The sequence below is a fragment of the Molothrus aeneus genome, chromosome 19 (genome assembly GCF_037042795.1).
Source record: "Molothrus aeneus isolate 106 chromosome 19, BPBGC_Maene_1.0, whole genome shotgun sequence".
Taxonomy (NCBI): Eukaryota; Metazoa; Chordata; class Aves; order Passeriformes; family Icteridae; genus Molothrus; species Molothrus aeneus.
Window position 1 is genome coordinate 9,382,651 of NC_089664.1, and position 101,304 is coordinate 9,483,954.

The 101,304-nt window shown below is 53.1% G+C and overlaps 3 protein-coding genes and 1 long non-coding RNA gene across 7 annotated transcripts; 2 read left to right on the forward strand and 2 right to left on the reverse strand.

Moving 5' to 3' along the window:
- Nucleotides 1-2,288: 2,288 nt before the first annotated feature.
- LOC136564849 (uncharacterized) lies at nucleotides 2,289-5,931 on the forward strand. The gene is made up of 2 exons (XR_010784764.1): nucleotides 2,289-3,311; nucleotides 3,961-5,931. It is a non-coding gene; the product is annotated as an uncharacterized lncRNA (long non-coding RNA).
- KCNT1 (potassium sodium-activated channel subfamily T member 1) lies at nucleotides 3,914-83,594 on the reverse strand. 4 transcript variants are annotated; one of them, XM_066563145.1, is made up of 32 exons: nucleotides 83,473-83,594; nucleotides 71,090-71,269; nucleotides 30,639-30,718; nucleotides 29,027-29,126; nucleotides 27,252-27,308; nucleotides 26,903-26,951; nucleotides 26,696-26,755; nucleotides 25,913-25,987; nucleotides 25,485-25,568; nucleotides 24,986-25,080; nucleotides 23,909-24,089; nucleotides 23,667-23,831; nucleotides 22,858-22,994; nucleotides 21,902-21,965; nucleotides 21,425-21,533; nucleotides 21,161-21,269; nucleotides 19,558-19,707; nucleotides 19,165-19,403; nucleotides 17,205-17,421; nucleotides 16,054-16,159; nucleotides 15,799-15,971; nucleotides 15,531-15,602; nucleotides 15,128-15,262; nucleotides 14,798-14,909; nucleotides 14,444-14,545; nucleotides 14,290-14,373; nucleotides 13,318-13,446; nucleotides 12,975-12,995; nucleotides 11,864-12,167; nucleotides 10,231-10,293; nucleotides 7,700-7,784; nucleotides 3,914-7,286 (listed from the first exon to the last, which is right to left on the reverse strand). In XM_066563145.1, the coding sequence occupies exons 1-32, from the start codon at nucleotides 83,592-83,594 to the stop codon at nucleotides 7,166-7,168; spliced, it is 3,780 nt and encodes a 1,259-aa protein (XP_066419242.1). In that variant the 3' UTR covers nucleotides 3,914-7,165. The 4 variants fall into 4 exon arrangements, with proteins under 4 accessions (XP_066419242.1, XP_066419243.1, XP_066419245.1 ...); XM_066563146.1 differs by lacking the exons at nucleotides 71,090-71,269; nucleotides 83,473-83,594 and adding exons at nucleotides 37,552-37,593; nucleotides 47,676-48,039; XM_066563148.1 differs by lacking the exons at nucleotides 10,231-10,293; nucleotides 71,090-71,269; nucleotides 83,473-83,594 and adding exons at nucleotides 37,552-37,593; nucleotides 47,676-48,040.
- Nucleotides 83,595-83,763: 169 nt separating this feature from the next.
- On the forward strand, nucleotides 83,764-92,590 carry B3GALT9 (beta-1,3-galactosyltransferase 9). The gene is made up of 2 exons (XM_066563175.1): nucleotides 83,764-84,009; nucleotides 91,490-92,590. Exons 1-2 carry the CDS (start codon nucleotides 83,764-83,766, stop codon nucleotides 92,588-92,590), a joined length of 1,347 nt encoding a protein of 448 aa, XP_066419272.1.
- Nucleotides 92,591-93,488: 898 nt separating this feature from the next.
- On the reverse strand, nucleotides 93,489-100,694 carry PSMD5 (proteasome 26S subunit, non-ATPase 5). The gene is made up of 10 exons (XM_066562994.1): nucleotides 100,519-100,694; nucleotides 100,197-100,341; nucleotides 99,525-99,638; nucleotides 98,606-98,734; nucleotides 97,858-97,967; nucleotides 97,364-97,506; nucleotides 96,738-96,929; nucleotides 96,440-96,549; nucleotides 95,854-95,994; nucleotides 93,489-95,388 (listed from the first exon to the last, which is right to left on the reverse strand). The coding sequence occupies exons 1-10, from the start codon at nucleotides 100,689-100,691 to the stop codon at nucleotides 95,131-95,133; spliced, it is 1,515 nt and encodes a 504-aa protein (XP_066419091.1). The 5' UTR covers nucleotides 100,692-100,694; the 3' UTR covers nucleotides 93,489-95,130.
- Nucleotides 100,695-101,304: the final 610 nt, after the last annotated feature.

A 101,304-nucleotide genomic window follows, 5' to 3' on the forward strand; every position in this document is an offset into this window, starting at 1 on the left:
CTTTGTAAATTATGTTAGATAGTTTGCTGCTTGTAAATAATTAAAGGCTTTATGGTTTCTAAAGTGCTGAGTATTAAACACCGTCATGAGTGGAACTTTTGTTACCATGCTTTTCATGCTTGTGCTTTATTTCTCACTGTTTGATATTATAAACCATATTTATTTTATGAAACACTGAAGTTTAATAAAAATCATTAACTGATTTCCTTTTTATTTCATGTGTACTTTTGTTGGTGTGACACTTCATCCCCTCCAAGAACTAATACACTTTAAAGATGTGCTGTTCTGTTTGGTAAAGCTTCACCTGCAAGGACCTGCAAGAACTTTGTGACAAGAGCTTGCAGTGGGACCAAAAAACTCTCAGAAAAATGGGAAATAGTTTAAGGATCAATTTCATCTGACTCTTGAATCTGTCTGCTGGGGTTCGTTTGATCTGTGCAGTGACTCAGTGGCAGAATTTTGGTAATTTTCTAGTCACTGTTGAGGTTTGGGTTCAATTTATGAAATTCTGAATACAGAGGATTTCTCACTGGTTTTAGTGACCTCATGTTTAACCTTTCCCTGCCAAGCACAGAAAATCCTAATAAGGACATAATAAAATCCTAAAATCCTAATAAGGTGATCTGGACCCTGCTAACTTCTAAAAATCCCTGCTTAGAAAATGGGGTTTTGTCCTTGCAGAGCACAGTGTGAATGCCTGAAATGAGGGAAATGTGTGGGAATCCTGTTCCCTCAGCCCCAGGGCTGGGATCCCTGCAGGTAAATGGAATTAAATTGGCATCCTGCAGCTTAAGCTGCTTGTTTGGGTTGGTTTTCCCCAGGATTAGGGTCAGGGTTGTTCCCTCTCAGCTCTGTCCAAACAAGCAGGACTGGATAAAAACTCCTCCAGCTGCTCCCAGAGGTTCTGCTTGTGCTTCCTGGGCAGCAGGAGGAAGTGGGAGCTCTGTCTGGGACCCCTCTCTGTTTCTTCCTAACAAATCCAAGACTGTACATCTTTAAAGTGCTTTAAGTGCAATTTGTGCCTTTCCAGCTCTGTCCATCAGTCTGTGTGTTCCATGTGCTCTTTGCATCTGTACTTGGTGTGGTTTTGTCCCATTTTTCATCCTGCTCTCAGCTGGGGGAAGAGTTCAAGCCAATATAATCCAAAATAATTTGGAAAATACTGATTTACTTTGGAAGCCTTCACCTACACTGGGAGGGCTGAGGGTGCCAAGAAAATAAAGGTGATTTTTGTCTCCACTGCACTGGCTAGTTGAGTGTAGAAATCTCTGGAGTTTGGGGCTGCAATTTGAAGTAAGAATGACAGAAATGAGATCTCAGGACTTGAATTTTCCATTCCTTTTGCTTTTTTTCCCCCCACAAATCCCAGAACTGATGACTGGAGCAGTGTCAGAGTACCCCAAGCCCCCTCACTTTCTATTTTATTTGATTTATTGTTTAAATATAGCAACAATGAGGTGTCTCCTGTTCACTCTGAGCTGACTTTCCTGGGAATTTGCTGCTGGTCCCACCCCTGGAATGGAGCAGTCCTTGTGGATGTGGACTAAGCTGCCTTGCTTATCCAATTAAGTGGTTTGCAGTTAATTAGGGGGTTAAATGTAATTAACTTTCAGCAGTTGAGGGACAGGCAGGTGGCTGAGGGGGATGGGTTTGGGGGTCAGGACATGCCAAGCGTCCTTGGGATGAAGCTGTGCTGGGATTCTCCAAGGACATCACTCCAAAAAGAAGATTTTGGAGAAATTTAGTACCATTTTAGTGCTGTTCATCTGCAGAACTGAAGAAATCTGGGAATTTTGGGGCTGTATGCCTCAGATAAGTGAAAGTTTATTATATAAACTTCTTCAGACCAGTTGAAAATTGGAATATTCATATAGTCCACTATAATTAAGTGTATTTTCCACAATGCATTAAAAATTTTACAATTAATTCCAGGCTACCACTCAGACATTGGACTTCTCTTACCGTGTAGTAAGTGAAAAATAATTACAGGTTTTTAAATTTTGTTACTCTAAAAATAGATATAATATATATATATATATTATATATATATATTTATATATAAAAATATATATAATATTTATTTATATATTTATATATATAAATATATAATATTTATTTTTATATATTTATATATAAATAATATTATAAATGTTACAATTATATTAGATATATATATATATAGATATATATATATATATATATATATATATATATATAGATAGATATATATATATATATATATATAATATTTCCCTGAGCTTTCTGTTGCAGGTTTGTTAAGGCTTGGTTTGGTTTTAGAGGGTTTGAAGATTTCAAGCTTCCCATGGGCCTATGAAAGGTGCATTTTTTACTCTTCTGCTGCAAGTGGTAAGTTCAGCTCTTCTTTGAAAGAAATTAACCCAAATTTTTAAGGAAAATGCCATTCCAGAACTGGAATTTTCTGCCCCTTCCTTCTCCAGCCTGTGCTGAGCACGGGTACGTTCCTGTTGTAAAAGTTACAGGGTGGATTTAATTTATTTGTCTGTGCTAAATATAAATTCACTTTTATCTTGGTGCTGAAATCCTGTCATAGTTTTCTGATCCATCCCTCTGAACTTGTTAGGAAATAACACATTTATTGTAGTGGAGGGGAAAAAAAAAACCTCTGGGGAAGTGTGTGCAGCAGGGATCATGAAATATTCAATATCCAGCATTTGTTAAAATTCAAATGAGGCACTTGAAAGAATGGTTTGAAGCCCATAAACCTTCCCAAATTATTGTGGCATTACCTGGAAATCTTAGCAAAGGAAAACCTCTTTCTTTTGACTCTGTTTTCCAGGGAATAACCACAAAAACTGAATTTACAGCAAAAATAAAAAATCTTTCCTGGGTTTTGTTTCCTTTTTGTTTCCCAGCCCCACCAACCCCATTATTTTTTAAGTATATTTTAGTGCTCTAGATTTTTTTAATCTGCTACAAGGCATTTGTAGTGTTAGAAGTTGATTTTCCTCAACGGGGGCAAATATTTGAATGAATTTCGGTTCATTTTGCAGAGTTATTTCCTCTTCTTTTCTCTGTCTGCTGCTGTGGAAGGTGGAACAAGAGGAAAAAGTGAAGAATCCACTGCTGGGGAATGCTGAAATCCCCTTGTGCAGAGCATTAAATCCTGTTCTGCAGCCTTGGCTGGGTTTTCAACCACTGAGAGCTGCTCTTGGTGGTGTTAACATCACCTTATTTTGGGTGTAATCATTGCAATTTGGATGTCCTGGAAAATCAAGAGGATTTTGTTCTCCATGTACAGATTTGTCTGGTTTAAAGCCAATAATTAAAAGGTAATTTATCAGGGACTTGGCTTCCTGCTGCACTTTTACTTCCAGTTCCTCACGTGTATGTTCAGCCCAGAATGATCTTTCCTATTTAAGGGATATTGTTTGTGTCCTTCTGTAGGATTTTAAATAAATCGATTTTTACAGTATTTGCCTAAAATGCTGAATAAAAAAAAAATCTTTGCTTACCTGCATTTGATGTCCAAGCTAAAATCTTTGTGTGTGAGTGTAGCATGCTCTAGAAATGTTGGGATCTTCCCTGAAAACCTCAGAAACTTTGAAGCCAGTGACAAATTTTGAAGTGCTGGGAGGTAGAAGAACATGTACTGAATCTCGGCTGAACATCATTTAAAAACAATCCCCTTAAATACATGGAAAATTTAATGCATTTATTAAATCATAAAAATTAGGATTAAATAAATGAATTAAAAAATGTTTAAAAGCTTCTCTACCACACCAGGCCCTTTGTGCCTGAATGCACAAAGAGTTTGGAAATAAAGTTAAAAATTAAAGTTGGGAAGAGCTGCCTTGGGCCTCAGCTTAAACCACATCTTCCTATGGCTTTTAAAACAGATTCCCTGAAGGAACAGAAAAATCAGACAGCAGTGTCTCCTGTTGCTGCATGCAGCTCTTTTATTGTCATTTATCTTTACAGAAATGTGAAGCATCTTCACAAGGATTGTACAAAACCCTCTCCCCTGGCTGGCTGATCCCGGCAGAGCAGCTCCCGGCGCTCGGTCTCCGAGAAGAACGACGGAGTCGCTGTTGCTGATAAAAATCCATGCAGGAGCTGAGCTTGGAATAAAACTGTCCTGTTCTATAGAGGTTAAATAAAAAGGGGGATAACAGGAAATAAATATGCTCATAACATTGGTTGGAGTAGTTGAGTTTAATGCAGGATATGTGGGTTTAGTCCATATCAAACCGTTAGTGGACACGGAACATGCGCCAGAGCCGCTGCTGGAAAACCCCAAAACATCCCCGCTGTCCTCGTTTCTGCATCCCCCAGGGCCTGCCAGGTCTCTGCATTGGAACACAACTATTTCCTGCAGAAAATGGGATTTTTCCATGGCTGGAAGCAGTAGGCATTCTCCTGCTCCCATGGAAGCTCCTTGTGGGCCCTTTCAGCGGCAGGAACGATTCTTTGTCGCTGCATCAACGTTTCCAGGACCATTAGAAAAATAAACTGCTTTTGTTTTTACATTAGTATTGTAACTGAGGCTAAGGAATTAGAAAAATGAACCCTTGGTTCTCAGACTTGCATTGGCCACAGGTGAGTATTTACAGGGTTTTCCCCATCCCATGGGAAGGTCGGCTGGAAATTTACACCAGAGGAGGAACCCGAGGCTTTGTACACGGAGCTTCCGTTTCAAATGCAGGGACTTTGTACACTGAACAAACAGAAGCATTGTCAAAATACAGGAAAATCCAGGGCATTTGATAATATCACAAACCACACAGAGGCCTCAGTCCTTTTGGCACATGGTTTCTTCCTGGGATCATTTTCTCCCCGGATTAAGGGCAGGGAGGAGCTGTGTGTGCCCGCTGAGGAAGGGGGGACCCAGCACCGCGGCCAGTGGAGCCTCTGGAACACAGACCCTGGGTTTGGCCACAAGGCTGACCTGGCTGCTCAGGGCTGGGGGTGAAATTTTAAGTAATTTTTAAAAGAAATGTAATTTTCTTGCCATGGGAGGGTTGAGCTGAGGAGCTGCACTCACTTCCCTGTGCTCTCACACACAGCTCACAGCCAAACAAACAAAAAATAACAAAAATGTTCTCAGTAAATACATTCAAATAATCACGCCTTTTGTTTTATTTGGGCTGGGCTTTTGTTTGTTTGCTAGTTTGGGTTTTTTTTAACCTGTAATACTGCTTTGCTCTACTCTCCCTTGAAAGCAAAGTGGGGTTTGGAAAATGATCCATATTAAATTCAGAAAATTAAATACATTCACACTCCATGATCTAAGCATCCTGAGGCTTCGAGTTAGCACAGAGCCCACGTGTCCTTTTGTACTTCAACCACACCCACTTTTTAGCCTATAATTTCTTTTTGCCACTTTTAAATGACAGATTTGGCATGTGAAGCTGCAAACAGAAATAAATAAAACATTGTGCCTGCCTAAACCAAACAGATCCGAAACTAATCATTAAAAATCCATCAAAACAACCCAAAAAGCTTTAAAGACAGTTCTGTTTGTGCCCACAGCTCAGCAGGGTGGGAGGGGTGCACTCTTTGCTTTTACCTGTGGTACCTCACCGGGCCTGGGATGTGCCACCACTCAGGGGCTCCTGCCTGGCACTTCAGGAAAAAACAACAATAAAAAAAAAATAAAAGCTGGACCCCAAACCTCATCCAGGCACAGCAGGTCTCTCTCAACCCCCTCTCGAGGTGATACCAGCCTTGGCACTGGTCCTACCCTGGGCATCTCTGCCCTCCCTCAGGGCCGTGGGCAGGATGGGCAGCACATCCCCACAGGTTGGGGCAGCTCCCCAGCTGTTTAAAACTCACTGAAATCAGGTTTTGGTTTGTTTTCTTTTTTGTTTTCTTTGTAAACATTGATTGGGGGTGCATTGGGGAGCACACAGTGAATGGTAATGGCAATAAACCATTCAGTGAGTGCAGGAAGCTGATGGGATTTCATGGCCATGTTGTGCTTTACAAGCTCCTTGCTAAAAAAAAAGAAAAAAAATCACATTGGAATTGTAAGATATGAACATGAAAGTATAGAAAGTTAACAACTCAGTTATTCACTTGGCAGTCAAATAAACCCTTTCCACATCAAAGTTGTAGAATGTGCAAAAGCAGAACGGAAACACGTCTGGTGTTTGTGGTGGTGCCAGGTCCCTGCAGGTCGGGGGGGACGTTCATGCACCTCTGCTGCAGGGGAAGCCACAGGGACAGAGGGGACAGAGCCGAGCAGGGGGGGCTGGAGCTGCCAGGGGTGGCTGTGGGGGACAGGCAGAACCCGCTGCCATAACGGTGTCACCGAGCTGTGACCGCGGGGAGGGGAAGGACAGCAGGACATGGCCAGGACACACGGGGGGGGGGTTGGACCCCAGACTGCCCTGGCCAGAAAGGGCGAGTGGAGCCACCAAACCTGCACAGCCCACCCAGCCCAGCCCAGCCCAGCATCCCCAATCCCCCAGGCAGCTCAGCCCCAGCAGGACACAAACCCAGCGGCCCCAAAGCTCTGCCACAGAGCTGGCCCCGCTCTCGGTGCCCTGGGCTTGGTGTGACCAGGGTTTGTGAGGTGCCCCGAGGCTCTGTCACAGAGTTGGCCCCGCTCTTGCTGTGTTGTGGTTTGTGAGGTGTCCCAAGGCGTGGAGGCCCTGCCGGGCCCTGTCCCCTCCATCCCGGCTGTCCCACAGCCACCAGTCCTCGTGGCCACCCAGAACAGAAACCCAGCCGAGGATGAAGAACGTGAGTGACAGAGCAGGAGTTTGGGTACCCTTGGGGACACCTGGTGAAGGAGGAGGAGGAGGAAGAGGAGGAAGAGGAGCAGAGTTTTGGTGCAGTTTTCCTCTCGTCTTTACCAACCTGCACCCTCCAGGCTGACTCCAGCCACAGCCCTGCTCCCATCGCTGTCTGGGCTCAGCCCCGTCCCGCCAGCACCAGCGAACGCTTTCTCACTAGTTGCGGTATCGGTAGAAAAGTTAAAATCCCCGGGGGCACACACGGCCACCGGCTGCGTCCGGCTGTGCCGGGGCTCCGGGCATCCCTCCCGCGGGCACGGCCGGCCTGGGCATCCCCCACCAGGCTGGGCATCGCCTCCTGCGGGGCACCGCGGGCAGCAGCGCCTCCCCCGGGCCGGGCCGGGCCGGGCCGGGCCGTGCTGTCCTTGCCCGCCCTCGGGCGGCGCTCACAGCTGGGTCTCGTCGCGCGTCTCGGGGTTGCCCGAGCCCAGTTTGTTGCTGCAGCTGCTCTTGCGGCTGTGGCCGTCGTTGGCCACGTGGGCCAGAGGGTCGGAGCGGATCAGGTACCTGCGGGACACAGCCTGGTCACGCTGCTGGACAGCGCAGCTCCCCCTGGGATTCAGGCCAGGATGCACAGGGATGCCCCGTGGAGATGCGGTGCTTGCAGAGCACGGTAGTTGTTCGCATGAAAGGTGTTAAATGATAAGAGGTGTAAATGTAAATGACATAAAATAATATAGAATAAATGATCAGGAGTTATTCCTCAGCTGCTTAGTAGCCAAAGGAAAATCCCACAGTGCCCCATGGGAGCTAAGATGGGGCTGGGGTGGTTTGGGCAGTGCTCAGGAGCACAGGGAGTTGGAATGGGCTGGGAAAGAGGCAAAACCCGTGGGTATTCATGAGAAATCCTAGGAAATAACGGGATGGGGGCAGCTCATGGCGCTGGGGGCAGTGTGGGGACAGGGTGAGGTGACACTTACACGATGTCATTGAGCTCCAGCCGCGTGTCCGGGGGGGGATTGATCAGGACGTAGGACAAGGTGTTCTGGTGGTCGTTCATCTCATCTGCAAGAGCAGGGGCAGGGCTGCTGAGGGAGGGACACCCCCAGAGACACCCCAACAGGCAAGGTGACAGATCCCATCCAGGCAAATGGGTCCCTTCACCAGGAGAAGCCGTGGGCAATGTCCCTGCCACCAGGAGGGCACCAAGAATGTCTCTGCCACCTCCCTTGTCACCTCCCCAGGCTCTCCCCACCACAGCATGGCCCAGGGGACTGGGTAACTCTTCAAAGTCCCCTCTCCCCCCAGAAATAAAGTGAATGTCTTACCTTGGTGCAGTGCAAAAGAGGGAACAGGTTAGTCCTGCTGTGTCAGGTACAGCACAAGTCCAACCACGGGCCCAGGGCAGCTGAACCCCCCCAGGGCCACCCCAGTGCTCTGCCCACCTCTCCCCCTCAGTTACTCAATTTAGCTCCATCCAGGCCCAGGATTAGTGCAGGGATTGCTCCTTTCCCCTGCCCAGGGGGAATCACCTCCATGGAGTTTCAGAGCCGTTGATTCCATTTTGGGGGTGGCTCTGAACCAAGTGACCTCCCAGGGGGGCTCAGGGCCACCAAGAGCAGCACCCACGGGGGCAAACAGGGGGTCTCAGTGATGGGGGGGCCCCTGTGCTCCCCGAAATAGCCAAGAACAAGATCATGGTGAAATGGATGGGGGTGCGAGGCTGCGGGTGCCAGGGGGGGTGGAAGCTGCGACAGGTGACACCATCTCCAGACAGGGTGATGGGGTGTGGATGGACAGGGTGGGGAGGGGACGGACAGACGGACGCGGGGGCAGCATGAGGAGCACGGGGGGACACCAGCTCACTGCAAGGCTTCTCACTGGGACACCTCTCCAGGCTTTGGAAAGGCCCCTCTGAGGTGCAGATGGAGCAAATGGAGCAAATGGAGCTGCTCTGGGGGCACCAGGACCCGGCCCTGGGATGGGCATTAACTCCAGGCTGGGGCTGCTCCTCTGGCCTGTCCTGCTGCTCCCACCTCCCCATCCCTGCCTGGCATGGGGGACCCCCCTGCCCCATGGTGGGCACAGCCAGGGTCTCCTGTCCCAGCAATGCCAGCGGGTGCCAGATCAGCCTGGCACTGCTTTTCTCCAGCCCTCAGATGCAGCTCCAGCCACCACAAGCACCCAGCACAGGAATACAAACAGCTTCCTCCCGAGGTGTCCTTGCCAGGGCACACCCAGATGAGCCCCAGGGCATCCCCGGGGCTGTGCCACATCCAGCAGCGCCTGCAGGGGGACACCAGACCGTTGTGGGGCTGCTCACACACACCCCTGTCCCCTCTGAGACCACAGAAGGTGCTGCAGCCAGGGGGACCTGGGACCACCCTCGGGGAGGTGCTGCCTGGGACCCCCAGCCTGTGCCAGGTGTCCTGTCCTGTCCTGGGGCCACCAGGGGAGTTTTGGCCATCCCAGTGCTCAGCCTTACAGGGAGACAGGGGTGGGGGTGGCAATGCCAGGGCAGGGGTGGCACACAGACCCTGGGACCCGACGGGACACACGGGGGGTGACGTGACAGGGAGGTGGGGCCGGGCTCTGGCTCTGGGCAGCTTTCCCTGCCCCATGGGAGCTTCCTGACCCCATGCAGCCAAGCCAGGCCCTGCTGAGCACACCGAGTATATTGCTGCCCCTCCGCTGCCCCAGGCAATATACTCTGCTGGCCTGGGGCTGCCTGGCTGATGGAGGACACACTTTGTAAGGAAAATGCCAACGTTTCACCTTAAGCCTGGGCTAGTGAAGCCAAAAACGAAGCTGGGACGGGTTGTTGCTAATCTTGGGGCTGCTGCAGTAAAAAGGAGCCTTTCCAGGGCGTGTTGCACCCTGGTGTAAAGGTGAAAAAAGATGGGAAAGCCTGGTAGGTCCCACAGAGCCCCACAAGGTGCCCAGGGTGGCTGCAGCACCAGTGGCCCCTGTGGCTGCTGTTGCTCCCTCATGCTGAGCCCAGCGCCCCTGGTCACAAAATGGGGTCTTCTAAGGCTGGAGAGGGGTCCAGGAAGGCAAACCAAGGGGTGCAAAGGGATTTTTAAAGCACTGCCTTGCCCTGGACTGTGGCTGACCCAGCAGGAGCTCCAGCATCTCATCACAGCATGCACAGGCAGCTCTGGGGCACTTGTCCCCCTCCCTGACCCCTCCTCAAGCTGTCACTGGCTGTACAGCCCAAAACCCCCTCACAGAGGGTTTTGTCAATGAAAGCCAAGGGCTGTGATTTCCCTGTAGGAATTCAGCTAAAAAAGGGTCCCTGATGTTTCTGTCTTCCTGATCAGGCAGAGCCCTGCGTTTGCACCACCACCACAGGACACTGATTGGTTTTCCAACGCCACCCAACAAATTAGTGCTGAAAGCTCGGGGATCTAAGGTGAAAACTGGCAAGGGTGAGGTTTGGGCTTAGCTGGCATGATCTTGTTGTACGCTGCACGCCATGAGTCACGCGGGACTCCCAGGGAAAGGGAATTACCTTGCAAATATCCCAGGTTTACCCGATTCATCACATCACTGGCTGTTAAATTTGCTACATCCTCTACAGAACATACAGGGAAAGGCACAGACATAAACAGAGAGAGAGAGAGAGGTCAGCAAGCCATGGTTTGGCAAATATCAGAGACGAGCTCCTGCGCTGCAGCCAAAACGTGAGCAAAAGAAAAAGGAAAGGGGCAGAAGGCAGAGCAACGATTTCCATGGGTGTCCAGACACTGACGGTGACACAAGGTGACAACACACAGTCCCTGCACCTCTGGATGCCCAAGGAGCTGCTGGTCCCCACGCTGTGCCCGCTGTCCCTGTCCTGTACCCCGCACTGTCCCCTCTCCTGCCAGAGCTCCCCCCAGTTTACTTCAACCAAAATTTGCCAGATGGGCCAGGACAAGGATGCCAGCCCTGACCTGACCCCAAGCTGTGCCCCAAGCCTCAGTGAGGCCAGACAGCCCCCCTGGAACTGCAACAGAAACTGCTGGGATTGGGAATGTAGGGGAAAAAGGAGAGAGGGGTACACCACTGCAAGGCCTTGCCTGCAGTCCCTGTCCTTGCCCCATCCCACCACACTCCAGTTCTCCTGCCCCTCTCCCTGGGGATGCTGGCAGTGCCCACACCCACCCCTGGGCGCCCACTCCAAACCACTCCAAACCCCTCCTGCACTGCACTTCTGGACACTTCATCCTCCTCTTTTCTGTGCCTAAAGCCAGGATGGGAAAGGGGGAATCCCACCCCCAAAATCAGCTCCCATCCCACTGGGGCTCACTGCCAGCCTGAGTGTGGGCAGGGGGTGGACAGACACTCCTGGAGGATGGAGCAAACAAGCAGCAGCACAGGATGGCTTCAAAGAAAGAAAGAAAATAAAAGAAAACGAAACCAAACCAACAAAACCAAGGGAGCTGTGGGCTATAGACTTTGTCATAACCAAGGGCTGGGAGCTGTCCAGGGTGACACAGATGCCAGCACCGACGGGCAGGTCAAGCTTGACGAGAGATGTGGCTGCACAGAGGGACCCTGAGCGCCGTGGCTGTCACAGCCACACACCAGTGTCACACGCAATGAAGCAACTCAGCCCTGCAGCTACCGAGAGGTTTCCACAAAGAGTTTATGACAGATTAAAGTCCATTACAATAGGGGGCTGCGCCAGCTGACAGGGTTGGGCCTCTCCCTGCCAAACTACGGGGGCTCTTGGGCACAAGGGTTGTGCTGACCTGGGGCCGGGTTGTCCTGAACCACCATCTCTGCATGGCCAGAAAGTGGGGCACAAACGGGGCTGTGTGGGGACACCGGGCCCTGCTGCAGGCACAAGGGCCACTCTGCCACTGCCAACTCCTGCCTGGAGCCATCCCAGAGCCCAGAGATGGGGGGGCTGCCTGCAGCTGGCCGGGGGTGGCAGGGGAGGGAGGGGGGTCTGCATGGGGGGACCCCAGCCTGGGGCTGCACAAGCACAAGCAAGCTGGGGATGAGGCGCAGCCCGGCTGGGACGGGCTCGGCGCTAAGCCGGGCATGGGGTTAGGCTGGCGTGGGGTTAGGCTGGCTCAGGGGGGTTGGGTTAGGCCGGGCCGGGGTTACCTGAGGAGCCCGCGGGCGGGAGGCAGCGGCGCTCCAGCGGCACTTACCGTACCCGGTGGTGGGCAGGCCCAGGTGCTTCATACGGTTCTTGACGAGCTCGGAGAGCTCCTGGCGCTCGGAGCGCCGGTACAGGCTGAGGCGCTGCTGGCTGATCCACTCGGCCGTCTTGCTGGAGTGCTTGTTGCCCTTCCTGCTGAGCCGCCGCGCCCACTGCATGCTCTTGCGCCGCAGCAGAGGGTGCTCGGACTGGTCGCTGGAGCACGAGTTGCGGTGGTGGCTCGTCTTGATGCCCCAGTGCTCCTTGACGTCCTTGGTGTCCTCGCAGTCCTCAACATTGATTGAGATCTGTGACTAGAAGCCCAGCAGGTCACGCGGGATGGGGGGTGGCCAAGGGGGCTTTGGCCTGTGCCTGGCACGGTGGGATCTCTCCCACGGGGCGGGATTTTTTTGGGGGTTTCTTTGGGTTCCTTCCTCTGACCCCAATGGGCTCTCCCAGCACTTTGTCTCTGCACTGCAGGAACCACTGGGCTGGCAGATTTCACAGAATCCCAGAGTGGTTTGGATTGGAAGGAGCCCACTCCTTGCCATGGTCCACCACACCAGGTTGCTCCAAGTCCTGTCCAACCTGGCCTTGAACTTCCAGGGATGGGCCAGCCACAGCTTCCCTTGGATAAGCTGAGGGGAGTCTTGTGGGACCCTCACACAGGATCACCTCTGGGATATCTGCCCCAGGAACAGCCATGCCCTCATCTCCCTCTCTTCCCTCTTACAGCATCTGTGCTGCCACAATGTCTGACCCAGCAATCCCCACTGGTGAGCAGGAATTTATTAATAAAGCCTTTTAAAGCCTCTCAAGGAGCTGGGTTGCATTTAATTAAATGTCAACTTTCAGCTCCCTGTCACTGCTTCCTTACAAAGTTGAACACTGAAGGTATTTAAAGGGATCCTGGCTGCCTCCCTTGCTCCTGATCCCAGTTAATTACATCAGGGCACTGAGGCTCAGACAATAACTCCCTTCCATGGGGGCAGGCAGGGCTGTGCTGGCACTGGGGCTGGGAGCTGGCACAAAGCAGAGGGTGGCTCTCGTGGCCAGAGCCAGCCCAGGGCTCAGCCAGGGGTGGGGACATGGGGGCACGGCCGGGCATGAGCGGCACTCACCTGCGCTCGGATGTCGTGGGGCTGCAGCAGGGGAGGAGGAAGGGAAAACCACGAGTCAGTGCAGCAAAGGGCAGCCCTGCAGTGCCCACCCTGCTCCCCAAGGTGCCAGGGTGTGACAGAGCCAAGAACACCCAGCACTGCCTGGAGAGACCCTGACCCAGCTGGGGAACCAGGACAGCACCACCCAGCGCAGCCACTCGAACAAAATCAACACAAAAATTCCCCTTCCCCTGCTCTCCCCTCCCCACTCTGCTGCAGCCAGGCCTGAGGTGCTCCAGGGACCAGCACCCTCCTGGATCCCAGCTTGGCTGGCGCCACAGCCCCTTCCCAGCCCGTGCCCTACCTCGGAGGTGGCGAACATGTGCGACTCCGTCCTGTAGATCCCGATGGGGATCTCGGCACTGGAGGAGCAGAGCTTCTGGAAGAGGCGCCCGTACGTCCGGATCCACAGGTCATCCTCAGTGATCTTCATCTGAGCAACACAGGGCCAGCATGGACCAATGCGGGGACAGCATGGACCAACGCAGGGCCAGCATGGACCAACGCAGGGCCAGCATGGACCAATGCAGGGCCAGCATGGACCAACGCAGGGACAGCATGGACCAATGCAGGGCCAGCATGGACCCCCACTACACCTCAGGCCCCTCCTGAGCTCCACCCCAGCCCATCCATGACCATCCCAAAAGTCATTTCCACAAGAAAATCAGGGGCCATTTCTGACCTCAGCCTTCAAAACAAGGAGTTTAGTCCTTGGCAGCTCTTGGGCTTTTGGCAGCACTGAGGTTCCCCAAAATGGAGGGGAACAATGACCTGGCAATGCTGCTCTGTCACTGTGGTATTTTATGAAAAATCCCTTCGCCAGGATTTCTTCTCCTGGCAAGATGAGAAGCCTCAGCTTCTCCATGTTTTGCTGCTTTGGAATGTGATTTGGAGAATTGTTTGCCCAGCACGTGAATTGTTTCAAATTAATGGCCAATCACAGCCCAGCTGTGTCAGACTCTCTGAGGAGTCACAGGTTTTTATTATTCATTCTTTTCTAGCCTTCTGTCTGTATCCTTTCTCTATTCTTTAGTATAGTTTTAGTATATCATTTCTTATAACATCATATCGTATCATATAATAATAAATCAGCCTTCTGAGAACTTGGAGTCAAATTCTCATCTCTCACCTCATCCTGGGGCCCTCCCAACCCCACACTGCTTCCCCCTTGATCTGGAGAGGAGGGGAGCCCCCACCCCCATGCACAGGGTGACAGATGCCACCAGATCCAGGCCCCCTTGGCTGATGGTTTTAGCCCAAGGGACTCAGCACGTACCGCACAGAGGTACCCGGAGCCCGGCGTGGTGTCGAGACCCAGCAGCAGCCGAGTGATGGTGATCATGTAATCCTTCACGAACGACTGGGAAAGCAGGGAAAGGTTGGCTCAGCTGCTCCCTGGGGGATGCCCCAGCTGCAGGGCTGTGTCTCACCTGGTAGAGCAGCGTGTCCAGCATGCTGATGCTGAAGACTCTCCCGGCGGCGAAGGGCAGCCGGAACATGAAGGCCAAGTTGGAGCCGTTCTCTCGCTCTCTCTGCAAGAAAAAAGGGAAGTTTGAGCTCAGACTGCACAGAAAATTAGAGGACTCATGGCAATGGGAGGGCGTGGGTGTAATGTTTCTGGTGGGTGTGGCAGGAGGAAATCAGGGCAGCATCTTTGCGCTGTAGAAGAAGAGGGTGTTTTTCTCCATGGAAATGTGTGAGACATTATTGGGTTTTCTGGACATAGTCAGTCACTGTCAGTGGTGACTTCCCAGGCCCCCATGCAGAGAACAGCCTCCTCTTACCTTTTCTAGCTTGGAAAGGGCCAGAGAGTAACTGTCCTTTGCTCTGAACTGCATGAACCTCATGTTGGAGGGGTGGGTCAGCTCCGTGATAATGCTGAGACTGGGGAAGAGCCTGCAATGGAAAGAGATCTCTTGTCCTGCAGCTGTCTCAGAGGATTTAAAGCCTGAGGAACACCACAGTCATCCCTGTGCTGCCTGAGGTTAGAAACAGCTGGTTACATGCTGCTTCCTGCAGCAAACCCAGTGCCAGCTGTGTCCCACTGTCCATAGCCACCACCCCAGGCACTGGCACCCGTCCTGGTCTTGTCCCCAGCAGTGGTCACCCCTCACCTGAACATGGTCTGGACGTTGACAATGGTCTTGGCATCTGCCATGTAGTCCTCCTCAGCGCTCATGGTGCTCTCCTTGTCCACCACCACCAAGTTGTCGGCGTAGATGATGCCACACTGCAGCAAACTGTCCAGGCTGGGCAGATCCCAAAGAGAAGAGCGCAGGGTCAGCCCTTGGAAACGACACAGGGAAGCAGTACAGGGGTTCCACGGCAAGCCCAGGCTGCTCCCAGCCTGCTCTTCACCTGCTCCCATCTCCCAGGGAGGGGTTGACAACTCGAGAAGCCCAAGGTGGGCTCAGCTCTACGCTACCAGCCCTGGGGCTTCTCACGGGGTGACTGAAAAGTCTGGGCTGGGGTAAATGCAACAATTCAGGCATGACAGCCACCCGTGGGAACACCTACTTGTCAATGGTGCCCTCCATGTAGTAAACCATGGGGAAACAGCAGATGGCCTCCAGAAAGTGGTGCTCAGGCCTGGGGGGAGAGCCACAGAGAGCGAGGTGGTTCAGCACATCCATGCAGCAGAGACAGACACAAAACCCCAGCGCCAGCCAGCCCAGGAACCCAATGGCACCACTGCTCCCTCAAACTCCCACCCCACAGCACGAGCTGCCCGTGGCAATGCAGGGAGGCTCTGTGGGAGGGAGAACACCCCTGGAGAAGTACTTGCTTGTTGTCCAGCAGCAGCACGATGGGGTTGAGCTCCTTGCGGGAGCGGTAGTAGGCGCGCAGCGGGACGATGAAGTTGTAGAGGCCGTTCCCCGCTGTCTCTGCAGAAACGATGATCAGCTTGTTCTTGAACCCGTAGGCCTTGGCGTCCTCAAAGCTGTTGTGTTTGCAGCCCTGTGCGGGGTGGGACAGCCCAGCACTCAGTGGACACGTCCTGGGGGCTTGGCCCCAGGCAGCCCCCGCAGCCCCTGCTCACCTTGTCCAGCCTCAGGCAGCAGAACGGGGCTTTCTCGGGCAGGAGGTGGCACAGGGTCGGGGAGCTCCCGATGTAGGGCGAGTTTGGGGGGTAGCCCTTCACGTACCTGCAGCAGAGAGAAATCTGTGTGAGGACAGGGAGAGCTTGCCATTTATCCAGTGCTCAGATGCTGGGGAAAACATTCAACAGCAACACTGGCAAACGCCCTGCAAAACTCTACTGCAGCAGCTGGGAACTCCCTGAATTTACATATTTAGGAGTATTTTTTGCTATGCAAAGGGCCATGAGGTTGTAAAGATGCAGGGACAGAATGCTCATGGAAAAGCCAGGAGGGGCTGAGCCTGAGCACCCCCGGCACCCCGAGCACGTGTCATGTGCCATGGTCCCAGAGCCTCTGAAACTGGAGCAAACTGGGTGCAGTCATGTCACTGTGATATTTTATGAAAAATCCCTTCACCAGGATTTCTTCTCCTGGCAAGATGAGAAGCCTCAGCTTCTCCATGTTTTGCTCCTCTGAAATGTGATTTGGAGAATTGCTTACCCAGCATGTGAATTGTTTCAACTTAAGGACCAATCCCGGTCCAGCTCTGTCGGAACTGGCCAGTCACAAGCTTTTAGTATTCATTCCTTTCTAGCTTTCTAATGTAACATTTCTCTATTCTTTAGTATAGTTTTACTATATAATTTTAATATAATATAATATGATATAATATTATATGGTATGATATAGTATTATATAATATGGTATAGTATAATATAATATAATATGGTATAATATAATTATAATATAATGTAATGTAATGCAATGTAATATAATATGGTATAATATAATATAATAAATATAGTATATATTTATATATGTAGTTGATATGATATGATATAATATAGTACAGTATGATATGATATGATTAATATAATATAATATAATATAATATAATATAATATAATATAATATAATATAATATAATATAATATAATATAATATATCAGCCTTCTGAGAACTTGGAGTCAATTCTCATCTCTCACATCACCCTGGGGAGCCCAACACCACCACAACAACTGGTGACCACACAGCCATAATGAGCCAGAGGCACCTGAATCGCACTGGGTCCCACTGGAACAAGCCAGACAGAGAAGAGAGAGCGACTCACTCCAGCACTGCCGAGCCCTCCTCGTCCGACTGCGTCATCTCGTCCTCGGACTGGTCGCTGAGGAGGTCGCAGGGCAGCAGGGAGGAGGTGTCAGCCAGCTCCAGCACCGGGGCGATGCTGGGCCGGCGCGTGCCCGAGCCGTTCTCGGCGGGCAGGGCCAGCTTGCTGCTGTTGGCGGGGCGGCACTCGGTGTTCTGCAGGTCCATGGCCACTGTACCTGGACACAGACCGGGGAGGGAGCACGGCAAACACGCTCTAAGGGGGGGGAAATGTCACGACAGCCTCCTGTCCCCATGCCCTGCACGGGGATGACAGCCCAGATGATGCTCAGCTGTTGGTGGGCACGGGGAGCGCAGGTGAAGCCCCCACTGGTGGCCTCCACCTGTGTGCAGCATCTCCCCAGGGCTCAGAAGAGGAACCAGGAAAAGGAACTCGAAGAAAAGGACCAGCTAGCGTGGCAGAACTTGGAAAATGCAAAAGGCTTAAGTCCTTTAACTCAGAGGTTCAAATCCTCTCCCTAGCTTAACCCAAACCATCTCCCATGACTAACTACCCTCTCTTAATCAACCTCATCATAGCCCTCTCCCATGCCCTTCCAATCTTAGTTGCAGTAGCCTTCCTTGCTCTAGTAGAGCGCTGTCCCTGGGGCTGTGTCTCTCTCCATTCCCCTCACAGCTCCATGGCCAGCTGAACCACTCACCCACCTGCTGCTCCCTGAACTGCCAAACCAGGCTCTGCAGGAGTTTTTGCCATGCTGATGTGCCTCTGAGAGGACAGCCCTGCAGCCTAACCCCTGCCTACAGCTCCTCACGGGCTCTGGGAGACACCAGCCAGGTCAGGAACCACATCTGCCCTGGCACTGCCCTCCCTGTGGATGTCCCTTCAGCCCAGGGAGAGGCAGGCAGGCAGCAATGCCCTCACCAACCTCCCACATCCCTCCTGAGCAGCTCCAGGCCTTAGAATCTCAAAATCCTTACGGATAGAAAAGTCCTCTAAGATTGAATCCAACCATTCCCCCAGCACTCTCAACCTGTCACTAAATCATGTTCCCAAATGCCACATCTACAGGTGATTTAAATCCCTCCAGGGATGGTGACTCCACCACTGCCCTGTGCACAGCCTTTTCTGTGAAGGAATTCTTCCTAATATTCAACAAGACAGACTTGCTCATCCTGTCCTCCAGCAGCTTCCAAAAACCAAACACATTGATGGAGTGTCCCAAGAAGCAGAGCCCAGACATTGGCCTTGCCAAACACCACTGCCCTGCTGGCACTCACGTCACGTCTGTCTGTCCCTCTCATCACCTCTGCCAAAGGTCCCTCTGAGTGGAGCTGTGAGAGGAGAGCTGTGACAAACAGCGCTCAGCAAAGCGCTCCGAGGCCTGCTGGGGGATAATCTATGCAAATTGCTGCTCAGGAGTACAAACACATAAATTATTTGCTTGAAATACAATGTGCTCGTGTGGCTCAGCTCCTCCAAAACTTGTTCTCCCCAGATACAAGAGGGAAGTAATGACTCATGGTATTTTTCACTTGCTCAAATGCACTGCTGGCTGCAGGGAGAACGACAGCTTGGGAACCATAAACGTGATTTAGGATGTGCCCCACGGCATTTCTTCCTCCAGCCTTGGAAATAACTGGGGCCTAAATCCAGGCTTGGGGCATTTATGCAAATATCCTTAATGATAATGGGCATCACGAGGTTTAATAATGATATTTGAGCTTGCTGAGAGCACGCAGAGTGCAAGGAAATGTGTGTTTTACTGGTGAGATGGCTGGGAGACAGCCTGGAAAGGGGTTTTTGGGGAGGGGGGGAGCGTGGCAAGGAGAGTGCAAATCACAAAATAAACCCAAATGTGGGGAGGGAACAAACCCAAATGAACCCAAACAAACCCAAAGGTGGGGGAGGTGATGGAGGGGGGTGTGGTGGCCCCTGCTGCCCCCCGAGCCCCCCGACTCACCCATGCTGGCGATGATGCTGTGCACGGGCAGCCGGGAGGGGCCGTCGTAGCTGCCCCTGCCCGCAAAGCCTTTCTTCTTCTGCTTCTCCTCCTGCTTGAAGATGAAGGCAGAGTTCTCCTCCTTGGTGATGTTGATGTAGAAGCAGGTGTCTGATGCTGCCATGATGTGCCTGGGGCCGGGGTTCAGCAGGATGCTCTTGTTCTCCTCCCTGCGGATGCCAATCAGGCAGACACCGTACCTGGGGGGATGGAGCAGGGGCTGGGCATTCCCATCTGGGGAGAATCCATCCCCTCTGGGACTCTGTCCCCCACACAGACCCTCACAGCAGCCCCTGCCCCGAGCCCAGGCGTGCAGACAGACAGATCCCCCCACCCAGAGCCCCCTGCCCTCACTTCTTGTGCGCGTGGAAGGCGGCGTAGGTGAAGCTCTTGCCCTCGTACTCCATGAAGAACTTGCTGTCCCCCATGCGGATGTGATAGACCTCATTGCCCGAGCAGCGCCCGTACATCCGCTGCCACTGCTCCGGAGACTCCTGGCCCTCCCTGCAAGGGCGGCAGCGGCGTCAGCGGGGACCCCCGGGGCTGGGATGGGACCCACAGGGGTGGGATGGGACCCCCGGGGCTGGGATGGGACCCACAGGGGTGGGATGGGACCCCCGGGGCTGGGATGGGACCCACAGGGGTGGGATGGGACCCCCGGGGCTGGGATGGGACCCACAGGGGTGGGATGGGATCTCTGAGCTGGGATGGGATTCCCAGGGGTGGGATGGGACCTCTGGAGCTGTGATAGACCCCTGGAGCTGGGATGGGATTCCCAGGGGTGGGATGGGATCTCTGAGCTGGGATGGGACCCTCGGGGCTGGGATGGGATTCCCAGGGGTGGGATGGGAGCCCTAGTGATGGGCTCCCTGGAACTGGAATGGGATACCCGGGGCTGGGATGGGACCCCCAAGGCTGAAATGGGACCCTCAGGGCCGAGATGGGAGCCCCGGAGCTGTGATGGGGGCCCTGAAGCTGGGATGGGAGCCCTGGAGCTGGGATGGGGCCCCTGGAGCTGGGATGGGGCCCCTGGAGCTGGGATGGGACCCCCAGGGATGGGATAGGACCCTCGGGGCTGGAATAGGACCCTCAGGGGTGAGATGGGACCTCTGGAATTGTGATGGGACCCCCAAGGCTGGGATGGGACCCCTGGTTCTGACACAGGTCCCCAAACCCCAGCCAGATCCCGGGGCAGAGCACCAACAATCTCTGGAGGTGCCCCTGAGCCCGACAGCAGGGAGGTGACAGTGACACATGGCCGCGGGCTGCTGGTGCTCTCCCAGGCTGAGCTGATTCTCACTTTGGGCTTTAAGTGCCTTTTTATTTAACGAGGGCCCCTGCAGAGTGCAGGGGGAGGTGCAGAGCCCGTGTTGGCAAACAGCCCCGAGCACGGGGCGAGAGGCATCTGGCAAGGATGTTTCATAACTGATTTGATGGCACTTTACCCAAAATTCAGACATTTCTGACTGGCCAAGGAGTGCAGGGCACACGCCACTGCTCTCCTGTGCTGGCAGAGCTCCTTGCAGCCATGCCGGATATAAACCCACCAAAAAACCCTGCAGGGGCTGGGGCTGCTGTGAATTCACCTTCCTGCCAGCAGCACCGTGCCAATACAATATTTTTACCTCCAGCCTCTGCAAAGTTGGCATTGCCCAGCCCAGCTGCACTGGTGTGGTCCTCTTACAAAATGGGCTTTTGTTTTTGACCTGGAGGGGGGCCCCAGACCCCACTGTGCTCCCCAGAGCCATCCCAGACCCCACTGTGCTCCCCAGAGCCATCCCAGACCCCACTGTGCTCCCCAGAGCCATCCCAGACCCCACTGGGCTCCCCAGAGCCATCCCAAACCCCTCTCCCCTGAGCTCAGAGGCCTCAGTTCTGCCACCCTCCAGGCCCAGGCAGGGTAGGGGAGGGCAGGGATGGGCAGGGACAGCGGGGGACAGCGAGGGACAGCACTCACTGGCCACGGGAGGTGTGCACCAGCAGCGTGATGAGGGTGGAGGTGGCAGGGCAGACACAGTTGAGTGCCAGCATGGCGTATTTGCACTCCTCCTCACACACAACGTGATCTGAAAGGCAGAGGGGACCATCAGGGAGGCAGGGGGACAGTGCCTGGGCATGGGGTCATTTTGGGGTGGTGCTGGGCACTGGGTGTTTCCTCCTCCTGCCAGTCCAGGAGGGCTCCCAGCTGACCAAGAGCTGCTGTGCAGCTGCTCCAACTCACCCGCAAACTTGACATGGAATTTATTTTCTGGCTTTAAGATCTGAACGTAGAGGGGACAGTTTGGAGCAAAGTCTTTGACAGCCCAGGCCCTCAGGATGGTCTGGTGGTCCTGGACAGGGACAAGAGCAACACGAGCTGCTTGGTTGACAGTTTCTTAGTTGATGGTTTCTTTTCCCCAAGGCTTCTACACCTGGGATGGGCTGCAAAGCACCCAGCCACCCTGGAGATGTACAGCAAGGGCTCCTCCTGCCCCTGGTGCTCCCTGAAACCCAGCACTGATGAGAAACCAGCAGAAGGAAGGTGAGCCCACGGGGCTCAGCCAGCAGTGTGCTGTGCATGCCTCTGTGCATCCCCAAGGTTCCCCTTGGCACTCAGCCCCTTCCCAGCACCCTCCCTTGCCAGGCACAGGTGACACCAACACCACCCCAGTCCCTTCTGCCTGGGAAATGCCCCGTGCCCACCCCTGGCGGGACTCACAGCTGCTGTTCTGTCCACCTCGTTCCGGCTGCTGAGGATGAAGCAAGCTTCTCCATTGTCCATCCTGCCAGGAGAGAGCAGAGACCCCATGAGCTGCAGGGCCCACAAGGCTGGGCACTGCCCACCCCACCAGGCCCCTGCTGCCACAGACATATTTTATGAAAAATCCTCCTGGGAAGCTTCAGCTTCTCCATGTTTTGCTGCTTTGGAATGGGATTTGGAGAATTGTTTACCCAGCATGTGAAATTGTTTTTACTTGATGACCAATGACAGCCACTTGTGTCAAGGGTGTGAGCAGTCACAAAATTTTATTATCATTCCTTTCTTTGCTAGCCTTCTGATGAAATCCTTTCTTCTATTCTTTTAGTATAGTTTCAATATATCATTTTCTTTTAATACAATATATATCATAAAATAATAAATCAGCCTTCTGAAACATGGAGTCAAGATTCTCATCTCTTCCCTCATGCTGGGACCCCTGTGAACAGCAGCACACCCAGCCAGCCCCCAGGCCCAGCACAGGCTGGGGTGACACTGTCACTGGGGTGTGCAGGGTGTCCTGTGGAAGTTTACAGGCAGCCCCGACATGGGAAGAGATGAGCAATCTTGACTCCATGTTTCAGAAGGCTGATTTATTATTTTATGATATATATTATATTAAAACTATACTAAGAGAATAGAAGAAAGGATTTCCTCAGTGGGCTTGAAAGGAAAGGAAGGAATGGAATGACAACAAAAGCTCGTGACTCTCAGAGAATCCAAGCCAGCTGACTGTGATTGGCCATTAATTAGAAACAACCACATGAGACCAATCCCAGATGCACCTGTTGCATTCCACAGCAGCAGATAACCATTGGTTCCATTTTGTTCCTGAGGCCTCTCAGCTTCTCAGGAGAAAAGATCCCGGCAAGGGGATTTTTCAGAAAATATCATGGCTAGAGTGTCCCTCTGCTCACTTGGCTCTCATCAGGTCCTGGTCCTTGAGGGCAGAGCCCTGGAGGTAGATGACCCTCTGGGACCACAGGGGGATCTGCAGCACGCGCCGCACCTGGATGTCCATCTCGGTGGGGCACAGGATCACCACGTAGTAATCCTGCAGGAGAGAGGCCACTGCCATAGGAACCTCCTCCAGCCAGGTCTAATCAGCTCTCGGAGGTCTGCAACACACTCAGGATAGCTCAGCTACCTTTGGAAGCATAAAAATCAGCAGGATGGCTTCTGTTGCAGCGTTAGAAACAAAAAGGTTTGATAAAAGGCAAAATAACAAACCAAGAAAAACCAAGCCAAGTGCTGGGTGCTCTTGCTCCTGGCAAAAGACTTTACAAAAACAGAGGTTTTTAGAAAGGGGGCTCAGGGGACAAGGAATCTGGACATGTCCAGCCTTTCTCCTTCTTCTTCTTGGCCTCCATCTTCTGCTGTGATGGTGGCACTTTGGGATTGGTTTAGAGTAGAAGCTCACTGTCTAACATAGGTGATAGGTATTGGAAAGTAATTGCAAATATTGTACACAGAGTTTTTAGTATAAAAAGATAATACCACCCCAGGGGTGAGCAGAATGCCTGGAACTGTCCTGCTGAGAGGACATTGGCAGGCCAGGAGAAAGAATTTTATAGATAAGATACAACAAACAACCTTGAGACCGAGAACTGAAGAGCTCCGACTCCTTCTGGGAAAAGAGACTTTCTAACGCATCTCAGGTCACTCTGACCAGCAAAGACCCCGAGGGTATCCTACAGGGGCAGTGTGAGCCCATCCTGGGGCTCACCTGCAGCCGAGGGTGGGCGTAGAACTCGTTGAGGAAGTCCATGAGGAGGTCGATCTTGAGGGAGCTGACGCACAGCACCACGTGCTTCTCGGTCTGCGCGCGGTGCCGGCTGTAGTTGCCCCCCGACTTCTGCCGCTCCATCCACAGGTACACCAGCTCCTCGAACTGCAGGGGGCACGGAGCTGATGTCCCCAGGGCAGGGCTGGCAGCCCCTCCCCGCCCTCAGGCTGTGCAGGTCTCACCTGGAGAGGCAGCACCACCAGGGCCACGCAGATCATGATCACCACCAGCAGCTGGGAAGGCCAAATCTTTGGTGTCACGTCTCCGTAGCCCACGGTGGAAAAGGTGACGATGCAGAAATAGAAGGACTTGAAGAGGGAGAGCTTCTCACCTGCTCTTTCTAAGTGCTGGATGCCGCAGGTCCTGGAAGGGAAAAGCCCCGTCACGGCAGGGAGAGCCCCACACACCTGCAGCTCAAAGCCATCCTGCTCACACAAGAGTCACCCAAACCTTGCTGGGCCCAAACTGTACCTTCCCTCCTCCCCCAAACTCATCCAGCAGCAGGGCTGGGAGCACCACTGAGCTCTGAAATAGCATTAGTCACCCACATCAGAGCATCGTCTTTATTGCCAAAAACTCATGAGCCTAAAAGCCTCATTTCCCCTCCATTCAGCAACTAAATGGTTTAATATGCCTCAAACCCAGAGCAAGGGAACCAGAGGAGAATTCAAAGCCTAATTCAGAGCTAAATAGCCAGCGATGAGCTCTGCTCCCCTGCCCACAGGAACACCCTTGATGCTGGCAATGGCAGGGAAAGGGCCCAGTTAATTAGCAGGAGCCCCAGCGGCCAATTACACAAATGACCTGAGGAGCTGTGAGGTGTGGGGGAGGAAGAGCTCGGCTGGAGCCTGGGAGTGAGATGGGCTCTGGTGAATGAACCATCCCTGGTGCATGAGCCATCCCTCACCTGGCCCTGGGGGAAGCTGCTGCTGCCCCTGCCCTTGTGTCCACATCCCCCAGCTGCCTCTGGCTGCACCCTCACTAAAAACTCCCCGATCAAACCCTAGAACAAGGCAGGATCAGGAGTTTGGCTTAGAAACCCCCTCAGAGTGCTGGGGATGGAGCAAAGCAGGGGAAGGTGTGAGCCCTGCAAGAGCCCAGCTCTGCCAGCTGCCCCAGATGGGCACAGCTGGATTCCCAGGGTGGGAACAGCTGGATTCTGGGGGGGGGTGGGCACAGCTGGATTCCGAGGGGGCATGGGCACAGCTGGATTCCCAGGATCAGGAGGGGGGTTTAGAGAACTGGAGAGCAGCACTCACCCCGTGAAAACGAGACACAGGAGGGTGCAGATGAGGATGAGCACCTGGTTGAACATTGCTGACTGCGTCCTTTGGATGGCCCGGTGCAGATCGTTCTGGGGAGACAGGGGAGGGCTCCCACCAACTCACCCAGCCTGGGGGGACCAACTGCTGCCTTGCTGGCTCCAGCAGTGCCCTCCCCAGTGAAGGGCAAGCCTGGATTTAGCCCTTGGGAAGGGGTGTGCATTCCCATTGGCAGGTCTGGGATCTGAGAGCTCCAGTGGGAGCAGGGGAATGGCTGGAACACCTCACCCCAACCACCCCTGTCACTGTGGTTTGGACTCTGAGGGATTCCTGGTCACAGCCTGGCATTCCCAGCCTGGCATTCCCAGCCTGGCATTCCCCATCCTGCACACACCAAGCTCCAAATCCTGCCCCAAAGCTGGGGGCAGCCAAGGGTCCCCTCCCAGTCCTGCTGCCCTCCACAACCCTGAGGAGCTGGACAAAAGGGACCACTCACAATCATGTTCTCCAGGGCGTACTTGGCCAGCCAGCAGTTCAGAAACACAGGAATGAACAAATTCCGCAAAGGAGGCCAGAATATCTACAAAAGCAAGGGTTATTAGCAGAGAAATCCACGTTCTTTTAAAAAATGGAGCCATAAGCAGCCAATCCTCCCTCTGTGGAAGGATTCAACCCCAAGCTGAGCAGAAGCTGCCACCAAACAGGGCCCTGCTTCCCTGGCTGCAGCAGAGCAGCTGGAAAGGGAGGATGGGGTTTGGGATAACACTCCAGAGAAAATCATTAAATTGTCAAATATTGAAGGGAAAATTTCCTGCCAGCCTTAAAATTCCACTTGGCCAGACACCCATTTGTCTTCATTTTATCACCAAAATACAGCAATTACTACACTTAGAGCTGCTTTAAATGTCACCAGGACACACTCACCGTGATGATGAACGGCACCGTGTTGATCATCTCCAGGATGAAGGAAATGCGAAAAATCTGCTCCCAGATGTTCCCCTGAGGAATTCAAACCAAAGAAAAAATGAGATAACCTTAAAAACTTCCCAGAGGACAATTGAAGTGATCCCACCCTGCCACGGAGCCTGCTGGGTGAGGGAAATACAGCGCAGGAGAGGTGCAGTGGTGGTGGCAGGCACGCTGGGAGCAGGAAATATTCCCAAACTCCTCAGTCCTCTCCACAGCCACTACATCTGTCTGTCTGTCTGTCACTGCCGCCACCCAGAGCTGGGGGACAGCAACAATTCCTGCAGGGATGGAGAGTGACAGTGACAGCTGCAGGGGGTGACACAGGGTCTGAGCCTCTGCTGCCAGCCCTCCCCTGGTCCCTGAGAAGATGCCATTTGTCCCGGTCACTTTTTCTGGCCATTTTAGGCGGCTTTGGTCCGAAGGAGTCAGCTTGTGCCTCTCCTTGGAGTGGTGCCACTCCCTCCAGAGGCAGGAGAGGAGCGACCCTGCCGAGCTCGGGAAACCTGGGATGTGCCAGCCTGACACTAGGAACAGCCAGCCTGCACTGAACAGCCCTGAATCTCTGAGGAAGCACGAAAAGAAGAGATTCTGCTCTGCACACCCAGCAGGCCGAGGGGGAATGAGAAAGGAAAACATCCAGAGGCAGCAGACAAACGCATCCTGCCGGGACGAGTGGGCTCCAGCCAGAGAAATCCATTCCTGCAGAGGAGGCTGAGCCCTCCCGGCCCGGGCTCTCACCTTGTAGCTGAGATAGGTGAGCAGCATGGTCTCCAGGAAGCTGATGAGGGCGATGCTGACCTGCAGGGACACACACGGGGGGCTCCAGGGCTCTGTCCAGGTGATGGGAGCCCCCCGAGCCCCCCTGCCCCCGGGGGTGCCACGGGTGGGGCAGAGCCCCCAGCCCAGCCCCTCTGGGCTCCTGCACACCCAGCAAGGGCTGCTCACCTGCACGGCCCACAGAGGGGTTTTCCTGTCCACCCAAAAGATGTGGGACCTGCAAAGAAACCCAGAGGGGATCTGAGCTCAGCTGTCAGGGCTTTCACCACCCCCAATGCAAACCCGAGGCCATCCCTGACTCAGGAGCTGCTGCTCCCTCCTGCGGTTTGCTCAAGCAGCCCCTGCACTGGAATTCAGCCATTCCCAAGGGTGCACCCAGTGGATTTGGTTCTGGGATGCTGCTCCACATCCCTGGACCAAGAAACAGCCTCAGGCAGCTGCCAGCAGAGCCACCACCATCCCTCTGCTCCCCTAGCCCGGCAGAGCTGACCCAGGGCCCTGAGCAGCTCCCACTCACCAGTTGATGTTGGTGGACTGGTTGAAGGCTGTGTAATTCTGCTTCTCACATTCCCAGCTGGGGAGAAAGAGCAGGGAAAAGCAGTCAGGGGGGAACAGGGATGCTGGGATTGACCCCCTGGCAGCATTTCCATGGATCCAGACACCCTGATTCCTACAGCCAGGGCTTTGCACAGGAAAAGTCTCCCCCAGGCAGCCTTGAACATCTCATTACTGGAGGACAAAACCCCTCAGGTGCTTCAGCCCTACCAGAGATGCTGAGGAACCCTGATTCTCCCTGGTGCTGCAGGGAGCTGGGAACTGGGAATTACCACGTTACAATCAGCACAATTTGCTGAGCTGCACCTTCTGGGACGAGGTTGGCTGTGCCCCCAGCACCCTGGCAGGCAGCAGCCCCGAGCTGAGCTCTGCCTGCCCTGCTGGGAGGGATCTGCTCCCTCTGGCCAGCCTTGCTGCTGCCACACTCCCTCAGGAAAATGGGATTCCCTGAGCTGCAGCTGTGCTGAAGCTCTCAAGGATGAGCATCCGTGTCCTGCTTCGCTCCCACAGGTTTGGAAGCACTTCCAGAACGTGCAGATGTGCTTGGTAGTCTGCAGCCTTTTCAAGGAGAAAATCAAATCGCCAATTATCCAAGCTCTTGGGGGGAAAAAAAATCACATTGTACATGAGCTAAACGAAGCAAGGACACATTAAAAATAGGCTTATACTGAAAGCCAGCACAAAGCTGATGTGTGGAATCATTCATCACCTCAAGGATCCACACAGCACACCGTATTTCCCTCTCAAGTGCTTAAATGGGATTTGGTGTTAATGTCCTCAAGGGTGTCAGCCCTCAGAAAATATTTGCATGCTGATGCCCTGGAGTGGCTGAGCTCTCCCTGTGCCTGAAGGCCACGCTGAGCCCCTGACGGAGTCAGACAGAACTTGGAATGAACATGACCTGAATTTTTCCACCATGCTCTGCTCAATAGATGCCCCCACACCCATCCACGGGGTGTGAGCAGGGGCCTCCAGCCTGGGAAGTTTTGTTAAAGCCCCAATTCAAACAGCTGTGTGTGGGAATCTACAAAACTAGAGGGTTTTTGCAGGCCTCAGAGACAGCAGAACTGTGGTTAGAGCTAAGCAGCAGCCATGAGATAGGTCAGTAGAAAAATTATTTTAACTTTGCCTGATCAGCCTCCAACTGTTACACAGATGCTAACAGCTTGCAGTAAGCTCACTTCTCCACAACATTTTACTAACATACAAGTCAATGCCTTAAGAAAAACATTAAAAAATCATCTGACACAACGTACAGATAAATTTGAAAAGCTCCTAGAGAAACAAGAAAAAATTTGAGAAAAATCCGTTAGTACTGTACAGTTAGACTCTGATAAAAAGACTTGTTGCTTTGCTTTACCAATCACACAAAGCAAAAAGCATATTGCTACTATCAACATGCTTTTGCTTTGTGTTATTGGCCAAGAAGCTTACAAAGTGAGTTGTAACATTAAGTTCTGTGTCTGCTGCCTGGGATGTGAGCTGCTGGCATCTTCCCATTGTCATAATCAGAGAGTGATGCTGAAAGATAAAACAGCTCAAGGCACTGTTGCACAGCAGCCCCGTCCCGTTTGTGGTCTGTTAATAGATCTGTAAATAGCCCCCTGCCATCGACAGCTGTGGGGGGTGAAAAACCCATCCTGAGCCGTGGCACAGCCCCAGGGAGCCTGGGGGCGGCTGGGGGCAGTGCCAGGGCTCTCTCTCTCTCTCTCTCTCTCTCTCTCTCTCCGCTCTCACCAGCCGATGCCCTCCTCGGGGTTGTCCAGCAGCACGCGCACGATGTACAGCAGGCACGTCAGCAGCTTCAGGGAGAAGTTGAAGAGCCGGATCCTCAGGCCTGTGGGAGGGCAGCAGGGATGGGGCAGCACTCCTGGGCATCCCCACAGACCCCCAAACAGCCCAGCAGCCCCACAGCCCAGCCCCACAGCACAGGAGCCCCCTGATCCCCCAGGGAGCTGCAGCAGCGCTGCCCAGGCTTTGCCCAGCTCCACGTGCCCTGCCCAGTGCCACGGACACAGGAGGCAACACAGAGATAAATAACCATGAGCCAGCTCCCTGCTGACCCCAAAAATGCGAGAGAGACACGAGGAGCTGCTGGAGTGTATCCCCCTCATTAGCAGGCATCCACCTAAAAGCAGCAGAGCAGCACTGACCACATCACCTTGCAGGAGCAGGGATGGTGAGGAAAAGCTGCTGCTTCATCCACTCTGCCTCCCCAGCCAGTTCATGAGGTTATTACTCAGATTACAAGTGATAAATACATCACATTTTCATTAAAAACTTCCCCGTGGGCACCCTGGTGTGCTGCACTCCGGCTTTTTAGCAAGACAACAGGATGCAGGCGGGAGAAGAAAAGGCAAATTTATAAATGAACAAGCAGGCCCCCTCCAGACAGCTAATGACATCTCGGAGGAAGAAAATAAAAACACCATTAGTCAAGTGGAGACTAATCCCCATGGCTGGAGCAGGAGAAGGTAACTCACAGCCTGCCCTGGCTGTCCCCACAGACTCAGGGAGGCACAGCCAAGCTCCCTGATGGGGACATTGGTCCCTGATGGGGACGCTGGCTCCCTGACACCCCCCTGCTCCCAGCCAGCTGTTTGTCACGCTGTGGCTGTCCCCAGGGAGCAGAGGTGGCGGGATGCCACAGACATGTTTTATGAAAAATCCTTTCTTTAAGATTTTTCCTCCTGAGAAGCTGAGAGCCCTCAAAAACAAAATGTAAACAATGGTTATTTGCTGCTGTGGAATGCAACAAATAAATCTGTGATTGGTCTCATGCAGTTGTTTCTAATTAATGGCCAATCACAGTCAGCTGGCTCAGACTCTCTGTCCAAGACACAAGCCTTTGTAATTCGTTCTTTCTTTTTCTATTCTTAGCTAAGCCTTCTGATGAAATCCTTTCATATAATATAATATAATATAATATAATATAATATAATATAATATAATATAATATAATATAATATAATATAATATAAGTATTATATACTAAATATAATATATATCATAAAATAATAAATAATATGTATCATAAAATAATATAATATATATAATAAAATGATAAATCAAGCCTTCTGAAACATGGAGTCAGATCCTCATCTCTTCCCCCATCCTCGGGCCCCTGGGAACACGCTCACAGCGGGAGGGAACCTCTCCTCCCCACGGAAAGCACCCCCAAACCAAGCTGACAACAGCCAGCAAAGGGGCAGGAGGCAGCCCCGGGCTGGGGACACACGGGGACAGGGCCACCAGCAGATGGCAATGGCTTCTCATCCCGCAGGACGGAGCGCGGCTCTCCCGGCCCGGGCAGGGCTCGGCTCTCGCACCCCGTGCCCGCAGCACTCACTCGATCGCTGGTTTTTGATGAAAAAGAGCTTCAGCCGCTCCTTGAAGGTGTTTTCATTCACGTAGAACTCGACCTGCACCCTGCGGGGAGAGTCCCCAGCGGGGCCGTCAGTGGGGTGGCCGGGGTGGCCGGGCAGGACCCCCAGGAGCCCCCCAGGAGCCCCTGGGAGCCCCCCGGTGCCCCCATCCCCGCCGGGTGACCCCGCTGACATCCCACAGTGACCCCGGCTCGGGTGGGCTCCCGGCTGTCCCCACAGTCCCCAACCAGCAGCATCACCAGCCAGGAGCCCCAGGGACCCCCAGAGCAGCCGATGTGACCCCCCCAGGGCCGGCTCTGCTGGGGACCAGGGCTTGGCTGCGGCTCACACACAGCCAGAGAGCAGAGACACAAACCTCCCCCTTCACACAACTTCAGAGCGGCCAAAACCTCCCGAAGAGCAGCAGCCCTGGAGCTGCCTCTCCCCATTTATCTGCTCCAGCAGAGCAGGAGCTGGCACAGACAATGTCCCCAGTGTCCCCAGTATGTCCTGGCTGTGTCCATGCCCTGCTCTGCCTGGGGAGGAGAAACAATCAGCATGGAAGCTGTAAAAAAACCCAATTCCGCTGTAAATGGAGAAAATTTCCCTTTGTTGCTAAGATACCATTCTTGGTCATTCCAGAAAAACCCAGGAGCTGACAACGAGCTCCAAACACCGCCTGCCACCCAGGGCCACTGGTGGTGGCTCCAGGCAGGGCAGAGCGTCACCTGCCAGGGCACTGACAGCATCCGGCAGGGAGGAGCAGCAGGTGGGGCTGGAAATTCCCATCCCGCCTCCCCTGGCTTCTCCTGCCTCCCCTCGGCCAGCCCCACATCCCAGGGATGGGACAAAACCTCCCCGGGGCTGCATGGGGGCCCCTGCAGGCTCTGGGATGCTGCATGGGGGCCCCTGCAGGCTCTGGGATGCTGCATGGGGGCCCCTGCAGGCTCTGGGATGCTGCATGGGGGCCCCTGCAGGCTCTGGGATGCTGCATGGGGGCCCCTGCAGGCTCTGGGATGCTGCATGGGGGCCCCTGCAGGCTCTGGGATGCTGTATGGGGGCCCCTGCAGGCTCTGGGATGCTGCAGGTAAAGGAGGCTGTGCGGGTAAAGCAGTCCCAGCTCAGCTCACCCGCCCCTCCTGGCTCTCTCTCATGGCCCGCAGCCCTTTGCAAAGCCAAATCCATCTCCCTGGATTGGCGCTGCTCCTGCCGAGAGCCGGGGAAACGCCAGCGGCTCCTCCTGCCCCGGCTTTACACCGAGCACGGCAAACCCTGCTCCTCCCTGGCCGGCCACAGAGGAGTTCAGAGCCGTGGATTCCCCCTCTGGCTGCTTTCAGCAAGGCTAAGGAAGCGCTCCTGTCATTGCTCCTTTTCTAAATGCTTGCAAGAGGTCACCGAGCCCTCATCAGTCAGGTGTGTTCCCCAGCCCAGGCAGAGATCGAGGGCAGCAAAGTCCTGGTGACAATCACTGCCATCCCACCCCACCCCGCAGGTGCCAGATCCGACCAGATCCTGATTTATTGGGGCTGGAGGGATGAATATTTACCAAACATCCATGCCCGGCTGATCAGGCAGCAAATGGGGAAGGGGTTTCACAAGATCTCCATCCCGGGCTCCACCCCAGCTGGGCTAAGGGGAGGGGAGGTGGCCAGAGGGGCTCTGCACCACACCTGGTTGGTGTCACCAGGAGAAGGGACAGCCCCAGGCCCCGCTGCAGGAGAGAGCAGGAGAGTTTACAAGCACGATGCTTGAGGAGCAAACAGCCTCAATGCAGAGCCTCAGAGCCCAGCCTTTACACCTCCTGAAATTAATCCTTTCCAGAGCCAGACGCTGCAAATCATTTTTTTCTGTGCCAGGGCATAAATCAGCTGTCACAACTGCTCACAATGCTGCACACGAGATAATTGCTCCTTCTCCTTATTAAAAATGGCCAGGAAGTGCTGGGAGCTGGCTTTCAGCTCCGGCAGCAGCGCTGAGCACCCCATTCATCAGAGCCCCTGAGGACTGAGAGCCTTGAGGAGCTGCAGACTGCAGGGAGCACGATTCCTCTGCCAGACACTTGTCTGGGATCAAAGCAACAAACAGCTGAATAAATCTCTGCCATCAGACAGATGGTTCACTGATCTGTAGAGCTGTGGCCCACCTCGAGACAATGACTGTAATTGCTGGTGGATAAAAGGACTAAATGATCAGATCTAACTCTCTGTGATAAAGTGGCCCCCGTATTCATCCATCCCATGGCTGCAGGAGGAAGGAACACTTGGAAAACAACAAAGCAACAAAAAGCCATGTCTTGACTGGGGGGAACAGGGTGTTTAACACTGCAGAGAGATGAGGAAATAAAAGAATGTGGAGTGAACATGTTCCTGTGCAGGCAACCTGCCGAGGCAGAGCCCCAGATCTTTGTGGGGGCCCCACTCTGCAGGTGAATCCGACACCCCACAGCTGAATGAGGGATGGCACTTCCCAGGCAGCAACACCATCCCAAAGTATCAAAGCTCCTACTCCATTTCCAGCTGAGGGAAGGAGATGATATCGTGTAAAACATACCCTTTAATTTCATTGTCAGGAAGTTAACTGGGAGTAAGAATCAAGCAAAACTCTGACTGCATCATCACCACCCCAAAACACACCGTGACAGCTCTGCCTTCACAGCAGCTCAGCCAGGGTGGGGTGCTCAAAGTGTCCCCTCCCTGCTGCCATGGCTGGGCATCCTTCCCACCTGGAGCATCCTCCCCATCCTGGTGCCAGCTCATCCCAGACCACTCCAAGGGTCCCCAGCTTCACAGTTCCCCCAGCTTGCCCCCACTGAACCCCCCCCAGGCCATGCAAACAACGATGCTGGTACAAGTTTAGTTCCAGCCCTCTGCTTGGAAGTGTAATTACTGCTATTATGCACTTCATAATGCCTGAGCGACTTCGTTTTCTTCGCTCGGTTATTTATTGTACTTTATTAATCTAAGAGTAGAGGCAATTTGTTGTAAGATGATGAGTTCCCAAAAAAAGACACAATAGTTTGTTCAGAAAAGTGCAGGATGAAAGGGCAGGAGGAGCACATCACAGCCCACCAGCATTAAAATAGGCACAGAGGGGCACAGCCCCTGCTCCAGCCTTTCCATTTCCCCAGAGCTGGGGCAATTCTCATAAAAAGGAGGAAAACGCAAAAAATACGAACCCATACAGGGATTTCTTGTCCCAGGAAGCTTCTCAAGGAATTTCTCCCACCATGTAGCAGGATGCAAACAAGACTTCTGAATTTTTTCTGGGGAGAAGTACCTACCAAACCAGCAAAACCCCAGAAATCTCCAATCTGATGGGTGCCAGCAGCCACCTCTGCCAAGGCAGTGAAAGTGAGACCCCACCTCACCCCTCCAGTCCAGCTGAGCTCAGCTGACAGCTCTGCACCGTCCATGCAAACCCACACAGATCAAACCCACAGAAAATGTGGCTGCACCACGCTGGAATTACAGAAATGTGCTGCTGGCCCAGCTGGGCTCCCTGGGGACGGGCTGTGGGTACCAGACACAGCTCAGAGGAAGGAGAGGAGCAGGGCTGGCAGGGCAGGTCTGCAGCATTTCCTCTCCCAGCAGCCCCAGGAGGCTGTGCAGGATGCTCTGAGGGCACCGTGCCATGGCCAGGCTGCCTCCAGCCCTCGCTCAGCGCCGGGAGCAGCCGGTGCCAGCTGGAACCTGAGCAGAGCCAAAATCCTTCCCAAATGAACCACAGAACCTGCCAGGCCGGGGCTCAGGTACCTGCTGATGAAATTCCCAGGCAGATCCAGCCCTCCTGCTTCCCTTTGGGATGTCTTTCCCTTTCCCCCACCATTTTTGTGATGGTGTTTGGACACAGGGCCTTCACCAGATGGGTGCCACGGGCGAGCCGTGTGCCCTGTGTTTGCCATCCTCCATCCATCCCCAGTGAGCAGAGGATGGGACAGATCCAGCCCTGCCCAGGAGAGCTCCCAGAGCAGGGTTTGGGGACAGGAATGGGAATTGCTGAGCAGCTGTGTGCACACAGACAGCCTGGGCGCCTGCCAAAGGCAGCACAGGCAGCGCAGAGCTGCCCCCGCAGTAATTGAACAATTACTCAAAGGAGGAGGAACGGCTTCAAACCCAGGCAGGGATGGCTCCAGGGGCTTCTCCTGCCCTGCCAGGTCCCTCACGGGCTGGGGGATGCTTGGGCTCACCCTCCTGGCAGGATGGAGCCCTGCCCAGGGCTCTGCAGCCGGGGATGTCTCGGATTCTCAGGGACCATGGAGCACCTGGAGCGCTCCCACTGCGGCAGCTCCTCCCAGGAATCTGGGGCACGTTTTAAACAAAAGAGCACAAAACAGGCAGGGAGGGATGGGGAGCTGGGGCTGGCTGTGCCTGCTTTGGGGGCTGAGCCCCTCTGCCAACGCTGCTGATCCATGGAGGGAAGGGGAGAGGGGGGGATCTCTCAGGGGGGATTTCAGGTGCTGGGGGAGGGACAGGACAGCACTGGGGACACCACTGGCAGGGCCAGCATGGTCCAACAGGCCAAATACTGCAAGCAGGGCAAATCTGCCCACTGTCAGTGAATTTTCTCATCCCACATCCCTTAGCAGGTGCAGCACTGAAGCTGCTCTCCCCCTCATCCCAGAATCCCAGGTGATCCTCAGGGATCACAGCAGCACCCAGCCCCGAGGAGCTCAGCAGGTCCCACACCAGCTTGGGACAGGCAGTGTCACATCCACCATGGCAATGGCACTGTGCCACCATCACAGCCACCATGGCACTGTCAGAGTCACCACAGCACTGCCACAGCCACCATGGTATCACCACAGTCATTGTGGCACTGTCACAGCCACCATGTCACCATCACAGCCACCATTGTGCCACCATCACAGCCACCATGGCACTGTCAGAGTCACCACAGCACTGCCACAGCCACCATGGTATCACCACAGTCATTGTGGCACTGTCACAGCCACCATGTCACCATCACAGCCACCATTGTGCCACCATCACAGCCACCATGGCACTGTCACAGCCACCATGGCACTGTCACAGCCACCATGTCACCATTACAGCCACAACTATGCCACCATCACAGCCACCATGGCACTGCCACAACCCTGCCAGGAAAGGCAGCTGCCCCTCCTGGCCCCTGCAGCACCAGGAATGATTTCCCTGCTGAGGCTCATCCCAGACCATGACCAGCAGGGTCCAGTCCCACATCAACCAACGCTGCCCAGGGAGCCAGGATGCTGTGGCACACCTTGACCCTCAAGCCCTTGTTTCTTCAAGGCTTCATGCATTTACCATGGGAATCAATCAGAAAAAAAAACTCCTGCTTTATTATGGAGTGTGATTTTTTTGCCCAAAGAAAGAATTGATATTGCCAAGCACTCTGCAGCAAATTAAACCCAGCTGGGTGCAGGTAATGTCATCCTGGCTCCAGCAGTAATGCTGCAGTTGTATTTTTGGGGATGAAAAGCAGATTCCAAGAAGTCACTACGGGAAAAAACTCTGCCCAAGTGTAGGTTTGGCCTCCAGGGCCATTTATCTCTCACCATGCCCTGAACTCATCCTGGTGTGCCAGGGGGACAAGGGCTGGCACAGACTGCAAAGGGCTCCATGGGCCTGAGGAAATGTAACAGAAATCTCCTGCTTGACTTTTAGTTCTTTTATACATATATATATAATTTTTATTAGGGAGGACATTGCAATGGAAATGGGATTTTTATCGATTCCTCATTCCCTGAAGGCAGCTGTAATCCCTCCCAGCAGCTGCAGAGCTCATTTCCAGGCACCAAACCAAACACTGGAGGAAACAGGGACACGCTCAGGGCTTCAAGCTGTAGATAATAAAATACTTTGGGCTGGAGGGACCTTAAAGTTCCACCCCCTGCCATGGGCAGGAGCACCTTCCATTATCCAAACCCTGTCCAACCTGGCCTTGGGCACTGCCAGGATGGGGCAGCACCTCCCATCCAAGGTTTGGATGGTGCTCATGGCTGGGCAGTGGCACCACTTGCTCCAAAATAAGATAATTACACTTCTACTAAAGGTTAAAACTCCAAAAGGGAAGCAGCAATGGGATGGCAGGCTGTGCTCCCTTTGGCCTATTTGTTTTTGCAACATTGGAGAGTGGCACTCATGAGTCTGCTCCTGTAATTGCTCGTGCTGATGAATCTGCATTGTTTAATTAGGGCTGTGCATGGAGCTCATCATTAATGGATAATTGCTGATTTGCTGCTCTCAATTCTTCCTCAATAAACTTATTCTTATTATCCTTTCTTTTAGTTACTGTTAATGAAGTTTTCTTTATACCCTTTTAAAGTTTTGAGCCTGCTTTGCCCTACTCCTAATCCTATCTCACAGCAGGAAATGAGTAAATAAATTCCAGTGGTGTCTAAACCCACCACAACTGGTCTGTCCCTGGGAGCAGGGAATCCTCCCCAGGGTGGGAATTGCTGAAGGATTTGCTGCTCCCATACACAATTCCTGGATGCCCAGAGCAGTAAAGGACAAATTTTGTGTTTATCAGCTCCCTTAAAAGCAGGATCATGGTGGAACCACAGAATGGGTGGGGTTGGAAGGGACCTTTAAAGGTCACCTGGTTCAGCCATGGGCAGGGACAATTCCACTGGACCGAAAACCAATTCCACTAGAGCAGAAACCAAACCCCATCCCTCGTGGCCTGGAACACTTCCATGGATGGACCATCCACTTTAATCCACATTCATTAGAGCCAAGGTTAACCACTGCTCCCAGCAGCAGGCGCTGCCCAAAAACCCAGCTCACCACATGCTCCAAGCACCCCAAACTCCAAGGGGGTTTTGCCCTGTGGGGAGCAGGGTCAGCTTTACCCCAGGGCAGGCCAGGGTCCCCTGTCCCTCCCTGTGGCACCGGGAAATGCAGGCAGAGAACTTACTGTGAGAAGGAGGAATCCACGCTGAAATCCTCGGCGTGAGGCCTACGAGCGAGAGCAGCACACACAGAGCGTGAGGGAAGCCCGGCCCCAGCACGGCCCCAACGGGGCTGTGACACCGGGGATGTGACACCAGGGATGTCCCAATGGGGCTGTGCCACTGAGGCTGTGACACCGGGGCTGTGACACTGAGGATGTGCCACCAAGGATGTCCCAACAGGGCTGTAACACCAGGGCTGTGCCACCAGGGCTGTGCCCACTGGGGATGTCCCCAGCAGGGCTGGGACACTGGGGATGTCCTAACGGGGCTGTGACACCGGGCATGTGCCACTGGAAATGTCCCCACCAGGGATGTGGCACCAGGGCTCTCCCCACCAGGGATGTCCCCACTGGCAATGTCCCCACTGGCAATGTCCCCACCGGCAGTGCCAGCACCACAAGAACCAGAGGCCAGCCAAGTTCTCAAGGTCACACCGTGCCTGGGACGTGTCCCTGCTCAGCTCCCAGTGCTGCTCTGCCAGTTACAGCCCCTCAAGGACTGGGCTCTGTGGATTAAACCAGGTTCTGTGCCTGTTTTATGCCTTTTGTTTTTTAAAGGGTTCTCACAAATGGCCTCGCTGCTCTGCCTCTAATGGGGGCCACTCCTGTGCACAGAAATTGGGCTGTGAAGGTTTGGTCCTTTCAGGAATCAGCATTGTGCCTCTCCTGGGCTGCTTCACAGACACCAGGGATGAGCAGAGAAAGAAAATGGAGCAAAAAATGAACCTAAAATCAAATCAAATAACAGAGGAACGATGAGGGGGATGAGGGGGTCAAGGCATGGGGAGGAAGAACACAGAGAAAAACAAGAGTGGGTGGGAGGCAAAGGGCCTGGGCTCATGTACTGTACATCCCACAGACAGACAGACAGACTGACAGCACAGGGCTATCCAACACAGCAATTCCAGCTGCAAAGCAAAACATCCCCTTGCGAAAACGATGCTGCCACCAAGACACCCAGGGATGAGTCCCCATCTTTACCTGAGCCCTTCCCTGTTCCAGCAGTGCCCTCCCTCCTCTCCTGATTTACTGGGAGCCAGGGACACCGAGAAATATCACAGCCAAGAAGGAGCCACTGCAGACCATAAAGATTTTTCTTGCATTTTGCTTTTGCTTTACAAGTCCGCAGCACTCCGGCACAGTTCAAACTAAATAAAAGCAATAAATCCACATTTCAGCAGGAATGCAAGCCAAGAGGAAGCTGATCCCTCCCTCAGCTACGAGGAGCAGCCTCCCTGGGACAGGATTTATTTTGCTCCCACTCCTGGGCTCTGCTCTGTGCAGAGCCTGGGGAGGAGCTCATTGCTCCTTCCTCCATCCCAGCTTGCTCCCAGCCCTGTCCAACCTGGCCTGGGACATTCCCAGGGATGGGGCACACTGTGCCACCCTCACAGGAAGGATTTCTCCCCAATATTTCTTCTAGCCCTGCTTTCTGTCAGTGTGAAGCCATTCCCCCTTGTCCTGTCACTCCTGACCCTTATCCAAAATCCTTCTCCAGCTCTTTTGGAGCCCCTTTTTACTGGAGGCTGCTGTAGGATCTCCCCAGAGCCTTTTCTTCCCTGGGCTCAGCTCCTGCCCTGCTCCCTGCTGCCATTTCCCCTCTTCCCTGCTCATTTCCAGCTTTCTCCTGGAGCACTAAATTAACTCCCACCAAAGTGCTCTCTTGTGCCACCTCTCACAGCAGGAACGAGCCCTGGGGTGGCTCTGCAGCTGAGCTGTGCCTTGGAGCAGCCCTGGCATTTATTCCTGCCCAGCATCTTGGGTTTTGTGCAGCTGCAGAGCCCGGGGAAGGAGCCTGGGCTGGCAATGTCCCTGCAGCTCAATTGGATTATCCCCCTTAGCACAGGGGCTGCTCGGGCCCCTCCTGCCCTTGGTTTGGAGCAGGGGCCTTTTCTGCCTCTCAGGGATCTTTATGGGGAAAAAAAATCAGCAAATTATTTGGTTTTCTGCTCATCTGGTGCCAGCTGGCAGCCGGGGAGGGTGGGGGAACAGGAGCTGATTCCAGCTGCAGAGGAGCCCTCCTGAAAGCCAAACAGCAAAAACAACAACCCCAGCACAGATCAGTGGGGTCCTGCAGGACAGGAAGGTTCTGGAGAACTGGGGTCCTCCCCCAAATCCGTGGGCTCTGTGCCTGTCCCGGAATCAGCCACAATTAACACCTCACTCACATGGAGGCATCAGCAACAAAAGGGATTCCAAAGTCATGGACAGACAGGAACCCCCCCCAAGGGTGGCTTTGGCCACTCTGTGCCGTGGGTAAAGCACGTGCAATAAAATAACCTTTTTTTTGGTTACAAAAAGGTGCTTTTGGCTCCCAAATGAGTGAACTTTGTTGTGCTGGTCACAGAGGGAAGAAGTGATTTGAGGTGTCCCACTGAAACCTCTCCTTCTTCCCACCAGGCACCCAAATTCTCACCAACAGCCCAGCTGCTGAGAAAATACGGAGATTTCTCCAAGAAAACCAAAAAATCATTCCAAATCTCATCTGGAAAACAGCCATTTTCCAGATCCCAAAACCTCTTTAACAGTGATTTATGATTTACAGAACCTAAGCCACTTAATGGAGTCAGAAAGGTTACTCTGGCTTTTAATGTGTTTTAGATAATCTACTTCAAATTGACCTTTTAATTTCGTCCAGATCTGCCTCAATGAGAGCAGACAAAGCTCAGCTCATCTCATTCCCATGGAAAACAGCGACAGCACGGGCAGCCAAAGGACCTTTGCAGGGTGCAGGGGCTGGGAGAGCAGAGCTGTCCCCACACAGGGCAAGCTGAGGTTCCTTGGTGCTGCCAAGCATCCCCCACCGTGCCAGGCTGGCACAGGCTGCAGCTCCCAGGCACCAGAGCAGAGCAGGGAAGGGCGGCAGAAAGGAGAGGAGCAGAGGGGGGGGAAGGAACTTCTTGGCTGCTTCAGGTCTGCCCCCACCTTTCAAGCTCCAGCCCCTGACAAAAGGCGAAGGCTCTGTTAGAAGGTGAGGAGACAAAGGCACATTTATTATTAGAACAAAGCCATAATAAAGCTGGCTTATGTAAAAGAGAGAGCAATCACCTGCCCACCCATGCTGGAGGCTGAGCAGCACCTTCCACCTCATCCTGCCTCCTCAGCTCTGGCTCCAGCAGAGGCAGGGACCCCTGAGCTGGGCAGGGCTGTGCACAGCACCCCAAGAACTGGGCCAGCAGAGCCAGCTCCCTTCTCTCCAGGGGGGAGGGCAGCTCCAGCTGCAAAGCCGCCCTTGTGGAAATGCTGTCACCACAGCACCCAGGGATGGCCCTGGCCTCTGCCAGAGCACTGCAGGATCTGGGTGGCATTTATCTCCTGTGCCTCATGCAGGTAATTGGGGGCTAATGCTGTCCCTGTGCTCCAGGATGCTCAGAGGGACAGAGCAGCTCAGCCCAGCTCACACAGGTCCCTGCTCCCTCCCAGCAAACTCTGCTCCTTCCCCCCCTGTCTCCTGAACTTTTGGTAAATGAAGAGCATTAAAAATTCACTTCTGGTGGTGCATTTCCTATTCAATTTACAGCCATCCTTGCCAAGCAAATAAACAAAAACATTCATGCCTTGACTTGAAGCCTCTGCAAGTTACAGACACAAGTAATGACCTGCCAACACTGCTCCTGGCTTCAGGCTGCTTTAATAACCACTTGCAAGGCTCAGAGGCATTTCCAGACCGAGGTGGAAAGGTATTAAATCTGATGACTTTCTCCCCTGGCTTTGGGAGTGATTTAATGCCTTTTCACCCTGCTCTGGAAATGCCTTGGAGGCAGGGTCAGGGCAGGGGGGTGAAGATGAGCCAAGCAAGGTAAGAGCCTGGGGAGGCTCCCCAGAGCAGAGCTCATCCTCTAGAGACAGGAGCTGCACCACGGCTCCTACCATCCTGACAGTGAGAAGCTCAGCCCAAAATAGCCTGATGTGAGAGGGACAGATGGGAGGAGATGAAAAAAGAAAGTAAAGAGGGGGAGAGCAGGAACGAGCAGGAGGAAGGGGAAGGCGAGAGGAAGAGGCACAGGTCTGCTCCCAAAGCTGTGAGAGAGGGGAGGGAAGGGCAGCTCCCCTGCCCGCTGGGGGATGAGCAGGGATGGCCCCAGGGAAAGGTTTGAGCCTCAGGACCCCTGGTGTGGAGGAACTCATCCAGCTGTGCTGGTGGCACCTGGAAAAGCCACCAGCAGCTGCAGAGGTGCCACAGGGACAGGCAGGGCCACCAGAGCAGCCCCACGGGCACAGAGCTCAGCAGGAGTGGGCTCAGCTGCCTCCCAGGGCGCTGCTGCTTCAGTCACAGGAGCTCCTTTCCTTGGCATTCCTCTGCAAAAGGAAGCTCACAGCTCACACAAAGTTTGGGAAGCAGCAGGAGCGACACCAGAGCCGCAGCAGCCTCGCTGCAGCTGGACAGGCTGATCCCAGCCCAGGGGCCAGCCTGGCCTCTAAGGCCCTTCCAGAGAGCTGTGCCTCTCCCAGAATCAGCCACGCATTCACTGAGGTGGGAAAGCACCTCTAAGGGCATCAAATCCATCCTCAAACCTCACCCCCAGCACTGAGCCACGTCCCCACAGCCACACATCATTCAGATCCCCCCAGGCATGGATGCCAGAGCTGGACAACCCTTTTAGTAAAGAAATGTTGCCCCAAATCCAACCTAAATCTCCCCTGGCACAACTTGAGGCCATTTCCTCTGATCCCAAGGATTGTTTCTTGCAAGAAGAGACTGATCCCACCTGGCTACAAGGTAGATGGAGAGGGCAGGCACTGCCAAGCCTGGGCAAAAAGGCCCTGCAGATGCTCAGGCTGCTCTGGCACACAGCTCCCTGCCCTTGCTAATGAGCTGAGTCCCTGCACTCCTGCCCAGTGACTGATCCTCGTGGGGGAAGCACTGTGGGCAAGTTTGGAGGTGGGATGTGAGACCCTGAGGTGCCATGGACCCCCATGGCCCACTCAGAGGGGTGCCACCCTTACAGCAAGCAGGAAAGGCTCCCCTGATGGAGGGAACATGCAAGCCCCTGTGCCCTGATGGGACCTGATGGGGACGAGGATCCCAAAATAACCAGAGCAGAAGCCCAAGTGCGAGTGCTGAGCGTGGCATCCTTGGGTGAGATCGTGGCTGCCTGTCAGGGCTATGTAGGGCACCGAGATCCTGGCAGCTCCCCAGGGCCGTGGGAGGAGAGCTCAGCCCTCCCAAAGCTCAGCCTGCTCCCCCAGCACCCAGCTCAGCCTCCCAAAGCTCAGCCTGCTCCCCCAGCACCCAGCTCAGCCTCCCAAAGCTCAGCCTGCTCCCCCAGCACCCAGCTCAGCCTTCCCAAAGCTCAGCCTGCTCCCCCAGCACCCAGCTCGGGGCTGGCACTGCCCTGTGCCCACAGGGCAAACCCTTTCTGGGTCTGTCCCCTTTCAGGGTGAGCCTGGGCTTTGGGAGGTGGGCACCACACACAGGAGCAGCCACAACACTTCCAAAAGCTGGAGGGAGCTCAGGGCTGGGCCTGGCTGGGACATGGCCGTGCTGTCCCTGCACAGGAGAGGGCACAAGGCCAGAGGATGAGCAGAGCTCAGGGCCCTTCCAGCACCTTGGGGCAGCTCCAGAGCCCCAGGGCAGGAGAAGAAGCAGCCAGGCCTGAGCCCTGGCAGGAATCAGCTGTGCTGATGAAGGGCTCTGCTCACAGTGAGGGATGGTGGCTGCCACTCCCTGCGCTGTCACCGGGGTCTGGGACAGTGTCCTGATCACCAGGACCCCTGCATTTGCACATTGCCCCCATAGCTGAGCCCCTGCCCAACTCCTGCCCTGAAAACACCCCCAGCATCCCCCAGAGAGATGCCCAGCAGCGCCAGCAGTGCCTGGGCACCTCCCTGGCCTGGCAGAAGAGCCAAGGCTGGCAGGAGAGCTGGGGCTCAGCCCTCCCTGGGGACAGGAGGCACAGAGCCAGGGGAGGGCTGGGTGATGGAGCCCAAGGCTGGGAGATGCTCCAGGGTGGGCACAGACCAAAACACTGCCAGCACACAGCCCCAGCCCACAGCAAAGCCCAGTGCCCCAAAAACACCCCAAAAACACCTCCCAGCCAGGGCTGCCCAGCACAGCAGAACAAAGCACATCAAAGGCAAAGAGCTCCATGAACAGAACCCATCAGATCCCCAGGCTGGAGCTGGGCAGGGGTGGGCAGACCCCACACAGGGGATGTCCCTGACACAGCATTTCTCCTGCACAGAGCCCCCTCGCCCAGAGCTGAGGCTGCAAACCAGCACGTGGCATTTGCTGAGGGCACAGAGAGGGCTCTGAAAGGCCTTTGCTGGAAGAAGCTTTTGTTAAAGAAAGGTTAAAAATAAATAAATTGACTTTTTGTCCCTGCAGGAGGGAATTCTGCAGCACAGCAATGGTTCAGCAGGGAATTGTGTCCCGTGGAGAGTCTCACCTGGAGAGCTCCTGCAAGCACTGGGTGGCTGCAGGGGCTGCACTGGCCAGACTGGGCCTCTCTGGGGTTCATTTGTGTGCAAGTGTCAGGCAAAAAAACCACATTTAGCAAGTCCTGTTTGTTAATACCAGGCTGGCCCTGAGGGGGAACAAACATCCATCACTCAGAAATTCTATTTTCAGACACATTTGGGTGAATTCCTCCCTCTCTGGAGTGCTTTACCTCCAAGAACCTCACATCAAACTCAGCCTAGCAGAGAGCTGCTCCTTCCACAGAGGAGACTCCAGCACCTTGTTGGCTGTACCAGGGCTGAGGCAGAGTCCCATTTATTCCTGCCAAAAATATCTCAAACTGAGAGACAGGGCAGGGCTGGGGGGTGGGAGTGTGCAGAGTGAAGGAGAAAGGAAGGGAGGGAAGGATCCAGATCCAGCTGCTGCCCTGGGCTGCCCCAGGGGAAAGGAGCAGCCAGGCTCCTGTGGGACACGCAGCAAAAGGACAACAGGGAACAGGCACAGGATCAGCAAGGGAACAATTACTCACCTGAGAACGACCAAACCCAGCACCCAAAGGAGCTGAGCAATGTCCAGTGAGGTGTTCAAAATTCAGCAGGGCTGGTCCTGAGCCAGCTGGGACAGCTTTAAAGCCAGTCTGGCTCCAGGTGCTGTCCAAGCCCAGCTCTTCTGCAATGCTAATCCTCCTCCCAAAGCTCAGCAGCTCAACAAACGCAGCTGAGGGGGGCCCAGAGGGGACACAGAGCCCTGCCAAGGGCTGGGCCAGAGCATCCAAACCAGAGAGCAAAGGGGAATGTTTGCAATCCCTCCAGAGCCCCTCAGTGTGCCCCGGGACAGGCAGTGGCCAGAGCTTCCCCTGCTTCCAGCAGAGCTGCACAAACAGGACATGGGTATCTCGTAAAAACCTTTGTTTGCGTTTTTAAACCCACAGCTCTGGTCCTGCAGGGAGATCACCGCCCCTGAGATGGGATCCAAAGGGATGTTTGCCTGTCCTGCCCCTGCCAGCAGCTCCTTCCCAAGCACAGAGTGCTCTGTGCAGCTCTGCCTCCCCTCACACCTTTCCCCATCAATCCCCCAGCACAAGGGACAAACCTGCCTCAGGAAAAGCCTGGCTGGCAGGGAGGAGGCTCAGCCTCTCCTGGCTGGTTCCAGCCACTCTCACCTGGTGCCAGGGGAGGCTCAGAGCCCAGGCAGCCGCTCTGCATGGCCAGGAGGCTCCCAGTTCCATCCCCAACTCACGGCAATCCCTGGCACACAGAAAGAGCTCCAAGCCTCTTTTCTGGAGGATACTTCCACATGAGCAGCCAGGGCTGGCCCCATCCCACTTGCAGGTCACCAGACACAGGAAAATATCCTGTGCTGGATGCCCAGGGGCAGCCCTGAATTCCCCTTTTTGCTGCCAAGCTGTGGAGTGGTTTTTCCCTCGGATGAATTCAAATCCTTTCCTCCTGTTTTGACTGGGAACCCCTAAAAGCTTTGAGATGCTGCAGTGACTCAGAGACGGAGTAAGGAGGTAAATCAAGTAGGTGAGAATAGATTTCCCTGGCTTCAATCATCAGGAGGAATCATTTGCATCCTGAGAACACCCTGTAGCGCACACCCCCTTCCACCTGCACCTGGGAATTCACTCCCAGCTCCCAGGGACAGTTGGTAACGCTGCTGGAGTCTGGCTTTGGGAGACACAGAGCGTCTCAAACTCACTGCTCATCCCTTCCAAACCCATCTTCCTGCCTTTGGTGCAGCGCGGGGAGAGAAGTGCAGAAACCTCAACCTTAATTGCCAGCTCATGGCTGGGCAGCAGTGCCCAGGGAAGGAGGAGATCCTGGGGTGGGGAATCCAACCTCGCAGGCTGCCAGGGGTGTCAAAGTGTTCCACCAACTTCTGCACCTCTCAGCAGCAGCCTCTCACAACAAGACTGCAGCAAACCACTTAAAACTCCTGTGAAACCCAGGGAATTGGGTCTTTATACAGCCCTGGGACCGACCTTCTCTTGAGGATCCACCAAAACACTGTGGTGATGTGATTTTTGGAATTGCTGCCCTCCAGATCCTTGCAGTATCCCTACTTTATTCTGTGCTCCCACAAAAGACAAGGAGGATCAACCCTGGGGTGAAGGTTTGGTCCCCTGGACTGGGGCAGGAACCCACCAAGCCCCTGGGTGCCAGGGAGGAGAAGCCTCTCTTGGAGGTTTAATCAGTGCTGATCAGAGGGATGAGTTTGTAGCAGTCTCCCAGTTGTATTTTCCTGGTCCCTACACATCTGGTTTGACCACTGACCCTGTCCTGAGGGGGACACCCCCAGAACTTGGGAGAGCACAGAGAGGAAGCAGTCTTGCCCCAAAGGCTTTGCCCACAGTGGTGCCCAGGATGTGCCCTCAGAGATTCAGGTACTCCCAGGACAGCCCCAGCTTTGGTGCCTCTTTACAGCAATGAAAGCAAGGCACAAAACCAGACCACAAACAGCCTGACCAGCACTGGGAGCAGACCCAGACTGCCAAAACATTCTGAGACAACACCAGCTCCAGGGATTTAGTCCCACTGCACCCCACGATGCCCATCTCAGCATCCATGCGTGTGAGCCTGGCAGACTCAGAGGCAGTGCCCCACCAGTGTTTGCCCTCCAGAGCCCCAGCACTGGAGCCACCTGGAGCACTGTCACACCACCCCAGGGACACTCCCAGGTGCTCAGTGTGCCAGGGCTCTGCCTCCCAGCCCTGCAGACTGAAGCATGTGCCCGGCACGGCAGCGGCCACGCCGGCGCTCCCCAGCACACACCTCCCTCCCCGGCTTCCCCAGCTGCTGCTCCTGGCTCCCTGCCACCCTCCCCCCAGACATGCCAAGAGGCAGGAGCTGAGGCATTAATTCATTCCAGCCTAGAGCCTCAAACAAGTAAAATTCCCCCCACCCTGAGCAGGAGCCTCCCTGCCATGCCCGTTTGCAGCAAATGACATCCTGGAAGACATACAGTACACAGTCACAGGTGAGCAGCATGGATGGGCTGAGAGGCTGGGGAGATGGTGGGAAAGAATGGAACAGAAAATGGAACGAACAGAATGAGAGCTGAATTAGCGACATTTGCATCCTCATCGTAACTAGGGGACCTGGCTCCTTCTGAATCACTGAAATCCCAGTGCAGCACAGAGCATCCTCCTCCTCCTCCTGAAAAACAGCTCCTTCCTCGCTCTACACTCAGCTCTGGGCTTGCAGGGAGGCTGCAGCATTTCCTATGGCAGCATTTTTTTTTTTTTATTGCAGTTACAAATGAATTATTGCTCAGATGGGGGACTGAGCATCTCCCCTGCCACACAAACATGGTGCTAAGGCACAGTGGGTACTGTGGCATTAGCAGTGTAAATAAGCTCAGGGTTTCTGCTGCACAGGGAAGGTGCACTGCAAGTTAACAGTGGTGTGTGGCAGCCCCACGGTCTCAGTCTGCCATTCAGACATGCTTTAGGCATATTAAAAAAAAAATAAAAATCAAGAAGCACCTATAAAAAATTTAAAGGAACTGGTTTCCTTCTGCTCCAGCTCCCTCTTTCATAACACAACTTTAGAGCTGCCGTGGCTCTTTAACATAGGATTTGATCCACCACCCCTCCAGCCCGTGGAGACACTAATCATTTCCCTCTCATTTCAAAGAGAAAAGGTGCTGCCTTCCCCCCCCAGCCTCCCCAGCAGCCCTGCAATACCTTTGTCCGACATCACTCCCCATGGATCCCATCCTCCGAGACGGTAACAAGGGGCTCACCCCGTGCACATCTTCTGTCGTGCCTGGTGGGACGGTTTTGACATGGGAATTGCTCTCTGAAGGGGAATTCTTCAGCTTGGCTCTTGCCATCCTGCCAGCCTCGGCTGCCTGTGAGAGTTGCTCCTGTTTCCCCCCTGAACTCTCTCATACATAGCAATCCTCACCGCAATCACTTTAGAGCTGTCGGCACGTACCATCTCCTTCCTCCTTCTCTCTCCCCAGTCACGGCTGCTCAGTGGAACAATCCTGCCCTGTGCATTTATTTTGGTAGTGAGGGGAGTCAAGGCAAACTCTCTGGCCTTGCTGCCGCAACAAATTTGGTGCAAAACCGCTGAGAAAACGTCCACGATGCAGAAATCTCTGAAAAGGCTTTGTTTGCTAAATAATGAAATTGCCTTGCCTGACTCTGCCAAAAGAAGGATTGCACAGCTTTTATCACCACGGGCAGGGCAGGGGCTGGAGGATTATTTTCTCTCCCCATTGCTGTTTTTTTGGTAGCAGCACGAGGAGGAGGAAGCTATTTTATCTTATCCCTCTGTGTACAGAGCAGCGTGCTCGCTGCGTGCCAGGGAACACCCTCAGCAGCTTTGGCTCTCTCAGGCATGCAGCAGCAGAGCTCTGTCCCCTCCTGAATGCTGGGAGCCAGCAGAGAGGAGCTCCTGCTGTTCCCCCCGAGGGGCCAGCAGGGCTCAGTTCCTGCTCACCTGGCCAGGCAGGTGCATGTCACCTGGCCCAGGCTGACTCACCTTTCCCTCCACAGGTGACAGCAAAAGCTGCTGCCCCTTCAGCACTCCTGGCATCCATTTCTCAAGATATCCAACAGGAAAGGGAATTAACCATGGCCAGGGGAGAGCTGAGCTGGAGAGAACCCCTGAGTGCACACGTGGGGTTGGAAAGGAGTGCAGGGAAGGAGTCCTGTGTCCTTCCCTCTTTTGGGAATGCCACTATCCCAGAGCTGCTCCTGCTGTGTTTGTGGGCAGGCAGGAACAAAAAGCATCCTGAAGGTGCCACAGCCTGGGTGGGGCCCAGGGCTCAGCACCATGGACAGCAGTGTCACCACAGCGCCATCGATGTCACCCAGCTCCTGCCGTGTCACCCCAACGTGCCAGCCCCACCCCAGGTGGTGCCAGCCCACCACACCAGGGCTGCCCCACGGCCCAGCCCCACTGCAGGGCAGGGCTGCCCCTCTGCAGGCTGGAAATAAAGAATAAATTCACTGATGGTCACCACGTCATGGCCTAAACCAATGGGAATGGTCAGGCTCCACCACAGGATTTCTTTGAATGCTTTTGTACAAAAAGTCAGTGCATTGACTGGAAGGGTCTTGCCAGAGCCTGGGACCTGCAGCTGTGAGAGGGCTGGGAGAGCAGGGCAGGACCTGCCCTGGATGGGAATTCTGGGATCCAATCCTTTCCTTTCAGAATGAAACGCTGACAATTCCCTTTGGCACGGCTCCATGCCCTAACCACACCTTCCACCCCCTGCCAGGCTGTCAGAGCACCCAGAATCACCATCCTGTGCCAAATGCTGGGAAGAAAAGGCCAAAAGGGCAGTCCTTTGCTTCCTGCCTCTGCCAGGAGCTGCTCTGCCCTCTGCTCTTCCCCCACCATCAGTAGCCAGCCACCATTTGCCCCCTGGCACAAAGGCAGTCCCCAAAGTCCCCATTTCCTGTTAAACAAATCCTGGTTTCCCTTCTCAGTGTTATTTCTTAATGGGATTTCACCATCCCTACTTTGTTTCTGCATTTTCAAATGCAAAATGGATAAAAACCCACAGCCCCTTTCTTAATGTGCCAGCTTTCAGCACACATTTAATTTCTTGTTTTGCCTTGAAATGATTCATTAGCTCAATACATTAATTTTCCACCCAAGTCATTCCTTTCTGTTTCATGGTTTGATTCAGACTCTTCAACTTATTGCTCCACATCTCTTTACTTGGGGGTATTGTCCTCAAACACCAAATATAATCTGTTATGACCAAATATAATCTGTCATCCCTCTGGGCTGGTGTGCCCTGATAAATCCTCCTGGACCACAGAACCACTGGGATGGGGCAATTCATCCAAAAAGAGACAGATGTGTCTCCTTTTGGATGAATTCTACATTCCATTGTATTCCTAACTGCAGAAGAACATTAATTTTAGGCTTGAGATTAGATGTGGAAAGGGGCTTAGGTTTAAGTTATTCATCTCAGCACTAATGCCCTCACACAGCAGCAGGAACAGGAGAGGGATTAGGGAAAGACCTGAGGGATTTTAACAGAACATATAAACCCTCCTGTCATAGTTGTGCTGTGCAGGAGGTGACAAAAAGCACAGAGAGCCCCGTGAGGAACTCGGATCCTGAGCCCTGTGAGGAACTCAGCCCTGTGAGGAACTCAGGCCCACAGAAGCCTCTCCATGACGTTGCCTTTTCTGTCAAGCACTTAAACACAAACCAAGAGAGGAAAACCAGAGACAGGGGAATGATCTGACCCCAGGCCATGAGAAACTGCAACCAGGGCTGTGGGTCAGAGCAACCATTCCCTTTCTGGGGAGAGGAGAGGTGTTCAATGCTGAGCAGAACCTCTGAGAGCCTGGATGATGCTCCAGGGCAACTTGGGGCTCCCAGCCCTGCCCTGAGCAGCCAGAGCAGCTCCTGTGCTGTGCTTCCATCAGCAAACACTCCTCTCCCAGCAGGGCAGGGCGTTCCCCACTCCACCTGAGGACCCGGAGCCCAGCAGAGCAGTGGGAGCAGGGGTGAGGCAGAGGCTGAGCCAAGGCAGCCCCGTGCATGCAGCGCACCCAGGGCACTCAGCCTGTTCCTAGAAAGAGCCGTGGCTGTCACCTGAGCCAGCCCTGCAGGGACACATCCCCTGTGCCTCTGCCCAGGGGACACAGCAGCCAGCTCCACGTGGAGCTCCTTGATCGAGCAGCACCTCCTCCCAGGGGGCAAAACCAACCAAACACAACCTTGGGAACAGCAAAGCCCAAATCAGAATTCCTCAGGTCCAGAAGCACCTCCCAGGCCGGCTGAATGCCAACCATCTGACTGCAAGCCAGGAAATGGATGTTTAATTTTAGTTTGAGAGCCCATTACAAAGTGCTGATTTCTCATTTCAGCATCTCCATAATGCAGAGACCACTGCTGTGCCGGGGGCTGGAGACATGGCTGGGAATTGCTGAGCAGAAGTTGCAGGGGTAATAATATTTCAGAAAACAAGATTAAGAAAGAAGCAGATTCTTCATTGCTCTTAATTGAATCCACAGCAACTGCACTGTTAAATATTCTCCCTTTTATCCAGGCCGCTTTCAGTCCTGGCTGCCAAAACTCCCTTTACTCACATATCCAACTTATTAATAATAAAGCATCACCCTGTCCATTAGAAGTAGCTGATGATACAGGAAGGGGTTGAGTTTTTCCCATTTTCTGGCAAACAAACCTGCTCTGTTGAGACCCAACCCAAGAGTGTTAGCTTGCAGGACCTCTTCAGGGAAAGCCAGGTTAATGTATTTTAAAATCTCAAAAGGAATCAGCTCTGCAAAGATCATTCCAAACCCACAAGGAGTAACCTGGGTGGGAAAACACACTTTGGAAGAAGAGCTTGTGCTCATGAGCAGCCAGAAGCACACAGGAGATGTTACCAGAGCTGCTGCTCCAAGGAGGGGCTGTGTTCATACAAATAAAATGTTAACTGCAGGGACCCCGAGCTGAAAAGCCATTAATGCTCATTATTATCCCTCCAGGAACCCCTGGACAGCCTTGGAAAGCAGCTCTAGGAAAATCACCTTTCCCTGCATGGCCCCTCTGTGTTTTGCAGAGCAACCCTGACCTCCCTTTATTTAATAACACCGAGGAAAAACAAGATCCCATGTAATTTATGACTGCCAGAAACACCTCCTGTATTTCAGGACCCCAACAAATGTCACAGCGTGACATTATCAGCTCAATAAACTTCAGAGGGCCACTAATGCTCAGATAAATGCACAGAGCTGCCTGGCACAGCCTCTTGCTGGGGTGTTTTTCACGAAGTGCACATGCACCAGCCCTGCCCCTGAGCCACCAGGGAATGCCCTACATTGTCACCAGGCACTCTGCAAAATTGCTTTGCAAAAGCTGCCAAGGTTTGGAGGTGGCTCAGGCAGAGCCCTGGAAAAAACCACCCCCCATCCCACCGAGGATGCTGCAGCCAAGGCACAGAAAACAGCAGCTGAAATATCCCCCTGCAGCAGAACTGCAAGCCACAGGAAACACCACTGGAACATCCCTCTGCAGCAGAACTGCCTGCAAATGTCCATGCTTCTGAGGAAATTCAAAGATTTGATTTTTTTTTTCTTCTGTTCGCTAATCGTTCCCTATCCCAATGGGAAGTTAAAATCACAGAAAAAGGAGCTTCTGCTTCCTCACCAGAATGTTTTTTTCCTCTTGACATTTGTCTCAGTGAAAACAGTAAATTTGCCAAAAAGAAAAAAAAGAAAAAAAATTAAAAATGTTGGTGCTTCATCCTCTTCCTCTGAGCAGAACTTGGCCTTTCCATGCCTGTGCAGTGCCAGAGCTGCTCCCACACACACACGGGGAGCATGGACACCCTCAGAGCCCTCTGGGACAGCCAGGATCCCCCCACCTGCTCCCCCAACAGCACACCCTGCTCAAGAGAGCCCCAGGGAACTCTTTTCCCAACAAAACAAATCCTTCTGCCAGGAATTCTGACTTCCATCAGCTCCTGGAATTACAGTCAGTGAGAGAGCTGAACCCAAGGAGCTCCAGTTCCTTTCACAGTCAGACAGACAACACCAATACATTGATTAACTCAGATTGGAGATATTGCAATGTGCAGCAGATGCCTGGGAAGGGATTTATGTAGGTATTTATTAATAAAAGTGCTTTTAGGAAATACTTTTACCTATTGATCCTGAGTCAATTATAAAAAACTTCTCTCCATTTTCTTTCCATTAGCTTGGAGAGGAAGGGCCCTGGCATGGGAGCAGGAGCTCAGCACTGCTGGGAGAGCCAGCAGGGCTCTGCCAAAGGTGAAATTTAAAATTCACAGAGGATAAAATCCCTCCTGAGGGGCTGCAGAAAGCCAGGGTGGAGGGTGACTCCTACCTGCCAGTGCCAGGAGGGGCATCCAGGTGAGCTGGGGCTGATCCCATGGGAGAAACATGGATCTGTGAGGCATCCAGGTGAGCTGGGGCTGATCCCATGGGAGAAACATGGATCTGTGGGGCATCCAGGTGAGCTGGGGCTGATCCCATGGGAGAAACATGGATCCATGGGGCATCCAGGTGAGCTGGGGCTGTCCTGGGGCTGATCCCATGGGACAGACACGGATCTGTGGGGCAGGTGCTGCTGGAGCAGGGCAGGGCCAGAGGACGCCCCAGCCACACTTTGCAATTCAAAGCACTTGCACACCAGTCCTCCCTTGATCTCCTGTCCCCAGGGTGGTGGGTCCTGCCTTCCCCACTCCCTACAGCTGAGTGCCAAAGGTATTGGGAGGATTTCCCAGGATTTTGGCTTCCCTGGCGGTGACTCCATGCAGTAATGGGCTGTGAGCAGCAGGGCAGCACTGAAAGCATCTCAGGGACTCTGCCACCTGCACTCCCAGGCCTTGGTCACTCACTGCCCATTACTGTCACAGCCAAAACAAACCTCCACTTGCCTGGGCTCCCTGCAGGCTGGAGAGGGCCAGGATGCACCAGGGGGATGTAGAGCAGGACTGAGAAGAGGGGAAAAACCCCAAAATTCAGTGACTTCACAAGAAGATGTTATGGCCTCTGAGTCCTCCCACTAAGAAATTAATCAATGACTGAATTAATTATTTCAATGGAATTTCTCCATGCACTACACAGAGAGCACCAAGGATCAGAGGTAGGAGAACATTCCCAAGCAATGGGGCTTTGAGCAGCTGCAGAGGGGAAGGGCAGGGCAAATAACACATGCCAGGGTCAGAAACACCCACCCAGCAGCACCCAGGGCACAGCAAACCCAGCCTGTGCCCTGCTTTGCCTTTCTGTCCCCTCCTCCCTGTGCCTTGGCAGGGTTAATGCCTCTCACCACAGGCTCTGACGAGTTCCCTGAGAAGCCATCAGATGGATCTGCACCACTTGGAGCCCTCTAGGACTCCTTTCTGACGTCTGTCTTTAAAAAGCAGTGCCATTCATATGAAAAGTAGATTAATTCCACTTGTTCTAATGAGGCTCACAAATAAAAGCAGCTATTCCCCCTGCTCACAGGGGGGATAATGGTCCTTACCCTTCTCACACAGCCCTGCACTTCCAGGGGTGAGAAGCTCTGTACCCAGCACTGAGTGTTATTATTAAACTGTCATCAAAAGCATTTCAGGAGAAGTTCACAAACTGCAGGGATTTCTGTCATCACAGCATCTGGCTGGGACAGCGCTTGGGCTGAGTGCTGCTGCCAAAATCCCAAATTCCCTCTCTCCATTCCGGAGTGCCAGCCCAGCCTTTGGAGGGGACTCACCTCCAGGGATCTCTGTGGGATCAGCTCCCACCACGGTGGGCCTGGGGGGCTGCTCCATCCCCTCTGCACTTCTGGGGGTCCTTGGCATCCTGGCAAAGCAAACAAACCCCCCAGGAGAGAGCCTGGAGCGGGGGAACCTCAATATTCACTGACACCGTCACACACCCACAGAACCTTTGGCCAAGTGGGACCACTGTCACGGACATCTTTTATGGAAAATCCTTTCTTTAGGATTTTTATTCCTGAGAAGCTGAGAAGCCTCAGGAACAAAATGTAACCAATGGTTATCTGCTGCTGTGGAATGCAACAGGTGGGTCTGTGATTGGTCTCATGTGGTTGTTTCTAATTAATGGCCAATCACAGCCCAGCTGGCTCGGACTCTCTGAGAGTCACAAGCCTATTTTATCATTCCTTCTTTTCTATTCTTAGCCAGCCTTCTGATGAAATCCTTTCTTCTATTCCTTTAGTATAGTTTTAATATAATATATATCATAAAATAATAAATCAAGCCTTCTGAAACATGGAGTCAGATCCTCGTCTCTTCCCTCATCCTCGGACCCCTGGGAACACGGTCACAGGACCACCAGGAAGATTTGCATGGCACAGGCAGAATTCACTGCCTGTGTTTTATTCCCTCACTTTCCCTGTTTAGCCTTGGCAGCTGAACCAGGCAGCACAACCAAAGAGCTCCAGGCAGCAGCTCCTGCATCACCCAGCGGCTCCTCGGCAGAGTTTGGGAGAGTTCTGCAATAAACTGGAGCAACGGAATTCTGGGGAAGGAGGAACAGCTCGGAAAGCATTGATGAGAATGTATTTAGCAGCTGCAAGAGAGCTGGAAACAGAAGGAAGCCTTTGAAGAGCTGGGCTGATGGAGAGAGATGGAAAAATTATGTAAAGTAAGAAAACACATCCAGAGCTTGCAGCAGGCTGTGAGCCCAGAGGGGGACGGGCTGGTACCAGAAAAGCCTTTGATTTTTCTCCTCTTGCCAGTGTACTCTGCATTAACATCCCAAATATTAACAACTTCCAATGTTAGGGTTTAGAGGAGAGGAACCCAGGACTCCAGAAAGTGCCCAGTAACAGGAGCAGTGCCCCGAAATCCCCCTCCCACCCAGAGCCACGAGGCTGCTCCACTGCTCAGCTGTGCCCTGCTGGCTGCAGGTGGATGGGGGGGATTCCCAAACTGAGCCCCTCTTTTGGGCTGGGGGGAGCAGGGAGGGCAGCTCCCCTTGCCCTAAGCCAGAGCATCCCTTATATAACTGCTGAATCCCAGAACTGTCATCACTGCAGCCTTTGCAAAGCCGTTTTTCCCTCTCTGAGTGTGGCTCATCAGCGACACAGGAAAGCTGCAAACCCAGCGTGGCAACCCGGGACTGCTTGGCAGGGAGAAGGAGAAATGGAGCACGCCCGAGCAGGTGCTGAACAAACCTCCCTACAAAGCCACTGCTCCCGCTCCTGGGTGCATTTGACAGGCTCACAAGCAGAGCAGTGAGACCCTGAAGCGTTTCAGTAACTCCCAATCCCCTCCTGCTCCTTCACAAAGCCGGTGACAGGTTGAAATGGCCGGAGGAAATAAGGGGAGGTAAGTGTGTACCTGTCGCAGCTGCTCAAGCCAGCGAGGAAATTTAAAAGCCCTCGGGTAAAATCTAAATATACATCTGCAAGGGAAGCATGAGACGTCTCCAGGCAGAGCACAGCAATGAGGCACGGCCAAGTCACTTTTCCAGGTGAGTACATAACGGGGTCACTCTCTGATTCCCGAGGTTCAATGGGAGCAGCGCCGGCTGCTCCAGGCAGGGCTGGGCAGGTGTGAGTCAGCCCCGAGAGGAGCAGGGCGGGGAGGGAGGCAGAGATGAGCAGAGGAGATGGCAGGGCAGCACCCAAACCTGGCTGGGAGGAGCTGGGCAGCACCCAAACCCCTCCAGGAGGAGCTGGGGGGGCTCCAGGCTCCCCCAAGCCCAAAGCACCCCCCTCCCCTGCCAGCAGCTGCTGCCTCCCAGCAGGGATGATCTCTGCACCATAAATGTTTATGGCTTTAAGCATTTGTGCAGCGATTTCCCACCGGGAATCTGAAAACACCTTGGAAATGCCCCTGGGTACCGCAGGAGGAGCGGGGCAGGAGAGGTCGAGCTGTGGGACAGGAGGGGAAGAAAATCCACCCGGTGTGGCAGAATTACCTTCCTGTCCCTCCAGCCTCTCCCAAGCCTGAGCCCCACAGGTGCCTTCGAGGCCAGGATTCCCCCTTGGGGTCTCCTGCTGCAGGGGCTGAGGCGGCACCTGGGGGAAGCACAGGAGCGCTCTGGGCACCCTCGGTGACCAGGGCAGGACAGGCAGCCCCTGTGGCACCTTTCCATCCCAGCCAGCACCTGGGCAAGGACAGGAGCGCTCTGGGCACCCTCGGTGACCAGGGCAGGACAGGCAGCAGCCACAGCCCCTTTCCATCACACCCAGCCCAGGGGACACCCTGCTCCCCCGGGATTCACCCCAGCTTCTCCCAGGGGATGTGACAGGCAGCCAGAGCTGCAAAGGCACCTCGTGGCACCTCTCATGATCCCCTCTGGAATTTGGGAAAGTGCCCAAGGGGAGCTGGTGATGGAGCTGGCACCGCAGCATGGCATTCCTGCTGCTGCAAACAGCCCTGGCAGAGCTCAGCAGGAAGCAATTTCACAGGGACTTTCAAAATGCCAGAGTGATTCCCACTCTGCAGTTTTAAAGGACTCCAAGTTCTTTTTTTTTTTTTTTTTTTTTTTTTTTGCATGATGTTCTTTGCTTTTAAAGTATTGGAATTGCAATGCGATGCAGAGCAGTGTCTGCCTATTAAATGGTGCTAAGGGTTTCTGCTGAAAAACGTGGAGAATTTTAGCATCTAAAAACTTCCATAAAACTTCTAAAAAAATCCAAGAAAAATGATTGACATTCAAAGAAGAACTTTTGGCTTTGGGGCTCTCCATCAGCACTGCCAATTATGCCTCATGGTAATGACATTTTCTTCCCTCCCCAGGGTCGCTGGATGATGCCAGGTACCATTTCCCATACATTTTTTCATTTCTCTCAGCAATCTTTTTGTGATGCATTATATAAGACAGAGAAAATGGCAAGTCCCCCTAAAGAGGAATTCACAGTGTGCTGCAGAAATGAGGCATGAACTCCATGGAGTCTGTGACAGCCTCATCAGGCTGTGTGGGCAGGACGAGAACAGGGGGCTGTACCAGACCATTGATCTCCAGGAACGTTTCTTATTTTAACTTCAATGAGGAAAGATTTGCTTACCCATCAACATCCTGCTGTAGCCGGGGGTTCTGCTGTGAGCCAGGAGCCCCTGCAGCCAGGGCATGGGCTCAGAGAGTCACCTGCAGCCAGGGCATGGGCTCAGAGAGTCACCTGCAGCCAGGGGATGGGCTCAGAGTCACCTGCAGCCAGGTGAGTGCAATGCCCAAGTGACACAGGTGCTGTCCTGGATGTGACAAAAACCATCTCTCTTTCCACATCCAGCCAAAAGCAGAGGCCAGCCCCGAGGCATTAAAAGGAAAAGGCAAGGATGTGTGAACTGTGTCCCTGTTTTGAAGTTTTGCACAAAAAGCCCTGGAATTGCCCCCAGAGCTGCCTCACACCTGTCAGAGCTGCCTGCCCAGCCAGGGCAGGAGCCAAAGGTGAACTAAAGCCACAAAAGGATTTTAAATTGTCCACCAGCATTGCCCTTATCTGCCCATCAGCTTTTGGTTCAACTGCCATGACCAAATCCTCTGTTGGAAAGGGAACATCCACTCCAGGAGCTGGTGTGACAGCAAATGCTGTTTCACAGATCTTGGCTGCCTCAAACATTTACAGTAAAAAGCACAGCAAAAAAATCCCTTGGCCTGTTCTCATCTCTCACATAAAGACACAAAAAATGAAAAAGAGAAGGCTGCAATTTCTGACACAGGGTCTCCTTAAAGACTGAACTGCAAACATCATCCTCTCCATCTGTATCCATCCTGGCCAGGCAGAGGGTTTTAGGAGGAAGGATGGTTTAATAAACAGACATTTATAACAAGTGCCAGAGCTTGCAGCTTCATCATCTGGAAAAGAGTCGATTAAAGCAAGTGAGAAACTCCCTGATCACTAGAAGTGTCTAATGGAATTAAAATTGAATTATATCATGATTAATATCTTCACCAGCATGTTCAGCTGTACTCCTTTCTCTCCCTAAAATCTGCCTGTGGGAAATAGAGCACAAAAAGCTCAGAGGGGGGGAAAAGGCCCTAAAAGTTTGGGTAATTGTTCCAGTTCCCCAAAGTTTCTCAGGAAAAGCAGCCATGAGGTCCCAAAGAGGATCTTGAGGTGAGCACTAACCCGTGCAGGAACAGCAGCACTCACTGTGCCTCTTGTGAATCCTGCTCCTTTGAAAGGGAACAGAAATTCCAGCAGCACACCCAGCACAGCACTGGAAAAGGGCACAGGACTCACCCAGCCCCTGCTCTCAGCCTCACAATTCCCTGCTGCAGAGAGGAACATCCCCTCTCTGCCTCCTGCTGGAATCCAATCCTCACTCCCTGGGCTCCGAGGTCCAAGATTTGCTCTTTGTCAGAGGTTTTTTGGGGTTTTTTTTTAAATTCTCACCATTGGGAAGGAGTGCAGCCCTCGTGCATGCACGGTGAGGTCATCACATGTCTGCAAGCAGAAACATTTGTGCTGCTGAACCCTGGAAGGCTGAACATTCCTGAGGCACAGAGCACAGCATCCACCACTAAAACCATTTACAAGTTCTTAGCTCAAAAGAAATATTTCCCATTAGAGGCCTAACAAGAGCTGCCCAGAAAATTGTTTTTCCTCTCAATTTTCACACGATAGCTGCTGGCAATAAATCTCCCCATCAGCACTGGACAGTTCTAAGTGCAGTTACTGTGTGGGAAGAGTCCAAACAAAGTGACAATACCGAGCTTTAAAAGCATTTTGGAGGAAGATGAAAAGGAAAAAAAAATTGTTAAACTACAGCTCTGGAAGAGGCTGAGGAGCTGTAATGGCTTTTGTGTCACCATCTCACACTCCCAGTGACCCCACAGAGCAGCAGCTCCTGCAGCAGAGCCTCCAGCTCATGGCAGTCCCTGAACAGCAGCTCTGAGATGACAGCTTGAGACATCTCCACGCTGGAAAGAGACTGTAAAATCTTTTTCCACACAGAAAAACCTCATGGTGCTGATTTACTGACCTGGAACTGATGGGTCTTGAGAGGCTTGAGAGAAGCAGGGATGACAGGCTGGGTATAGAACATGAACTTCCCCTTCCTGGTGTGCTGTCTCCTGAGTGAGCACACTCCTGCACACGTGTGTGTGTGTGAGCACCTCAGGACAGGGATGTCCCTGTGCCAAGGAGCTGGAGCTGCTCCAGGAGAGCAGAAAGTCCAATCCCAAATCATCTGAAGTGGGAACTGAACGTCAGAGGAGGCCTCGACTCTCAGCAGCGTGGGTGTGATTGCATCAAACGGTAATGAAGCAAATCCATCTCCAAAATCCAACTTCAAGAACAGTAACTGAACAGCTTCCTCCAGTAAATGCCTTCCCAGAGCCCAGCTGCAACTTCTTGCTGAGAAATACGGGCAGCACCTAATCCCCACTTCTGTTCTTGAGCAAACACCGTGACTGTGCATTAGAAACACCAAACTAAATTAACACGAGTGTCCATGCCAATTATTCCAATTAAACTCCCTTCTAAGAGCCAATTACCACCCATTTCATTAAATGAGAAAATTTTCAACAATACTCCCATATGGAGCTCTCAGCCCAGATGCAATTACGCACTTCACACACTGGTACTGGACACTGGGCAAACGAGTGTCTCTGGGTCTCTGCAATGCCACCACCAGCAGAGTTTATCTGAAAGGAGTTTTTGGCAGTGCTTTAGCTCTGAAAAGCTGTGTTTGGTACCCATCTGCAGCATCCTTTTCTGTTTAAACTGCTTTTTGCTCACCTACAAACCAACACGGTGCCTCAGTGAAAATGCCACTCTCAAATGAAACAGCTCAGGGCAGTGACTGAGGCGTTCAGACCGAGGCAGAGTGGCTCAGGCACACAGAGTGGTGTGAGCTGGAGCAGGATTCCCACTGCTCCAAGAGCTCACGCTCCCGAGGCTCCGTGCTGGAAAAACGCCCACTTTTGGCAAAGCCCTGCCTCGCTCGTAAACATTTCCCCGGGGGATTTTTTTTTTTTTCTCTTCGTTTTTTGCCGCTTTCTGACAGGATAACACATTTCTCAGCAGTGTCACTCCTGCCCACAGGATGGCAAGGTCTCAAGCTGACATTTGCTGAACATCTTCACCACCTGCTCCTCAGAAACATTGCTCTCTCCCAGACAGAGGAGACCTTTTCCCTGACAGCTGCTGCCACCAGGGAGGTGACACGTACCTGCACGGAGCCACCAAGCTCCAGCTGCTCCCGAACCCCAGCTTGTGCTGGAGCCACAGGGACCCTGCCCCACGGCCGAGGCTCACACAGGGCGTGGGGCTCTCGCAAAGTCCATTTCTACAGCCAGAAACTCTTTGCAGCAAATCTCAAGGAAAGAAATGACTTTGCTGATAGTCACACACGGGGAATGAGGCACGCGCAGCAGCTCCGTGGCTCTGCCCACGGCCCAGAGAGGAGAGCTCCCCGCCCGGAGGGAGCTGCTAAATTTGCAGAGCCGCACTCGGCTGCTCTGGAGGCTGCGTGGGCTGCAGGAAGCGCGGCAGAGCCGCCGAATCCAAACACAGCCGCAGCTTCCCGCAGCTTCCCGCAGCTTCCCTGCCGCTCCCGCCCCGCCCTGGCACTCCAGGATGGGGAAACACCCGCCCGACAGGAACGGGAATGAGCTGGGGAAACACCCGCCCAACAGGAACGGGAATGGGAATGAGAACGGGAATGAGCTGGGGAAACACCCACCCGACAGGAACGGGAATGGGAACGGGAATGAGCTGGGGAAACACCCGCCCGACAGGAACGGGAATGGGAATGGGAACGAGCTGGGGAAACACCAGCCTGACAGGAACTGGAATGGGAACAGGAACGAGCTGGGGAAACACCAACCCAACGGTCTGGGAATGGGAATGGGGAAACACCAGCCTGACGGGAACAGGAACGGGAATGGGAATGAGCTGGGGAAACACCAACCCAATGGTCCGGGAATGGGAACGAGAACAGGAATGAGCTGGGGAAACATCAGCACGACAGGAATGGGAATGGGCTGGGGAAACACCAGCCCGACAGTCCAGGAATGGGAATGAGCTGGGGAACCTCCCCTGGGAGCCACAGGCAGCAGAGTGCAGGGCAGGGGAGTCACCACCCAAAGAAATCCACACCCAAACCCCAGCAAATCCCAGTCATGGTCACTCACTCACACGGGGCGGGCTTGGGGTTGGCCTCACCTCAAAGTGAAGCTTTTCTGAGAATCCTGCTATTGAAGCAGAGGCTGAGAGCACACAGCAGCCGTGTCCATCCCCAGCGGTGCAGGAGAGGGACAAAACCCATCCTGGAGAGAGGAACTCACCACAGCCCTCTGCAGAGCAGGACCAGGTCTGAGGGAACCTGGGGTTCCATGGAACCTGCAGATCCATGTTTAACTCCAGGAGCTGGGATGTGCAGAGAGGAGGATGGCAGCACCTCCTTCAGGACCCTCCCTGGGTGGAGGATCCCAACTTCCAGCCTTGGCAGAGTGGCCGTGGGTGGCTGCACAGACAGGAGACATGGACAGACCCACTCCTCACTCCCCTAGACCCAGCAGACAGCATACCCAGCACCTCAGGGACAAACACGCCACAGCAGCCAGCTTTATGTAAAGCTACAACCAAAAGCTCAAAGACAGGTGACAAGAGAGTGTCCTGGAGAGAACAAGAAAATGCCATTTTCCCTGGGTTTGTGGAGCTGGACGGCAGTGATGTGTGCGCTGGCCTCCAGAGGGCCCCGCCGCAGTGAGATGGCAGAGCAGCAGCAAAACCCACCCGCGACAAAGGAACCGGTGACAGCAGCGACATCAGAGCCTGCCCAGCAAAGCAGAGGCAGCGGGGCAGAGAGAGGGACAGACCGACAGCCCCAGGGCTAGGGCAGAGGTGTCACACAAGGGACAGTTTGTGTCCGAGATGGACACCCCCAGTGACAGCAGCAGGGGAGCAGAGCACAGGGGACACCTGCCCCTGCTCCATCCCTCCATGTGACACCCAGACCCCGGCCAGGGACACAAACCCTGCTCTGTGGCAGAGTCCTGGCCCTGCTCCTCACCCTGCAGCAGCCCCAGGAGCTCCAGCTCCAGCCCTCCAGTGTGCCACACACCAGGGCACAGTGACACAGTGACACAGGACAGCCAGCACCTCACCAGAGCCCAGCTCCATGGAGAAAACCAGGATATTTCTGCACCAGCACAGGTACAAACCCACCCCTCACCATTGCTTAGCTCACCTCAGGCAAGATTTTCGTTCATCCAAAGAGCAGAACCACGAAGGAAAGACGTGATTGAAGCTCCCAGCTTCACGGAGGGACATCTGGCTGTGTCCCCACACTTCAGTCAGTCACGGCCCCCGGTAATTCACGGCTCTTTCACTCCACATTACCCTGCTGACCTCACCCACCCCCGGCAGGGCAGAGTGTGCTGCTCTCCCTCCCCACATCCTTCCTTCTTCCCTTCCCACATCCCTCTTTCCTTCCAAATTCCCACATCCCTCATTCCTTCTTCCCTTCCCTCTGGCCGTGGACAGTGTTCTGCTCTCCCTCCCCACATCCCTCCTCCCTCCCTTCCTCCCTTCCCCCTGGCTCTGAGCCCCCCATGGTCGCCTGTCCATGGTGTTCCACATCCCTGCTCTCCCACCCACCTGCTGCAGGCAGGAACTCAGCCAGGCCATGGGCATGGCAGAGCATGAGCAGGATGTGCCCCCTCCTTGGCTACAGGGACCCCGTTCCATGGGGGAAAACATCACAGGAGAACCACAGGGGAAACACCAGTGCAGAAAATACACCTGGCTGCAAAAACCTTCACCCCCACGCTGAGGGCTGGCACCCGGCACGCTGGCACTGACCACAGATGGCACCGGGGGTGTCCCAGCCCCGAGGTGTTGTGCCCATCCACAAACTTTACTCCCCACCTTCCTCTCACAAAGCACCATTTCTATGGCCAGCAAACAGCTCCAGGCTGTCTCCTGAAGGGACAGGAGCAGATGGTCTGTCTGGAGCAAGGCAGAAGCAAGACCAAGCAATTGTGGCCCCAGTGCAACCCAAAGAGGCAAAGCCAGCTCTGAGCTCCTGGAGCTCCTCCAGGAACCACGGATGGCCCTGGCAGGGCACGTCTGCCCCTGCACCACATGGCTGGGGGAGTTTCAGGACAGAAAATAACTCTGAAAATGCTTCCAAGCACTGCTTCACCCACTACTTGCTTTAAAGGACAGGTTTGCTGAGTTTGAGAAGTTTGGAAAATGTTGAACGTTGGAAAACATTCCTCTAATCTGCTGGCAACGTGCTGACACCCATGGCATTCCTGTTCTCACCAAGGCCTTGCATCTCAACTCTATCACCACAAACTTCTTCATTATCAATTATTTATTACCTAGAATAATTAAAGGGGAAATGCTGAACCTGCCAGGGGATTTGCAACCCTGAAATCCTCCTTCCAGCCCTCTGGCTGTGCAGGGGAGATCTTAAAACATCAATGAGGTTGTGGGGACAGAACAGAGAGCAGAGTCAGACTGGCACCACAGGGACCTGCCTGCTCCAGCAGGCTGCACTTTGATCCTCTCCCTGCAGTAAAACAGCAGCCAGAAATTTGCTAAAATGGCAACAAAAAGCTTCACAAAGAGAGGAAATGAGGTCACGGAGCCGCTGAAATTCCATGCTGTTAATTGATAAAAAGTGTGATGGAGCAGCAGAATCTAAACTAGAAACTCTCTGAAAGATAATTTTTTTTTTTAATTGCAGCAATGCAGCAAATTAATGGACTGATAATAGAGAAAATCTCCAGGTTTGGGGACTGGGAGGCTGCACTGCCAACCCTTGGTGGGCAACCTGAGAGCAGCTGGCAGGAGCCCTGCACAGAGCCAGTGTGAGCCACTCTGAGCTGGCAGCCAGGAGCAGGATGAGGGATTTAATTTGCACATGAACACCTCCACCTCTGCTCTGGATCCAGACAAGTGCCAGTGGAGCAGAGGCAAATGCAGCATGGCAGGGAAATCTGTGCTCGCTGCAGGGCTCCACTGGCAGCGCGCTCTCGTCTCCCTCAGCAAGCAGGGCCAGAATAGGAAAGGATTGCTCCTGTCTGTTGGTGGCACTTCTCACAACCAGAGGTGCTTGGATTCAAATTCCAGCCTTTTATTCCTGTCTAAGCCCCTCTGCTGCACGGACCACAATAAAATGAGTGAGGTGCCTCACAGGAACATGCACAGCAGCAATTACCAACCAAGTTACTCACTCTGCTGGTGACCTCACAGCCACACAGGGGTCTGAGGGAGAGCAGCTCACACCTGAGCAGGGCTGGCATCACCACAGGGCTGGGACAGAGGGACAGGAACCTCTGTGTCCCCCAAGAGGGGGCTGCCTGAGCTGCCAGGCACTGAACATGCTGTGCACAGGAAAAGCAGTGAGCAACACCTTCAGAGCAGCAATAAATTATTTCCCTTGGGAACAAAGATGCAACTGCGATGAGAGAAGGTGGTGGGAAAACACAGCAGTAAAATTTAATGCATTCTCTGCAATTACAGCTACAGCTGCCAAGTTGTTTCTGGTGCTGTCACTACAGCAGCAGTGGTGACAGCTTGGGGCTCAGCCCGACCTTCCAGCCTCACCTGAAGCTGCACAGCCCTCCTGGGGACTCCTGCAGGCACAGGGCCTTGCTGTGCTGCCAAACAGCACGTGGTGTGTGCACACCCCTGGCACATCCCTGTGCTGGAGGCCCTGCCAAGCTTTCACACCCAGCCAGGTTTCTCCCCTGGCTCCCCCTGGAGCTGCCCCTGCCCTTTCCCAGCAGGCTGAGGTGGCACAGGAGCTCCCCTGGCAGAGAGACCCCCAGGGCCACCCCAGGAGCCACCAGAGATGCCCCAGCAGGCTCCAGAGCCACGCCAAGACCACGTGGAAGGAGCTTTGTCCCATTTACCACAGCAGGAGCCCGGACTCCAGCATTTCTCATGCCCTCTGTACTGTGCCTGCCAGGAAATCTCTCATTTAGGACTTGCAGTGTGTCCTGTACGACTGCTTGAGGGGAGTAAACCAATTCATTTTGCCCAAATGAGTGAGCTCAGCACCAGCCCAGGGGCTGCCCTGGGAATGTGCCCACCTCACCAATCCCCTGCCCATGCTCCTCCCTTCACTCAGGTACCTTGAAATGCTGTTTTCTCTTTCAAACCCATTCCCCCAATAAATAGAAAAGGAACCAAAGGGAAAGTAAATAAGTGGGAAAAGAAAACCACCCCAGGGAGGGACGGAAATTTGAGCCCACAGTGTTAAATTGCACTAAATAACTGAAAATCAATGTTGTTCTTCCTTTTCCTCAGGGCACAGCCATACACAGCAGCCCTCCTGGGACACCTCTGCTCATTCCACCAGCCTGCTACGTGCACTTTCTTTTATTGCAAGCAAGGGCCCACTGCTGACAGTGAAAACAATATCCCTGGAAAAAAGCAATGGCCATTTTTTAAAATAAAATAATAGTTACAATTACAAGAGAACTGTGTTTCTTCTTTGCTCTATTACTTTCATAATTTTCCTAATACTCCTGCCAATGTCCAGGGGTACCTGCCTGAAGACGAAGAGACAAGAGCACACCAATAGCTGCAAGGAAACATCAATTAAAAAACTCCAAGCAGCACTGCAATTAAGCCACAGCACTGGGAATCATCCCTGCAGCCTTTCAGAACAACTGGAAAAACAAACCTCAATTAAGAATGCTATCATCAAAAAGTTCTGCAAACACAAGAAAACCCAAATCAATTTTATAAATCTGCCTCAGTCTCCCAATGCTCCTCATGCTGGTGTGTCCCACCTGGGGCTGGGCTCAGCAATCCAGGGGCAGCATCTGTTGGTTTTGCCCCTGTTAAGGGTGAGGAGGTGCCCACACCATGCAGGGCTGGCAGGGGCAAACTCCTGCTTGTGCTGTCACACAGAAACTTCCTTGATAAAGCCTTGACTCAGGGAAACAGCCTAATCAAATTATTTAATTGATTAAACAGCCTAATCTGATTAATAACTGGTTTGGTTTTGCTTTGCCAGGTGGAAGGAGCAGAGGAGAAGCAATTTAATTCTGCTGGACACACAGGCACTCCCAAGCTCCCGTCTGGGATCCCAGCACCTTCAATTTGTTACTTGGTTTGCTCAGGCATCATCACTGAGCTGGCCCTTGAGAGTTTCTGCACCCAGGAATGGTGGAAATAGGTCTAAACACCATTTTTGGGGGAAGGGATATTAGCAACAATATCCATCCTGCTTTACAAGCAAGGGGTCACACTGCTGGGGGATGGAGAGCCTCCCCCAGGGGAATTTTGTGGCACACAGGCAGCAGAGCTGAATCTCCTAATTCCAGGTACAAACCTTCCCTGGCACAGAGGCGACAGCCTGAGCAGGCTGTGTGCTGATTTAAAATATTGGCCATTACCTCACCAGCAGAGAAACAAATGTCTCTAATTTCTGGATACAAATTGGAATTTTCAAATTGGCATCTGCATCTTCCAAATAAAACGAGGAAAATTGCCCATTAAATCAAATAGCAATGAAGTGAGGACTCAGCCACAGAACCTGCCTGGGGAACACAAAACTCCCCAGCTCCATTAATGTAATGATGCATTTTGATGAGGAGCTCACTTGGGGCATGTTAGCATGAAAACTGCAGGGATAAGATCCTCCAAGGCTGATATTGCAGCACTTCACTTTGCTCATGCCAAGCATATTCTGACCTAAGAGTTAGAGCCACCACTTAGTGACAAATTAGAGACAAAGACCAGATGTCAGATCACAGACAAAGAAGTTGTAAGACTCTAAAAAAACTGAAAGCAGAAACTTAAAAGAATTGGCCTCGGTTGACAAAATCCTCTTTTCTTGGTTATGCAACACCCAAAATATCTTTGATTTGAAATAGGAGATGTTAAAATTTTATAGAGAAGTTTCTGAATTCTTCTGCACAAGCAGCTTTTCCAAACATTCTCATCCATCAAAATGATTTTTTTGCTGATAATTAGCCTCAGAAAAATGCACTTAATCAAAGTGACATCCATTACTTCTCGCTCCTGTAAATAGGACTGTGGCTTCTGACGATGATTTTCTGGAAAGTGTTCAGACTATTCAAATTAGGCAACAAATAAGCTCCTAATGAACACTTTTCTGAGATACAGTTTAATTTTATTAATGGGCTTTTTTTATACATGCCCCAACCCAGCTGTCAGCACTGTCCAAGAAAAGAGAAATGCAGGAGATCAAAAACTGCCACAGCCAGGACAGCAAACATCAAAGGGATGCCACAGCTTGGGGTGTGAAACAATATTTATCCATCCAGCAGATGTGCTTTCTCAGCTGCCTTTAATCAGCACTGGCAGCATCCCTTCAGAACAGGAGCCTGGGCAGCCCCAGCCCTGGGGGTGCTGAGCTGAGCTCCTGCTCCCTTCCCCAACACCCCTGGCCCTGCTCCCACAGCTCCCTGGCACAGAGGATTCCCATTTCCAGAGGGTTCCCATGCCAGGAAGGTGAAAAGGGAGCCAGGCCCCAGCAGGGTTTGTGCCCCCAGTTCTTCACTTTCTCTTTGTCACAGGCTCAACATCCCAAACTCTGCCTTTGCAGAGGCTCTGGGTGCTTTCATGGCCACAAAACATCAGTGAGATAAGAAAGGCAGCACTGCCAGGAGCCAGCAGAACAAATCCATTTTTCTCCCAGTATTGGCATTGACAGCACCTTCCAATGGGAAGGAAATTTCTGAACTGGGCAGGACTAATGCCAGACAACAGAGGCAACTGCAAGGCTCCAAAGAGAGCCTTCCCTCCCCATGGCAGAAATCACCTCCCAGGCCCCAGCAGTCAGATTCCTGCCCTGAGAGCTGCTTGTAGCCTCTGGGAATCCTGAGCTGAACGACACCTAACCCTGCTCCTCCAGCCCAGAGACCTGCCTGGCAGAAATGTCAAGCCCAGAATTTAAACACAGCTCAGCCCAAAGCCTTCCACCCTTCGTGGCAGTGAGCTCTGAAGATGGTAAGATGATCCTGGAAAGAGCTCTTGGGCTTGACAACTCTAGATTTGCTTGTCATTAGGCTTTTCTCTCTCTGCCTCACAAATCCATTTTCCTCCCACATTCCCTTCCCAGCCAGCCATTTCCTATTTGCTTCCTGGCCAATTTATTGCATCCACCACAGGAGAATGAGTGTTATTTCATTCTCCTGTCAATCAGTCCACCTGCCAAAGAGCAAGCCCTGCTCAGATCGACTGTGATCACCCTTCATATCCCAAAAACAAAAGTAAATTAGGAGCAGCCTAATTTACCCATCCCACCTCACACTCACTGATTAGTCCCTTCTGTTTCAGAGGTTATCTGGACCCACTCTCTCCCCTTGCTGTACCACAGCTCTCTAATTACCTACTTGTTCCAACGAGCTCTCATCTCCTCAAGCTCCAGCATTACCTCATTCCAGGGCTGGTGTCTCTTCAGCATCCCCTGTGATGAAGATGCACTAATTCATCTCCAGCAGGAGCAGTTTTAACTCTCCAGAGGCAGCAAACCCCAGGCTCCCCTTTGGCCTCTCACCCTTTCAGTCTTTGCTGACCCCAGAAACCTCCTCACTTCCAGCAGCACACTCATTCCAGGGTAATGTTCAAAATCAGACCTTTGAGACATTGGTTTTAAACATTCCTTTGACAAATAAAAGAGATATTCAGCATTATGGGTGCTTTCCTTCAGTGTCACATCTCCAGGGAGCTCTGTTCCACCCGTCCAGGTTCCCTGCAGAGTTTGTGGGGGGATTTTCCTCAGCACATCCCTGCTAGAGCTGCAACAAAGCCCTTCAAAGCACAGCTCTGAGCTGCTTATCATCCACAAGCACAGCAAAGCCAAAAAGTCTTTCTGCTTCTCATTTTTTTTCTTCCTAAATCAGCTCCTGATTCAGTGGGTTTGGAGCAGGCTAATGAACTAGTCATAATTACTCCAGCAAGCTCGGTTCAGCCACAAGGTCCCACGATTATTAATGACTTGGATTGGAATTTAGGCCTAACAGCAACATTTCCCAAAGCCCACAGCTCATCTCAGCTCCCAGGGAAGTCAAGTGGACTCCAGTGAACAGCAAACGTGGGCTCGGAGATCTGCAAGCCCCCACACAATGAAATTATCAGCGTTTTCCAGATGAAGGGGAAATCAAATAACTCAAGGAAACAGCACAGAGCCAGTGAAACTGAGATATCTTGAGAAACAATGCTAATGAATTCTTGAGAAATGGGGCTAATGAATTAACAAAACAACCCAGAGTATCTCCACATTAAAATTAAAGAGAGATGCTGAATCAGAAAGACTCAAATCTAGAGGAAAATGAAGGTTAAGGGGTGTAACCAGAGAAATACATAAAGAACACAATCTGCTGCTTTTGCCATCTTCCCTATTTCAGATCCTTCCAAATACTTAAATATGAAAACTATTAAATCTTCAAACTTGACCAAATGAGCCATATCACAACCATTCTGAAAGCCAGACATTTTCTGCAGCAGGAATTTCCTGTTAACTTCTCACTCAGTATCATAAAACTATATTAATGTTTAAGTGTCTGCTAAGGAAATCTGGGCTTTAAAACCCCCAGGATCACAGATTCTTTTTGAGCCAGACCGATTTTATGCAGCGATAAAAGTTAGGAACACTTATAGAGAACATTTGTAAAACCCACATTCACAGTCTCAAAGCCAAATTCACCTTTTTTTTTTTTATGATACTTGTACATATAAAAAAAAAGAAATTATCTCTTAAGAGAAATGCACAAAAAACCTTGATGCAGGTGTAGCAGGCACACAGCAGCTAGTCAAGGACTAACCAGTAATTGAAAGGTTTTCTCCAACAAGAATTACATCTCTCTTTGTTTGCATCATGGAATTAATTGGTAGGGAAAGATAAACACCTGACTCCCCATTAGCACCAGTATTTATGATATGAGCAGAGTTGAAGGGAAGGTGCCTGTTCCTCTCGCTTGAACTGCTCTGCCCATGGAATTCTCTTGCCACCCACGGCATTCCCTCTGTTGCTCACTGGATAAATCCCAGCCAGGCAGGAACAGCAGGACGGTGCTCAGCACAAAAAAGGCCATTCCTGTGGTCATCCTGAGGAAGGGAGAGCAGCACCACAACCCCAGCAGCTCTCCAGAGTCACCCTGCTGCCAAGACAGCATCCAAGGGCAGCCTGGAGGAGCCGTCCCTCCTCAGTAAATGCTTGTCAGCCCAAATTCCACACAAATTCACAGGGAGTTCCACCAGCCCCTCACTATCCCACACCTCCCCCAGACATCAGTCCCTTCTCCTGCTTGCCAGCCCCTGGTGGGACTCCAGGACGCAGCCAGGTGCCCACAGAGCTCTGCTGGCCCAGTGCACCCACAGCAACTCCCAGTGCACCCACAGCAACTCCCAGTGCACCCACAGCACTCCCGGCACATCCAGCACCCCGGGGCACCCGCGGCCTCCACCCGCACACCCCAGCGGTGCCACACGCCGCCGGATCCTCCAGCGCATCCCAGTGCCCGCAGCTCCGGGCACCCCCGGCCATCCGCGGCCTCTCCCGCCCTCAGCACCGCGGAGAGCTCCGCGCCGGGAGCGGCACCGCGGACAGCTCCGCGCCCGTGTCCCCTCCGGTGTCCCGCAGCTGTCCCCGGCGCGTCCCCGCACCCCGCGTGTGTCCCCCCAGCCCCGGCAGAGCCCCAGGTCCGTGTGTCCCTGCCGGCGGGTTGGTGTCCCCGCGCTGTGTGCCCCGAACCTGTCGTCGCTCTGGAAGGACTGGTCCCCCAGCAGCAGATCGCGGAAGCGGTACCGGGGCGGCAGCGGCAGCACCTCGGACTCCAGCTCCGTCATCTTCAGGGAGGCGATGTCCAGAATGACCCCGCTCTTGCGGCTCCCGCCGCCGTCCCCGCCGCCGCAGCCGCCGGGCGACGAGAGCCTGCGGGAGAGAGAGACAGAGGGGACAGCGACAATGGGGGGGCGCGGGGGGCCCTGCCCTGCCCGCCCCTGCCCCTCCTCCGGGGCCGGCCCCGCGCCCCCCCGCACCCCCGGTTACATTGCGGGGCAGGCGGTGCCCCCCCGGCAGAGCGCTCCCCCCGGGGGCATGGGTGGCTCGGGGCTCCGCCGCTCAGCACAGCGCCCGGCGGGGCGGGCAGGGTCCCCCGGAGCGCCCCGCACAGCGGCGCCGGGCTCAGGACATCGGCTGCGAGCAGCAGAGCGACGGAGAGCAAGAGGAGCCAATGGAAGAGCCCGATCGCCGGGAGGAAATCAAAGTGCTCGCAAGATAATCGAGAGCCAAGCCCAGATCCACCCCCAGCCTCCCCCCGCGGCGAAAAGTGGGGATGGGAGGCAGGCAAGGCGATGGCTCCACAGCCGTGCTGGAAGCAGAAGCTCAAGCACAACCTCCTCTCCGGACTGATGGCACTTAAATCATCCCAACAGCCCCGGGATTAAATGAGAAACTGCCAAGGCTGATGAGTCAGTCGCCTGTCCAGCTGCCAAGTGCCGTGGCCAGGAGGATACATCACCCATACCACCCGTCCCTGGCATGGCTGTGGCCAGGAGGAAACATCACCCACCCTTTGGCATGGCCATGGCCAGGAGGATCCATCACCCACCCCTCGGCATGGCCGTGGCCAGGAGGATCCATCACCCACCCCTCGGAATGGCCATGGCCAGGAGGATCCATCACCCACCCCTGGCATGGCCATGGTCAGGAGGATCCATCACCCACCCCTGGCATGGCCATGGCCAGGAGGAAACATCACCCACCCCTCGGAATGGCCATGGTCAGGAGGATCCATCACCCACCCCTGGCATGGCCATGGCCAGGAGGATCCATCACCCACCCCTTGGCATGGCCGTGGCTCCATCAGGGGGTGGGCAGTGCCTGGGAAGGACCCAAGGTGGTGGCTCACAGACAGCTGCATGTGGCCACTACACACAGGGAGGAGATGGAGCCCAGCCAGCCCTCGGGAGGTTGTTTCAGAGGGTTAAGGGCTGTCTCTGGTCTCTTTTCTCAAAGCACATCTACCAACCGGAACGTGGGTATGCCCCCGCTGCCCACATCAGCTCGAGCCACCCATCACAGCAGATTGGGGTTGAACTGAAACCTCACAAAGCAGCAAAGCCACGCATTGCAGAGACCCCAAAGGCAGCACCCCAGGTCCTGATCCTGTCTGGTTGGGCTCCATCAGTGAAGTTCATCCCTGCCATGAGAGGAGCACCAATTTCACAGACTCTTGGTGAGAAAAGGGGAGGACAGGGCTTGGAAGAGGAGCTGTGGTGCCTCTGAGCTGATTCTTTGTCCCTCACATGTAACTGAAGTGTGAGGCAGCCAAGAGCTGAAAGGCTTCAACTCCTGTCTGATGTTCTTCCAAGAGTCTCCTCCAAAGCCTCTCCAACCCATTCCCAGCATCCTCCCACAGCTTTGCCTCCAGAATATCCTGCACAAGCAAAGGCAGAAGAGCCTCCAGCAGCTGGATCCTGAACCAGCACTGAGCACAGATCAGGGATTTGCTGCAGGGATGGGAGCTGAGGCTCCTCAGATCCTCTTCTCTCCCCACCACCTCACAGCCCTGTAAATAGCTCCTAGCTGAGCAGATCCCAAAGCCCTGCTCAGCTGCTGCTCCCGAGTTTCCAGAAGAGCAGTCAGCATGCAGGATTTCAGAATTTCTGCTGAGCACAGCCCCAGCACACAGCCCAGCCCGCCCTCAGCGCTTCAGATGGTTCTCACTGCTGTTATTTGCCACTTAATTCTGTCCCCCCCAGAGCTGCTCAGCTCCTTTCAGCTGCCATATGCACAGAGCAGCCAGGGCTCTGCACTGACTAATGCATCTGTGCAGGGCCCTGGGCACTGGGGAGGTTATTCTATGCTACTCATTGATCCAAAACTTGGTCTTCAGGATAAATCAAACCAAGCTCCTGTCAACTCAAGTACTCCCTCTGGATCCACTGATATAAACACTGAGGTTTGCTGACCACCTCCAGCTCGTGTTGCAAAGGAGGATCTAACATTAAGCACAAAAAAAAAAGAGAGAAAAAGAAAGCCACAATTAAGTCCTTTCCTCTTGGAGCTTAACTATGATAAATGAGGCCAAAAGCAGGCTGTTTCTAGGCCATCAGGACAGCACTCTGAAAGGCAAATTTCAGCGTGAGAAAACGCAATTTTTAAAAATTATCCACCCTCTTCTCATAACCACGGTTTAAAGCGGGGAGGCAGGTGCCTGGCTCCAAATGGGAGTGACTGCAGTTGTGTTTGAAGGAGACTGTCACACCCAGTGCTCTCCAGGGGTTATCCAGTGCCTGTTTAAAGGAGTGCTGAGCTGCACAGCCCTGGGCACACTGCCTGCCATGTGGAAAGGGCAGCTTTACCCACAGCTCCTGGGCAGGCAGGGCCATCCTCACCCTGCCCACTGTGGGAGCTGTGGATGCTCACAGCTGTTCCCAGCCCTTCTCCTGGATATCAAACACATCTCTTGGGGTTTGGGTGCTGTTTGGTTTTTTTTATTTCCACGTGATTCTTTTCCAACTCAATTAATCCATCTCTCCTGGCCTCAGATCATGTGTCACATCATGAAACAAAGCAAATATTCACCACTGTCCTTTATCAGCACTTAGAATCTGTAGTAAAATCCAATTATATCAGTAGCTCTGGAAACACAATTTTTGCTATTTGCATCTGAGCTTCTTCTCCCATTGGCAGTAACAGCTACACTTTGAATGCATTTTTTCTTACTCTTGCATACAAAATCATTCAGAATTTTAAAATTTTGGCACATTTGTTTATTCTGGATGAAGCTTCACTACATGAAATGTTGCATTTTCTTGTTTGTCATGATGTCTTTATCAATTGCACAGTGACTTTGAGATATTGTACATTGATGTCTTGGACAAAAATGCTCCTGCACAGCACACAAATCCCCTGACACTGGCACAGAGGATTTACAACCTCTCCTCCCAAACACAGGGATCCTGAGCTATGGAAATGCCACAGCAACCTGGCTACTTCTTCAAAGCTGTAGTGGTACAAAATAAAAAATTCATGAACAAGCTCATTTATTGCATAGTCTTCAAATACTACCAAAAAAAAAAAAATCCTGGAGTGGTTTATAGCTAAATACAGATCTGCAGCTTTATTTTTATCATCCCTTTCCTTCCTTCCTCCAGAACCCTGTACCACTAAAACAGCGTGCTGCCATCAGCATATGGAAACCTCCACACTCCTCACTCTCAGCTACAGCAGCGTCTCCCTCCCAGCCTGGGCAGCTCCCTGGGGAGGGGACAGGGCCCTTCCCAGCCTCGTGAGCCCTGTGTGACCCAGCCAGACCCAGAGCCAGCCCTGCCTGGTTCAGCGCACACAGCCCAGAGCCGCGCCTGCCTCAGTTCCCTCCATCCTTCCCTGAGCCTGGGCTGGGCTCAGCCTCCTCCTGCCCTGGGCTGAAATGCCAGCACAGAACCAGAGAGAGCCCAGGAGGAGCTTGGGGTGGCTCTGCAGGGCCACGCACTCCTGGAGCTCCCCAGATCCAAGAGGCAGCTCTGGCTCACAGGAAAATCCACAGGCAGGGAGCGTCTCGTAATAGAGATTAGGATTTCCATTATTATTTGCAGCTATGTCTGTCAAAAAGAGGAAGGACACAACCCGAGTTCCTGCTCTGCTTCCTCGCACACCCCAAAAACCACAGGGCACCTTCCTGCTTCCCACCACAAACCAGTCCCAAACCAGCAGGGCCACCACAGAGCCCACACTGCTGTGGGATGGAGCTGCCCAGACCTGCCAGGCGCCTTCAGGAGCCCCAGAGCTTCAGGGACACCTCTGCTCCGTCAGCACCAGAATTACTGGAGGAGATCTTCTCCTTCTGCTGGCAGGGCTGTGCAAACAGAGCAGGTGCACCCACATTTGGGGCAGGTTCTTGCATAACCTCCAGCCTGAAGCTCTCCTCTCCCACTCCAAGCTGCAAAAGGAGCCAGAGGCAGCAGGCCCTGCTGGCACCATCTGTTCCAAGTCCATCCTTCCCCAGGAGCATGGCCAGGGAGCCTGGATGTGCTGCCAGGAATGGGAGCACCCCGTGTCCAGCACCAACACCCCCTCCTCAGGCAAAGCCCCCTCACAGCTGGGAGCCAGCAGCCCCTGCAGCACCCAGGCAGCTGTTGCTGTGCCTCCTGTCACCTCTGAGGGCACGGAAAGGACAATCCCTGGCTGAAACAGGGCAGCAGAATCACACACAGGGCCTGACCTTTCGCTGTTGGCACCAACACAGGACACAGTCTGCTGGCACAGCCCAAGCTCTGGGCAGGAAATGGGCACTGGCTGGGCAGGAGCCTCCAGCTGCTCTTTGCTGGCCCAGACCATCATAGGATGAGTATCTGGACTGCACTCAGGGGCTCAGACACCTCTCCAGAGCCCCAGGACAGCAAGGGCTTCCATGTCCTGTCTCCCCTGACCCAGCCATGGCTGCAGAGCCTGGTCCTGCACCCTGATCCATCCTCAGCCAGCACCAGGCTCCCCGAGCCTCTCCAGGGAGCCAAGGCACACAGGAAACGCTGCCCCTTCTTTTCCTAAAGTTATTTAAATATATACAATCATCTGGTGTTTGTTTCTCCTCCCACAGCTCTTCTGGTTACCAGGTTACAGTTGTTCTCCCCTCTCTTGGTGGTTTGGGGCTTTTTTCCCCTCTGAGTGACATCCCTGCGGGGTCTCCTAATGGCTGCAATGTGTGGGGACACGGGTTTGGTCCCTGGAGCCAGGCTGGGAGGCAGCACATCCCCCTGCCAGCCCTGCAGGGACAGCCCCATGGCAGGGTCTGGGTGCTCATTTCAGAGCTGATTTCTCTGCCAACACCTCCTCTCTCTGTGAGCAGCAGCCAGGTCACTGCTGGCCCTGTCTTGCCTTGTTGAGGATGAGCCCCAGGCCCTCATCCCCTGTCCCTCCTCAGAGGTGCCACAGTGGCCCATGGTGGGTTTGAGACCTGATTCAAAGAGTTTGAGGAGCTCTGAGGATGTGAAGAGGCCCATCCCAACCCAAGCCATCGTTCCTGCAGCCTGAGCAGCTTTGGCTCCAGCCCTGGTTTGGGTACAGACCTGCAGAGCACACCCTCACCCATCTCTACACACACTCACAATGTGCAAAGTCTCCCGGATTAAATTCCTGCATCCCAGTTCCCATCCCCACAGACAGCTGGACTGTCCACGTCAGGAGCTGCTGTTGCTCAGAACTTGTGCAGAGCAGCTGAGCCCTGTGACAAATCCATCCATCCAACAAGCACAGGCAATTTAGCACCACAGGCCTCACACAGAAATTAGCATTTTGTGTGTTTCACGTGGAAAATGAACAGGAAGAGTGAGTCAGTGCAAAGCTCCACAAGCCTTTCCCCCGCTGGCAAATGCTATTTTCTAGAAGATAGAAGTAGAAATTGTACCTTCCAGGTCCAGAGCCACATTCCTCGTTAGACAGCCCTGCCTCAGCAATCGAGCCCCACACCTCCCCATCCCTTCTGGCCTGCAGCACACAGCATTGTGTGTGACAGGCTCACAGGAGGCACGGCCCCACAGAGAAACCTCTTTCCCTTTTCTTTGATCCCACAGCAGCACGTGAGTGGCAGAGGCAGCTCAGCATCCCCAGCCCCAGGGCAATTTTCCAGCGCTGGTCCTGCCAGGGGGGCAGAGATCCAGTGGGAGTGAGCCACAGGCATCCCCTCTGTCCAGAGCATCCTGTCTGGGAGGGCAGAGCTGGTTCCCAGCAGGCACAAAGGCAAACAGGCCATGCTGGTGTCCCTGGGGACCGCAAAGCCCAAATAACTCTGGGGAAAAGGAGGGAGGGAAAGCTCATCCTGCCCATCCTGGGCTCCTGGCAGGTGAGGGGACCAGCTCCCACTCCTCAGGCCTGGGCTGGGGCCTCCTCATCTCTTTAACAAGAAAAACCAACCTGGAGTAGTGCAAGGTCTGCTGGAGCCAGCCTGGGCTGTGGAAGGCTCCCTGCCATGGCAGGGGGCTGGAACTGCAGGACCTCTAAGGTTCCTTCAGCCCAAACCCTTCTGTGATTCTGTGACTTGCAACCAGCCTATTCTACTCTGTAAATATGCAAATCAAATGCAAATTAGCTCAGCGGAGCACTTGCAGCACAACATCCCAAGCGTGCTTGCCTGAGGACACAGCTCTGCTCCCAGCCCATGTCCCTGGGCTCCCAGGGCTCATTCCCAGCATCTCCTCCAGGAGCAGCCTCGGGAGAAGGGGCAGACCCAGAGCAGACCCAGCCTGCAGAGCCAAGGTCACCAGCCCTGCCAGGAAATTCCTGACTCAGCCCTCTCCAGGCTATTTGTGGACTGCATCAGGCCCTCTCTGCTGTGGGAGCTCTTTGCTGAGGAGCAGATTTCCAGTGTCCAGCCCTTCCCAGCAAGGACATCACCCCTTTCTCCTCCTGGGTTTGTAGGGTGGCCTAGGAGCACACACAAATTCTTCTAAAAGCTCAGTCAAGCCCAGTGCTCAAGAGATGAAGGAACCAGGACTCACTGCTGGAGAAATATTCCCTCAGGGAGGCCCTGCCAGTCCCACTGGGAATTTTGGAGACTGTGCACACCAGATTCCTCAGGAAAACCACCCAGCCTTTCATAACAGGGTGCTGCAGGGACAACACCAGGCTCATGATCCACGCCAACCAACCACCACAGATCTTAAACCTAAACAGATTATTCAACTAATTCCCTTGCCATGACCTCCAGAGCTGTTCCTGAGAGCCAATGGCCAAGCCTCCCCTCTTGCCTGTGCCATCCCAAGGGACACAATCCTGGCAGCATCTCACTCCCCTCACCCCAAGCCATGACATCCTCAGCCACATTTGTCAGCAGCTTTCAGGCTCATGTGAAAATAAAAAGTCTGCAAGATGGGGAAAGTGCTAATTCTTGCTAATGAACTGTTGGGAAAATCCTCCCTCTGCCCAGCCCCAAGCTGCTACAAGCAGCAAGGGTTGGAGCATGGAGGGAAAAAACTTCTTTATGCTCCAGACTCCTGCAGAACAGTCCCTGCTATGGAAGCAGAAAATAATAGAGGGATGTGGGAGGAGGAAGAGTCTCTTCACACTGTTGAAAACCACAAAGTCTTGCAGAAATAAGCCCCCAGAGGCAGGTTTGTCACCACACCTGCTGGGCCAGGACGTGATGGGATGAAGGGAGATTGGAAGGCAGGAGACAAACAGAAGGGGAGCACTGAAGCAAACATCAGCGGGGTCCCACCAGGCTCTTCAGGACTGCAGGGCTTCAGAGGGGATGGGGATGACTGCAAATTATGCACTATAGTCAAACCAAAACCAGACTGCAAACAGGATGATCCTGTGGCACTGACCGACCTCATGATAAAATGTCAGACAAAAATTAGCATCAATAAATTCCAACTGATCCAAAGGGAGAGGGGAGCAATCATCTTCCTGCACACAGAGAGCTCTGCAAATCAACACTCAGGAAAGAGCCACAGCAGAAGATGCCACAAAGCCAACCCCTCTCAGAGGTGATCAAAACCCCAAATTTTAGGGAAGGATTTTTATTCCAGACAAGCTCACCATGGAGTCACACACCCTCCTGGCTCCCCTCCTCAGAGCTGAAACAGCACAGAGAAGGGCACCAGAGGTGACTGTGGATTATAAAGTGATTTGTGCAAGGCAAGGCCAAATAGACCAGGAGGAGTCTCCAGCCTGGAGAGGGACGTGATGAAAAGCAGATAAAACCAGAGAGGACAACCAGGGAGCAGGAGCATCACAGGAGCTGCCGGAGCTCAGGGAAGGCAGCAGCTCGAAGGAGCGGCAGCATGTTCTGTCACAGCACAGGGCTCCCATCCCTTGTGGGAGCAGAAAGTGCCAATGGCTTCAGGAGGGGGCAGGCGAATGCTCAGGGAATCCACCAGGCTGGCACAGCCACTGGCACAGCCTCCAGCCCTGGGAGGGGCTGCTCCCTCCCGCCCTCTGTCCCTGCCACAACGGTTTGGGCTGGAAGGACCCTAAATCCCCTCATTCCCAAGGGCAGGGACACCTCCCACTGTGCCAGGCTGCTCCCACCCCATCCAGCCTGGCCTTGGGCACTGCCAGGGACCCAGGGGCTGCTCTGGGCACCCTCCCCACCCTCACAGGGAACAATTCCTTCCCCAGCTCCCTCCAGAGCTCCCCTGCTGCAGTTTGTGTCACCAGGCGCTGCCAGGGGACAGCAGGGCAGGGGCACCTGAGCTCGGAGCTCTCCTGGCTCCTGGCCTGGCTGATTCATGAGAAGGATGAATGAGATGTTCCCCACTCCAGCCCAGCCTGGCAGGGATGCAAGAGAAACGCTCAAGGCTCCAAAACAAATTGCGTGCAGCACTCGGGAACGAGGCGTGGGGTCAGGGAGAGGTCGCTGCTGCAGGACGGGCAGGATCCAGAGAGATGCTGTAAATATTTTTGCAGAGCAGAAAGAGCCCTGAGCACAGGCAGTGACCTACTTTGCTGTTCTCCAGTGAAGGGTGACATGGCCATGCCAGAGCCCCAGGGCAGCTCCTGAGGAGGACATTCAGCACACTTGGGCTCCTTTTATGGACAGAATGGTGGGGAAGGCTCCCAAAACCTCTTCCCACTGAGCCAGGTGTGCTGGTGGGTGCTCCCCTGCAGCAGTCCAGAGCCTCCCACTTCCCTTTCCCAACCATCTGAAGGGAACAAGAGCAGAATTCCATCTCATCTCTGTCACATAAACACCCTGAAAACACAGGATGTTTGGCCCTGTGTTTTAGGGCTCCCCATTGCAATTTCTCCTGGAACAGCAAGGCCCGGATGCCCATGGGCAGCCAGAGCAACAGTTGTTGTTTCAATCCACATGGCTGACTTTCTGGAAGCTGACAAGTGTCCAAGCTAGTAATCATGCCTGGAGGAATTGATTACTAATTAGCTACAGAGCCTGGGTCAGTGGAAGCCCTGCCAAAGAAGCATCTTCTCATCCATTTTGCAGAAAAATGAAAACTTAAGAGACAACAGCAGGCTGTCAGCTGCAGGGACCATCCTTGTGCTAAACTGAGACAGTTCCTTGGATTCATCAAAAGATGAGCAGGAGAGCCATTCTGGACCTGGATGAGTGCTCACACTTAGCAAGAATCCCATTTAATCAGTGCTTTTTTTTCTTTTCTCCTGCCCTTGGACTCAGGCAGAGGCTTTAACCAGAGTGGCAGAAGGTCCCTTATGGGCATTTTTAACCTGGCTGCCACTTCTCCAAATCCTGCTGTGAATTTTAGGGCCAAAAGCCCTGTCCCAGCCAGGTGGGACCGAGCAGAGCCCCCTGGAGCTGCCATCCCACAGGAACACCCCGAGGCTGGCAGTTTGCTCTGTCCAGCCCTAAGCTCAGCCTCTCTGCACCGGAGCAGCCAGGACTCCCCTCCCCTGCACGCCCCGCTCCCAAACCCCTGGCACAGCGCCCAAACCCCTGCTCCCACGGCCTGCAAACAGCAGCAGCCACCACAGATCCCCCAAAGAGCAGACAGGAGAAAAGGCACGTACGTCTAGGGCAGAGCCATGGGCCCCCCAGCAGCAGCTCCAGGCAGCCCCGGGCGCTCCCTCCGGCCGCTCCTGCTCAGCCGAGCCATGGGAGCAGGAGGACGGAAATCTGAACCTGCTCCCGCCCATCCCTGCCTCTCCCGCCGGCCCCCGGCCTCGGGCAGGATATTTTTGTGTGAGTTCTTCCATCTGGCTGCCCATCCATCACCGTGCCCGTACATGGGCAGGCGGGGGAAAGCCTGAGCTCCCCGAAGTGACAGGCCGGATCCTTGTGCAAACATTCACCCACATTTCCCACGACATAGGACAGCGAAATTTAGGCTCTTTGTACCCTCTGGGTGCCAGAAATGTGTATTTACTCTCCAAGCAAACTCTCAAGTGCTTTTACAATTAACCCTTTGCTTTCCACCTGGGAGGGACTTTCAGGATCACTGTACCTTTATGGAGAGGGCCAGGAGGAAGCTCACAGACATTTCCACGCACTTCTCCACTCTCAGGAAACCGAGCAGACAGAATTTCTCTTTAACAGCTTTTAAGCCAGCTCTAGATTTGCTAAGTGAAGGGATAATTGAGTTTCCCACTTATTTCAGCAGGGTCAGCCCAGCTGAGGTCCCCTGAGCACTCAGCAGAAGGTTCAGTGGATGTGTTCTGCATCTTTGCTGCTCTACCCTGGCTCTCACATCCCTCACACACATCTCTGGTGACAGCTCTGCCTGTGTGCCCTCACACCTGCAAGCACACAAGGAGATGGTGTTGGGCTGCAGAGCCCTGCTCCGCCCTGGGGCTGTGCACAAACCCCACCTGGAGAGGAGGGGAAACCCATGGGAGGTGAGGGAGAAGCCCTTGCAGCAGGCAGGGGCTGGGAGGCAGCAGGTGGTTAAACGTGGGTGACCATTTGTGACAGGATTTGTGCCCCCAGCCCAAGCTGCAGAGGAGGAAAGCAAAGAGCAGAGCAGGCAGGGCCCCCTGGGATGGTCTAATGGTGCTCATTGCCTGCTCTGCCCTTTCTCTTTAGCCTGTCTCTAACAATTGAGTTTCTCCAGCTGATCAGCTCTGGAAAAGTGCATTAGACACCAGTCTGCTCCGAGCTGGAGCTGGGGAAGCTGCAGAGTCCTGAGGGCTCCAGGCAGATTGTTTAATATCTCCAGAAGGGCAGCAAAGGGCTGAGCACAAGGGCAGGCAAGACAAGCAATGGCATTTCAACCTCTCCGGAGCCTGAGGGGGTTAGGAACACATCGAGCTGCAGAGCAATAATAGGGAACAAAGTTCCTCTGTCCAGATTGAAAGAGACAGGCAGGAGGATCTCTGGGCAAGGATTTTTAGTGCATTAGGTGAGGATAAATCATCCCTAGCAGGGCTGTGGTGTCAGTAATGAGGAGCAACTCCTCATCTTCCCCTAATGCTGAGGTTGGAAATCTCCAGGAGCTGCTGTCTCCAACCCCATCCCTGATCTTCACAGACACAAGAACCCCCTCAAGGGTGGCATTTCTGCAGACACATCAAGCACAGCTGCAAAATGAGGCAGTTTGAGGGCCGGGGAAAGCGCTGTGCTCTGCAGCCACCCTGCTGTGCCCAAAATAACCCAATGGTGTCACCCAGAATGGGGGTCCTGAGGCACCACGGAGCCTTGGACATTGTGTCACTGACAAAGAGAAGGTAATGAGGGTCTCAACCCTAAAAAAACAACATTCAATTATTTTATTAATTTCCCACCTCAGTGGCAATGTACTGAGAGTTAAAGAACAGTGTGCTCCTTCTTTTTTCATTTAGGTTTTTAGTAATAAAAGATCATTTCCCTAAATCATGGCGAGCAGATGAAGGCATAAAAAATCCCGGCTGGGCAGCCCAGGGCACAAACCCAGCTAAGGTCCTAATCTGGCAAACACGAATTGATACACACGACTCATCTGCACACTTCAGCTGGCACGGGATGAGTGTGACAGTCAGAAGAGCCACACGAGTAAATTTAACCAGAACAATGATAATACACAGCATTTTTTCAGGAAAAACGGGGATACTTTGGCAAGGACCACTTGTGAGGAACAGGTGCTGCTGCCAGGCACAAGAGGATGGCGGCACTGAGTCACCCTGACCTCAAGCAGCTCTTCCCCTCCACACAGCAGCCCCTCCCTCACACTGGACACGGCAACTTTGGCACAAAACCAGCCCAGAAATGGAGCAGGGGCTGGCCAGCACCTACAGGAATGCAGCCTTTTCCTGGGTGCCCCTTGGCTTTGGGGTGGCTCCAGGGCCCAGCCGAGCCCTGCCGAGCCCTCACCCCCCGGAGCACCCCCAGAGGGATCAGCACGGACCCTCTTCCCACGAGGGATGGGACTGCTCGGGGGTCTCCAAGCGCCCCTTCCCCATCCCCAGGCAGCTCCCGACTGCCCATTCCGGAGGCGCTGCCCACAGGGGCATGCACAGGGACCCGGCCGGGGCTGCGAGTGCCGCAGAAACTTTGCTGCAGGCTCGGGGCACGGGGAGAGCGAAGGGGACGGGGCACGGGGGTCCCACCGGCCGTCCCGCCCGCCCCGAGAGGGGAAGGGGCTGCCCCGGGAGGGGAAGGGGCTGCTCCGGCTGCTCCGCGCTGCAGCGGCCCCGCTGCTCCCCACGGCGGCAGCCCCGGGGACCCTCCCCAGCCCCGGTACCTGTGGGCGCTGCCATCGTCGTAGACGAAGGAGCGGTTGGTGTAGCACTCGGAGCGCACGGGCCGCCCCTCGGCCGGTTTGTAGATCCCCTGCAGGCTCCGCTCCTCGCCCGAGAACGGCATCGGAGCGCCGAGGCGGGGCAGAGCCGGGGGCGCGGGCCGGGGGCTGCCGGCCGCGGGCAGAGCCAGCGCCGCCGTCCCGGGGCCGCTGCCGGGGCCGCTGCCCGCCGCCCATCACGGCGCGCCCCGCAGCCGCCGCCGCGGCAGCCCGCGGGCCGCTCGGGAGCTCCGCATGTCGGGGCCGGGCGGCTCCGCGGGGAGCGCGGCGGGGAGCGGGCGGCAACAGGTGCGGGATGAGCGGAGAAGGGCGGGACCGGCGGGGCGGGGCCGCACCGGGCGGGGCCGGGCTCTGCCCAACGCGCACCGGCGGCCGCGCTCGCCTCCTCCCCCGGAGCTGCCTCCGCCGGCCGCGCCCCGGCCCCCGCCACCCCCGGGCTGGGACAGCAACCCGGGCCGCGTCCCTTCGCCTCTGGCCTCTGTCAGCACGACCTTCGGGCGGCTTGCTTGCTTTATTTTCCTTTTTCTCTCCTTTTCCCCTCTCTTTTCCCCGTCATTTTCCCTTTCCTTTCTCCTCCCTTCCCCTTTTTCCTTTCCTTTCTTCCTTTCCTTTCTCCTTTCTTCTCCTTTTTCCTTTCCTTTCTTTTCTTTTTTATTTCCTTTTTTTTTTTTTTATTTGGTCGGATTTTTTTTTTTCCACTACCCACACAAATATTTGTGTTGAGCGCTGCTGCGCCTCGCTCGGGGTTGTGCGGAAAGCCAACAGCGCGGCCAAGCCCCGGCCATTCCTGCGCCGTGCTGCGCGGCCGGGCCGGCAGCGTTGATCCTCCCGGGGGGCCCTGCTGCAAAAACACGGCCCCGCTGGGGAATGGCCCCGAGCCAGGCACAGCGCGGGCAGCCTGGAAACGAGCCGGCCGCCTCCAGGAAAGGGTTAACGGGATGGGCTCCAAGGTGCCTCCCGGCCAAGTTCAGCCCCATGTGCCAGGAGGTGCCACCAGCAATGATGTGGCCAAATGTGAGGTGCCCCAAAGCCGCGTCCCCTCGCAGTTGTGAGCGGCTTCCACTGAGCGCCCCCGGCACAGGCAGCGCGTTCTGCCCCCGCTCGGCTCCACTCCACTCCTTTTTGCCTTTTTCTTCGTTCCTCTCTCCGAGCCCAGGCCGTTGTGTGGGCACTGGGTAACTCGCTGTGGTGCCATTTTTGGGGATCCCGGCGCTGCGCTGGTGAGCAGATACCCCAATAAAGGAACTGCTCCCACAGCGGCCACGCAGCCCCTCGTGCTTTGTGCAAAGCGCCACCTCAGTCACCCGAGCGCTTCAGTGCCACCCAGGCAAGGTGACACCAGCCATGCTGGGGTCCCGCTGCTCACAGAGCTTTGGTTTCCCTCCGACCCGCTGAGCCCGGGTCCCCCACCCTCGCACGGGCCCGTGGGATCCACGGGCACGGGGCGGATCCGCTGCCCCCGCCGTGCCACAGCCCCCGGATCAGAGGGAAGTGCCCCCGCTCGGATGCGCTGGGCTCTGCGCTTCTCCCCAGCACCGCAGACTTTGTTTCTCCCGCAGCATCTCTTCCTCCTCCTCTCTCTCCATATGGACTCTCCTACACCAGGAGTCACTGGAGAGAAAAGCAATTAATGCTCCCCGTGCAATCCACCCGTGTGATGCTTCCCAGCCCATCCTGCTTTGAAGTGGGAAGGTTATTCTCCATTCACTAATTGCCTCACATTATCTGGTGCAAAGTGTCAACGTGCAGCTCGGCGAGGAGAGGGGTGGGTGGCACAGCAGCGTATTGACATGCTGGGTGATAACACAGGCGTGGGGGAGGAATTATTTAAAACAGTCAGATGCTGAGAAAAATGAAAAATGAAAGAGAAAGAGCCAGAAGAAGAGGACATCCCCATCCAAACGCTGGAGTTTGAATGGCAGAGTGGGACTGGTTCTGCCTGCCCCTGACACTGGTGCCACCCCAGTCCCACCACGAGCAGCTGCTCATGCCACCACAGGGACAAGCTGAGCAATCTGGTGGCATCCTGCCCGAGGAAAGAGCTCTGGGCATGGGGACAGCACCCAGCTCCAGCACAGAGCAATTCCCTGCACCCCTGAAACCAAGAGAGAAAGGCAGGGCAGTGCCCTCAGCAAAGGTGTCATGCAGAATTCTGGGGCATGGGGCTGAGCTGGTCCTTCCTGCCCCCAGCTGCAGCACTCCCCACAATGCTATTGATGCTGCAAGTCCTCATTTCCCGACATTGTCACAAAACACAATTAATAAAGATTTCATGTACCTCCTACTACAGGGCTGCTGTCCTGATTCCCTCAGTCCCAACAGCTCAGCTGGGGAGCCCCTGAGCACCCCAACATTCCCTGAGCAGGAGAGCACACACTGCAAGGGGCTGCACCCCAACATTCCTGCCAGCCCCTGGGCAGGACAGCACACACTGCAAGGGGCTGCACCCCAACATTCCTGCCAGCCCCTGAGCAGGACAGCACACACTGCAAGGGGCTGCACCCCAACATTCCTGCCAGCCCCTGGGCAGGACAGCACACACTGCAAGGGGCTGCACCCCAACATTCCTGCCAGCCCCTGGGCAGGACAGCACTCTCTCAGCCGGAGCTGCTCTCTGCCCGGGCAGGGGATGAGCAGCACACCCTGAGTGCTGTTTCCACAGCTGGGAGCTGTGTGTGAACACAGAGCTCTCTGCTCTCTAGGCTCGGGGGGCAGCACAGGGGGGCTCCCAGGGAAGGCAAAGCCCCTGTCTGAGAACCCCCAGGGCTGGGAGCAGGGGAAGGCCCTGCTGAAGGCTGCTCTGACAGATCCCAGCCCAGCTGCCCGAGGAGGGGCCTGGCACAGGGCAGGGAGACTCAACTCTGCTGTTCCTGCGTCTGGGAGAACAATAAATAAACCTGTGGGAGGCACCAGTGGGATGAGTCAGAGGCAGGAGCGAGAGAAAGTCGTCATGCACAGAGCACATCATCGTGTCCAGCGATGCACAGGGCTCCAGGGGTTCGTGTCAGGGGGGTCCCTGTCCTGCTGCACCCCCTGATAACCCCTGCCAGGAGGGCGATGGGCACAGCCCCACCAGCGGGAGCCTCGGCCATGCCTGGGGGGCTGCAGCCCCTCCCCAGCCCTGGGGCACCACCGGGAGCACAGCTGGATCCATCCAGCCCCTGGAGAGGGTGGGCTGGGGCATCACTTGAGCCCCAGGAGCTGCATCCAGCTCCTGTTTCCCCCCACGACCTTGGGCAAGCTTTGCCTTTTTGGGTGCATCACCCCAGGGCAAGGAGGTGCCCAGGAGAAATGCTCCAGCTGAAACTTCTCCCATTTCTCGCAGGAGAAATGCCCAGTGCAGGGCAGAGCAGCCACAGGCGTCAGGAACAGCAACACCAGATCTGCTCCCAGCTGGAAATGTTGTCAGAGCGTGGAGTGAATTTAATCAGAGCAGAGCCCGAGCCGAGACTCCGACGCTGCGGATGTTGTGCGTGTCAAATGAATTTCGTGAGAATCTCCATTTGCCAGGCACAGATACAGCCTGCAGGGAATGAAAGGACAAGGCAAAAAGCACCAAAAAACCATCGAAAAAGCAACTCACATGGCACAGACTGAGAATTAATAACAACAAGGAAACTTCAGGCCCACTGCAAAGTAAGCAGCTTTAGTGTCAAGTTGACATCTTGGCAGGGAGAGCACTTGGGGAACCTGCTCGGCCCTGTGGCCTCACAACTCAGCGTTTCACACAAGTTTTGCTCTTTCCACTCAGCTCTTGTTAAACTCAGTGTTCCCGAGGCTGAGTGCAGCACTTGCAGAACACACAGGGGGCTGAGGCTGTCGTTACCCAGGAATGTTACCCAGGAATGCAGAGGTAGGGAATTGTCAAAGCTGTCAGTAATCTCAAGAAGGAATAATCAAACTTACCATAAAAAAGGAGAGAGCTCTGTAACTCCTAGACTGATGTATGCAAAACAAAAAGAAGAATGCAGGAAGCTTGGCTATAAAGACATGGATTTAGTCTCATCAGCTGAGCCATTAAATCAGAAGCAAAGACACCTTCATCTGCACATTGGGAGCCACAGAGATGTTTGTCTGCTGTGTCAGTGCTCAGGTTTGCTGGCTCGGTTTTCAGCTTCCTACTTTTATTTAATGCCCAAAGGGACATTAAATATCAAATGACAAGTGAAACACACACTGTAGAACTCTTACAAAGCCTCTTCTTCCATCATTTCCCAAACCCCATGGAGAATGTGAGGTGAAGAACTGCCTGCAAGAGCTGAATCATGTCTTCAAGCACAAACATTGCTATTAGGTGACTAAGACCTAAACAGCCATCTCTATTTATTGCAACTGATGCTGTTATTAAAAACCAGACAGGTCCCTCTGCAGCCCCTCATGCTCTCAGGTCTGTGTGTGCTGGTGAAGCTGCAAAAGGCAGGTTGGAATAAAGGGGATCCTTTGTGCAGCATCCAAAACACTCTGGAAACCTGGGAGTGCTTGGTGCTCCCAGAGCATCCTGGCTGGGGACTGCTGGGCTGACAAGGGGCATCTCTGAGCCCTAGAATCAGACAAGTGAATCCTTGAGAGCACAGGGAAAGCCTTGTGGAAAGGGATGTTGTGCCAGGGGGGTTCCTAGAGGGGTTCTGAGCTGGCCCTGGAGCAGCAGGCAGCAAGTGAAAATTTGCAAACCTGCCTGTGGGGATCAAGCTGGCTTTGGGAAGAGCCTGAGAGCATCATGGGCACCATGGTGGGCACAGAGGATGCCCAGAAGAGCATCTGGGGCAGGCTGAGCTCAAGCTTCCACATTTGAACAAATTCATATTGGGAAACCTGATTTTCACTGGATTTTCCCCACCCATCAGTCCCATCCATCCCCCCTCTCCTGCTCCATCTCCTGAGAACGCTGCGTCATCCAAAGCCTTCGCATTTTCACAAAGTGAAGTGGAGCAGAGCTGAGGGAAGCCAGGCTCTGCTCCCCCTTCCAAATGTTCCCAGCACTGGGAGGGAAGCCAGGAGGTTTTAGATGCTTTAAGGAGCTGCAGGTTGGGCTGCTCCCCTGCAGCACCCACTGCCTGCCCTGAGCTCCTCCTGCTCAACAGCATCTCCCACCACCCTCCTGGCAGCTCTGCTTTGACCTTTGGGTATCACAAAATAAGTGCTCTCCAAAAAACAAACACAAACATCCTTCAGTCTGAGCACTCACAGCTTTAGGACAGCTCAAGCTGCTCAGTGTTACATCCCTGCTCCTGTAATGAGGCTTTTCATGGGCATAAAATTTAATGAAAATGTGAAAACATCTCACAGACAGCAAATTCCAGCCCTGTGGCTCAGGAAAATCTGCTCTCCTGGTTGACTGCCTAATTTACACCCCCAGGACTATGCAGGGTCTCAATGCAGCTTAGGAACAGGGCTCCCATCCCCACTGACCTGACTGCAGCCATTCCAGGGTCCTGCATTCATTCCTCTCCAGGAAACTCCTGGATCTCCCTGGGAGTGAAGATTCCCCAAACGAGCTTCACTTCACCCTCCTGAAAAGTGAGATAAGGTCACACGTGAGCTGCTGGTGTTGTGTTTGCCTGAAACCTGGGGCTAGAGGTGATGGAGGGATCACCCCCAGGCAAACCTCCTGGAGCTCAGGGACTCCCTCATTTTCCCCCTCAGCAGTCCTTGCCTTGCTGCTCCTCAGCTTTCTCCCAGTGGGACTCCACCAGGATAAATAAAAACCCACATCCAGGAGCTGCCTGTGCCCTGGCTGGGGCTGGGGAGTGTTAATTTTATATATTGGGTGTCAAAGGTGCTGCTGCCACCACAGAGCAGTGCTAAAGGAATGGCTTCAGCAGGGCTGCCAGCACCACGCTGGGCCTAATTGCAGCAGGGATGATACACACGTGGGGCTTATTATTACTATTATTTTATTATTCTAAAGATATTCCATTTTTAATGTAAGATGTTTCAAACGCTGGTATTTATTTGCTAATTAAATTATTCAGCTGGAGACAGAATATCTTCAAAGAAGGATTTTTTTCCCCCCCCAGAATGGGTATCTGGAGTTGCAGGGCTGAATTATTGTACATGAAAAAAATTTCCCTTATTAGCCTTTTATTTCAGGGCACACATTTAACTGACACTTCCCGTGCTGACAGCTCACCCAGCTTCAAAGCACAACTTCTGTGAGGACTGCAGAGTGTGAGGCTGGGCTGGATGAAGCTGTGGCCCAGCTGCCACATGAGCCCTGGGGAAGTTTTCCCTCTTTTTGGAGAGCCTGAAGCAGAAATCCACACTGGGACTTGCACAGTGTGAGTGTTTTGGGGTTTTTCAGTGGGGTAAGATGCACTTCTAAGCTGTGAGCAGATTTTGGGAACCTGGCTGCTTCTGTAATTCCTCTGTTCCCTCTATCAACACAGCTGGGAGAGCTGAGCAGCTCAGCCAGAGCTGGGGATTAACCCTGGACCCCTCAAGGCAGAAATCAAAGCTCTTCTCCATATCCCTGGGACATTGGGCTAATCCAGGCTGCCCTGAAGATGCTGCAGGGAGCCTTGCAATGGTCCAGCCAAGACAAACCAGAGCAGTGCTGTGCTCTCCTTTCACCCAAGGATGCAGAACAGAAACGCACCCTGACCTCTGAGAAATCTCAGAATTAAAAAGAAACCATGATCTCCCTGCTCTCCCAAGGAGGCTGGAGCTCCCACGAGGCTGAGCATCCCAACCCTCCCCTCAAACAGCAGCATTGCCAGCACCCAACCCTGCCCTGCCCTGCCGGGATCCCAAAGCCCCTCTCCCCTCAGTGCTCCCCAGCCCCACTGCCAAAGCCAACTGTCCCCTGCTGACAGCTCCATCCTGTTTGTGGTGTCTTTGGCACTTCCCCCTGCAGCACTTCCAGGCCCCTGTGGCTCCCCAGCCCCCGTGGCTCCAGCACAGCCAGGGCTGAGCCAACAGCAACACACGGAGCAGCCCAAGGCAGAGCCTGCCCAGGAGAGCCCCAGGGCCCAGCAGCACCCACGGCCTCGGGGTGGCCTCTGCCACCCCACACAAGGCAAACCCACAAGTTCCCACCCCAAACCTCCAGCTCAGGAGATGCAGAGAGCCCAGCAACTGCCCCAGACTGGGGGACCAACAGCACAATGGCACAGCTGTGACAAACACAACGCCCAGGGCCAGCAGGTCAAGGACTCAGCAGTACCAGGGGTTCCTCTGAGCAAGTGAGCCCCAGCATTTGCTTCACTTATTCCTCAGAGTGCCAGAAATTAAAGAAGGGCAAGGCCAGGGTTTTGTTAGCTTTGTGTTTTATGTGCCTGCAACATGATCGGCCTTGGGGATCATCTTTCCCGTGCCCAGGCAGGTGGGGTGGAAGCCACAGGCTGCAGGTACTGGGCAGTAACTGGATCCTGCAGACCCAGATACAGCCAGAGCCAGGAGACACTGCCCTGAGAGCCTCTGCTGCAGGGACAGCTCCCAGCACCATGCAGGTAAGTGCTGCAGCCCCTCACAGCTTTCACAGGATTGGGGGTGGAAGGGACCTTAAAGATCATTGCATTCCACTCCCTTCTACTTTCCCATGTTGCTCCAAGCCCCATCCAACCCGGCCTTTCCCTCTGGATTCTAACCCTGACAGCTCTCATAGGGCAGTGTCAGGCCAAATAGTAAAAGTTCTCCTTCAAGGACTTATTAAGGGGCACCTCAAGCCTTCAGTAACAGGTTAAAAATAGTCAAAAATTATTCATAGCTAAGTTATATTTCAGTATTTCCACACATGGATGCACAGAGAGGAGCTTCCAACATGGTAACATCCTTCTCAGCTTGGGATCTCACTGTGCCTCCAGTAGATTTCTTAAGTTTCTAGGAGAAAAAAAGCCTCACTAATAATACAAAGACCACGGTCTAGGGGCTGTGATTGCTTTGCATGGCTATATTGTAAACTAAGGGAAATCCTCTGGGTTGAGAGGCAGCAGAATTCAGTGTCCACGTTGCTGTTCCCCAGCTGACGCTCTGCAGGCTCCGCACACACCAGTGGTGCTTCATCCTCTGCAACGTGCTGCTCTTCCACGTGCTGCTCTTTGGGGCAGATTTACTGGAGCAATACTTCCTGCACTCCCTGCCTCTCTCTTACACCGATGCAAAGGCTCTGGAGATCAGGGACAGGGCCAGGAAGCTGGATCTGGATCCTCTGAAGGCCAACCTCTCTTACACCAGCAGCAGTGCAGTGACCTGCTCCAACCAGGAGATATTTCTGCTCATTGTTGTCTGCAGCAGCCCGGAGAACAGGACAAGGCGCGACGCCATCAGGCAGACCTGGGGCAACAGCTCGGCCTCCAGGGGTTACAGGGTGCTCACTGTGTTTGCTGTAGGGAAGGCAGCCTCAGCAAGCACCCAGCTGGAGATCCAGGAGGAGGCCCAAAGGCACAGAGACATGATTGAAGGCAGTTTCCTCGATTCCCCCCAGACACAGACACAGAAGATGCTGATGAGCGTGGAGTGGACGGTGATTTCCTGTCCCCGTGCCAGGTACATCCTTCACACAGCCCAGGACGTGTTTGTGGGTGTTCCCAGCCTGGCTGGGTACCTGCTGAGCTTAACCCAGCAGGAGGACATCTACCTGGGCAGGGTGGTTCACCGTGCAGTGCCTGACAGGGACCCCCAGAGCCCCGGCTTTGTCCCTGTCCATCAGTACCCCCAGGAGTTCTACCCGGATTTCTGCCACGGCAGCGCTTTCCTCATGTCCCAGGACGTGGCTCGCAAGGTTTTCGTGGCTGCCAGGGAGGTGCCCCTGGCACTGCCCCCCGCTGCCTTTGTAGGGATCTGTGCCAAGAGGGCTGGCATCAGTGCCAGGCACAGCTCCCGCTTTGCTGGGGACAAGCACATCAGCTACAACCCCTGCTGCTATAAATTCATTTTCACCTCTTCTGACATGAGAGAGGACGAGCTATTTAAGGACTGGAAGGAAACGAGCGATGGGGAGGATTGTTCCTTACTGGAAACCTACTACAGCCTGGTGTCCTGCAAGGTTCTGACCTACATTGATAAGTTCAAACAGTTCAACTTGGATAGGATAAAAAATGAGCTCCTTCATTTTGTCAATTAATGTTTAACTCCTGCAAGAAGAGGCTGGATTTTCTTTCATCAGCTGTGTTATCCTGTTAACACTCAGTACAAAGGATGCCCTCCCAAAGTTTGCTCTTTTCCCTTCTGCAGCAAATGAATTCTCACTGTTACAGGGTGACAGAGCAGAACTGGATGTCCTCTGCCTCTCTAAGTACCTACAAGTGCATGCATGGAAGTAAAAAAGAGTATTCCAACAGACTTGTCTATATCCATGGTTTTTCAGATTTTTGAGTCTTCAAAACTCCTTTTTTATATGAGTGAGGCATCACCTACTTCCAAAGAATTTTGGAACAAAGGGGAAGCTTTCCATCCACAAAAGGAGCTGGTTTTGAGCAGGCTGGTTCAGAGAGAAACAGAGCAGCTCCAGCAGGAACAGACACTGAGCCATCATGGAAATTCCTCAAGTAATGCTGTCTGTTAACATCCATCAAATTACAAGGTTTGGTTTGGGATTTTTGGGTTTTTTAAACCAAATGTTCAGCATGTTACCTCGGTTCTCCAGCATTCCATTTTGTGGTTTTCCTCAATTATTTCCACCTGTTACTTTAAGGGGGGGGTGACAAAAACAACACACTTCAAAATTGTCATTTATATCAGATACAGCAGCAGCATGTAATCCATATGGCAATGTACAGCATGGCCAGGGAACTGCCTCTGAGTAATAAGGGGAAAGTGATCAATTAATCAATCAACTCTGAGCTCAAAGCTCAACAAAATAAAGCATATGTGTATACATAAAAAAATCCCCTTGTTTGGCATCTCTGCACATTCTAAAATATTGTCTTTGGCAAATGTACCATGCAAAGCAGATGCTAAATACTCAGTACACAGAGTAGCCTTCAAAAGCACCAGCTGAAAACACACATGGAAGAGGCTCATGAATTGCAGAACAGGTTTATATATTGATTTCTTTTACTGACATTTCAGCATATGGCTCGTACAGAGGCACCAGCACACAAAGCCACCTAAAATAACAGAGCTGAACTGCCCAGAACAAGAGCAAGCTAAGGACTTGTGCATTCCTTTATTTCCTTTTTAGTGCCTTCATGTGTTTGCTGGATGCAGGATCCATGAAGCTCCATGAGACACTGCAGTGCATTTCTCACTGGCAGATCTTTATTGGGCACATTTAGGGTAAAAGCAGCAGCATTGGGATGCAGGATGACAACTCAGGGACATCTTGGGCAACAAGGCACCTCACCTGCATTTAGACAGCTTAGCAAACATAAAGGGATCTCCCCCAGCTCCTCTGAGCTCTCCTGGCAGCAATTTTTGGCAGGCAATGCCAGCTGCACCTCCACCTCCCACAGGCAAAGCCACAGTTCCTGCAGGACAGACCCTGCTGCTTCCCCTGGCAGCACAGGGACACGGAGGGCAGGACTCCCCACAGTCACACTTGACTAAAAGAAGCCCCAGAGCAGTAATTTCTTGTTTTATTCTGCTCTGCCTCAACAAAAAGAAAACAAAGCTTTGATAGGAAGTAGCCTGTGGTCTGTTTATGGGCAAAGACACACCACATGCCATGGAGAGCCCAGCCACTCCTGATTCCCTGCCACAGCTCTGACGTCTTCAAAAGAAGATTCCAACTTCCTAAGATGCCACATTTCCATACTCCCACTTCATCCACTCCCTTCACACAAGAGCTCCATGTTCTTATCCCTTTCAATGATCTAACTCAGGTAACTAAAATACCACATTTCTTCAACAGTTTAAAAAATTCTATCTCTGTTAAAAAATAGTGTAAACAATTCAAGATTTGGTTCTGAAGAAGCCTTGTAGTGCTCCAGCCACTAAACTGAGCTGCCACCCCACAGCACGGCCAACCAGGGACACAAAGCTCCCTGGTGGGTTTGATCCCTACAGAGTGCAATGATTTGTTTTTAAAAGGGCTAAAATCTTCTTTTTTTTCTTTTTAAATCCTCAGCAGAAAATGTAAACAATATTTAGGATTATTTATTCCAGCAAGACTCACATCCAGCAAGTTGAAAACAAGAGAATCCAGTCCATACTCCCTCATGTGGACAGTGTCACTTACTCAGCAACAGGATTCTGACAGAACACAGTGTTCCATGCAAGTGCCAACTCTGGCAGGTAAAAAAAGGAATTAAAAAAGAATATAAATTATGGCAGCATCTGAGGTTACAAACCTTGAGGTGTTTTGGTGGTTTTTTTTTTAACTGAACTGTAACCTACTGATAAAACACAATAGAAAATCCAGACCCAAGAACAATTTAAACAAACACTGATAAATTCTGCCAAATAAAACACAGTCAGCAGCTGCTAAGTGCTCACCTGGGTTACCTGCCTCATGAAGCACACAGGGAACTTCTGCCATGACATTTTAGGGGGAAATACCAAACAACCTTTAATTTACTCTCCTGACTCACTCCAAATAGAGTCAAAATATCTTCACACTCCTTTAAAGAGACACCTCCAGTGTGGAGAGTTTTTACACCTTGTACCTCAACACCTGTGCCAGGACTGTGTTCTGCAAGAGGGGCACCCCAGACACCAAGGACATTATTCTGCTCCTTCCACAGCTGTAGTAGAAGCTGCTTTAACATAATAGGGGCCCTCGAGCAGGTAAGCCCTGAGCCTCAGGTAGTACTGATTGCCAAAGATCTCTGCAATGGTTTTGGAGTTCACCAGGGCCTTCACCAGTTCGTATTTTGCATCCTTTGAAGCTTTGTCAGGCTCCACAGATCTGTCCATAACGTACTCCACAAACCCTGGGCTGCTCAGCATCAGCTTCTGGGCCCATGGTTGATTTGCAATGGCCTGAACAGGAAGACAAAAGATGTGAGAGGTGGGGGGAACATTTTTAAAAAAGCAGTTACACAGTAGGGTTTTAGTACAGGACAAGGAACAGGAGAAATTAAGAAAGAAACCACCACTCAAATCAAGCAGCAGGGTTTAACACTGGAGAACAAGTAGAGCTCAGAGCTTATCTTCAAAGTTTTGAGGGAATTATCACAGCAGTGCCTCTGCTAGAGAGGCAGCACCTTAGAGCACAGCTCTTGCCTTTTTTCCCTCCCTCTCCAATTTATTAAAAAATTAGCATTACAGACATGATGTGTCTGCTGCATCATTTAAATGGGGAAGCCAAGTAGGGCCTGAGGAAAAAGGACTTTTTCTGACCACTTCAACTAGAAGCTGAATTCCTTCACTTTAAAGAAATAAATAAATCTGAGACTGAATGGCACCACAAGTCCCCCCCTGATGTTTCAAACCAAAAGCACTCACAGTAAACACCCGTAGAGCCCCACAGTGGAGATCAGGGAATGGCTGAGTGCTGATGCTCCTGAACAGCTCCAGGGGCTGACTGGACAAGGATGTGAACCAGGATTCAGTCATTCTTAAAAGGTCTTCTGTCTGCTGGTCTGGCTGCATAAATCACAGAAATGAGAGTTTGATTAGGATTATGAAAAGCTTTCAGGTTTTTGGGATGTGTTCAAATGGTTTAATCACCCCTTTAGAGCTACACTCTTAACTCAGTTCCCTGGATCCAAAGACCACAAGGACTGGAGCAGTTTGCCCCATCCCTCTGAGCACAAGGATATGAACCTGCTTTCTCTCACTCCCTCATCAATGAAATCTTGATTTCATCTCTTATTAACATTTCAGAACACCTGGCACCTTACAAACAAACCCAAACCTTTAGCAAATCAATCAGGGAATTTCAAACTGGTAAATCAGTGGCTCAGAACACTGAAAGCACAACTGCCACCCAACCTAGAGGCTGCAAAATGTCTCTCACAGTTACTCAGGTGTGTGAGGATTCCATTCTTGGAGATTCAAAGAAAAACCAAAGACAAAAAGCCCAACTTACAGGCAAGTAAAGCAGGGATGAAATGGCATCCAAGCACCGGAGCCGTAACTCGGTGGGGGCATTCTTGGCCTGGTGCCCTATTTTGCTTAAGAGATTTTGAAATCTACTTCCTTTCAAAACAAAAACAAAGTGCTTTTAATTAATTCAGCCAGATCTCTACAGGAATACAGTTACCCAACAGTTACATTATAAATTTATTCATTAGGTAAGTGAATATTTTTTTCAATTCCTTTCTGTATCACCCCAAACCAATTCACTCTTATATTATCAAGTATTATTAAATAAAGAAGATACTAACTGGTTTTCTGTAAAACCTGTTTGCCTTCCACATTTGATCCCAGGATTCCCAGTGTGTCCACAGCCACTCCAATCATGGTTGGATCCTGACTTTCTGCCATTTCAAAGACTTTTTCCATAAAGACAGGGTAGCGCTCACAGATCTGCTGGGGACTGTCCACAACAGCCAGATTGCCAAAAAATTTAACAAATCCTGAGAAAACAAGACCAAAAAAAGCATTGAGTGGGAAAACAGCAACTTCAGCAGTGGCAAAATTAAATGTACATTAATGTGAGACTGATTTGTTCCTAAACATGTGGTATTAAGGCTGAATAGTGTTGGTAAAAAGCTCAAAATAAAGACAGAACTAAGCAACAAGCCAAATATTTTGACTGTTGCTTAATTCATGATGTTTGTACTCCTAAAAAAGGCTACAATAACACAAACTTTAAAGCTACAGCACAGCCTGCCCAGATGTTACTGAGGAACATCCTTCAGACTGGATACGTACAATGCTGGATATTTAAAAAGTGCTGAGGGACAATCTAATTTCCAAAATTTCCCCTGAGCTTTCAGCAGAGAGGCTTGGCAGTGCTGCCAATTTAACCCAAGCAGCAAAGCCTGGCAAGGAGGAATTCAGGCGGCACCTGGCAGGTAGAAGCTGGAGAAGGGGTCAGACTGTGCCCCCAGGATGATGTTGGAGATCCTGTCGATCACTCCCTGCTGGGCCAGGTACTGCCGGCCCTGGGGGCTGTGGGCCAGCGCTGTCACCATCTCGATGCACGTGGCCCTGCAACACCGAAAAAAACCCCAGGGATTTTGGTTTGTTTGAGTGGGGCTTGAAGCACTCAGTGATTAAGAAAAAGAAACCACACCCATAAGACACAAGCCTAGCAAAGAAACCCAAACGATCCCAATAGTTCAGCTCATTCATATCTTTAGATCTGGGCAAGAGCTTGGAGTGTTTCTGCTGCAGCTACACACGGTAATTATCACTCCATTAAGGTATGAACTGTTTGACACCCAAGACAGTTTAAGGAGAGGCAGGTACAGCGTTTTTCTTTTTACAGAAACACACACAAATACATTTGTTAGAGATTTAACAATGGTGGAAATGTCCTTAGCAAACTCAGCAACATACCTGACCAGCACATCCTCTCCAGTCAGCTCCCCAATTAACTCAGACACTAACCCACTGCTGGCACAGTAATTCAGAGACTCTGCTGACACTGATGAAATCTCCACAATTAACTAAATAAAAGCAAAAGGACAGTTTATAAAAACATTATAATTCACTGCAACAGCCAAATACATCTTCTGTGCTAATTACCCTTACATATATTAAATATGGAATTAATCACATTTTTATCATTAACCCAAATGTCTGCCTGAAGCAACTTCATAAGGAGTTCCAAGTTTCCAGCACATGCATTTGATCTCTATTCACAATCAGCTCCTCCTGTGCTATCCCCATTAAGCTCTAGAATGATTAAATTGTGTTATTCCTCCTTGCCAAACGTCTCAAGACTGACAGCTGGCATCTCTCCAAAGCTCTTAGCAGCACTTCACATCCATAAGTCAAGAGGCTACAGTTAACTATTTTACTTCTATTTTCAGAGAAACAAATACTTTCTGGTGCCTTTAGTGATTCTGTGTAGCCCTTCTGATGCCTTAGGCACCACAAATTAGAAAATGAGCAGCAATTCACACCTTTACACCAAGAAATGAGAAAGAGGAGTTATTGCAGCATGGGGGCTCTCATGATGTCATCTCCCTACTCCTTTCTAGTTTGGGTACAACACAGACATGAAGGAAAGTGGGTGAATCAGTGATGTAAAAGCAGTAAAAGCCAGGCTGAGAGCAGGAGCAGCAGAGGAGGTGCCCTGTACCTCATAGACCCTGTAGCGAACGACATCGCTGGTGGCCATGACCCTCCTCAGGTCACCCAGCAAGCTGCTCCCAAACAGAGCCTCCAGCCCCTCCTGGCTCTGGGCTATCCTGGACAGAGATTTGATGGCCTGCAAGCAAAAACAGGAGCTTGTTATTGTGAAAAATGCCTGTTTTATGATTGGCTTTTCGCAAATATTAAAATGAATATTACAGGTGTTGTGTTAGAAAGTAATGCTGTATTAATTCCCTTAAGTAGTGTGTTAAATGTAGTTTTAGGCTATAACAAAATGTTAAAATAGAAACTGTGCTATGTAGGAGACTTTTTTCTAAAGAAAGGACTGGCAATGAGATAGCAGCCACAGGACACTTGAATCTTTCAGAGAAAGAGAATTTATTGCTCCATTATCAGGAGAAACAAACTTCTTCCCGTCAGGATTCAGAGGAAGAAGCTGACACTGACCAGACAGAATCCTGTGTTTGAATGGAATTTATGCATCATGTATGAGATGTGTGAATATGCAACAGGTTATTGCTTTTAAGGGTTAATCCTCTGTTAACGTGGGGCCTTTTTCAGGCTTGTGCTGCCGTCTGTAACTATTTATTTCTGTTATCTCATATTGTCCTAATTCAAATTGTCCAAATTATTATTACTCTAATTGTATTACTATTTTTATCACCATTTTATTACTATTAAACTTTTAAAATTTTAAAAACGATTGGCGTTTTTCACATTATTAAAAAGGAACAAATCACACAGAGAAGAAAATCCAAGATTATATGGTATTAGTTCTTTATTAACTACTTAACTACAGCTAGACAATTCTAATTATAATTCACTTTTCACTGATGACAGTTCATTATTACTGCCACCCAACCACCTCAGCTGGCAGAGGAATGGGACAATAAAGGCACCTTTACCTCTTTGGCCACTGCTATTTTCTCCCCACCAATGCAGTTTATGATTTGCTGTATCAGCTCAGGGCTGTGCAGAATCTCTGGGACAGCAGCTGAGTCCCCAACAATCCTCCCAACCTGATCAAAGAGACACAGAAAACGACATGAGAACAAATTCCTTCCCACTGTAAGGATACTCAAGCACTGGAACAGCTGAACAGAAACCAGAGTCACAATTTATTGACGTTTTTGGATCAAAACTCAATTGGACAACACTGAGCAGCTGCTCTCAGCTGAACTTCTAGAAATCCACCCCAAACCACAACATCCCACAATCCTCTCCTTTGAAATTAACGCAGCAAGTGTCAAGCTCCCACAGCCTGTTTGGTGTTTCCACGATAGTGTAAAGTATCCTGAATATCAAAATGTTGTTGATTTTAATTCTTCCATCACCTGCTGGCCTGGAAAGCTTTAACCAGGACATGTGGCAGAACTTTTAATCACAACCTGCTTTTGTCAGGACGTAGTTTAGAACATTATTATTGGCATATCACAAAGCATTATACACAGTGCACAGTAATTATCCCAAATGGCACAAGTGCAGGACACAATTCCTGTTTTTATCACAAAGGCAGCAAAGAGCAGATGGGGACAAACCCAGAGCTCCGTCCCCTCCTCCTGGAGGAAAGCCTGTACCTGGGACATGGTGAGGACCTTCACGGAGTCATCGGGGTGGAAAAGGCCCTTCTGCAGCTCTTCCCTGAGGCTCTGGATCACGTAAAGGGGGTCCAGGGCCTGCAGGAGCCTCTCCAGGATGGAAACACACACGGACACCTGTTCCCTGGGCGGGACGGAGAGAAAAGCGAGCCCTTGAGGAGAGGAACATCGCTGTGCCACCTCCCGCCCACGAAAGAGGGCCAGGAATGAGCCGGGGAGGCGGCAGGACCTCCCCCCCCACCCCGCTCCGGGAGAACAGCAGCGGGGCCGGGCAGGCCCGCGGCACCGCGCCAGAGCTCACCGGTCATTGACAGCGAGGAGGCCAAAGAGCGCCCTCAGGTGGTGCTCGGCGAGGCGGGAGCGGAGGGCGGCGAGCGGCACGGCCTGCACGGCGACCCGCAGGGCCCGCAGCTCCTCCAGCGCCGCGTCCCGCCGCGCCGCCCGCTCCAGCAGCTCCGCCGCCGCCTCCGCCATCTTGGCCGCCTCCGCCCTCTCCCGCGAGTCTCGCGAGAAGTCGCGTCGCCCGTAGCGACCGCCGGGCGGGGATATCGCGAGAACTCGGTGGCCCATAGCAACCGCCGCGCCGTTGCTAAGGGCGCCCTTTGCGTCTGGCAAAATGTAAACAAAATGTCCGCGCGCCACGCCCCCCTGGCTCCGCCCTATTGGCTGTGCGCTGAGGGGGCGGGGTCCCGGTAATGAGAAGGGGGCGGGGTCCCGGTAATGAGAAGGGGGCGGGGTCCCGGTAATGAGAAGGGGGGCGGGGTCCCGGTAATGAGAAGGGGGGCGCGGTCCCGCCGGCATGGCCGGTCTCCATCCCCTGAGCGGGGCCGGAGGTCGGTGCACGGCGTCGCCGTTTTTTTGGCAAAACTGCGATAAACGGCGTTTATGTGGTTCGGGAAGGGAAAGCGCTGATCCCGAGAGCGCAGGAACAGCCGGTCCCATCCCGGTGTCTGCCCGGGACAGCTCCCGGTGCGGAGAACGTGTCACCCCCTCATTTTCTCACCTTTTACAAACAAACCGATGCTGTCAGATAACTCCTGTAACTTTGTGCCTCCAGCTCTGCGCAGGATTCCATCCCCCAGATAAA

Bases quoted from the DNA above. Each gene is read 5' to 3' on its own strand.
- KCNT1 (XM_066563145.1), bottom strand. From the start codon at position 83,594: ATGCCGTTCTCGGGCGAGGAGCGGAGCCTGCAGGGGATCTACAAACCG. The intron at 21,534-21,901 runs GTGAGTCCCGCC...GTCCCTGTCCAG, and splicing joins AGGTGGACAGAACAGCAGCT to GACCACCAGACCATCCTGAG. The intron at 15,263-15,530 runs GTAGGTGTTCCC...GGATCTGCCCAG, and splicing joins ATGGAGGGCACCATTGACAA to CCTGGACAGTTTGCTGCAGT.
- B3GALT9 (XM_066563175.1), top strand. From the start codon at position 83,764: ATGTCGGGGCCGGGCGGCTCCGCGGGGAGCGCGGCGGGGAGCGGGCGG. The intron at 84,010-91,489 runs GTCAGCACGACC...GCTGTTCCCCAG, and splicing joins TCCCTTCGCCTCTGGCCTCT to CTGACGCTCTGCAGGCTCCG.
- PSMD5 (XM_066562994.1), bottom strand. From the start codon at position 100,691: ATGGCGGAGGCGGCGGCGGAGCTGCTGGAGCGGGCGGCGCGGCGGGAC. The intron at 97,968-98,605 runs GTACAGGGCACC...GCTTTTATTTAG, and splicing joins TTCGCTACAGGGTCTATGAG to TTAATTGTGGAGATTTCATC. The intron at 95,995-96,439 runs GTAAGTTGGGCT...TGATTTATGCAG, and splicing joins CATCCCTGCTTTACTTGCCT to CCAGACCAGCAGACAGAAGA.